Consider the following 144,179-nt stretch of genomic DNA (forward strand, 5'->3'; position numbering starts at 1 on the left):
AAGGTGGGCTCCAGGGCCCAGGGGAGAGGCAGTGATAGCCCTTCTCAGGATTTGTGAGGGTAAAGAATGAAGGGCTGCTGCATGGGTCCTGGGTAGCTGTGTCTGTTTTTTGTGGGTTTTCTTTTTAAGAGATTAAGTATCTGGCACTGCAGGGACTCAGGAACTGTCTCCTCCCCAACCCTATTCTACTAAGCATCCTTTCTCCCCTTGGGTTCGAAGGGAGCCACATAGGATAGCAGAATGGGGACCTGAGACCCTATTGATCTGTATGTGGCTCCGGATGAGGTTTTGGGGTGATAGTGGGGTTCGTGGGATCCAGAGCCAACAGCCAAGAAAGAATTCTTGAAGACGTCTTTGGTGCAAAAAGGTGATTTTTATTGAAGCATGAGGACAGGACCCATGGGCAGGAAGAACTGCCTGGGACCATGAGGAGAGACTGGGGGAGGTAAAGTCCGGGGGAAGTTTCCAGTGAGATTTTCATATGCCAAAGAAGACTCATAGGATACCAGAGGCCTCGCCATTGTCAAGCTAAGGTGGTTTTTCCCTGTAGCAAAACATTAACTCCAAAGAGTTCCTGGAGAAACATTTTACTCTGCCAGCCTCAAGTAATTGTCAGTGGGCTGCAGGTTATAAGGAAATTTAGTTCTATATGCCATTTCCTTCTGCCTTTTTTTCCCACATCAGCTCCAGTGGTGGTAGGACTGGTACTCTTCCCCTCCCCCCCAGCGCCATTACCTGCCTCCCCACTGTGGCCAGGCCTCCTATGTATGCCTGACTCAGTTTACCACTGTTGCTTCACAGCTTGCGGTGAATTTAAAAAGAATGGTTAATTTGCCTCAAGGTTCAGGCTCAGAGGGTCTAAGGCAAGAAAGCCACTGGGAAGATGGAGTGTGGGCCTCAGTCAGAATGAATGACCTGGGCCTGGACCAACGAGGTAAGGGTGACTTCTGTAGGGGTAGGACCAGGGCAGGAACCAGGGTGGTACCTCTGTAGCAAGAAGAGCAGACATTTTCTGTTTTGCTGCTGGGCTGCTTGAAAGCCTTTAGGAGGGGGGACTCATGGTGTAATACGTAATTTCCGTCTTTTTTTTTTTTTGTAATTTATTGCTTTTTTGAGCTGAGCAAAGCCTGCCTTCACCCAGGTTCTGTAGCCTTGTGTGTGTGGACTGTTCTACCTTCACTCGTGTCCCCAAAGATGTGAGGCTTCTCCTGTGTCCTCCTTACTCATTGCTCACAGCTCAGGCTGTCCTCACAGGCCCAGCATCTCTGCTGACTTAATAAAACTGCTGTACTCAGTGCAGGGCTCCTGGTGCCTTGCCAATGGGGATCTGGGGCTGGTGGCCTTGGGCTGACTAGGAGTTAAAACATGTAGCGACTTGTCCCTGCTGTGTTCTTTCCTCTATTCTTCCTCAGTCTATAAATCCTCTGGCAAAAAAGATTTTACCAACCACTGGGTGAACTATCAAGGATGACATGAGAAATTATATAAAAATTATATCCATGCTAAAAATAGGGGTGGACAGATGTATACATTTTATTAAATAAAACAACCCAGGATCTAGGACATTGATTTTAAAAAAATAGCATGTGTGTGTGCACACATTGGAAGGATATACACTAGATTTAGCATTAGTTATTTGGGGGCAGTAACATGGTCAGTGATTTAAACATCCTTATTTATATCTTTGTGCTGTCTAAATTATATTTCTTATTAACACATTACTTTTATGTTAAAAAGCAGTCAGGGTTTTGGGGTTTTTTTGTTTTTGTTTTTGTTTTTTGTGGGTTTTTTTGGAAAGGGATGGTTCTTCAGGAGTAGAATTGATGGATTATGGTTCTACAGCATGGCTGAATGCAAGAATCTTCATGTCAGGTAAAAGACACCACACCTGAAGAATAAGTGGAATGTGACTATTGATCTAAATTGCCGTGTAAGCAAAACACTGTTATTTAGGGCTGTATTCTTAGTTGGTAACACTAAATACGGATGATACAGAAACTGAGGAGTGATTCTTTCCAGAGTTTGGACAGTCACCCCTGTGATAAGGAATAAACGTTATTGTTAGGGGCTCAGAGAGTTTGGGAAGCTGCTAGTGTTCTGCTTCTTTACCTATTCCATAAATAATTCATGATTTTTTTTATTTATTTGTAAATCACATACCATAAAATTTGCCCCTTCAAAATGTATAATTCAGGAGAACAGAAGATACACGTTCACACAAAGACCTGCATATGTTCTATGTTCATGTAATAGCCAAAAAGTAAAAAAAGTTCATGACATGGTGAATGGATAAACCAAATGTGTTCTATCCATACAGTGGAATATTATTTGACTATAAAAAGGAGTGAAGTACTCATTGATGTAACAACATCAGTGAACCTGGAAAACATTATGCTAAGTGGTGTCTTATGTGTTTTTGACTTGCATTTTCCTAACAACTGATGTTGAGCATCTTTTAATGTGCTTATTGGCCATTCTACTCCTTTGCCAGTTTTTAAATTGGATTTATTGTTGAGTTGTAAGTATTCTTTATAAATTCGGGATACTAGACCCTTATCAGATTAGATGGCAGATATTCTCTCTCTTTATGTGGATTGTCTTTTTACTTTATTGATAGTGTCCCACAAAACTTAAATTTTGATGAAGCCCAATTTATTTAATTTTTCTTTGGTTGCTTTTACTTTAGATATCGTGTCTAAGAAACCGTTACCTAATCCAAAGTCACTAAAACTTATACCTACGTTTTCTTTTAAATGTTTTATAGTTTTAGCTGTTAGGTTTAGGGCTTTGGACCATTTTGTGTTAGTTTTTGTATATGGTTTGAGGTAGGAGTCTAAACACATGATTTTGCATGTGGATATCCAGTTATTTTGGCACCATTTTTGAAGAGGCTCTTCTCTTCCCATTAAATAGCCTTGGCATCCTGGCTGAAAATCAATTGAACACAGGTGCATGGGTTTATTTGTGGATTCTCAACTCTATTTCATTGATCTATATTTTGATTTTAATACCAGTACTATACTGTCTTGATTATTGTAGCTTTATAGTAAGTTTTGAAATCAGGAAGTGTATTCTTTTTTTCAAGATTGTTTAAAATTCTGGCTTTCTTGCATTTCCCTATGGATTTTAGAATTAGCTTGTCATTTTTTTGTGAAAAAGATGAATATAATTTTGATAGGAATGCATTGGATTTGTAGATCAGTTTGAGAAATATCACCATCTTAACAATATAAGTCTTTCAGTCCATGAGGACAGGATATCTTTTCATTTTATTAGGTTTCTCAAAATTCCTTTCAACAATGCTTTACAGTTTTCAGGGTAAAAGTTTTTACACTTTTTTTTGGTTACCTTTATCCTTAAGTATTTTATTCTTTTTGATGCTATTGCAGATGCAGTTTTTTTAGTTTATTAGATTGTTCATTGCTAGTGTATAGAAATAAAACTGACTTTTAAAAAACTGATCTTGTATCCTACAACCTTGCTGAACTTACTGGTTGTATGTGTGTGTGTATGTATTCCTTAGAATGTTCTACGTACAAGATCATGTCATCTGTAAACAGTTTTACTTCTTCCATTCCAATTTGGATGCCTTTTATTTCATCTCTTGCCTGATTGTGCTAGATAGGACTTCAAGTACAATGCAATAGGACAGGAGTGGCAAAAGCAGGTATCCTTGTCTTGTACCTAATGTTAAGGAGGATGCTTTCAATCTTTCACCGTTAAGTTTGTTAACCGAGGGTTTCTCATAGATAAACTTTATCAGATTGAAATAATTCCCTTAAATTCCTAGTGATTTTTTTTTAGTATTTTTATCATCAAAGTGTTGGATATTGCTGAATGCTTTTCTGATCTATTGAGTGAATCGTTTTTTTTTCCTCCATTCTATTAATATGGTGTAAATACATTGATTTTCACAAATTGAACCAACTTTGCATTCCTGAGATAAATCCCACTTGGTCATGTTGTATAAGACTTTTTATATGCCACATAAATCACTTTGTTAGCATTTTGTTGAGGAGTTTTGTGTGTATATTTATAAGGCTCTTATACTGGTCTGTAGTTTTCTTAGGTTGGCTCTGTCTGATTTGGGTATCAGGCAAATGTTCCCATTTCATCAATTTGTTTGGGAGTGTGTGAAGGATGGTGTTAATTCTTTTTTAAATGCTTGGTAAACTTCACTAGTGAAGCCATCTGGTCTTGGACTTTGTGGAGGAATTTTTTGTATTGCTAATTCAATCTTTTCATTGTTACAGGTCTCTTAATTTTTTTTATTTCTTCTTAATTAGTTTGTCAGTGTGTTTGTAGGAATTTGTCCATCTCATCTAGATTTTCTAACATCTTGGCATACAATTGTTCATAGTATTCCCTCATTATTATTTTTATATTAGGTGAATGTGATAACCACTACACTACAGACACAATTCTTTTTATATTTGTAAGTTCAGAAGTAGTGTTCCCTCTTAAATATTTACATCCTCTCTCTTTCTTGGTCAGTTTTAGCTAAAGGTTTGTGTATTTTGTCAATCTTTCCAGAGACCTAACTGTTGCTTTTGTTGATTTTCTCTATGGTTTTTCTATTCTCTATTCCATTTATTACCACTCTAATCTTTATTGCTTCCCAGCCTCTACTTTTTTTGTGTTAGTTTAGTCTTCTTTCTCATTTTTCTTAAGGTGAAAGATCAATTTATTAATATAAGCTTCTCTCTTTTATTTTTTGCTTTTTCATATATACATTTTAAGCACTGTATTCCCAGCATCCCATAAGTTTTGGTATGCTATATTTTCATTTTAATTCATCTCAAATAATTTTATGATTCCCTCGTGATTTCTTCTTTGACCCTTTAGTTATTTGGGTGTGTTGTTTACACAAACTTGTGAATTTCCCAAATTTTCTTTTATTTATTTGTAATTTTATTGCATTTTGTGTGTTTTTTATTTGATGTGTGGTTTATCCTAGTGAATGTTCTGTATATATTGAAAAGAATGTCTATTCTGCTATTGTTGGGTGGAATGTCCTATACATGTATGATCTAATTTGTTTATAGTGTTCAAGTCTTCCCTTTTTTTGTCGATCTTCTGATTGTTCAGTAGATTATGGAAAGTAGAGTATTGAAGTCTCCTATTATTACTGAATTGTATTTCTCTCTCTCCAATTCTGTCAGGTTTTGCTTCATGTATTTTTGGCTATGTTGTTAGGTGTATATAATTGTTATGTTTTTTGATAATTATTGATGCATTTACCATTATCAAATGCCCTTCTTTATCTGTAGTAACAATTCTGTTTTAATGTCTGTTTGCCTGATGCTAGGAAAGTCACTCCCCCCCCCCCTTTTTTTGGTTACTATTTGCATGGTATATGTTTTAAAAACCTTTTTACTTTCGACCTATCCATTTATATTTAGTGTAATTACTGATAAGATAGCATTCTATCTGACATTTTGCCATTTGTTTTCTATATCTTATGGTTTCGTTCTGTTCCTCTATCCTTCATTACTATCTTCTTTTGTATTAGGTGGATATTTTCTAATGTATTATTTTTATTCCATTGTTATTTTAAATATATATATATTTTAGTTATTTTCTTAGTGGTTGCTCTGAGGATTACAATTCCTTCCTTAGATAACATTGTAATTTAAATTAATAGCAATCAATTTCACTAGTATATGAAATTTTGCTCCTATATAGCTCTGTTCGCTCCTACTTTGTGCTCCTCCTGTCATACAAATTACATTTGTGTATATTGTGTACCTATATATAGTGATTTATAATTACTGAATTATGCAGTTGCCTTTAAGTTGGATAAGAGAAAATAGAGTTACAATGCATTTATACATTTTTTTAAATTTGCCTATGTAGTTACCTTTACTAGTGTTCTTTATTTTTTTATATGAATTTAAAGTACTATCTAGGTCCTTTCATTTCAGCCTCTCGGTCTTTCTTTGGTGTTTCTTGTAGGGCAGGTGTGCTAGTGGCACATTCTCTTGGTTTTTGTTCATTTGGGAATCTCTTAATTGTCCTTCATTTTTGAAGGATCCTTTTTCTGCTTTTCAGAACTGTTGGTTGAAGGTCTTATTCTTTCAGCACTTTGAACATGTCATCCCACTGCCTCTGTCCTCCATGGATTCCGATGTGAAGTAAGCTGTTAATCTTCCTGAGGAGTCCTTGTCATGAAGAGTCGCTTCTCCCCGCTTTCAAGATTTTCTGTCTGTCTTTTACTTTTGGCAGATTGATAGTGGTGTGTCTTGCGGTAGATCTCGTGTAATTTGTGCTCTTGTATTCTACTTGTGATTTGTTAAGCTTCTTGAATATGGAAGTTTGATCATATTTGGAAAGCTTTTGTGCATTATGTCTTCAAATATTCTTTTGGACCCCTTTATTTTTTCATCCCTGAGACTCCCGTTATACATGCTGGTGTACTTGATGCTATCTCAAGGGCCCTGAGGACTTGTTCATTTTTCTTCATTCTGTTTTCTTTCTTTTCTTCAGATTGGATAATTTCTGTTGACTTAGCTTTCAGTTCAGTTGTTCTTTATTCTCCCTGCTCAGATCAGCCATTGCACTCCTCTAGGGCCATTATATTTTACAACTCCAGAATTTTGATTTGGTTCTTCTTTAAAATAGTTTTTATCTCCTTCTTGATATTCTCCATTTTGGTTAGACTCCATTTTTTTACTTTATCTAGTTCTTCAGGGATAGTTGTTTAAGTTCTTTGAACATATTACTGAGCCAAGCTGGAACAGTGGTGGAAAAACCAAGCAGCACTCAGAGATCCTGGTGGGTTGGAGATTTATTTTACACTAGTGGGCTCAGAGGAGACTTTTTCTCCAAAGGTCTCAGCCCAGAATGCAAGTGGGTAGGGTAATTTATAGCTAACAGCCTTCATATCTGTGGGAGTTTTCACACACACAGCAAACAAAGGAAGAAGAAACTGGAGGAGGGGTCTCTAAGCTAGAGACCAGAGTTTGTTTAAGTCCAATCAGCCATCTTTGGTGTGCCTTATCCACTTCTCCAACATTCCCCCCCTTTGATGCCTTTTTAAAAAACTTTTAGTAGGCATCACCTTTCAATTTTACAGGTTGGTACTCTCGGAAGGCTTGCAGTACTTTGGCAAGCAACAGTGTTTTCAATAAAACATACCATGACATTCAGTATACAGGGGCCAATGGATACAAGTAACATTATGGAGAGGAGGGGCCCTACTACCAGGGCAGAAAGCCAGGATGCCCAGTCTGTGAGATCCCATCCTTTCCATTGATTGATATTTTCCTGTTTTCTATGTTGAATTCTTTCCTTGAGTTCCTTAACCTTAGTTGTAACTATTCCTGACTGGTTTATGAAATAGCAACATTCCTCCTCCAGAAAGATATAAGTCCCTCCTTTTTCTGAAGTGAGGAGGTCGAGGGCTCACCTGTTTTGGAGGGTCACTGCTGCCAGAGAGTTTATTTGGCTTTGTAAGGTTACCAGAGAATCTGCCACCTGTTCCATGTCTTCATTTAGCTCTTGAGATAGTTTATGGTATAGTCCTATGGATGAACCTATGCCCCCTATTCCAGTTCCTAGTCCTGTCGCAATTCCTGCTGCTATCAGAATGGGTAGCAGGATTGCCCATTTAGTCCAGGCGGTGGGGCTAAAAGTTGTTAGGAGCTGATCTTCAGTGTATACGCATATCTCTGGGGTTAGGAAGATGGGATAACATCTCTGAGTCCAGTTGGCCTGTAAGCATTGGTAGGCCGAATTAGAACATAGATAGAACACCCCAGGGGTTGAACATAGGGTTGTATTCCTCTTTAAGGTTATATTTCTTCCGTATAGAGAGGTACCGTTCATACCTTCAGGGACAGATTAGATTGTTGGCATTTGTGAGACGGATCCCAGTGGCCAGGGGTCCAATTAAGACAGAAGTGTTGGTTTTGAGATTTTCAGGAGCTTCCTAGGTAAAAGGGATAGGAGTGGCTAAGTAAGCCCTCCTGCTGAGGGGAAGCACATCCAGCAGGTTTGGGTGTGATTATCTATTTTATGGAGGATTGGTAAGGTAGTGTTAGTCCAACGTTGGAGTGGAGAATTGGTAAGCATCTGATTGAGGGCTGAAAGGCTCAAACCCTGGTAGGCTGCCGGGCGAGTGGTCACCTTTATGGCTTATATTACCCTGTTCTGGGTATCCTTTATAACCTTTTGAAGGGCCCTGTCCTGTATCCCTTCCCTGCCTGAGATTCCCCCATTGAGGAAGGTAAGTATAGCAAGCTTCCCTCTCTGGAGGTCCTTGTTGTGACATGGGTTCCTGACATTTTGGGTTATCTCTACAGTCCAATACTCAGTCCTTGGGGCACCAGGTAACTGACAGAGAGTGGGTGTTTTTCCCTTGTATCAATCTTTGTGGAGGGAGGTGAAGACGCTGAATGCCCTTGACTCACTTATTGTCATATAACAATCCTGGGGGCAAAGTGGGTAAGCAGCAGTTGTGAATGTGAGAGAGGTTATCATAATATACAGGCAATACTTAATAATCCTCCCATCCAGAGGAAGTATGTGAGACCCAGCATGCATCTTTTGTCCCATCTCTAGCTTGTTGGTGCAGTCTCTATCAGCCCAACAGTAAGAAGTTAGATGAGGGCTATGATCCCAGTGAGGGGCAAGGGCTGGCAGAGTTGCATCCAAACCCCTAGGCTCGGTCCACGTGTTGATTACTCAAGCTTCTGTTGTGCGCGGGCCAGCCAACTTCTGGGGCGTGGCTGGAGCAGGGCTGGAGATCTCAGGGGCCAGTGTCTTTTTGAGGGTCAGATTAAGCGGGTTGACTGCATCTGGATCACTTTGCCAGGTTGAGGGCTCCTCCGAGTTGGCCTTCTTAGCTCTGGAGTGATGGATCCATGGGGTGATACCTGAAACTGAATCCTCTCTTTGGTTGTATGTCTGTAAAGTCCACCTCCAAGTCTTTGAAAGGGGTGGGTTTCTGGTAACTGTCAGATCAGGTTTAGGGAACGTATGGTTTGCATATTTAGAGATCCATCCTGTTTTCCAGTTTTTGAATATCATATCTTATTGTTATCCCCATAGTATAACAAGCACAGAAGATTGCCTCTATATGAAATACTGTGACAGTTTTCTGAAGTTTATCTCAAGTCTAGTTTAGGCAAATAACAAACATTTAAAGGCAATCATAACTAGAATTTAACATCCATAATGGTGCATTGATGAAACATAGTTGTTTTCTCTAAAACCTGCCCTTTCCAGAGATAGCCAAATTGAGACCAATGCATTTGTAGAACAAATCCAGTCTTAACAAATCTGGCCTAATTATTTACATAAGCTCAGCCAGAATAGCGATTGATCATGAGGATCTTTTAAATTTTGCTTTGTTGGAACCTTTTATAAGGAATCTCTGGGTTGAACTTTTAGTAGCCTCTCCAGGCCATCAGACAGGCCTGCAATACCTGTAGAATTGGATGAATTCCTCTTCATGAGGTCCCCAAGAAATCCTGAGATTCCTGCACCTTCCAGGAAGTGACCTTCTTTACTTACCTGGTGAGGCTGCTGGGAACTCTGTAAGCAAGGCACCAGGCCAACATTTCCAAAGGGCTTTATGGCTCCATGTTTTATAAAGCCAACCCTAATTCCTTAAAGTTGTCTGGTCATATCTGAGTCTATGATTGTCATCCTCAAATATGACATTCCAGTCAAAGCCTTGGTAAAATAACCAGTATTTCCAAATGGTGACCTGTTATAAGATGAACGGATTCTTATTGAACTTTTGCAAACAATTGTAATTGCCATGAAAGAAAGAATACTCATTGAGAGTTTTGAATTTCAGGGGAATTATGTAGAGAGAAAACATAAATGCTTCAGTTTACAAATTCATACTTTATGACATTTTTTGTATATCATAGATATCTTAAGAGAAAGTTTCCTTAATCTGGGAGAGGAGACATTAGGGAACCAGCAATATTTTCAACAAGAATCACAAAACTATAATCTTCCTAAATTCATTTAATCCCATGTTCTTAATTCTTGTTCAATTTGAATGCAGCTTTTTAGTTCTGGAAATTTTTACCCATTTTAGTATTAATCTTAAAGATGTCGAATACCTGTATTAATCCCCAAAGTCCTTTTTATAAATCTCCTTAAAGAATAAACATGTTTTGCGAGAGAATAAGAACAATTATAAATGGCAAAATCTCAGAAATAGACATTGTTAAAGATCTGATGAGAGTTCATTATGATGCAGTGGACAAAGAAATTCGGTTATTTCTGTGACACATAACATCTCAAGTCATCAGAATATTAAGTGATGACCTTTTATCAAAACATTAAAATTTTAGGAATTGCATATATTCAGGTAGTTACAACATTTATCTGTGAAATACACTCTAAGGTTTACCATTGTATGACAGGGCTTTTCCAAGTAACTTAACAACCCAAATATAAAGGCCTAATTGGTCAAGAAGACTTTATTTACCATTTAAATCCTGAGACGTTTGTTAAAACCCCAGAAGTCATAAGTGCATCCTAAATAGGATTACAGATCATTACAAATCTTACAATTTTATATATTCAACCAAAGTGGTAATAAAAGATCCCAAAGGTGAGTGTACAGTATTATACAGCTGTTATCAAAACCTAGCTCCTTTAACATTCAGAAGTTTTAACTAAGTAATCAAAGACCTGATAGAGATGAGACCTAAAACTTTGATTTTCCCAGAGGATAAACCTTTGTTTGCATTGTCTTACCAAGAGCAGATCAACAGTTCAAGAAAACTTTGTCATTTGAGCAGAGGAAAAGCAAGATTTCAACCTTATACTAGTGTATTTTTAAGATTCCATTCATCTAAACCTTCTATAACTTTCTTTTGCTTCTAAATTTTGTCCCAAAGCCATTCCTTTCCAAATAACCAGTCTCATTTAGGACAAAATTACTTTCTTCTACCTTCAACAAAACTGTGTTTCCATTCCTTATATCTTTCTTATATACCTCCTATTTTCCTACATAAAGAGTTGCTTTCTTTATTTTCATCAGTCTTAAGTACATTTAGCAGAATTTTAACTCTTAGGAAACCTTATCTCCAATGGAGGACTTAGTAACCAATTGAGAGGTGTTTACATCAGAATTTTTTTAGATGGTAAATTCATGAACCAATTAAGTACAAAGCATGTTTTCCAATAGGTCCAAATAGCCTTAATTTATCAGCAATAAGAAGTGAAAAACACAAACTTATGTTCAATAATCAAAGCTTTAGCATTCCATCCTATTTGGAGTTTCAGGTTACCAAGGACCTTGAAAGTTATCTTAACAATTACCCATGAAAACTTTGAGACAGACAAAATTAACTATCATTAACAAATTGCAACAGAGATAACATGAGCTTATTTGACCTTTGCTAATAACTTTAAAGACAGGTCCAATAAACTTAAATTAGTTTAACCATCAAATATGTTTCACCTGCATCCACCTAAAACTCAATTTTTCCCCTTTGTCAATTTTCATTTGGGGCGCCAGTGGAGATACCTGAAATGGGTGGTCTAAGGGGGGTGCACTTTGCTCCTTGACTTGGAGGGTGGGAGGAGGAACCAATGGTGCCTGAGACACTGAGGATGGTTTAGGACCACACCCAAGTTGGTGCAGAAGCATGAGGGGGAGGGGAAGACAGAAGCAGCAACTGCTTGGGAATATTCCTTAAAGTCCCTGTCCTGAGGTAGACTGACTACAGTTGGCTCCAGTTATAGCCGTTAACCTGAGAAATGAGGGAGAATCTCTCACCTGTTAAGCAGAGGAATAGGGAGAGAGTCAGTGTCCCCTTTTAGTCTGTTTCTATCTCAGCTAGACCAATAAGGTCCCCTTCTCAAGGTTCCTCCTGATCTCCGCTGGGTTTCTGGGACTTTCCCTGGTTAGGACATATGTTCTTTTTAATGTCCTTTCCTCTTGCAGCTGGGCATATTTATGGCCTTCTCAGCCCCCTGCTCTGATCCCCCTGAGGGCCTCTGGATATCAGCGGATGTGGACTGGCATCTGAAGAACACCTGCTTCTGGCCAAGGGTGCAATCTGGCCGCTGGGCTTTGTGGGGGAGGGTTTTCTGGCCTGGAAGGGGAGGAGAAATGGGGGACTGCCGCAGCATTGCCCTGGCTGCTGTGGCTGGGGGCAGTGGCAGCATGGAGTCCTGCAGGGGAGGAGTTTCAAGCTCAGGGGGGAGGGGAGGGAGCCTAAAGAGTCATGAAGAGGGGAACATTAGGGGAGCAGTGGGTCGCTTCTTTGGCTCCCTGGGTGAGTCTCCAGATAAAGCGGCTAAAACCTTTGCCTGGTTCTCCTGGCTCCTTCCCGACCCGACAGTGCTCCCGTGAGGCAGAGTCACAAAGACAGAGGGACAGGGGCACCCCCTCCAATGAGGAGACCAGCCAGATGCCTGCCTGGCAGTGTCCTGAAGGAACCTAGGCAAAGCTCAGCCCCATAGGTCCTAGCCTTGCAACCCATGATCTGAAACATTCTGATGTCGCCACAGACCAAGCGCCATCCATCATGGAATCACAGACAGTCCCGTTCAGACTCCTCCATGGCCCCCTGGGGACCCCAAGAGCACCTGCCTGTGGAGCCACAGAATCGAACTCGGCAGGCAAGCTAGACTGAGTCGCACATTCACATACACACCAGAGGTTATATTTCCTACCATAGAATCCTTACCCATGAGACTTCTGAAGTCTCAGGGAGTGATCAGGTACCCCTTCCACTCTTGCAAGTGGGCCTGACTAGATTGGGCCCCAGCCTTACCGGTTCCAACATCGGGTCTAGGTCCTCACCTGCCAAGTCTCCAAGAGTCCAGCGGGAATGGCAGAGCAAGGCCGGCCTGAAGGGGACAGAGAAGGAGACTGCCGAAATTTAGGCAGGGTGCGTGCTCTCACTTGCGATGCCTCATTCCATCACCACCTCTCTGTTCTCCCAAACCAGTGGCAACAATGGGCCAGCGCGGTTGGGTTTCCCGGTCAGGGAACCAGGCTGGAACGCTGGCAGAAAAACCAAGCAGCACTCAGAGATCTTGGTGGGTTGGAGATTTATTTTACACCGGCGGGCTCAGAGGAGACTGTTTCTCCAAAGGTCTCAGCCCGGAATGCAAGTGGGGAGGGTAATTTATAGCCAACAGCCTCCATATCTGTGGGGGATTTTGGGCGCACAGCAAACAAAGGAAGAAGAAACTGGAGGAGGGGTCTCTAAGCTAGAGACCAGAGTTTGTTTTAGTCCAATCAGCCATCTTTGGTGTACTTTATCCACTTCTCCAGCAAACATATTTAAAATAGCTGATTTCAGGCTTTTGTCTAGTTAGTCCAATATCTGGGCTTCATCAGGATATTTTTTCTTAATTGCTTTTTCCCCGTGCATAGGTCATAGTATCATGTTTTCTTGCAAGCCTCCTATTTTTTGTTGAAAACCGGATGCTTAAAATTCTATAACGTGATGACTTGGGAAATAAGGTTCTCCCCCCTTCTCAGGGCTTCTTGTTATTGCTGCTTTCTGTAGCCGTTGTTGGTTTAGCAGCCTTTCTAAATGACTTCTTTGCTTTGTATTCTGTGTTATACTTAGCTCCTGAGGACTGAAAGGGAGGGCCTACGCCGGCCAACTCCATCTTGTTCTGTGTCCTTCACCTTGACCACACCTCCTCCCCTTGAGTAACCCCCCCCCCCTCACCTGCCTAACAGGACTCGGACCCTTCCCCAGCCAATCGGCTGAGGCCATAGCCATTACCTCACCAACTGCCCCTAGGCCCCAATAAAACCTTTGTCCTTTTGAAACTCGCTCTCTCTCCCTGGTATCTCACCGCTGCGTCGGTGCAGGTAGGGGATTGAGCTCGAGCTAGCTCGAATAAAGGCTCTTTTGCTTTTGCATCAGACTCGGCTCCCTAGTGGTCTTTGGGGATCACGAATTCTGGGCATAACAAGGACTCTGCTCTGTGGTCAGGTAATGCTTGGTTAGAGATTTCCTTGAATGCTGTGTGTGGGAGTGATGAGTCCCCCAGTCTTTGCCTGGAGGCTCTGTGTGCATGTTGGGGCACACCTTCAGTACATAGTGCTGTCGTTCACAGCTCTGCCTTAGTCTTCACATCTGCTTATGCAGAGCCTCCAGATCAGCTGGGGGTTAGAGCTTCGGGCCTTCTCGGCTCTTTCCTGAGCATATGCCCAGCTCACCATTAGTGGCCTTCTAGATTCCCAGGATTTTTAGGAACTTTTCAGAATTTAGGCATCTCATTCCCCAGCGTTTCCTTTTAGGCTTTTGGTTTCTGTATTATTTACCCTAGCTATTACCCACTGCCTTAGGCAGCTGTGAAGTGCTTATCATTGTTGTCAACAAATATCCCCCAGGGAAAAGGTTTTTTACACTCTGTGAATTTTATAAGTCAGTTGAGGGGCACCTGGGTGGCTCAGTTGGTTGAGCTGCTGACCTGGGCTCAGATCATGATCTCATAGTTCATGGGTTCAAGCCCTGAGTCAGGTGCTGTGCTGACAGCATGGAGCCTGCTTTGGGTCTGTCTCCCTCTCTCTGTGCCTCCCCCTATTCGCACTCTGTCTCTCAAAAATAAAGAAACGTTAAAAAATGTGAAATACAGATAGTCTATAAGTGGCATTTTCCAGTGAACCACCTGATAGGTCAAACAGGGATAGTCCTTTGAGAATGAGGCTTTGAAAAAGCTCCAGCCCATTCTGCTCTTTCCACGCTGTTGGGTTTTAAGGGTGCTGCAGAGCTGCAGAGCAGGGGGTGGAACTAAGGCACAGTAAAAATATCACAAACACCATGGACACTACAATGTGGCTGTTCTTGCTGAGGATTAAGCATTTTTTTTTTAACAAATACTCCTACATTGCTCCAAGCCTTTGGTGAATTTCCAGAGTTCTGAAAAACTGGATTCTGACATTTTTTGCTAGGTATCTTGTTCTTCTCTAGAGGAATGAATTTTCCTCCACCTATACCACCAGTTTTGCTGACTCAAATTCGTAAATATTGAGTGCTCTCTTCTGTGATATTTTATTTTTCTCAAACGTGCATATTAAATAAAAACTGTTTAAATTGGGGTTGCAGGAGACCGTGTGGAGCAGTCCCTGAGTGAGGGGCTATTGATTGGGTAGAATGGTGCCAGGCTCTGCTGGACAGAAGGGCCTGAGGGCTTACAGGGTATCAGTCCTATGGGGGTCAGGAACTCCTCTGATCAGCCACTATTGCTTTGTGTCTCCCAGGTTAAGGCTGCCAGGAGCTCAGCTCTGCTCACATGGATGGGACAGAGACCAGACAGTGGAGGCCAGAGGAGCTGGCTCTGCCACACGCCTTCAGCCCTGGAAGACTCTCTGGAGCCTCAGAAGATGGACCTCCGAGTGTGTCTGAGAGGCACAGGGTGGTCTCTAAACCACTGGGGTCTGAGTTCAGCAGGGAGACTTCCTTGTCCATTGGCCTTCAGGTGATGGTGCCCTTCATGTTTGCAGGACTGGGACTGTCTGGGGCTGGTATGCTTTTGAACTATTTCCGGGTAAGAGGGAAATAAATGGGAATGGTGGTGTTGGGGGCACTGTTGAATGCCATACCTTAAGAATAGGCCTCTACACTTTGAATCCAGCTTAAGGGACAAGGGACAGGACGTCCTCTTCTTAAATACCATTTTTCTACAAATTGAGAAAGATTCTTGTAGTTACTGGTGACAGAGACTAAATTTAACCCTGGTTAAGCTTGAAAAAGACAATTTATTAGCTCATATAATTGAAATATGTAAGGGGTTAGATTTCAGGCAAGGCACGATCCAGGTGCTTAAATGATTAGCAGGATGCTGGCTTTTTCTCTGCCACTCATCTATGATTTATTTTCAGGTAGGATTCTGTACATAGAGGGGAAGATGGCCCTTGGCATTTAATTTCAACTTAATACATTTGGTCTTAGAAAAAAAGAGAGACTTCTTTGTGAATGTCCACATCAGTCTCTAAAAATTGATCCTGATGTCAGGTGTGCACTCCTGTTCCAGTTCCTGTTCCCTGAGGGAGAACATTCTCTGGCTCGCTGACTACATTGTCATCACTCTTGGAGGGGAGGCAGGGTGCCTTGATTTGCAGCCCTACCGAAATGCCACAGAGTGAGGAACTGGGAGTTACCCATCAGACAAAAAAGTTACCAATGTACCCTGACTTTCTTGTTCTTCTACTGTCATTCCTTTCATCGGTATGGTCTTCAGAAGTCCTCCCTGGAAGGGCATAGTACCTAAGAATATTCTAAGTCATGACTGGCCACACTGTCATTCCTTTTATCAGTGTGGTCTTCAGAAGTCCTTCCTGGAAAGGTATAGTCCCTAAGAATATTCTAAGTCATAACTGGCTAGATCTCTCCTATTAGTTAACAGTCAGCGGAGATCAAAGGCTGTCTAGAGTGAGGCAGACTGGGAGAAGCAGGGCTGATGTGTGTGACAGTTCCTGGCCTGTGCCTCACTCAGTGCTCCAGGGGCTCTGTGCCTGGTGACCTAGGCCCTGCCCCTCATGGATTTAAGTCCCAGTTCTACCACTTAGCAGTAAGGCTGGTGGTTTAAATTTTTAAAAAGTGTTTTTTAAGTTTATTTATTTATTTTGAGAGCGAGAAATAGCAAGTGGGGGAGGGGCATAGAGAGAGAAAGAATCCCAAGCAGACTCCCTACTGTCAGCACAGAGCCTGATATGGGGCTTGAACCCATGAACCATGAGATCATGACCTGAGCTGAAATGAAGAGTTGGGTGCTTAACCGACTGAGCCACCTACCCCTAATTTTTTTTTAAGGCTTTTTTATTTTAGAGAGAGAGTGTGAGTAGGGGAGGGGCAGAGAGAGAGAGGGAGACACAGAATCTGAAGCAGCCTGCAGGCTCTGAGCTCTCAGCACAGAGCCCCATCATGGAGCTCAAACTTACAGACCACAAGATCATGCATGACCTGAGCTGAAGTTGGATGCTTAACAGACAGCCACCCAGGTGCCCCTAAATTCTTTTTACACTAACACTAAAATCAAGAGATTTCATGTAAAAGTCTGAATTTCTGTTTTGTCTTGAAACTTGGCAACTCTCGCATAATTGGCCCCACTTTCTCTCACTGCACAGTGGACGGCTGCAGCTGCCTCTAGGCAGCCATGTTCTCTTATTTGCCACAGTCCCCACCATCCCACTGCATTCCACCACTGCCTAGCCCTGCTCCAGTCTGGAGTTCTCAAAGACCCTTCCAGTACCCAGCTGTCTAGTTCCTCATGACGTCACAACACCAATGACCACCAGCTCACTCCCAGAATCCACCTGGACCTTGCCCGGCCCCAGGATGGCTGTCTCTTAAACCAGAGCACCTATCCCAGTCTGATTCAGTCCCTGCCTACATGTTTGGTCTCTCTGTGCCCTCCAGACCCCTCAGCCCTCTCCTTTTTCCTGGTGACCTAGTCCACATTTTTCTTGACATGGTTAGTCAGCACTGCGGTAGCCTCTGGAGCACCTCAGTGTCCCAGCCTCCTCACCGCCCTACTTACTTCAGGTGCTGTTCCCTGCAGTCCATTCTCAATACCACTGATTTGCAAGATGCCTATTTTATTGAATGTTCTGTCAGTATGGTGTCACTGGGACCCCCCTATACAGACACACACACACACACACACACACACACACACACACACCTCACACTTACATATTTATATATGCATCCATATATATCAACCCCCTAAACGTACACACATTGGTTTAGAGTGTATACACACAGGTTTATAGATTATATAGGGAGAGGCAGCATAATAGTGAACTGAAATGCTTGAGAGTCCAGACTCTGGAGCTAGTCTAACTGGGTTTGAGTCCCACTTTTGTCACTTACACAAGTTGCTCTTTGTCCCCCTGTTTTCTCTTCTGTAAATTAGAACTGAGCCCAGAAGTTTGTTACGAGGTCTGTGAAGTGGAGGTTACAGGGCCTGGCACTAGGTAGTGAAGGTTAACTGCTGTTAACTCCTGTTGTCATTGATATTCTGTCAATGCAACAATTCAAGAGGATAAAATTCTCTTTCTACATTTTTTTTCATGTGTTCGTTGGATCCACATGAAGGTCATGGCCTAACTGCCATCTCAGGGGGCACTCCATGATGCAGATCTGAATTTTATTTTTATTATTTTTATTTTCTTAAGTTTATTTATTTTTATTTTTTTTTTTAACGTTTATTCATTTTTGAGACAGAGAGAGACAGAGCATGAATGGGGGAGGGTCAGAGAGAGGGAGACACAGAATCTGAAACAGGCTCCAGGCTCTGAGCTGTCAGCACAGAGCCTGACGCGGGGCTCGAACTCACAGATGGCGAGATCATGACCTGAGTCGAAGTCGGCCGCTTAACCGACTGAGCCACCCAGGCGCCCCTTAAGTTTATTTTTTGAAAGAGAAAGCAGGGGAGGGACAGAGAGAGAGAGAGAGAGAGAGAGAGAGAGAATCCCAAGCAGGCTCCACACTGTCAGCACAGAGCCCGATCCAGGGCTGAACCCATGAATCATGAGATCATGACCCGAGCCAAAATCAAGAGTCAGAAGCTTAACTAACTGAGCCACCTAGGTGCCGTGCAGATCTGAATTTTAAAACCTCTGTTGATTTCTCTACTGACTGTGGAATAAAATCCAAACTCTGCAAACTGGCATCCAGACATCCTGAGCTCACCTTGGCTGTATCAGTTAGGATGGTTTCAGCCACACATACCAGAAAAAAACACCTGTAGTAGATTAAATAAGAAGGAAGTCTGTCATCTCCCAAAATGGAATTTCCAAGATGGGTAATTCCAGGCTTGGAAAGTATTACCATAACTGGCCCACAATGACTCCAAGGAACCAGGATCTTTCCAAGTTCTGCTGAGTCAGTAGCCAAAGTTGGCTTTGCCTTACAGCCCCATCATATCCAGAGGGAGAAGAATGGGTTTTCTGCTCTGGTTCCTTCTCCTTTTTTTAACTCATTTTCAAAGTTTATTTATTTATTTTCAGGGAAAGAGAGAGTGAGCAGGGAGGGGAAGAGAGAAGAAGAGAGAGAGAGAGAGAGAGAGAGAGAGAGAGAGAATATCCCAATCTCCTCACTGTCAGTGCAGAGCCCAATGTGAGGCTCAATCCCACGAACTGTGATATCATGACCTGAGCTGAAACCAAGAGTCAGAAGCTTAACCAACTGAGCCACCAGTTACGCCTGGTTCCTCCTTCTTAAGCACAGGGAACCTTTCCTGGGCATCCCCAACAAAACTCTTCAACTTCTCACTGGCAGATTTGGGCATGTCCTACTTCAAAACCAAAAATTGGCAAAGAGAATGGAATGGCCATGATTGGCTTGGCTTGATTGAGCTGAGAAGAGGAGAAGGTCCCCTGCCCTGTGGATGGGTTCCTGTGTACAGTTGGTTCTGTCGGGAAGGTGAAAACAGTCAGTGGTGCCACACTGGCTCAGCTGACTAAAGCCAGCACTACTGGACAGACCTCTGTCTGCTCTGTCCAGTGGTGCTGGCTTTAGTCAGCTGTGTGGTAACCCCCAGCCTCACTTAGACTGCCCCCTCCCTGTGCCTTCTTTCCCACCAACCCTGAGGGAAGAGGTCTCCCATCATCCCTCCCACCCCGTTTCACATGGACAGCCTTACATGAAGCCTTTCTTGAGGTGCTAGCCTCACCAGCATGTCACCTTCTATAGATGTTGGGATATTTGCCATTTCCTTTTACCATGTGCAGGATCTGATGCTCTCCCTGGCTTGAATGTGAACTCCCTGAGAAAAGAGGCTGTGGTTCAGAATGTAAAAGGTTCACAAATATGCACAGGGACAAGGTCCCCAGTCTATACCAAGGCAGCCACTGGGCCCCAGTTGGTTTTGTTTTCTCCTAAAGATATTTTATGCACGTACAAACAAATATCTATATCTGTTCATCTGTCTCTGTATATTTTGCTCACTCTTTTTTTTCAAGTTTTGGCATATACAAACTCTTGACTTTTGGTGTTTTCACCTCACAGTATACCTATACAGTATATTCACTACACAATATATTCACCTTACAATATTCTTAATAGATACATTAAAAGTTTCCTTTTTTAGAAATGGTTGTTCAATATTCCATTATACAAATATACCAGAATTTATTTAACCATTTCTTTTCTGATGTGTTTTTAAACTTAGTTATTAGTTTGCTAGGGCTGCCATATCAAAGGACCATAGATCGGGCAGCTTAAACAACAGAGACTTATTTTCTCTCAGTTCTGGAAGCCAGAAGTCCGAAATCAAGGTGTCCTCAGGGCTGCTTTCTTCCGAGGCCTCTCTGTGAGGTGTGCAGATGGCCACCTTCTCCATATCTCTTTTTTTTTTTTTTTAACGTTTTATTTTTGAGACAGAGAGAGACAGAGCATGAACAGGGGAGGAGCAGAGAGAGAGGGAGACACAGAATCTGAAACAGGCTCCGGGCTCTGAGCTGTCAGCACAGAGCCCAACGCGGGGCTCGAACTCACTGACCGTGAGATCATGACCTGAGCCGAAGTCGGACGCCTAACCAACCAAGCCACCCAGGCGCCCCTCTCCGTGTCTCTTTACATGGTTGTTCCTCTGTGCATGTCTGTGTTCAAATTTCCTTTTCTTGTAAGGACACCAGTCATATTGGGTTAAGGCCTACCCTTGTGACCTTATTTTAATTTAATACCACTTTAAAGGCCTTGTCTCCAAATACAATTACATTCTGAGGTGCTGGGGGTTAAGACTGCAGTTTGGGGGAGGGGTGCATGATTCAGCTCATAACAACACCTTAAAATAGTCTTACTAATGAAAGCTGCAGTGAATAATCTTTCTTTTTAAATTTGTTTGTTTATTTAGAGAGAGAGCAGGGGAGGGGCAGCGAGGGAGACAGAGAACCCCAAGCAGCCTCTACGCTCAGCACAGAGCCTGACTTGGGGCTTGAACTCCTGAACCATGAGATCATGACCTGAGCCAAACTCAGGAGTCAGGATGACTACCTACTGAGCCCCCTACAGGCCCTTGCAGTGAATAATATTGATGTTTGCTACATGCTGGAGTACATGAGTAGGGTACATATTACAAGTACAAGTGCTGGGTCAAAACATCATGCATTTGATAGATATATCACCGAATCACCTACCCTTGGGGTGGGACCAATTATACTTCCTCCAGCACCATAGGGAGATGCCTGCTTGCCAATACTCAGCAACGTAGTTTATTTTCAAACTCTGTGATCTTTAACAATCTGATAGATGGAAAATTGCATTTCCTTGTACACTGTATTAGCTTCTATCACTATGCAACATGTCATCCCCAAATTTAGCAGCTTAAAATGGTACTCACTGATTACCTCATGGCTGCCATGGGCCAAGAATCCAGGAGACCTAGGTTTTCTGCTTCCAGATTTCTCAGGAGGCTGCTGTCTAGATGTCAGCCAGCTGTGGCATCATCCCAGGGTGCTCATAGGCTGTGGGAGGGATTCACCTCCCAGCAGGTTGTTGGACTGAGGGCCTCAGTTCCTCTCTGGATGTTGCCCAGAGGCCACCTTCAGTTCTTTCCTCACTGGACTCCTCCAACATGGCAGCATAATCAAAGCATGCAGTCTGAGAAGGAAATTGAGTCCACTAGCAAGACAGAAACCACCTTTTGTAAATCTTACCACAGAAGCAACATCTTTCTTCTCTTGGCTGGAAGCAAGTCACTGAGTTCAGCCCACGTTTCAGGGGAAGGGATTATACCCAGTGTCAGTGGAGGAGGCAGGGATCCTTAGAGATCATTCTCCAGGGCTGCCTTCTGGGTCCCTGGTAGTGCAATTTGTATTTCTTACATTAGCAAGTGAAGTTGAATATCTTTGGATGTTTGCTTCTATTCTTTGCCTGTATTTTTATGGAGTGGTTATCCTTTTACTGGTACCTGAGGGCTTCTTATATATTAGGGGAATTGACCTCTTAATTGTGATATGGATTATAAATATGTTTCTCATTTTTCTATTTGTTGACTTTGCTTTTGATGGTTTATGTTGTGCATATTTTTTTAAATTTATTTTTGTTTGTGTATGTAGTGAGATTAATACTCTTTCTTTTAAGGCTCTATGCCAGTGTTCTCCTTAGAAACAGAAGCTGCCTCTCATATAGTTCTTCAGCCCCCTGGGTCCCCACACAAGGCAGCATATATGACAGGGTTTTGGGAATGTGTACATAGGAAGAAGAAAGACCCCATTCTTTGTGATGAATCTGATCTCTTTGTATTACATATAGCAGAAATTCAAATTGGTGGTCCACAGACATCATGCTGGTTTGCAGAGTGGTCAGGAACCATGGGCCCTATGGAGGTGGAGTGGGGGTAAAGAGGAGGAAGGGTCTGGCAGGGATGGTGCCTTAGCAAAGACACGGAGCCCTCTAGAAAGGCAAGAGGGCAAGGGACTGACGGGAGGGGAGAAGCAAGGGCGTGGAGAGTTATGTGAGGGAAGGGAGTGAAACCTGGACTGAGTGCCACAGGGTATGAGGCCAGCCTTGATGAGGGATAGATTCCCATCGTTGGGCTGTGGGGATGGTCGAATATAGGGCATCCGGCCTTGGACTTGAGAAAGACAGCAGGTCATTAGTTATTACATATACTCCTAACCTGAGAGGGGGACAGCAGATGCTGTGAAGGGCCCTCAGAAAGGAGCACTTGGGAGCAGAGTGAGCCTGCATGGGCTTGGGGAACACTGTGTGCTATCGGTGGGGGAACCCCCCCCCCCGCCCCTGTTTCTGAAGAAGGGTGTGCCTGGCTCCTTCACACGCCAGCAGGGAAGCAGACAGAGCCCGCTCCTCAGGGATAGGAAGGGTTGTGGGAACAGAGCAGGGTGGAACTTGTGGTTAGGTTCCTCATGGCCTTCCTGCTTTCCCCCCATGTCACAGCACATTATACTGTCACAGCACATTATACTGTGGTCACTCATACCACATTGACCCCATGATGCCGTGACACCAACTTAAATCGTGGTGGTGACTGGGACTTCTAGGGAGCAGGTAAAGCACCCCCTCACCCCCCCCCCCAGCAAGTAAAGCAGCCTCTTGACCTGGAGAGAGAAGGCCCCCTGGTGAACTTATAAGGGTTCCCCATTGCAGCCAATAAAGGTAGGGGAGGGGCTTGTGTTGGGGTGCAGATAGCATGTATCCCCAGGAGCACAAATCCAGATTAAAATCAGTGCCAGGGGTGCATGGCTGGCTCAGTCAGTTAAGAGCGTCCAGCTCTTGATTTCAGCTCAGGTCATGATCCCAGAATGTGGGATCAAGCCCCATGTTGGGCTCTGTGCTGAGTGTGGAGCCTGCTTGGGCTCCCTCAGCCCTTTCTCCTCCTTTCTTCTTCTTCTTCTTCTTCTTCTTCTTCTTCTTCTTCTTCTTCTTCTTCTTCCTCTTCCTCTTCCTCTTCCTCTTCCTCTTCTTCTTCTTCTTCCTCCTCCTCCTCCTCCTCCTCCTCCTCCTCCTCCTCCCCCCTCTTCTCCTTCTCCTCCTCCTCCTTCTTCTTCGTCTTCTCTCTCTCTCTCCCTCTCCCTATCTCTCTCTCTCTCAAAAAAAAAAAAAAAAGAAAAGAAAAAACTCAATCAAAAAATACCACATTAATCAACCTCCAACCCCCACTGGGGCTTATTTTTCACCTTATAGCTTAAATATGAGTTGTTTGAGGAGACCAGTGTGCCTCTCAATTCTTCTGGCTGCTCAGGGTCTGCAGAGGAGGTGGGAGTTTATTGAGTCCTTCTTGTAGAGCTAGCACTGTGTGTCCTCATAAGCAAAATGAGGGCTGGCCATGACCTATAATGTTGGAAAATAAGGAGGACAAGCAGTGTCCTGGTGAGGCCTTGTATTGTGGCTTTAGTGCATGTGAAGACATCTGTGATTTTGACCTATATTTTGGGTGTCTCTGAGGCAAGAGTGCCCTAGTTCCTTAGCGTAAAAGTTTTGGAACAGCTCCTAGGCAGTGGCCCAAGAGTTTGTAAAAAGTTGCAGATGGAACCATTTTCTGGCCAGAGCATCCAGTGCTAAAATGGCAGCCTAAATTTGGCCACTTTTGCTGACTGTTGGGTGAGTTGTTTCCTTTATCAGGGACATAAACATTCCACTGAGCTCCATGATGTAGTATGGTGGTCATACCACCCATAAAGTATACAAAGTCCATTGCTGTTCACTAGGTTAATGTCAAGGGGGCTCCCTACATAGCCAAGGGGACTGGGGGAGGGGTGACCTCTTCTGGTATGGTAGCATCTGGCAGGGGACTAAGGAAGGACAGAGGAGGCATCCTTCTGTAGTGGCATATGCCAGAGAGTCCAAGTTTGACTCTATCCTGTATTGAGTCCTCAGTAGCTATGCCTCCCAAGGCTCAGTGGGCTGCTGCGTAGGGAGGGTCACAGGCCAGGATCTGTGAGAGCCTCCCTTTCCAGGAGAGCCTCCCTTTCCAGGAGAGCCTCCCTTTCCAGGAGAGCCTCCCTTTCCAGGAGAGCCCAGTATGTAGCCAGCAGTTGCTGCTCAGTTGGTGTAAAGTTAGGCAAGGAGGGTATTTTCTTGCACCCAAGGGCTTCTTGGGCAACATATATTCATTATAGGTATGTGGTCCAGGACTCCAAGAAGCATAAGAGGAGGTTGCTAATGCTTTGTCAGTGAAGGAATTTTTGAGGGCACTGATAGCAATGCCTGTTGACTTTAATTTGGACAGATTCTAGAGCCTTTTGTTGGAGGTGTCTGTTTAAAATAGCCTCCTTTGCAAGTGACAGCATAAATGGACATAAGTCAAATGTGCAGAGGAGGACTGTTTTGCCTCCAGAATTCAAAAAGGACTACAAGGTGTTGGACTTCTATGAACAGTTTATTAACAGTGTGGGTGCTGAGAGTCAATGGCTGTTTTCTGATAGTGTCAAGGATGGAGTTGCCCTCGGTTTACCAAAATAATTTTTAGGAATTTGCCAAGGTGTCTGGCTTTGCCCCACATGTGGAGTAATGGCCCATCCTCTCTTTGCGAGCTCCTGAGTGTTTTGCCTTTAGTGAATGTGTCACATGAGTCTCCCTGGAGGAGGACATCATAATGTAACATTAGACCTGTGGTCCTTGAGAAAGGTGCATGCAGTTAAGATGTTGCCTGCAAGACCGTGCATGGCAGAGCTGGTTGAGGTACCCCGTGAGTAACCTGGAAAGTCTATTGTGTCCATTCAGAGTTGAAGGTCATCTGCGCCTAAGAGGGTGTGGAAATAGGCATTGAACAGAAAACATTAGCCCAATCTATGGTAGCAAAATCCTTACTGGTGCTGATCAGGGGGAGTCGGTAATTTCAGTTACATTGGATGTTGTGTATGGGGCCACAGTGGATGCCAGAGCATTAAAGATGCAGTCATTCACCCTGTGGCAGGTTCTTTCCAGGTTTAAGAGCAGGCCAAATTGGACTTTTAAAAAGAGAAGCAGTGGGGGTAATCACCAAGTAGGTCTTGTATGATAAATTTCAAACCTTGAAGGCCCTGTGTTAGCTTACATTGGGCTGTATTAACTATTTTATTTTTAGCTGGGTGGAGGGGAGTGTTCCATGGGGTCCCATCTTGGCAGTTTAATTTATAATTCAGACTAGGTGCAGGAGTGCCACAGAGCACTTGCCAGATACAGATTGCCCTGAGGTGCCTCCTGCTGGGCTATGGCCAGTTGGCAATAGTTCTTGCCTTGGTGGTGGGAGGAGATGGCATTACCCGGGAGAGACAGTGGGACATGGAACAGGCTAATAATGCACAAGCTGGCCAGCAGTTAGTGGCTCCATCCCAGGCAGCACTGGCCATGTCAGGAGCTAGTCAGGCAGCAAAGAGCAGTTACAGTGCAAGCTGACCAGGCGTCTTCTGTCAGGGTTGGGCAGTCCTGTTTGTGATGCCAGCTGCTGCAATCACCCTCTCCTTACTCTGCTGGTGAGGGAGGGGTTCCAACCCTATCATATGGAGATGGCCAAACACATGACCCCAACACTGGACCGAGGAAATCACAGTTTATCGGTCACACAAACTCACACCCAGGGACACGCAGGGTTGCACTGGAAAGCAGAGTGAACCATGAGGGGCTGCAGGAGGCAGGCTTTGTAGTAGCAATAGCATGAGTTGCCCCAGTTCTCATTGGAAGGTGTGATTGACTTGTTTGAATAATTCTGTGGGCTGGCAGGAACTAAAACCCCCTACTCAGAGATAAGTGGGAACTGTGCCTGGTCCCCTTGGTAAGGACGGTTGCTTGACTGGGGACCTTATCCACTGGAGAAGAGTGGGGAGGGGGAGATGCAGGTAGACCCTGTGAGGCCCTCCTGGTTTCACCACATGTCAAGGCAGCAGATCGTAATAATTTTAGGGCCTTACACCACTCAACCTACAGAAGGCTGATTGGGTTTCTTCTTTTCTTTGTTTCTATGATTCTGTATATTCATTTTTTCACTCATTAATGCAACACGTATGTGTCAGCAGTGGGGGAGAGAGGACCAGCACTATTCTGGACCCTGTGGAGGACACAAGAGCCAGGCTCCACTCTCACAGCATCACAGTCAAGCAAGGAGGGCAGCAGATGCATTAGTGAGTGTTAGCAGAAAGAGCTATGAGGCAAGAAGGCCAGCTGCATCTCAGCCTTGGAGAGGGAGGTCCCAGAATGCCTGAGTGACATGAAGGAGCTGCTTGGAGAAAGTGCTTGAAGACAGCCAACGCTGGGTAGGCATGAGTGCTCTGGTTCTGTGTTTTCACCTGTGGGTGGGTTCTGCCAGTGACATCAGAAGTGGGAAGTAAAGAAGAAGCCCTCCATTATTGAGAATGTAATCAGCTTGATCTCTGAGACCTTAATAGGATGAGGAAGAATTCAGGCCTTTTAAGATTGACATTTTGGCTCAGAACCAGCCCAGGCTCAAGATGACCATGAAAGGAATAGGAGGCCATTTAGAAGGTGTGCTTCTGGGAAGACACCCAGTTCCCACTGAAGAATCAGAAATGAAAGCCAGAAATGGTGATGTGCATTCCAACGCTCTCTGCCCACCCTCTGCAGGCCTTCCTAATTGTCCTCCAAAGACACACTCCCAAAGAATCAAGGGCGTTGGAATAGATGAGTAGGTCATGCTGCAGGCCTCGGGATCCTGATTCTTTGGTCCAGGCTTGGGCTTGGGCTACACATTTCAGGAGCTCCCAGGTCATTCTGGTGGCAGAGTAGACTGAAAACAACTGATGCAGTCCTACCTCTCATGATTAGAGTTTAGAGGCCTGCACAGGGGCAGGGCCTTGTTCAGGGTCATCCAGGAAACAACCTAATGCTTGACCCAGATTCCATCTGCTGTTCAATGCAGCCCCAGAATCTAGTTCAAGGTCTTTGAGCTTTTCTCCTGTGCTAGCTATTTTTAAAATTACATTCTTGATCTTCTGGATTCTGACCCAGTAAACCATGTTGACATATTTTGTTCTCAAGTTGCATGGGATATCTTTTATTTATTTTTGGTGACATTTTATGTTTTGATTGTTATAAAAGCAAGTAATCACAATAGAATGTTAGAACATTATAAAATAAAGGTCATTTTAAATTCTGCTTCTCAACGGTAGTCACTCTTAGCATCTTGATGACTATCCTTCTGAACTTCACTACTTGCGTGTGTGTGTATTATGTGTGTGTGCATTTATCTTAATTTCTCATTTGGTTTTTTAAACAGAAATGAGAAATATTTTTTAATAATTAAGAACTTAATAAGAAATCTCTTTCTATATGGAATTATGTAAATTATTGTCTGTTTCCATATCTTCTGTACTGATGAGAATGGTTCAAGGCCCACTGTGTATGATTATACATTGTATTAGGATGTTTGACCACATTCAAAACTAAATCGCAGGAGTTGTTGAAGTCAGAAGAAAGCAATCGCTTGTTGGGGGTCCCTCCAGCTGAGTTCTGTGGGAGCTGTGTGGTCAGTGTCCAGAGAAACCAGCCCAGCCCAGAGTGGTTCTGTCTGAAACCAATTAACGTCTCAACTCTTTTCTCTGAAATATGCCACTTGTGTCTGCCTTGTCCTGGTTCAGACTCTTGTTTGAACACAAGAACCCAAGCCACAGATGCAGGCAGCATCAGACAGGAGAAGGGTGGGGAGCAGAGAGCATGGAGGGTGGTGGAGGCAGTCTGCCCCCAGAGTTGGGAGCTGAGGGTCTTCGTCCTGCCTCTGATACTGACTTGCGGTGTGGTCTTGGGTAAACCCTCTCAGGGCCTTTGTTTTCTCATTTGCAAAATTGGTTTACTTCCTGCTGGATATCCTAGAGATATTTTGAGAGTTTGGTGATTGAACATGAAATCAGTGTGAAAGGGCAGTGAGAGGCACAGATGGGTACAGGGAATGAAGATCTTTCAGTTCATTCATTTGTTCATTCCTTCATATGCAGGTCGTTGAGTGCTGTGTATGGTTGGTTGATCCTCATCTCTTGCTCCCATTCCTTGGGTTTCCTTCAGAGCACTTATCACAGGTCATAATTACATTTCCATTTTTATGATTATCTGCCATACTGGAAAGCTCTAAGTACGTGCTGTTCAGCTAACAGATGTACCACAACACTTAGACCAAGAGTCTGGCAAACATAAGGCCCTCAGTACTAATCTGTGGAGTAAGTGAATGAATACTTTCCCTTGCTCTGAAAGATTATGGCCATGAATCAACCAGACTCCACCTCAAGAGGAGTGCACTTTGGGATGGGAGGGTTGATGTATGTGCATTTCATTATGTCATTAGGCATATGTGGACTTCCCTCAGAGGGGTTCAAAAAAGAACGTTGGTAATTCTGGGGAAGATGTTAGGCTCTGGCCAGGACACTGGAATGGCCTCAGAGATGAGAAGTCACCTCAGTTGGCCATGAGGTTTGGCAAGAGTTTGGCCTGAGCAGTGAGTGGAACATGCAGAGGGAATAGTGTGAACATAGGCACAGCCCATGTGAGGGTCCACAGGAAGCTCCTTTTAGGGCATGCGGTGTATGATCATGTACTAGACAGACAGAGGGCTCAAAAGGATGCTTTCCTCCCAAATTGTGAGAGACCTTGAATGTCTGGCCACAAAATTTGAACTCTCTCAGGTAACGAGTTGACAGCTATTGAGGATATTTGGGCAAGCAGGTGACTTGAAGATGTAATATAAGATGTTAATGTGAAGAGCAGGTATTACTTTTGGTGGACAGAAGGTTAGGAGGTAGTTAAGGGCTATGGTGAAGGTGGTGTCCATGAGCTGGAGAGGAGGGGAAAGACATGGGGACAGGCAGATTTGATGTGGGGTTGAGTTGGTTGGGGAACGGGCAGTCAGAGTGCAGTTTGGGCTTCTGGCAGAACCATTTATTGAGACAAGAGGCTTGGGGGAGGAGTTGGAAGGAACAAACGTGAAAGACTAATTGAGTTATACAGGGGTTACACAGAGCCTGAAAGCTCAGGGGAGGGGTCTGGACTAGAGAGAGGTTTGGAAATTGTTAGTTTCTCTGAGATGAGAAAAGTAAAGGGTGGGGATGAGGTTCCCCAGATGTCCCAATTATCTATTGCTATGCAACACACTGCATCCACATTTAGTGGCTTGTTTAAAGCTAGTCATTCAGTTTGATCATGAATCTACAGTTCGAATAGGGCTCTGTGAGAATGGATGTCTGCTGTGTGCAGCATCTGCTGGGGTGGCTTGCCAAGCATCGTACCCAATCCAGGCTAGCTCACTAACATGACATGACAGTTGCTGCTGTCACCTGGATCCTCAGCTGGAACACTCATACGTGGCCTTTCTGTGTGACTACTTGGGCTTCCTCATAGCATGGTATCTGGGTTTCAAGTATGAGCATCTCAAGAGATGGGAAGCGGAGACTGTTTCTCAAGAACCAGACTGACACAGTGTCTCTTCCACTGTGTCCTACTGGTCCAGCAGTCACAGGTTGAAGGGAGGAGACAGAAACTCCAACTCCCAATGGGAGAATGTCCAAGAAGTTTAGAGCTCATTATGTCTGGCTCCAAGGAAGGGCTTAAAAATATCTATTGAATGAATGAGCAAATGAATTGTTTGAGGACAGATGCAGAGAGAGGAATATTTGGGGCATGAGGAAAATAGTTGTTGGAGTAGTTTGGCTGGAGTTGGGAGGGAGGTGGATAGGCCTGGGGAGGTCAGTAGGATCTAGATTGTGAACTCCAGGCTAAGGGGATGGGACCTGAGTGTGGGATAGACTATCCAACAGAGGGGAACCAAGAAGTTGCCCAAGAGGGCCCTGGTTTAGGAACAGGAGCAGAAGTTGAGGCTCAGATCAGGAGCCTGGTCCAGGTGAAGTCCCCCAGGGTCAGTAGGTGAGTGTGCTTCTGACCTTCAGCCTTGGGCTTCTTCTGGCTGTGACCTTGATCCCTGTTCCAGCCAACCCTCATGCCTGACATTCCATCCCTGCTACCTGTGGAATGCCCAGTGCACACCCAACAATAGACTTGCTGGTAGTCAAAGGTGATATCCAAGCCTACTCTCTGGAAGGCGGTAGTAAGCTGGGTATCAGGGCTGGTCTAACCTTTGTAATGGATGAGAGTGGAGTCTCTACAGAAGCATCTTTTAAAAAAATTTTTTTTATGTTTATTTTATGTTTGAGAGAGAGACTGAGCATAGGTGGGGGAGGGGCAGAGAGAGGGGTAAACACAGAATCCGAAGCAGGCTCCAGGCTCCGAGCTGTCAGCACAGCCCAATGCATGTCCCAAACTCAGACCGTGAAATCATGACCTGAGCCGAATTCAGACACTTAACCGAGTGAGACACCCAGGTGCCCCTATGTTTATTTTTGAGAGAGAGGCAGAGCATGAGCAGGGAAGGGGCAGATAGAGAGGGAGTCACAGAATCAGAAGCAGGCTCCAGGCTCTGAGCTGTCAACACAGAGCCCAACGCCAGGCCTGAATTCACAGACCTGAACTCACAGACCTGATCATGACCTGATCAGATCATGACCTGAGCCAAAGACACTGAACCGACTGAGCCACCCAGGTGCCCCCTGGAAGTGTGCTTATTAGTTTTCTGGGCCCTTGAGAGTAAAGAGGGCTGCATTTCCTCTGTGAACATAGCTTCTTCATATGGTCAAGAGCCCTTGGATTCTGAAGTCAAGATGATCACAGGATGTGGCTTCTTTCTTGGGTACCTGCAGCCCTCTCAACCTTGAGGCATGAAACTCCTCAGGGGGCTGTAAGAGTGGGTCCTTTAGGCTGATGTTTCTCCAGGCCCTTGTCTGCCAAGAGTAGAAGCAACTGGGGAATGTGTGCAGAGGTGGTCAGGATTCTTTTTGTCCCTCACCAAGGTCAGGCCTCATGTGGTTCTGTCTCCCTGGGTCTAGCCCAAGCCAGTGTAGGCTGGAAGGCTGGATGCTATCAAGGTCACTGTGAGAGACTGATAGCTGAGGGACGTCCTGGATGACAGAGCAGCTACTCTCTGAGGAGAACCTGATCTGCAGGTGGTGGAGAGACAGTAGGAGTTCACCAAGGCCCCACATGAGGCTCTGAGTCACACTGGCCTTTGTTCCTTGCTTGCTCTGGCCCTTGGCTGAGGGGCATTCGGGGATCCTGCCAGCGGCTCAAGGCACTGGCAGTGTTCCCTATGTGCACATCTTTGGAAGCATATCCTGGTGCAGGAGGACGACAGAGGACACAAGTGGACGTCTTGCTCCTGTGAACGTGGTTGGCAGCCTGATCATGGTGGTCACCCAGCTGAACCTGCAGTTTTGCTTCCAGGGCAAGAAGTTGCGAGGCTTCAGCTGTGAACTCACCCGGTCCCCCCATGGGGTCTTCCCTGAGACCGTCTTTTCTATCATGTGCCAGATCATGGTGCCCATTCTACTCTCAGGCTTGGGCATGTTGACAGCCAGCCTGGTGATGAACACTATCCAAGTGCGTACCAGGCATTTGGGGGCCTGGGGGGAGGGGGGTGGGAAACCAGGCTCCCTAGGCATCACAGATATGATAGGCCAGGGGACACCAGAGGCCCTGAGTCGGGGTGCAGCCCAGGATTCCCGGGCTCAGTGGTGCCAGCAGGAGGATCCTCCAGGGGGCCTCGTGTCTGAAATTCCAAGAAGCTTCTGACGACCCTCTCCAAGGTCAGCCCACACTAACCACGTTAGCTCAAACCATTTTCCTTCCAGATTCATCAGGCAGGGCCTGGAGGGGTTCAAATCCTCTGCCTTTCACTTACTATTTGAGGGAATTCATTAGCTTCCCCCGTATCAGTTTCCCCATCTACAGATGGGGCTAATGAATGCACCGACCTCACTGGGTTGTGAGGGTGAGACACCCAGTGTGTTTCGTGTTGTGACTCCAAGGGTGATGGGCACTGTTCCCTCCAGTCCCCAGAATCTTTGTGGGGCTCTTCAGTGAGGGGACAAGGTCCAGATCCCGGGATGGGGTCCAGACGAGTGTAGGGATGTGGTAGTCTCTGTTGATTAGAAGCATTGTAGGGAGGCCCTTAAACGAGCACACACTCTGGCATTCACTTCTCCTGGTCTCTTTATGCCCTGGGGTTGGTTCACGTAATGCTGTTTGAATCATTGAGGGTTTACTCTGTCTACCTAAACATTTTTATAGAGTTAGTGTGTGATAGAAAAATTAGAAAATATGCACAAGTGAAGAAGGAAGGGTGCCCATAATCTCTGATCAACATCGTGGTGCGTGTCTATCGAGAATGTGTAAACATAAATATATGGGATCTTGCTATGTAATGTGCTTTTATTATATTTTTTTGAGAGAGAGTGTGTGTGCATGTGTGTACGTGAGTGAGGGAAGGAGGGGCAGAGAGAGGGAGAGAGAATCCCAAGCAGGCTCTGTGCTGTGAGCACAGCACCAAATGTGTGGCTCAATCCTATGACTCTGGATCATGACCTAAGCCAAAATCAAGAGTCAGATGCTCAACTGACTGAGCCACCCAGGCACCCCTGTAATGTGCTTTTTAATCAGTGAAATTAAATTTAAATTTAGGTTTTTTTTTTGTTTTTTTTTTTTTACGTTTATTTATTTTTGAGACAGAGAGAGACAGAGCATGAGCAGGGGAGGGTCAGAGAGAGAGGGAGGGAGACACAGAATCTGAAACGGGCTCCAGGCTCTGAGCTGTCATCACAGAGCCCGACGCGGGGCTTGAACTCACGGACCGTGAGATCATGACCTGAACCGAAGTCGGCCGCTTAACCAACTGAGCCACCCAGGCGCCCCTTAAATTTAGTTTTGCAGCCCATGGGAACATTGCAGCTAGTGCAGTGCCTTCCTCAGTTCCACAAAGCATCTCCTTCCTGATGACAGCTCAGCATTCTTTGTGCGTCTGTGTGTGAATTGAAGAGAGATTATCAACACCCACCCTGTTCCCTGGTCTCTGAATGAGACTCTTGATGGCTCTGCCTTCAGACTTCAGTGGATGGGATACTCACCCCTCCTGGGGCTAGGGCGGCCCTTTGTGTACTGGCCAACTTGCTGTTAGAAAGCATTCATTTGGGCTTGCAACCTAGATCCCCGTCTCTCCCACCTCAGAGCTTCACCCCTTGGGGTGCTCTACTAGTCTCTCACCCAGCTGAATCTGCAGTGGTTCAGCTTCCTAAGACCCTTCTCCAGAGAAAGACTCTGCCCTGTGTCTCTGTTTTGACCTTCCATGGCCACTTCATGGAACATGGTTTTAAGCCCCTACACCACAGTGCATGTCCCTCAGTTGCTGCAGCCTGAGAGGTTATTTATCAGTCAGTTGGGGGATCTCAGCAGAGTCTGGAAGATTGGATGGGATGTCAGGGAAAGAAAGGCTCGGGATTGTACCCGACCATCAGCAGGGGTGACACAGGAGGCCAGTCCAGGAGGAACTCCAACTGGCGGGCCGTTTCCTGACCTCTGTGTTAAGTCTCCATCTGAGAGTCTAGCATGCAGAAAAGGGGATGTCTTGGGAAGCAGGCCCAGAGCATACCTGGGCAAATTTGTCTGCAAATCCAGGACTTGAGCCATCCAGCTTTGGGAGGCCCAGCATTTGGGAGGAACAGAAAACAGCCCTGGAAGACACAGCTCATTCTTTCTCTCCAGTTTGCAAATGTGCAGTGACTCCCAGGTGTGGTGGGGTTCAAGGGCACTCAGGTTTTCGTGGCTCCTGCATGTGCACCACCACCTCCCTGGTCAACCCCGCTCAGTGGTTCAGGATGTGGCCTTGTCAACACTGTTCCAGGGGGAAATTACATAACATAGGAGGGTGGCCTGGCTCCCACTATACCCAGGCTGCCACATTCTGGGGCCTCATAGCCCCATGAGCCTGCAGCAGGGATAACCTCCTGGCAGGGGCACCTCGTGGCTGTCTCTGGCATAGTGGGCTGGCCCGAAGAGTACTGGTTGGGTGCTAGCTTTACCTACTGTAGATTTGGGGTCAGGAGTCTCTCTGTTTATGGTGTTTGGGGTCAGTCTATAGTTGGGTCCAGGGATTGGGGCCCAGTAAGGGGCCAGAGTATCAGTTCAGTTTTTTTTTTCAAAAAATTATTTTTCAGATACACAAGTAAGGTATATATAAAAGTTTCTCTCTCCCTTTATTTTTTTAATGTTTATTTTTGAGTGTGGTGGTGAGGGGGGGATGGGCACAGAGAGAGAAGGCGAAAAAGGATCCCAAGCAGGCTCCAAGCTGGTATCAGCGAGCCCAATGCAGGGCTTAAAGTCATGACCCATGAGATCATGGCCTGAGCCAAAGTTGGATGCTGAACCAACCGAGCCACCCAGGAGCCCATGTTTCTCTTTTTTATAAAATAAGTATCTCAGCCTTCAATCTCATTCCTGGAGGAAGCTTCTATTATCAGGTCATGTGTATCCTTTCAGGCCTTCTTGGGGGTTTATGTAGACCCGTGGGCACCAGAGACAGTGACAGCAGTTGTAATTGTTAGAGTGTATGTAGTCTTTCTTCACTGAATCAGAGATGAATCAGACAGGGTGTCTGCTTTTGAGCAGTTAGTAGCTGAGCACAGAGTAGGATAGATGAATTCATTCATTCATCTGGTTCCTCGTTTATTCATTCAGCATATTTTGTTGAATTCTGTGTTAGCTGCTCTCAGGCCCCAGGAGTGCAATGGTGAGCAGAAACAGACCTGTCTCTGCCTCCCTGGCTTTTGTAGTTTAAGTGGTGAGGCAGGTGATTCATCCTACGAGCCAGTGTTAAGGGAGTGGAGCAGTGAACAGACATTTGCCTGTGAAGAAAGAGGGAACAGTTCATTCTTCCCAGAGGAGTCAAAGAATCTGCAGTTAGTAGGACAGTTGGAGTTGGACCTTAAAGGATAATATAATAGTTTCTGGGATGATGTGAGAGAGAGCAGACAGTCCAAGCAAAGGGATCAGTGTGTGCAGAGATACAGACAAATGAGTGGGCATTTGCAAGGAGTGAGGAACGAACAGCAATTGGCCATGGTCATGGGGTGGGGTGCTGGAACAGCCCGTGAGAAGGGCTGTCTGCTCTGCTCAAGTTGTATGCTGAGTACAGAGGGGTTGTTGATTTTTGTCCTCGTTATTTTAAAATAAATGTGTATTTTATTGAAGTATATCATGGATGTGTTGAAAATTGTACGTGTTATGTGTACAGTTTGAATGACCATCTCAGGATAAATGCACCTGTGTAATCCCCATCCAGGTCAAGAGCATTTTCAGCCCCGAGTAGGCTCCTCCATCCTCTGCCCCACCTAAACCAGTCTTCTGCCTTCTAATACTGGGCATTAGTTTTGGATGTTTTTGAAGCATGATACTACCATAGACATTCCTGTCTATTTCTTGTATGTTTTGAGGGGACAGATCTATTGGGTGTATGCCCAGGATCAGAACTGGCCAAGGGGCTGAGTGACAGGGTCATAACTGTAACAGAACTGAACTGTGGCAGCAGGGTGAAGGCCACAGGGAAGAGCTGGGAAGCTGTGGCTGTATCAGAGCCCCGCGAGTGCAAGAACCATTACTAACTCTAACTGATTTTGATCTCCCCAGTGCCCCTCATAAGATTTATTTGAAGCATTGCCAGAGAGGGCAGTGGTGGTGGAAATTAAGACAGTTACCATGACTTGGATGCCAGGCTGTCAGGGAACACAAGGGGTTACTTAAGTCCCTGCTGGAAGAGCAAGAATGCCTGGAGCCACAGTGGGCAGGGCAAAGGGTCTGGGCAAGGAAGGTCAAGTCTGGAATCCTGATTTTGAAGGGCCCATGGGATGTCAGGATTCAGTCAGCAGTTGGGTAGGCAGGTGTGGTGCTCAGAAGACAGATCTGAGCCAGAGATGTCGAGCATCACCAGCACAGAGCACAATGTCTTAGTCAGAAAACCCTAACTCCAAGTGACTAGAGTCATTTAGGATTCCTATAAAGAAGGCTACAGATCAGACTGCTCTAGTACTTGTTAGTTCCCTGGATTAACAGTGTCAGCGAGGATCCAGGGTCCTACTGCTTTTCTGCTTTAGTCTTCCCTGTTAGTTGACTTTGTCCCATAATAGACCCCTGGTGGTTATATGGTGCCTGATGTGTCTAGATGTGACTTCTCAAGTCTCTTTGGCCATCATTGTGTCCCAGTCCACACCCACATGACTGATGCAAAGGCTCTCCTCCTGCCCTTCACCCCCTTAGGGCCGCTTGTTAATGTAGGGAGGATGGAGATGGCTGTGGGTGAGGTCATGTAGGGTGTGCAGTAGAAGGTGACTCAAGCCTTGGGAGGGAGAGGAAATGGCAGGGAAGGAGAATGAAGATGAAGCATGAAGGACTCAGGATTAATAGGTTAGGAGATCTACAGCCTTTGGTCTCCTGACCTCTGGGAGCCACTGTTGGCAGAAAGCAGACTTGGAATGGATGGGTCAGGAACCATGAGTGCGCAGAGCAGTAAGTGGTTTGATGCCAGCCTAACCTTACCCTTGGCTTGGCTTGGCTCTGTCTGTTCTGTAACAGGGAGTTTCTCAACTGTGGAGTTAGAGGACAGGCCTCTTGAAAACGATGGACTGTTTTCTTGAGCATCAGTTCCATAAAGCTATTACGTAACCCAAGGACGGTCCAGAGTTGAAAAGCCTGTGTCCATTTGGAAGAATCAAGAATTATTGTTAGACCTTGGTAAAATTTCTAGCTTTGCAGCCTGCCTATCTGGAGAAAGGAAATAAAATTCTTTAAATTAAATAATACTAAGAAAAAGAGGTCAGGAGCAGGAAGAGGAGCCCTCAATGGAGGTCAACATGGAATAAGCAGAGGTCAGTTTCGGACTGGGGGAATGTGGTTGTGAGTTCACAGGTGTGACATGGAGTGAGAGGTGTGCCTGTCACATAATTGGAGCTTAACACCAGCTGGGACTGGGGGTAGGGGAGGTCCATAGCTCAGAGAGCCAAGGAGTGAGGAATGGAGGTTAGAAGAGCCCAAGGAAAGGGCATTGCTATGGGGTGGGGAGGGACAGCAGCTAGCATAGCATCTGAGAGGGTGAGAACAAGACTCACTAAGTTCAGTGGTGCTGAGGAAGACAAGGGCAAGCTTCTGTGATGGGATGCAGAGAGAGGGGATTTATTTTTACACTTGAGTTGGTGGGGACTTGGTCTTGTGTGTCAGCGAAAATGAAGGTGCTTGGGAGCAGGCTGAGGTGGGAGGCCAGAGGAGGCTTGGGGTAGAGGATGCCGGCCTCAGAGGAGGCTGGAGCCCAGGGAGGGGTGCCTGTGCCAGGAACTGGGCTAGGGACTTCCGTTCCATGCATGCTGTGGCACACTGGTGAGATAGCTGCACAGGGGCCAAATGCTTCTGGAAGCCTGGGAGCCACTGGAGGCCGCTGACAGACAGTGGGAGCACCTTCTTGCCTGGTGACATGGTTTTCTTCTGAACTTTCAGAGAAGGGTAGACTCATAGCTCCATCAGAGCTGGGATTGGATTCTGAATTTCCCAGCTTTGCCAATGAGGTAAAAAGAAAGAGGGAACCGGCAGCCATGAGTGCTCTTCCTCTCTCTGAGGACATGAAGGACGCCTGACCCTTTCACTCCAGACCCTGTAAGATGTTTTGTTGGGCTGCTTTAGAGGACTCTTCTGGGCTCTACCCCCATTCTCCTCCCCTCCCACCATATCTTCAGTCTCAGGCAACAGGGCCCAGACCCCAGGGCTCCTATCTCCTAGCTGACACAGTAGGAGTGTTGTTTTAGGTCTAGAATTCTAAAACCCAGAGGAGCTCTTAGCGTAGGGATCACAGAAATCTATAGGGGACTGAGAGGTAAATTAAGTCAATAGAATCAGATGAGGTATTGAAAATTGATGGGGGTAGGTTGGGGATAAGCAATCTAATTGCATATAAATTGGTGGGAATAATTTTCACCTCACAAAGAAGTTATTTTTGAGAGAGAGAGAGAGAACACAAGTGGGGCAGGGGCAGAGAGAGAGGGAGACACAGAATCCAAAGCAGGGTCCAGGCTCTGAGCTGTCAGCACAGAGCCCGACGTGGGGCTCAAACTCACAAACTGTGAGATCATGACCTGAGCCGAAGTCAGACGCTCAACTGGCTGAAAGACCCAGGTGCCCCCCTTTCATACTTTTTTTAATCTTTTACCTTTGATAGAGACCTGGATAGAGCTACATTCTGTCTGTTTTGACAAATCCAGTGTCCCCACATGATACTCTGGGTCACCGGGAAATCTGTGTCACTCCTTTGTCCCAGATGTTCTCACCAGCTCTCCCATTCATGAGAAATCTCCCAGCTTTGAAACTGGTGACTTGTTCCTGTTGCTACAGACACATGGGCCACCCTGGGTATGTCGTGTTTGCAGGCTGGATCCCGCCAGTCAGGCTCGGACACAGTCTGGCCTCCAGTTTTCCTAGCTGCTGAAGTTGCCACAACTTCTCTCAAGAAATTTCAAAGATGTGCCAATATGTGTGTTTGGATTGATCTTACTCTTTCCCCACCAGCACTGGCCTGTGTTTATGGAGGTTAAAGACCTATTGATGTTGGTGCCACCCCTGGTGGGCCTGAAGGGGAACCTGGAAATGACGCTGGCATCACGACTCTCCACTGCTGTAAGTAGATAGTTGAGCATCTGGGCCACCTGCCTCCCAGGGACGGACACATGGGCACCTCCCAGTTTCTCCTCATAGCCTTGTTAGACAGGTGGGTTTGCCTCTCCGAAAAGACAGGTGTCAAGAGGTTTTGTTCTGTCATGATGCTCCACCTAGTCGCTCCTCATAGCCTGCTATCTGTTGTTCCACAGCGCAACTGGACTTCTGGTGAGGGCCAGGCTCAGCCCCGTGTGCCCTTGGTTTCTCCTATAACCTGCTGTGTCCCAGAGCCTGGCTCCACACATTCACACAGAAGCTGTAATGAGCAATGCAGCCTTACTGAAGGGTTTTAGAGATGAAACAGGATTTTCGTCACCACATCATCCATCTCTGTTAGAGGATTTTCTTTTCTATGATGGCTCTGAAATGCCCCATCAGCAGAGGGGTCTTCTCAGGACTCCCTAACTCACTCTGTCCCTCGGGCTGTCACTCATTCTACCCCTCCTAGCTATCCTGGGAATTGCAGTTCTTTTCCTTCTATTATGCAGAATGCTCTTTCCCCTTCTGTGAAACCCATTTCACGTTCAGGATGTGAACAAGGCTGATGGCAAGAGTAGGTATGTTGTAGTCAGGAAACTGAAAGAAGAGTGATGTAATTGGAATAGTGAGGGAAAGAGGTGGGGCCTGCCTGGAGAGTGGGTGAGGGGTGGCTAGCCGGACAGTGGCCCCCAAAGAGCCACATCCTAATCCGTGGGACCTGTGCATAGTTTCTTATGTGGACAGGGTCTTTGCTGGTGGGATGAAGTGAAGGACCTTGACACGGGAGATGATCCTGGATTATCCACATGGGCCCAGTGTCATCACAAGGCTCTCTAGGAAGGGGGGGACAGGGACGTTTCAGAAGCAAAGGCCATGTGAGGGAAGTCAAGTCAGAGAAGATGCTATGCCACTGGGTTTGAAGTTGGAGGAATAGCCAGGAAATGTGGCTTTACCTACTGGAGAAGATGAAGAAACAGATCCCTCCCTCGAGCTTTCTGAGGGAGTAAGGCCATGTGGACACCTTGATTTTTGCCCCATAAGATGCATTTCAGACTCCTGGCCTCCAGAAGGTAGGAAGTACAGAAGTGTATTTCTGTGTACACACTAGAAATAATCATTTACAAAATACAGTTGGAAAAGAGGTATCTTTCAAACCATTGATTTTATTTTTTAATTTTATTTATTTATTTATTTACAATAGAATGTGCTTTTAATAACACTAGAAACCAGAGGAAATAAGGCTGCATAGGTGATCTCATTTGCACATTTCACAAAGCAATCATGTACAATAATGAATACCCTAATTACTCAAGAACGTCCATATTAATACAGAAAAAGAATTACCAGAGGTTACATAATATTTGTTTTCAAAACAGACAAGATGGCTTTCACTGGACTTCACTGTACCCAGAGAGATACCCAAGGTCCATGTTAGAATTTCAACACAAAGAAAAATTTGCAGGAAAAAAAAAAGATACACAGACTCAGGAAAAAGAAACATCTTTTGAAAAGTTACTCTAGGTTGTAATAAGATTTTAAGAGTGATTTCAGCTGGAGTTGCCTCTTTAGTGAACAAACAGGGGCTCTGAGGCTCACTGTGTGATGGCACAGGAGGAAGAAAGAAGCGGGACACAGTAACAGAGATGAGAACCCAAGCACTCTGGCACCAACAAGTGCTATTACATATGCAGAAGGCACTGCTTAGAGGAACTAGGATTTCCAAAACCAGACATATTTTGGAGTGGCTAGCAGCAAAGATGGTTGGACAGGTGGCTGTTTAATGAATTTTGAAGACAATAGAATTCACAGTGGGAAGCTTACAATAGAGCTGGCCTTCTATAGGAAATCTTTCAGGAACCCTTGTGTTCTTGTTAAACATATAGGAAAGACCAAGCCAACAGATCTGCAATTCACATGCAAGACAAAGCAAGTGTGATCTGGGCTAAATACACAGAAAGGAATCAGAGCCTTCTCAAGAAGGCAAGAGGAACATTTTTGTGCACCTGCTTCTTTTACTGTGCTGACTTAGGGCATTCCACAAGAGTTGAAAATAGTGATGGATGCAAAGCCAATTAACCTGGTCTGTCAGTTATAGGTAACTGCATAATATTAAAACATAATGATGAAGAATTATAGTTGAGGTTGCTAAAGGCTAAGGAAATTCTCCAATTCTTAACTTACAATAAGAGCATTTACAGTAAATTCAAACATACAACTTACAGCTGGTTTGTTGGCTTTCCAATTCATTGCCCCAGTTTGTAAACAAGCTCTAATCACTTTGGTAGCCATCTGCACTCAGGGACACAAAGCATTCTGCAAATCACTAAAGTCCTATTTAAAAATTTCCTCCTTCCACCTAAATTTCCAGTGTGCTAAGTAATCTGCAGGACAGAAGGCAGAGAGGAATGAAGTGTGAGTCTGAACGTAATCCTGCAAGGCAGAGCTACTGTGAGTCTGAACGTAATCCTGCAAGGCAGAGCTACCAAGCCAGCCTCCACCTAGACCAAAATAAGAGCACAGAAATATGAGGGAAAACATTTCCTGAAGCTCAATTCCAAAAGGTTAAGTTGCTCAAAACTCCCAGTTTGAGAGAGGAGCATGGTTTTAGCCTCAGGTCTCCCTTTCAGATCTATAAACATCAGAAGGCCCCTCAGGAATCACTGAAACAACATAGAATAGAAGCATCTATCAGAAGACTTAATGCTTTGCGGTGCACTTAGTTCACAGGATAATAGGAGCAGATGGAATTTCTTTAAAATACATACATAAAAGCTTACTAAGTTCTCCTAAAGATTAAACACAAAATGTCCATAACTAACCATCACTCTCCTGCCAGAACAGAGCCAGAAATGTTGAGTATGCAAGTACTAATTACAAGATCTTAAGATTAGTCAGAAACAGTACCAGGTAACATCCCAAAGTGTACAAGCCAGTTAAACACATATAAAATTGGTACTAATCCAGTTAGATATACAAAATGAAAATTATGGATGTTGCCTCAAATATCTGGGATTCCACAAATTTACAATCAGCCTATGTAACAAAGTAGACTGTAGTTTTAAGAAAACATTACCATTCAATATCTATTTCAAAAATGATCTCAAGTCCCAATGATGTCAAAAGTCATTTATCTGGAAATTAGAATCATTTAAAGGTTTGTACAAATTTGCAAATAACAAACCAAAAAATTAGAAAAGACCTGTACAACGCTGGCCTTTAATCTATGTTTTTCCCAAATGTGTTTGACAAATCCATTAATTCAGCAGAATGATAATGGGCTATTGGTTCTCATGTAAATTGGGTGGCCTTGTGAACAGGCCCAAAGCTGTTCCATGGAGGCACAGGATGGAGAGCTTGGTTCTCTGTGGTTCATCTGGTCAGCAGAACACAGGTGGTACAAACAAAAGTTTAACTTATCAAAGACATGAGACCATCACAGTATTACAAAACTTTCCTTTGACCTAATGGATATTTAAAGCAACAATGACAACAACAACAACAAAACACACATAGTTCTGTAGCTACTGCTTATGTAGAAAACTTGAAAGCACACCAGTATCTGCATGTCTTTTCTGCAGTTATATGGTGTAATGAGTTTGGCACTTCATTGTAATGAAATTTCCAATGACACAGTCCTTACCTACAGTGGCACATAACCTGCAAACATCAGGCAAACATCCTGTACAGGAAAAGTGTCTTCGCTGCCAAGTCTGACAAAAGGAAAAAAAAAAATTGCTTCCCCCCCCCCTTTTTTTTTTAATCAAGAAAAGGAAAATGAGGGGTGAAGGACATCTTTGGACTGCTTCTCTCCATTCCTGTTGTCAGACAATCTGAAGTCCTTTAAACTGTAGCCTGTTCACTAACTCACTGTTAGCCTGATACCCAGCTATGTGTCATCGTCTTAACGCTGTGTGGGAAGCTTTGGTTGGGCAACACATTGTCAGCGTCAAAATCTAACATATCACCGTCCATGAGGTTGTTCCAAATGATGGACTCCATGTGAATCAACATGCCATCCAAGTCACTTGGGAGCCTACCCTGGTTGAGAAGGCCCATCCTGCCATGGTCATTGCAGCTGCTCACTGAGGAGTAGGCCCCCAGGGCTTTCATCTGCGTGGTGTGCGATAGCAGCACTTGTAAAGCTGTCTTCACTGGCGGCGGTTCATTCCTGAGGTGTGGAGCATGGTGCTGACCGCATGGGGCAAGGCACCCCCATTAACTGCAGATGTTGGCTGGGTATGTCCGGGGTGGGTGTGGGAGCTGGGGTTCATCATTTTGTTATGAGATGCCTGACTACCATAGGTTGACATGACCAAATTAGGGCCCATTAACATATTCTGACCAAGGACCTGGCTGTTGGGTTGGGTGATCCCAGGATCAACTACTGTCATAATGTCCTGATGGGGAGGAGAGTAAGTAAGCAACTCCTTCAAGAGTCCCGGTGCATAGTTACAATGATTCATACCTCCATAGCTCAATTTGTTGTCCTGAAGTGTTTACATAGGCATGTGGGGAAAAGGACTCCTGCTGGACTGGCCGTGTGTATATTTTTGGGAGTTGGGGCTGGGTGAATTCAGACTGGTGTTTGGTAGTACATATGAGTAGCATGGTGTCTGCTGCATCATGGTCCCAGGTGAAGACTGAGTTGAAACAGTTAATGGCATTGGTGATGAGACAAGGTTGAGATTATCCAAAAGGTTTTCCATATTTTCAGGATTACTTATCTCAGACAGACTGGGTAGAGCAGAAGCCATCTTTGCAGCAGATAGTGGGTACACCATAGAATGCACATCCCCATCTCTAAGATCATCCTGTTCTGTCATAATGGGATAAAGTCTCCCACTAATAGTACTAGCATTTGAGCTAGTTGGAGGGTGAAATGCATGCCAGTTATCAAAGCCATCACTGCTGTGAGAGCCAGGGCTGTCCCAGGCACTCTCCTGACCAGACTGTAGAGACACTTTTTCTCTTAACAGCTCAGCCCTGGCTCTTAGCAAATTTACTGTTGTCCAGAGACGCAGCTCTTCTCTAGGGGGATTTTCCACTCCTACCTCCCTCTGGATTGAGCATCCACCAAGAACTTTTTCCGGTTCCTTAATTCTGCACACGAATGGACTTGGTGTGTAGGGCCAGATTAAAGCAAATTGAATTCTTCCAGCCCGCCGAGCTGTTGCTGTCACTCTTACCCTTGAAGTATGGCACATACTTGACCATCTCCTCTTAGATCTGCGACAGCATGAGCTGCTTCCACCCTGAGCTCTTGATGGACTTGGTGATGAGGTGGGCATAGGACAGGTTGCCTGATGCATTCCTGAGGGATGAGCTCCTCTTGTGGCGACCCTGCGAGGGGCCCGGTGGCGGCTGGAGGCATGGGCAGGTGCCAAGACAGCGGACTTGTGCAAGCAGCCAGCCTCTGGGCCCTGCAAGTCCCTGCACCAAACCCTGGTGGTGGCCCCAGCTGGACCCAGGCCTGAGCTGGAAGTTCCTGCTCTAGTCCAACAGGCTCAGGTTGCTCAGGAAGCTTGTGTTGACAGCAGCCCCTGAGGGCAGGCAGGGCTGGAGTGGCAGAGCTGGGCTGGCCTAATGCCGGCCTAGGCGGCGGCCAGGTACACAAGCGTGGCAGGGCCATCGGCTCCAAGTCCTGGTGGATCTCCAGAACCCGGGGCGGGGCGCTTCAGCCACGGTGAGCCCTTCCTCCCCCAGCCGCGGGAGAGCCAACCAGGAGGGGGCACTAAGAGCTGGTCCGAGATTTGGAGGGGCGACATTGGTGCCTTGAGCCCACGAATACAGGAGGAAGGTGCAACGGAGTGGAAGCACGAGCCCCAAAGTTGACTTCTGACTTCGCGGATCCATCAAGCTCTAGGCTCTTTCAGGTTCGCTGCTCAGGCTGGACGGCAGGCAAGAGTCCCCAGGTCAGGACAGGGTCTGTGGACTGAAGACAGACTGACGGACACTCGCTCTGCTGGGGGCTAGACCGCAGCACTGCTGTCTGTTGAATATGGCGGTGGCCGCTGCAGCAACTCTATGTTTACATTTTTTTAATGTTTATTTATTCTTGAAGGAAAGAGAGACAGAGCCTGAGTGGGGGAGGGGCAGGAAGGGAGGGAGACACAGAATCCAAAGCAGGCTCCAGGTCAGCACAGAGCCCCATGCGGGGCTCGAACTCAGGAGCTGTGAGATTATGACCTGAGCTGAAGTTGAAAATTTAAGTGACTGAGGCACTCAGGTGCCCCAACATGGTCCTTTTTAAATAATTTTTAATTGTTATAAATGCACATAAAAGAAGACTTACAAATTAACCATTTCTGAGTGTCTAGTTCAGTATATTATTAAGTATATTCACATTAAGTATAGTCACATTGTTTTTTTTAAGGAAATCATATAAATTATTTAACCAAAAATCTAATTTCCTTTGAAAGGCATAAATTGTTTATTAAACAACCGTTAATCAAGAGTACTATTATACTAATTAAGAGAGAATGGCATAATATTGAGCAGAGTTCTTTGAGAACAGGTCCTGATTGGAAATATATGGTAAAATTTTTTTAACTTTATTTTTTATTTTTTAAAATTTACATCCAAATTAGTTAGCATATAGTGAAGCAATGATTTCAGGAGTAGATTCCTTAATACCCCTTACCCATTTAGCCCATCCCCCCTCCCACAACCCCTCGATCAACCCTCAGTTTGTTCTCCATATTTATGAGTCTCTTCTGTTTTGTCCCCCTCCCTGTTTTTTATTATTTTTGTTTCCCTTCCCTTATGTTCATCTGTTTTGTCACTTGAAGTCCTCATATGAGTGAAGTCATATGATTTTTGTCTTTCTCTAATTTCACTTAGCATAATACCCTCCAGTTCCATCCACGTAGTTGCAAATGACAAGATTTCATTCTTTCTGGTTTCTGAGTAATACTCCATTGTATATATATACCACTTCTTCTTTATCCATTCATCCATCGATGAACGTTTTGGGCTCTTTCCGTACTTTAGTTTTTGGTAATAGTGCTGCTATAAACATGGGGGTGCATGTGTCCCTTCGAAACAGCACACCTATATCCCTTGGATAAATGCCTAGTAGTGCAATTGCTGGGTCGTAGGATAGTTCTATTTTTAGTTTTTTGAGGAACCTCCATACTGTTTTCCAGAGTGGCTGCACCAGCTTGCATTGCCACCAACAATGCAAAAGAGATCCTCTTTCTCCGCATCCTTGCCAACACCTGTTGTTGCCTGAGTTGTTAATGTTAGCCATTCTGACAGGTGTCAGGTGGTATCTCATTGTGGTTTTGATTTGTATTTCCCTGATGATGAGTGATGTGGAGCATTTTTTCATGTGTTAGTTGGCCATCTGGATGTCTTCCTTGGAGAAGTGTCTATTCATGTCCTTTGCTCATTTCTTCACTGGATTATTTGTTTTTTGGGTGTTGAGTTTGATAAGTTCTTTGTAGATTTTGGATACTAACCCTTTATCTGATATGTCATTTGCAAATATCTTCTCCCATTCTGTCGGTTGCCTTTTAGTTTTGCTGATTGTTTCCTTCGCTGTGCAGAAGCTTTTTATTTTGATGGGGTCCCAGTAGTTCATTTTTGCTTTTGTTTCCCTTGCCTCTGGAGACGTGTTGAGTAAGAAGTTGCTGTGGGCAAGATGAAAGAGGTTTTTGCCTGCTTTCTCCTCGAGGATTTTGATGGCTTCCTGTCTTACATTGAGGTCTTTCATCCATTTTGAGTTTATTTTTGTGTACGGTGTAAGAAAGTGGTCCAGGTTCATTCTTCTGCATGTCGCTGTCCATTTTTCTGAGCAGTACTTGCTGAAGAGACTGTCTTTATTCCATTGGATATTCCTTCCTGCTTTGTCAAAGATTAGTTGGCCATATGTTTGTGGGTCCATTTCTGGGTTCTCTATTCTATTCCATTGATCTGAGTGTCTGTTCTTGTGCCAGTACCATACTTTCTTGATAAGTATAGCTTTGTAATACACTTGAAGCCGGGGATTTTGATGCTTCCAGCTTTGGTTTTCTTTTGCAAGATTGCTTTGGCTATTTGGGGTCATTTCTGGCTTCATACAAACTTTAGGAATTTTTGTTCTAGCTCTGTGAAGAATGCTGGTGTTATTTTGATAGGCATTGGATTGAATATGTAGATTGCTTTGTGTGGTATTGACATTTTTTTTTACATTTATTTATTTTTGAGAGACAGAGTGAGACAAAGTGAAAGTGGGGGAGGGGCAGAGAGAGAGGGAGACACAGGATCGGAAGCAGGCTCCAGGCTCTGAGCTGTCAGCACAGAGCCCGACGCGGGGCTCAAGCCCACAGACTGTGAGATCATGACCTGAGCCAAAGTCAGACATTCAACCGACTGAGCCACCCAGGTGCCCTGGTATTGACATTTTAACAATACTTGTTCTTCCAAACTATGAGCGTGGAATATTTTTCTTTCTTTTTTTTTTTTTTTTTTTTTGTATTTTCTTCAATTTCTTCCATAACCTTTCTAAAGTTTACAGTGTATAGGTTTTTCACTTCTTTGGTTAGGTTTATACCTTGGTATTTTATAGTTTTTGGTACAAGTGTAAATGGAATCAATTCCTTGATTCCTCTTTCTGTTGTTTCACTATTGGCATATAGGAATGCAACTGATTTCTGTGGTTTGATTTTATATCCTGCAACTTTGCTGAATTCATGGATCAGTTCTAGCAGTTTTTTGGTGGAATCTTTTGTGTCTTCCATATAGAGTATCATGTCATCTGTGAAGATTGAAAGTTTGCATCCTCCTTGCTGATTTGGTGTCTGTTATTCCTTTGTGTTGTCTGATTGCTGAAGCTAATACATCTAATACTATGTTGAATAACAGTGGCAGGAGTGGACATCCCTGAGGTGTTCCTGACTCTAGGGGGAACAGTCTCAGTTTTTCTTCATCTAGGATGATATTAGCAGTGGGTTTTTTTGTATATGGCTTTTTTTATGATCTTGAGGTATGATCCCTCTGTCCCTTCTTTCTTGAGGGTTTTCATCAAGAAAGAATGATGTATTTTGCCAAATGCTTTCTCTGTATCTATTGAGAGGATCATGTGGTTCTTTTCCTTTCTTTTATTAATTTGATGTATCACATTGATTGAGTTGCAGATATTGAACCAGCCCTGCATCCCCGGTATAAATCCCACTTGGTTGTGGTGAATAATTTTTTAATGTATTTTTGGATTCAGTTGGCTAGTATCTTGTTGAGAATTTTTGCATCCATGTTCATGAGGGATATGGTCTATACTTCTCCTTTTTAGTGAGGTGTTTTTCTGGTTTTGGAATTAAAAAAATACCATTTGATTTTGATGGAAGCAGTAGTAATGTACCTCTTTCATTTCTAGTTTTGAGTCCTCTCTTTTTTCTAATCAATGCAGTTACAGTTTTGTGAATTTTATTGATCTTTTCAAAGAACCAACTCATGGTTTCATTAATCTTCTCATTTGTTTTTCCATTCTGTATCTGTGATCTAGTCACTATTATTTCCTCGCTCCTGGTAGCTTTGCGGTTAGTTTGTTCTTCTCTTTCACATTAAAAAATTTTTTTTAATCTTTATTTATTTTTGAAAGAGAGATAGAGTGAGATCAGGGGAGGAACAGAGAGAGAGGGAGACACAGAATCTGAAGCAGGCTCCAGGCTCCAAGCTATCAGCACAAAGCCCGATGTGAGGCTCGAACTCACAAACCATGAGATCATGATGTGAGCTGAAGTCGGCTGCTTAGCCACCTGAGCCACCCAGGCGCCCCTTCTCTTTCACATTTATTAAGTTGTCATTTTTGTGGTTGACTGAGATTATTATTTTTTTTAATTTAAGACTGTTTACAGCTAGAAATATCCAGCTTAGTACTGTGTTAACTGTATCTCTTAAGTTTTGGTATGTTGTGTTTGCATTTTAATTATCTGAATATATTTCCTATTTCTGTTGTGATTTCTTATTTGATCCATTGGTTGTGAAGAGTAATTTTTTTTTGATCTTCATGTATTTGCTGATTTTCCAGTTGTCCTGCTGTTGATTTCTAGTTTCATTCTAATGTGATTGGAAAAGACATTTTATATGATTTCAGTGTTTAAAAATGTATTGAAACCTGTTTTGTGGGGTAACATATGGTTCATCTAGGAGAATGTTTCAAGGCTACTTAAGAAAAATTTGCGTTCTATTTTTGGGTGGAGTGTTCTATCTATGCCTGTTTGGTCCAGTCATTCCATATTGTTAGTCATATACTCTGTTTCCTTATTTGTCTTCTGCCTGGTTCTTCTGTCCATTATTGAAAGTCTTCAACTATCATAGTAGAGCTGTCCATTTCTCCTTTCATGTCTGTCAGTGTTTGCATTTGTTTAAGAACTCTGATATTTGGTGCATTTATAATTGTTATATCTTCTTGATGATTTGACCCCTTTACCATCAAATAATATCCTTGTTTGTTTCTTACAACAGTTTTAAATGGAAAGTCTATTTTGTCTGCTAATAATATAGCAACTCCTGCACTCTGGGTTGCTCTTTGCATGAGATATTTCCATCCTTTCATTTTCAACCTAGGCATCTCCCAAATCTGAAGGGAGTGTTTTGTAGAAAGCATGTATTTGGACCCATTTTTTTTCTTAATTCTGCCAGTCTATGTCTTCTGATTGGGGAGTTTAACCTATTTATAATGAAGTAATTACAGATAGGTAAGGACTTATTATTGCCATTTTTAAAATTGGTTTTCTGTATGTCTTACAGCTTTATTTTTGTGCCTTCTTTCTTTCTTTAATGTCTTTCTGTATGATTAGGTGATTTTTTATAGCAATACATTTTGATTCTCTTGTCGTTTTGTTTTTTGTTTGTTTGTATTCTATAGTTATTTTCTTTGTGATTACCATAGTGATGACATATAGCATCCTAAAATTACAACAATGTATTTTAAACTGATAATAGTTAAGTTCAATCACATAAAAAAGTCTACTCCTTTATACCTCTGCCCTCTTCTACCCTTGATTTTATGTTACTGATGTCACAAAATATCTATTTTTATTAGAGTATCCATTAGCATAGTTTCATTGTTTTTATGCTTTTGCTTTTTAAATTATATAAAAGAATAAAAAATGGAGTTACAAAGCACAATTAAAATAATATAGGTTTTTATATTTATCCAAATATTTACCTGTACTGGATAACTTTATATTTCCATACAGCTTTGAGTTCCTGTCTAGTGTCCTTTCATTTTAACTTGAAGGGCTCATTTTAGCATGTCTAAAGTCCTGTCACTTTAACTTGAAGGACTTCTTCTAGGGCAGGTCTAGTGGTATTGAACTCTCCCTCAGCTTTTATTCATTTAGGAATGCTCTTGTTTCTCTCTCTCTCTCTCTCTCTCTCTCTCTCTTTGTTGTTGTTTTTTTGTTTGTTTTGTTTTTTGCAGTACAGTTCTGCTGTATATAGAACTTTTGGTGAATTTTATTTTTTCTTCCAGCAAAAAATATATTTAAATATATTATCCCACTACCTTCTGACCTGCATGGTTTCCCCTGAGAAATCTGATACCTTACTGAAGATCCTGTATTTGTAAGGAGTCTTTTCTCTTGTAGCTTTCAAGATTATCTCTTTGACTCTGACTTTCAGTGGTTGGGTTATAATGTTTCTTGGTGTGGGCCTCTTTGAGTTTGTCCTCCTTGGGTTTGTTGACCTTTTTGCATTTGGATATGCATGTATTTCCTCAAATTTGGGGAAATTTGGCCATTATTTATTCAAAAAAGCTCTCTGCCCCTTTTTGTCTCTCTTCCCTTTCTGGGAAACACATGAGATGGATGGATGGGTGGATGGATGGATGGATGGATGGATGGATGGATCTGATTGATGGTGCCCTATAAGTCCTGTAGGCTCTCTGTTCACTTCCCTTCATTTTTTTTTTTGTTGTTGTTTCTGAGACTTGATAATTTCAAATGACATTATCTTCAAATTCACTGATTCATTCTTCTTCCTGTTTGAGTCTGCTATTGAACCCCTCTAGTGAATTTTTCAATTCAGTGATTATATTTTCCAGCTGCATATTTTTCTTGGTTCCTTTGTAAAAGTTTCTCTTTGTAGATATTCTCATTTTGTTATCATCATTTCCCTAGATCTCTATCCATGTCCTCCTTTAGTTCTTTGAACATATGTAAGACAGTTATTTTAAAGTATTTATTAAATAAGAGAGTGAGAAAAGTGGGGCTCACCCAAAGTGGGGTTTGTGCTCACCCAAAGAGGGCTCAAGCTCATCTACCATGAGATCGTGACCTGAGCTGAAGTCAGATGCCTACCCAACTGAGCTACCCAGGCACTCCCTGCCTTCTCATCTTTTGTCGAAAAATTGGCATTTGAGAAAATAGCTACCTCTCCCAGTCTTTGCAGACTTGCTCATGAAAGGGAGGACCTTCACTAGTCAGTCTGGTGTGAAGGCTTAAAGTCTTTTCAGGCTTTTTCTGGGCATGTGTCTTCCCTGGGCCTGTATATGTACTTTTTTTTCCATTCCAATTCACCACACATGGCTGCTATTAAATGTTTTAATTACCTTGGGCGCTTGGGTGGCTCAGTCGGGTGAGCATCCAACTTTGGCTCAGGTCATGATCTCATGGTTAGTGAGTTTGAGCCCTGTGTCAGGCTCTGTGCTGACAGGTCAGAGCCTGGGGCTGGCTTTGCATTCTGTGTCTCCCTCTCTTTCTGTCCCTGTCCAGCTTGTTCTCTCTCTCCCTCTCAAAAGTAAATAAAAAGACATTGAAAATTTTCTTTAAAAACCTTTTAATTACCCTAAAAAACTCAGCATTGCTTCTCCTTGGGGACTTACATGCTTTATTGTACTTTTCCGTCTATAGTCTTTGCCCCAGGCATGCATGGGCCTGCAATTCCCTGCAGCTGTACTGTATCCAGCACCCTGGATACAGGGTTTCGGCAGCCTGGAAACTGATATCCAAACTATGCCACCTTTTCCTTTGATCTCCAAGTCAGGCAAAATGGAAACTAGACCCTCAGGTATCCTCCAGGAAGGCCAGGATGTTGCAAACTGGTCCACTGTTTTCCTTCTATCCTGAGGAAGGCACCATGCACTGCACTACTCTGTACCAAGGAGGAAGTGGTGCAAGGATAAGCAAAGACACTGTTGGATTTTCTACTGTTCTAAGTGTGGGTTTTTCTTGGTGAGGGGTCACTTGATTTTGCAAATCCTTGACTGGTTTCTAGAGCTCTCACAAAGCTGTTTTGGTCAGTCTCTTGTTTTACTTGGTATTTGCATGGGGGGAATGAGGCCTGGAGCTTCCTAGCCTTCCATCTTGCTGATATCATTCTCCCTCACTTTTCTTTTAAATTTGTTTTTTTGTTTTACTTTAGTGTGTCTTCTAGTAATCAGATAGGATTTGTTGGAAGTGAACTTTTTGGACATTTGCAGTGTGACAATACTTTATTTTATCTTCACAATTGAATGCCAACCTGGAACTATAGAGAATGCATGGTTCACAATTATTTTCCGTCAGTACTGAGGCATATTTTCAGGGTCTTCTTGTGGTCAGTGTGGCTGATGGAAGCCTCATAACTTTTAAAAATAAAATTTTATTTTTAAGTAATGTCTATACCCACTGGGGGGCTCAAACGCACAACTCTGATATCGAGAGTTACATGCTCTACTGACTGAGCCAGCCATGCCCCCCTGGAAGCCCCATTAGTTTTAGAATCTAATTTCTTTTAGATTATGTGTTCACCTTTCTATCTGGACTTTTTGGTATATTTCTCTTTATCAGCTATGTTCATCATGGTGTCTCTGGCAAGGGCCTTTTCTCATTACCTTACATATATCTTAGATTTTTCTATCTAAAGGGTTATGCCTGTCTTCAGTTCTATGGAAACCTTGTTACTGCTGTTACTTATAATATTTTGGTATTCATTCTTTCTGTCACCCCACCCCGCACCCCCTACTACTACTATTGGGTGCACAATGCAACTTCTGAATCTAACTTCTGAGTTCCTTAACTTTCTTTTCACATTTCTTGTATTTGTGTCTGGTCCGGGGGAATACTTCTGCTTGATGTTTTATTTCACTAAATCACTTTCCACCTCTCTGACCATTGTGTTATTGAGGTCATCTAATGAAGAGCTTTTGTTTGTTTCTGTCTTTTTTTTAAATCCTCTCTTTTAAATTCAGAGATCAAGTTTGTACTTTCTAGAATTTAAAATTGTTTTTTCACTTACGGAAGCACCATTCTTCCACATCTGTTAATTTGCTTGCCCTAGAGTCTTATTCAATTTCCTGTTTTGACTGTTTCCTTAGATTTTTGTGCTTCCATTTGTTGACTCTGATGAATCTCTTTCATGATTGTGACCTTCCTTTCATGAACAGTGATTTTTGGTTGGTTGAGCATCATTTTATTTTAGCTTTCCTCTTACTCTGTGAATCTCTGAATGCGGTCCTTTAGAGGAGGATACTTGTAGTGATTGGGGTTGGGGGGGGTGGTGAGTCAAAATAGGTTACCTGGAAGTATGTGCTAGTAACTGGGCTTATGGGTCTAGAGACTCTTTGTCCATCTTATCATGGCCACTCTGGGCACTGCTTTGCCTTTTTAACCCCAACACACACACACACACACACACACACACACACACACACACACTACTTCTGCTTAGAGCCCAATGGCCAGGTGTCTCGTTGTTGGCAGACAAGGGAAGAGGCCAACTCTTCTGGATGTTCCTGCTCTGCTCTCTGGGCCAAAGCCCTTTCAGTTGTCCCAGGCTCCCTTCTGCTCCCATCATCCTCAGGGCTACCTCTGCTTTGTGCAGTAGACCTTTTGGTTATGGGTCCTTCCTCCAACCTAACTCCTGCTTTACATTATTTAGGGATGCCCTCTTAAGCTGTGTTAAACTATAGATACCTCTTTTTATTTTCCACAACTTGTGTCCATTTTAAAAATCATTTCCTCAATGCTAGAATGAACCCTATGATCCTGGGTTTGACTCAGAAATATGAATATGGACTCACGTTTGTTTTAATATGTATGCAGATAGGTACAACAATAGACATGGGTATGTGTATATTCATGGGTTAGGATCCATACATACATTTCCTAGCTCTCCCACTAACAGAACCTAGAAGCAGTACCATCCCAGTGGCACCTAACACATCTGCCATCTAGGTCTTGATTTCTGATACCATTCTTCAATAAAAGAAGCCAACATTCTTGGGAAAATGGCTCATCTTAGGACTGGGGCAGAGAAAATACAAGATGTACCTGGAGTATCAGATAGTGCCAGAAAGTAAGGAAGTACTAAACAGCATGTGGGTGCATGTCAGAAAGACAACCTTAATGAGCTCCCAATGGCCACAGTGGGAGCAGTGTTAGTGACAAAATAAATATAATAGTATTATGACCTGAAGAATAAAATAAATACCTATGAGTCCAATCATACCATGTAAATAAATGATTTAAGAGGGGGAGAAGGGACCACTGTATCTCAGAGAAAATTTTATGTGCAAAGAATGAAGGAAATATAAAATCACCATTAGAATACCATACTGATCATTGTCACAGGCAAAATCCACTAATGAATTAGTAGGTGGCACTTGAAGGAGAAATAGGATCTTTGCTTGGCCCCAAACTATCTCCCCAAATACTTGTGAATCACTATAGTAGTTTGTAGATGTCCTCAAATCTTTGATACGTTGTTCTCTAGGAGGTGAAGCTGGATTCCCTTGCCTTGAATATGGAATGGGCCTAATGACTCACTAGTAAATAACAGAGTATCGGAAGGGAAACACAGTAAGTTTATAGTGGAGAATCCTGGCAGACACCACCTGAACCAAGGACCAAGGTGAAGGCCACATCTCATCAGCCATGTTGGTATGACAGCTCTCCAGATACCATGTGAAGAGAAAAGCACTATACCTCTGTAGCCTGATTTCCCTCAAAACCGAATAATCTCAGTGTAATCATGAGGAAACACCAGACAAACCCATTTGAGAGACATTGTACAAAATATCTAATCAAGTACTCTTCAAGAGTGTCAAGGTCATGAAAGACAGTGAAAGGTGAGGAACTGCCACATATTGAAAGAAACCAAGGAGACATGATGACTAGCTACATGGGCAGCCTGAATTGACACCCTGGGACAGAAATAGGACACTAGTGAAGAAACTGGAGGCATCTGAATATGTTCTGTCGTTTAGTTAATAAAGTTGTACTAGCCTTAATGTCTCAGTTGATAATTGTCCTGTGGTTATATAAGGTGTTAACATCAGGAGAAGCTGAGTGAAGGGTATATAGGAAAGTATATTAACTTTGGAACTCCTTTGAAGTCTAAAATTAATTCAAAATAAAAAGATTGTCTTTCCCTATCCTTCAGTTTGGTTAGGAAGGATAGTAAAACATTCAGTCCTCCATCTTAATCCAGTAAGTCTTTTTTTTTGTTACTGGAAAATAGTTGGTATATTTGTTATTGGGAAAAAATATACAAAATAATGACAAATTGGGTTTTTTTTATTGTGAATAAGCTAAGTGTCCTTACGAAGATAAAACTCAGTGGATAAGTCAGGATCCTGGCAGGAGAGAGGTGGCACATACAGATGGGAGCTGAGCAGGGTTTAATGAAGAGTTGACCACATTGTGGGCAGGATTATGGGAAACTGCAAAAGGGCAGTGAATCACCCTAGGACTGGCAATAACAGGAAGTGATGATCAGTCTAAGCTGAAAGGGGCAAGAGGATGAGTAGAGGTAGGGATGATTCTCAGAACCTGGGAGAGCTGTAGGAAAGGGCCATCTGGCTGGTGCTGCAGGTCTGTGTGGAGGAGCACAGCCACTGGGGCAGTGGGAAGGGCACAGAGATGCTTATACCCCACCCTCACTCTTGCTGTCCCTCCAGTGACTTTCCATGACTCCCCACTGACCAAAACCAACCAGAAGAAACAGGGCAAGGGAGCTTGTATATGCATCTATATGGGTCAGCCTTCCAGGTACAATCCAGACCCAGAGAGGTGCCCAGAGGATATGTCATCTTCATGGTCTGAATCCGTTAAAGCAACCTGTTACGATGTAGCCAATAAGGAAAGATTTAGAAAATCTAGAACTGAGATAGGACCCCATAGGATTTCACATAGCAATTTATACTTGTAAGACATTAAAAGACATTTTAAAATGTTCAAGTCTGTGTGATCCAAATGAACATTTGGGAAGGGCCTCCCCAAACGTCACCCACTGAGATGAATCTAGGTCAGTCTCCATAATAGATGTCCCAAATTCCCACTGATTTTCTCTTTACATTCTTAGCAAAAAGCCACCGAGCCTGTGCTTGGACTGGCTTTGTCTCTCCAGCTCTTACCCGGACATTTCTGGGACCACCATTCCAGGGTAAAGCAGTATCCATCTACCTTGATGGAGACCTGCTCCCAAGTGCCCCCTCCCTGTGGGTTATCCTGCTAGTCTGGTTCTGCCCTGCTTCCTTCCCTACCTTTTGCTGCCTTGGTCTGTTCCCCACTGGAAAATGGTCCATCCATTCCACATGCTCTGAAATCCTATTTCCTTACCATCTCACCCCTTCTCACAGCTTCTTTCCCTCAGGTCCTCCTCCTTCCTTGTTTGTATGAGTTCTGCAAGCTCCCCAGCCCTCCAGTCCTCCTGCTGCACCTCTTGGCATCACTCCCCATTGAGGACTCCCATCACTCAGCCATTGAGGAAGGAATGCCCTTCTAATTAATACTCAGGGGTCATGGGCCGGTAGCTCCCCCTTATCTGATGAATAAAGGGTTAGAGTTGGTGGATTGATAGGACACAGTAAATGCACTGGTTGAGTCCACCAAGCACCCAGCATAGCATGGAGCAGAGAAGGGAAATGAGCCTGTTGGCCTTACATGTTTGGTGTGTGGCAAGCTGTGTAGCTTCGTTCTGTTCCACCTTAGTCCCTTGTCCCGATGGGTACTCCCAAGGTGCATATTAATCTACCTGTGTGAAGTAAAAGTCACCTGGCTCCATGGCGTGTGCTACACCTGAGGTTTCCATCATGCTGAAAAGAAAAGCCTCCCCTTATTTGAAAATGAAAAGTAATTTTATTTTTTCTTTGGAGTTCAGGAACATAATGAACTAATTACAAAGGAGCTAGAAAAGTATATTTGCTTGAAACCTTTTCTTATCTACATCTTGAATTTTGCAGTAAAATGCTATGAAATTAGAAGCTGACTACCATTTTTTAAAGGAGAAAATTGTATTTCTGATCATGTTTTTTTATCCTAAGAAGGACTTAAACGTTTCTTAAATGGGATGATTTGCAGAAGTGAGATTGAGGAGGTTAGTGGTCAGCTGAGATGTGACTTGCTGTTAGTGGGAAAAGGGATTGCAGGTGCTGAGGAGAACATGGCTGAAGACCTAGCTGAGGATGCAAACCAGCTTCTCAGCAGGGGTCCTCCCCCTGCTGCCCATGGATGAGTTTGAGAGGTGGCTCTGAAATTGTTGGTGACGCTTACCTCTGTGTGTGCTTGAATACTCGAGTATGGGAGAGATGGTTCATGACACCATCTTATTCTCAAAGGGATTTGTGTCTTACCTTCCCATCCCACATCAGTTTTGAAAGTTGGGCAGAATAATTTGTTCTGGTGTTAATGAAATGGTATTTGCTGATTTCTCTCCTGAGAGATTGCCTTTTCCAGGAAGGCTTCACGTGGCTTTTTGACCAGCCAGACTTACCCTTTGCCCTTTTCTTTTCATCCTAGGCCAACACTGGACAAATTGATGACACCCAAGAGCAGCACAGAGTTATCAGCAGTAACCTCGCCCTCATTCAGGTGACTCTCCCCTTTGTCCATTTGATGAATCTCCTTCCTGCTTTGAATCTGCAGTCAGGCCTGCTCCAGGTAGGAAGAGCAAAGACTAAGTGAGCCCTTGTCCCTGTACTCCAGACTGAGCTTTGGGAATGGGCCCCTCGTCCATTCTGTAACCACCAGACCACACTCATATGGCAGCTGGAGGATCAGCCCAACTACAGGCACTGGCACCGGAGTGTAGATGCCTCTTCTTGGAACCCAAGTTCGCTCCAGCTTCTCTACCTCCTTCTTTCCAAGACAGACTTATTGAAAGATTCGCCTATACTTACTTACTCCTGTTTCTCATAGCATGGACAGGGCTAACTGCCTTCTCTTCCCACTGTCTTGACTTAAGCTGTGCTTGCCAAAGTCACTGACATCCTAATTGGTGTACCCTCTGACTGCCTCGTGCATATGATCCTGCTTATAGTTTCTGGAGATTCTTCCTGTCTGGAAGTTCCTCCTTGGCCCCACTCCTGCCTCTCAGCCTGTGCCTTCTCAGCTTTTGCAGGATATCCTCCAACCCCCACACCTTTGTCCCTTAAATGTTTCATGCTTGTTCAAACTTGAACCTCCTTCTAATAGACCCTAGTTGGGCTAAGTTTTTATCTGAGGAGTCTCAGAGTATTACAAAATCAGGAAGCCTAGGGCAGGGGGAGACTGGGAAGAGATTGGCTCAGGACAAGAGAGGAAGTAGTTTGATCCAGAACCTTCTGGGCTTCTTTGGCTGGGGGCAGCCTGAGGCTGCACAAAGCACCTGGACTCTAAGATCAGACAGGCTGGTGTTAAGGCTGTCATTTATCAACAGGTTGGCCTTGGGCAGACCACACAAGACTTGCTTAGCTATATCTCCCTGTCCATCAGAGTAGGTGGCTATCCACTTTACCTCTCACCTGGGTTCTAGAGCCACTGTTTCTGGCTGTCTACGGGGCATCTCCATCTGCCCCTCCCCGAAGCATCCCTGAAACACCTTAGCCAGATCTGGCGTCATCACCTTATCTCCTCACACTTACCTCTTGTGAAGTCCCCAATCCCTAAGAGTTTGATGGTTGAAAGTTCATTTTGGGGGTAGACCCTTGGGCAAATCACCTCACCTTATCTGTAAGATGGTCTGTTGTGAGGTTTCAATCATGTAAGGCCATGGCACCTGGCCACATGTGGTAAACTCCCAATCATAGTAGCTGTGCCTAGTGAGGAGTCTTCCCATTAATCAAGCCTGAGACCGAGTCTCTCTCAGCATCTCTGCTCCTCAACCTTATGACCACTCGCGGAAGAGTCTGCCTCTGAGCTGTACTTGAATCCAGCCCTGCTTCTTTTCTTCCTTGCCTTGGCCTCTTGGTCTCCTGCATCACTGACATCAAACCTCTTCATTGCCCCAGGTTCCTTCCCCTCTGGCTCCCCTCTGCTTGGACACCTGAGTGACCTTTTCTAAATCCTAGAGCTGATCAAACTGCCTCCTCCTGAAGCTCCTTTGTTGGTTCTACTTGTCAAAGTGTAGGCCTGGCCCAAAGGTACTCCTGGTCTGGTCCTGTCCCTTCCACAGCTTCATGTCCCCCACACCTGCTGCCTTTGTGTGTGTGGTTGCCTCTCCTTGGAATGTCCTGTCTCTTCTTGTTCTTCCGGCAATGAAGTTCCAATCAGGTCTCAGTTCCAGCCCGACACCAGGTACTCTTTGGGGCCTTGCACATGCAGCTGCAGCTGACCTGGTTGCAATTCTGTGTGTAGATGTCTGCCTTCTCCACTTGAGCCGAGTCACCTGTGCCGGGACCATGGCCTATGGCTGAAGAGCTTTGGAGATTAAATGAGATGCTCGTGATACCCTTAACAGAGAGGCTGGCAAGGGGCAAGTAATAAGTGCCTGAGCTACAAGTTTCCAAATCCTTGTCCATATGTATGCACATTTCCACATGATCGATTCTCAACCAACATTCATTAAGTCCTGACCTGGGCCAGACACTGGCTTGGCACATTCTGGTTCATAGCATGGATATAAGTTTGTCTCTTCTGTTTGTTAAGGAGCTTAACATTGAGTCACACATGGTCCAATAAATTTCATAATTGAACTTTTAGTATTCTATCACAAATATACCCAAATTTCACAATATCACAAATATTGTGATATTCTATCACAAATATACCCAACAGTAATATTTAAAATATACCCAAGAGTGATTTTTAACAACTGGTAGGGCCCAGGAATTCAACTAGTAAGACTGAAGTGCAGCCACTAAGAGCTGGTCCAACAGGGCCGTTGCAAACTGTCCAAATTCAGCCCTATCCCACCTCATTCGACCTTCATCACATGGGTGCACATAAAATTGTTTGTAGGCTTCTGCTCAATAAATTACACCACAATGACATTATTCTCTTTTTGCACGAATTTCTGAAGATAACTTCCCACAAGTTCACAAGGTATGAACAATTTAAAGATCTAGATTTTTCCAAAAAGGATTATAAAATATTTCAATGCTTAGTATTAAGTAATAGCACCAATGTTAATGTTTTAATTATTAGTTTCTCCATAACCTCACCAGCATTGAAAGTATTCTTCTAAACTACTTTGTATTTCCCATATAGGTGTATGTGGCCATAGACAATATATGCTATGACTTTCTGTGTTTTTTTTTAAATATTGTTTTATTTAAGTAATGTCTACACCCAACCTGGGGCTTAAACTCACGACCCCAAGGTCAAGAATCACATGCTCTTCCAACTGAGCCAGACAGGTGTCCCTGTCTTTCTGTGTTTTTTTAAGCACAAAAAGTATTATGCTGTACATATAATTCTGTAACTTGTACTTTTAAGAATGGCTTAATGAATGAAAATCACTTAGAATAGCAGATAGCACTTGGGAAATGTCAGCTCCAGTCATTATTCTCATTATTACGTGGTTCTTTGTTCACATGTGCAAATGTTGTACTGAGAAAATGCTAGATCATAAGTATATGGGTAAATTGTAGCCAAGTTTCCTCCCAGAATTCCTGTACCAATTTTACCACCATCTGTATGTAAGAGAATCATTTTCCCACATATTTGTCAATGTGTATTTTATATTATCAACCTTTTAAATTTTTAAAAATTTATCTAATGTTTATTTATTTCTGAGGGAGAGAGAGAGAGAGCAGGGGAGGGGCAGAGAGGGAGGGAGAGAAAGAATCCCAAGCAGGCTCCGCATAGATGGCACAGAGCCCACTGCAGGACTCAAACCCATGAACCTTGAGATCATGAACTGAGCTGAAAGCAAGAGTCAGATGCTTAATCGACTAAGCCACCCAGGTGCCCCTAAACCTTTTAAATTTTAATTTTACCTAGTCTGGGGGATAAATATAGTGTACCCATGCACTCATTGATTGATTCATTCATTGGATAAGCACAGACAAGGGCTTAGCACCTGCTGAGTTCCCCACCCCCCCCCACCCCCTGCCAAAACTGAGAGGGCACTGACCTTTTCATAAAGGAACACCAACATCAATTACAAAGAAATAAGATACCTACTTTCAAATTGGGATTAATTTTTTTTTTCCTATTACTTGGGAAGCTGGTCACATTTTTATTTGCTTTTTAGCCATTTGTATTTCCTTTTTGTATCTTGTCAATTTATTCCCCTTGTACATTTTTCTGTTGGGTTATCTTTTTTAAAAAGTTGGCGTTGCTTGGGGTGCCTGGTGGATGAGTCTGTTAAACATCTGACTTTGTCTCAGGTCATGATCTTGTAGTTCATGAGTTCAAGCCCCACATTGGGCTCTGTGCTGACAGCTCAGAGCCTGGAGCCTGCTTCAGATTCTGTGTCTCCCTCTCTCTCTGCTCTTCTCCTGCTCATGTTCTGTCTCTCTCCCCTTCAAAAATAAATAAACATTAAAAAAACACAAAAGTTGGCATTGCTTTGTAAAATGGACTTCATGATTTTGATCACTAACCCTTTATTACTTATAAATGGAGATATTTTCTCCTGCTCAGTTTCTGTCTTTGAAGTTTGTGGTATCACATAGAAGTCATACTTGGATTTATATACAGCTTATTTCATTTTTCTTCATAGATTTTACATATCTTCAGGAGTCTTTCTCTAATCCAAAATCTGAAACACATTATCCTATATTTTTTTCTTTTCATACATTAGGTTTTATGTTTAGTGGGGTGTGTGTATGAATGGTATAATGTAGGAATCCTTTTTTTCCCCTACATATCCACTTTTCCTTACCCCGTTTATTCAGTACCCACCCATTCCATACTGATTAGAAGTTCCACCTTTATCATATTAAATTTCCATATATACATTTTCATCTATTCTTGATGGTGTTCCTGGACTCCAGTCTGTCCTGCTGATCTATTTGTCTATTTTTGTGCCAGTACCACCCTGTTTTAATTACAGTAGCCTTAAAACTAAATATTGATAATGAATGTGCCAAACTCCCTCTTGATCTTTTTTCTCAAGGTGTCTTGGCTGTTCTTGCACATACTCATCTTTGTGGAACTTAAGTTGTCAAGTGCTATGAAAAGTCTTATTGGGACTTTCACTGGAATCACGTGGGTTAACTTGGGGAACATTTTCATCCGTATATATGGTAGAGTTCTTTGTTTTTTTAGGGTTCTTTAATAATACAGCATGTTTCCATTGAGACATTTGAATTAGTTGATCCTTGAACAATATGGGTTTGAACTGCATGGGTCCACTTATAGGCAGATTTGTTTTCATAAATACAGTACTGTAAATGTATGATTTCTTATGATGTTCTTAATTTTATTTAGCTTACTTTATTAGAATACAGTATATAATATAGCATACAAAATATGTGTGAATCAAGTTTGTGTCATGGGTAATGCTTCTGATCAGCAGTAGGCTGTTAGTAGTGAAGTTTTGAGGGAGTGACAAGTTATACACAGGTTTTCAACTTTACACAGTGTCGGTGCCCCTAATGCCAATGTTGGTCAAGGGTCAACTGTACTGATAACATGCCAGTATTGATACTGAGATCTGGGCACCTCATGGTACTGGCCTGCATGAGCAGCAGAGGTGTGACGCCACTGAGATGAGATGGGAATTGCAGCCGGGATGGGGGAGAATGGAGAGAAAGAGGGCCACCAGCATGAAGGGCAATTGCCAAGGAAGGAAAGTCTGGGAGAGAGACAGAGTGTGCACAGAGACTTCCAAGGCATAGCTGTGGATCGTGGAAGTTTCCACATTGCAGGAGAAGTTGCATGTCTGAGCAGCTGGGGGTTATAGAGCACTTTTGCCCAGACCAGTGAGAGGAGCCATGAGCAAGAGACTGGTGGCCCTTGGCCAAAGGCTGAGTAGGAGGTGAAGATTTCATGACGGAAAATGGCATCAAACAAGTTGCAGAACAAGAAAACAATAGTTTTCAAGGGAGTTGGATTAAAGCGAGGTGTTTGTTTTTTCCAGGTCGGAAGGGCTGTTGGCAAATTTTAGGGTGAGGGAAGGAGGTTAGGTAACCTCAAGGTCAGAGAGGAGGCAGAGGCAAAGGCAGGGAGGAACAATGATGGTCAGAGACACCTTTCCTCATGTTTCTGATTTCTGCCCTGACAGGTGCAGGCCACCGTTGTGGGGTTCCTGGCTGCTGTGGCCGCCCTGCTGCTGGGTGCTATGTCTAGGGAGGAGTTGGACTTTGTGAAGGTGGAGTTGCTGTGTGCCAGCAGTGTCATCACCGCCTTTCTTGCTGCATTTGCCTTAGGTGAGCTGTGCCCCCACCCCAGTTACCACCCCCTCCTAGCTCTCTCTGTCCTCCATTCTTCAGTACTTTGCTCTCAACTCTTTGTGTTTCAGTTTCTTGAGATGTGGAAAATGGGTGCACTAATGGTGGGGCCTCACATGTCCTGCCAGAGGATGGGGGAGAGCCTATTAGTTAAGTCTCCAAGCCCCACCTTATGGATGGGCAAGGAGGACAATGAGTCCTTTCTTAGGCAATGTATGTGTCCAGGAGTGAGCTGCTGACTCCATTTCTCTTCCCTCTGCTTGTTCAGAGAACTGGCCTTTGCTCAGTTGACACATTCATCTGCTCATCCGTCCTCCATCCATTCAATGTTACTTGAGCACAGCTTGTGAATGGGCCTGTGGAAGATTCTGGCATCTGCAGTCCTGTAGGGAACAAGACTCTAGCATTAGCTTCAATTTCATCTCTGCAGAGAGGTCTTTTCTGACTCACTCAAGTTCTGCCCTCTGCCCTTCTCCCCAGCTGCCGACATGCTCTTCTGCACTATGCACCTGTTTTCCTTATTGAGCACTTACAAACATCTGCAATTGTTCATTTTCTTCATTCTTTTCTGTCTCACCCCTTTGCTAGAATGTCAGCTCCTCAGAGAGGTGCCCTGTTAGAATAGGGCTTCTCCTATTCTGCTCCTGTCACACCACCTGCCATGTATCAGATGTTTCCTCCATGTCTGCAGAAGGCGGAACACACAAGGAGTGACAAACAACCCTGTCTTCAGGGAGCTCACTCATTTCAGGGGCAACCATGGTTGCCGTGCAATTACCATGGAATGTCCCCCCATTCGCTCCTTACTCAGTACTTACTGAGTGTCTATTGTGTGCCAGGCACTGGTGCAGTGGAGGGGATGCACTGGTGAGTAACTGCACTGTTTTGTGATGTGTATGTTCTGGTTTGGGGTGAGACATCAGTATGCAAGCACATAGCAAATTTCAGCTAAGTGCAAGTGTCTCCTTTTTGAAGCCTCTCTGATCAGCTCTCTAGCATCACACCCCCATTCATAGTCCTGCTTTATTTTCATGTCCTGTTTTTTACTTCAAATGCTTGTTCACTTACTTGTGTGCTGTCTCTCCCTCCACCCAACAAGCATTTACTGTATGAGTCCAGAGCCTGATGGCTATTTTCAACACCTAAAATAGGCATATTACCAGCTGCCAAATGTTTGCTGAATGAGCGGACTTCATTTTGGTTCTCTTCTGGACTGCATGTCTGAGTGTCTCTCGCAAACAATGTGCACATATAAGAAAGAATAAGTGCTAACTGTGAATCGGATTTGCATTTACCCTTCTGTTCTCCATCTGACTGCTCATGAAACACCTTTGAGCTCAGCTCTCTGTAAGGATAATGTGGCAGGTTATTTAGTGGTTTCTCTTCATTCCTGTGCTAGTGTATGTAATCGGGATGGAGGGTAAGAGTGCAGAAACCCAGAAGCAAATTCATAAATTACACTTCCCTGGGCAGACTGCTCCTGGTCATGTACCTGTGCCTGTGCACATGGGGCAGGGGCTAGGGTGCCATCACTCAGTCTGTCCAAGGGAAGAGAAGAATGAGTATGCCACACCTTGTGGAGAAATAGAGCCCAAGAGATACTTGATATGAAGTCTCCTCTGAAAACAACACAATCAAATGATTCCAGAGGCCAGCCCTGTTCCTGTGGAGTCTTGTAGAGAATGCCATTCCTAGCTCCCTATTTTCCAGATGAGGAAAGTGAAGCATAGATGAGGGGTGAAGTTCAGCAGCATGGACATAAACTGGGTTGTCCAAAGATGTGTAGAAGTTGAGGAGCATGGCTGGTGGCTCATAGTGTGACCTCAGCATGACTGCTGTAAAGCCAGGTGGTGGTGGTGGTTTTTAATAAGTGCTCTCAAACTGGTGGTTTCTATGTAGTCCCTGTTTTTCACCAGACCACCAGCCACACAGACTCAACCTCACTTAGAACTGGCATTTCAAAAGAGATAAAGTAGCTATGATCTGGTCACAAAATAGGGCACAAACTGGCCAGTGGCAGCAGTGTTAGTAGGCCTTGAGGTGATAATTCTAATTATATTTAGAGTTACAGAGTAGTGAGTAAAGTATTTAAACACCAAGAGCCAAGATACAATGTGTCTTTTAAAAAATGTTTATTTATTTATTTTGAGAGAAAGAAAGAGTCAGTGGTGCGAGCTTAAGCAGGGGAGGGGTAGAGAGAGAGGGAGAGAGAGAATCCCAGTCAGGCTCCGTGCTGTCATCACAGAGCCTGACATGGGGCTCGACCCCACAAACCATGAGATCATGACCTGCGTCAAAACCAAGAGTTGGACGCTTAACTGACGGAGCCACCCGGGAACCCCCAATGCTGTTGGATTAAGTCCTAGGCAGTAGATGAGGGCTGGAAGATTGCATGTGACAGTCATCTCAGAACACAGTCAGAACACAAAATAGGACCCAGGGAGGTATAGTGGCCATGAGAATGTGTCTCTTGGGTTTCCAGTGCTACACCCAAAAATTTACCCCCACTCCCCGCTGTTAGAGGTTACCTGCTGCCTTCGCCCAATGGTGGCCCTGCCAGGATCCTGAGATGGGTCTGTTCCCCAGAGATGTGGACCCGCTGACAATGCTGTGCTGTAGTCTGCATGTGCTTCCCCTGCTTTCCTTCCTGTCTTCCACTGAGGGTGGCCTACATGCCATCTCATGACTCTCCCAATACCCCTGGGGCCCCCCATTCCTCCTCACAGGCCTTGTCCCTAACAAACCTCTCATGTGGCTAATCCCACTGGGGCACCTGTGTCCCCAGGGACCCCGACAGACACAAGATGCTGTGCTCTGCCCCTGGGGCTCTATTGCTCACAGTGGTTTTGGAGTCCTCTTCCTGTCAGGGAGCAGCTGTGAGCTTCACATCTGTAGTTTCTGGTTTGGGAGCCCAGGAGCTACCTCCCTGCTGTCTCCTCCATGGGTTTGAGTGTATCATCAAAGCTTCCAGGCTGCTTCTTAACATCACGCCTGCAAGTGACAGGGTCCACCCTACTGCAGCCTTCTCAGGCTTCAGAATAGTGGGGAAACTGAGTGTTAGGGCAGCCTGGCTCAGGTGAGGGCTGTGTGGATACAGGAAAGTTACTGAGCAGCCTCCTGACCACTTTCTCATCCTGTGCTTTGAGTTTCCTCTGCCACCTCCCTGCAGGAATGCTGATGGTCTGCATAGTAATTGGTGCTCAGAAGCTTGGGATCAATCCAGACAACAACATTGCCATGCCCATTGCTGCCAGCCTGGGAGACCTCATCACGTTGTCCATCCTGGCCTTTGTTAGCAGCTTCTTCTATAAACACAAAGGTAAGAGGTACCCCTTGAGGTGGGGCACACGAACAAGGCTGGGTCCAATGTCGGCAAACAGCAAGCTCTCCCATCCACTCAGGTCAGCAGATAAGTTCAGTCTCCACCTTAGGGCAGGGGTGTGCAAGGAGACCAGGGAGGGCCAGAGGATGGCCTGGCCACTTCAGTGTGCCCTCATAGGTTAACAGACCCTCCATGGGTAAGGCATGTGTCACACTGGCCATGTACAAACCAGCTGGGAAGGGACTCCCAAGGAGGCATGTCATAGCTATGGGCAGCAGCATATGCTCTCCCTGCTGGTGTGAGGCAGAAGAAGCCCAGGTCTCCTCAGAAGGTGCCCAGTGCCCTGGTCATCAGCCAAGAGAGGCGTTCACACCTCTTGTATGACAGACCCTTGTGGCCAGAAGCTCTGACTCCACCAGGGGTCTCCCTAGATCTGCCCTGGGAGCACACTGAACATGTTGCTGTCCTGGGCATTGTGGACAGGTAGCATCTCCCTTTCCCAGATGGTTCTCACCTGCTGACTACTCCCCTCTGAGCATCACAGTTTTTGCTTTCCACCTAAGCTGGCTGCCCACAGTTGTTTGGATCTAGTAAGTGTTGATTCTCTGCATGGTCATAACCCCAAGTACCTGGGGGCAGGTGGCATCAGTGAGTGGAGTGGACAGTGAAGAAGATGGTGGACAGCAGTAGGGCATGTGGTGACACTTATTTGGAGGAAATACCTAGACACAGGCACAGACACAGCGAAGCTCTGGCTTATCGTTGCCCTGTGGGAACTCAGACTCTGGACCAAGAGAAGTCACCCAGCACTTACATGCTGGCAGCTGAAGCAGACTGACAGAATACCTGTGATTTAGTGTGTCTGGGCATTGAGACCCTCTCCCTCTCAGTTCTGGGACCAGCTCCTTGTCACCCCAGGAACTGCCTTCCACCAATACTATTTGATGGTTGGGAGATCCTCAAAGTTCCTGTAAGTGGCAATGAAGATCTAATGATAAGATGACCTAATTTTATTTTTAAACCATAGTGAATTTAAAACAAGATTTGTGTGTGGGTTGGTTAATCGCGTTTTACTTATAAAACAAATTTGGGTCACTGGTATTTCCAGACCCTTCTTCTCTGCCCTAATGTGCATGTTGCAACACACAACTTAGTAGCTGTTGAATCATTGTTGGGTTGTCCATCCCTCAAATTAGACTGTGAATTTATCTTGGGTGCACTTACAGTTTCACTGGGCCTGGCACATATGAGATAAATCTTCACTGATGAAGAATGAGCTGCTGACTGGGTCACCTGTCAATGTAGTTGGGAGGACAAGCCATGTGTGGGGGAAGTATTCATCATGGTGGTGGGAAAATATGAGGTGGAGCCTCTGCCAGAGCTCCTGAATCATTCTAGAAAAATCAGACTGAAAAATGTCCTAAAAGCAGCACTCCTGTAGGCTGCTGCTTCCTAGAGCTTTTGAGACTTGCTTAGAGCTTCCTGGGCCTGTCTCCCACCTCCTGGGATGGCGAAGAGGCTGGCCCCTTCCATGATGAGTTACTTTTTCTGTAGTCCAAGTTGAGCACCTATGGCCTGTGCTTCCATGTAGCTGCCCAAGGAGACGGGCCTCCCTATGGCAAAGGAATTAACCATGATTGTTTAGTGCAGAGAAAGACAAGAGGGGAGGGGTCCTCCTAATGATGCTGCTCAGAGAAATGGGATGTGGGGCACAGACCTACGTGCACACCTCTGCGTGCTGGGGTCCACTTGGCAGAGGACTGTGCACCACCTGAGCCTGTCCTTTAGAGGTGGGGCTGGGGGTGAGAGGATAGCTCTAGAGAAAGCTGGTGTCTTGTTTGGAGTGATTGGGAGGGTGACACACAAAATATAAGGGAAGAAGGGAGTGAGTGAGAATGGTGGTATGTGGGGCCCTGACCTGGCTCCAGGAACAGTCAGGTGTCCCAGAACCGTCAGAGTTCTGCTGGCTCCAACCAGCAGAGAAGATGACACAGGGGCATAAGTAGCTGCAAAGCTGGGTGTGGTCTGAGCCCTGAGAGACCCATAAATGCTGGGGAGGCCACCTTAGGCTGGCCTCAGCCAGGTGCAGATTGACATCATTAACCAACTCTGGCTGTAGCCCTGATGTCTGCATGCTGGCTCGGGTGCTGGTGGGCCACCTCTTCATGCTGTAGTCTCTCCTATGCCCATCTGAGGGGGAATGGAGAACATGACGTGCTGGCCTGTGGACACAATCCCATAAATGTAACCATTAATAATAATAATAAGGTTGAGGTGGAAGGAGATGGGAGAGGTTATGTATGTCAGGAAAATAGCAAAAAAGAGAAGTAAAGGGGCTTGTGACAGGAATTGAGGATAAAGAGGAGCTTTTCCAGTTTCTTAATAAGATGGAAAAAATCTTTAGAAGTATGGTAGGTTGTCCACCCTACCGGAGACAGAAGCGTCTCCTCAGCTCCAAGCTCACCTCTAATCATTGCAGCCCAGACTGTGGCCCCACAGTCCATGCTCATGTGCCCTGGCACTCACACTGTCTGTCTGTCTGTCTCTCTCTCTCTCTCTCTCTCTCTCTCTCTCTCTCTCTCTCTCCTCCCAGATAATCGATACCTGACGCTGCTGGTCTGTATCAGCTTCATGGCCCTGATCCCCTTGTGGGTCCTCATTGTCAAGCAGAACCCGCCCATCATGAGGATCCTGAAGTTAGGGTGGTTCCCAGTCATTCTAGCGATGGTCATCAGCAGGTGCACATGAGTGAGGGCTGCCACCACCCCTTTGCTCCATGCCACCCCTGTCTGGCCTCTGCAGACAGGGAGAGTGGCCTGAGGCCACCAAGCCTCCAGGGTGAGGATGTAAATCATGTGGGTTTAAATCATTTTCTGGCTGATCATGGTTGGAGGGAATCATTGCTGTGGACTCCTTCACTAAGTCCCCGGTGCCGGTTGTTGAGTCATACCTCTTTGTTCTTCATCTCTTTCCCCCTCACCAAGAACCTTAGGCCTTATTTATTCTGAGAGGCAGTCCTGTTTACCACTGCAGGAGTATCAGAGCCAGGAAGAACTGAACCTGGAAACATCAGATGAACACACTGATGCCAGGACCTCTTGTCCCCTCGTGGCACTGCAGGACACCTGTCACCCCCATCCCTGCTGCCAGAGTTCCCCTGCTTGGGCTTCAGGGGGTCCCTCACCTGGCCCCACAGTGATGGCTCTGTGAATACCATTTCCACAGCATGGCTGCTGGTGCGACCTAGTGGGGCTGAGGGATTCGTCCCCCTGGGCCCTTGGGCCTTCAGCTGAGCTCAGGTGTTCCACCCTTGAACCTCACTCTCCAGAGCCCTTTCTGTTAATAGACCTGGATGAGCACCACCCCAGTGCTTTCTGGGGTGCTTTCCTAACGTTGACTCTTAGGGAGAAGTGGTTGTGGTCCAGGTGTCTTTGATTCCAGAAAGCTCCTGGGCTCCTTTTACAAACTGATCCAACCTCGCCAGGACTGTAGGAGCAGGACAGTCTTTGCTAAACTCCAGGGGCTGGTAGGAGCAAGGTCTTATTGCGACATCTCTAAGAACAAGGAGCAGAAGTGGATTCTCATGTAGGTTCCATTTACTGCTCAGGAAAGTAGCAGTTCAGCTGTGGTACATGAGCTGTCACATGGGAGAGTCCAGCCAGCTATGTGACCTCAGAGAGTTTGTAACTTGTTTTTAATGGGCTAACATTATCTGATGGGCCTTCTGGAACAGCTGAGGCTCAGAATAGAGGCGGAGAATCATGTGCATGGTGGAGAGGACACTGTGGATACCAGCCTGTCTATATCAGATATTTTGTGTAGGGGTCAGGAAAGTGTTTGCTACACTGAGAAAGGAAACTGGTAAGACATTTTGAAAAATTTTTTATTTTAATATTTGTTTATTTTTGTGAGAGAGAGAGAGAGAAAGAGGGCCAGCGAGCATGACTGGGGGAGGGGCAGAGGGAGAGAGAGAAAATCCTAAACAGGCTCCGGGCTCTGAGCTGTCAGCATATAGCCCAATGTGGGGCTCGAACTCCAGAATAATGAGATCACGACCTGAGCTGAAGTCAGACTCTCAACCGACTGAGCCACCCAGGTGCCTCTGATAAGACATTTTGTATAGAGGTATACCAGGTCCCCTACAAGGATAAACTAATCATTTTCCCTCTGCTCTCTCCCCAGTTTTGGAGGGCTCATCTTGAACAAAACCATTTCTAAACAGCAATTCCAAGGCATGGCCATATTTACTCCCATCATATGTGGTAGGTATTGGCAGTCACCATCACCTGGGACCCCTGGGCTGTGTTAGCCCCCAGGGCTTGCGCAGTGGGACCTGAAAAGCAGTGACTTCAGAGCTCCAGCCCCAGGCCCTCAAAGGCAGAATCTGGAAACTGAGCCATGGCTGTGTTTCTGCTGGGCAGAGACTACCGGGCTGGTTTTTCTCATATGGAAGGAGACCCTCAGGGAGAAAGCCCTGACCACTGCTCCACCAGCTCACACTCTTCCTCACAGTCACCACAGAGGCTTGAGCTGTCCCACAGAGCTAAATCCCGTGCCTTGAAGGCACATCTAAGCCAGGATTCACTGGCACCTGATCATGGCCTTCAGAACTGGGGTGTTGGCTTCTCATGGTTTGTTTGTATGTTTGTTTGTTAATTTCTTAAATTTAGATTCATTGATGACATTTAAAACTAAGACTTTTGCACATAAAAATCTGGATTTCTGCCTTCTTCAAAAGCAAGACTGTGACAATACTGAGTTCACATTCTGGGTGAGGAAATAATCAGCTGCCACTCAGAGAGGACTTGTGTTTGTCCACTTTGCCTGAATCCCCTCCATTCCCTGTTGTCTTCCACCCAACCCTTCATTGATCTCCCTTCTAGGCTTAGACCCTATGGGCTCTTTTAACCAAAGCTTGGTTTGTGTCTGGCTTCTGATGAGGATCTGTAAATGGGACTGACCAGTCAGGGAGGGAACCAAATGTGATAGCTTTTTGCATACTTTGCTTGGTCCCAGGCCCTGGTGTTCTGGGGCTGCAGAAACAGGCTACAGAGGCCTTTGGGCACCCCCTCTCCCCATTTCCATGGGAACCCAGGTGATTATTCCTTGAATATCAGTGGGCCACCCAGCAGGTCTGCCCCAGTAGAGGCAGAGCTTGCCCGTCATACAAGGAGCTGGCCATGTGAAAGACAACAACTGCTAAGGCAGGCTAAAGCTTGGAAAGATTTTCTTGGATGTCACCAACTCAGATGACTGTGGGGCCACATGAGAATGTTGAATGAGTTCAGCCAGTATGACAGTAGCTGGGCAGTAAGGAGCAGCAGGAAATAGGTCATGCTGCAGAACATGTTCCTGGTGTGGAGTGACAGGGGCCTGCTTAGCTCCAGCCAGTTGCTGCCTGGCAAGTTTGGAGGTCCAGAGTTGCCAAAACTGACTTGTTAGGAGAAGCCAGCAATTTATGTAAATGATAACAATTAATTTGAGTTACATTTTTAAATCCACTCCTCCCCCCTTTTTTAAATCATGTGGATTGAACAAAATAGATCTGCAGCCATCCTCTGCCCACAGACTTTTGCATCCAGGGTTGTTGGTCTCTACCTCTGGAGATCACTGGGGCACATCTGGCCCAGAGAGGGGTTATTCCCCAATGGGCTGAGGAAACAGGATGAAGGCAGCCTGCCCACTCTCTAAAGGAGATGGTCCTGAACAGATGCTCTTCTCTGTCAGCCTGTAATCCTGTCCCTGCAAAGACAGCTCAGCATGGCCTTTGTAGTCTTGGCATGGTCCATTCTCTGTGGAAGCTGGGAGCCTCAGCCATAAGCCCCAGACCTGTTGCATATGCTATCCCCTCTTCCCTTGCTGCTGTTGCCCACCTTCTCTTCCATCTCCTTTCCACCTTAGGTGAAAAAATCTTTTCATTTTCTCAGATGTTCCAGTCTGTAATCTGATCCCTGTCACTTCCCACAGCCTTGAAGGCCTTATCAAGATATCCTCCCATAGACCTTTCCATCACTCTCCCTCCCTCCCTCTACTTGACAAATCTGTATTGTAAACCTACTTTGCCAGTCACATTTCCTTCACCATAAGAGGTAGCTGTCAAGGTGATACAGTTACTACCCTGGCACTTCACTCACAAGGTCGAGTTTACCCTTGCTTGCAGCCAAATAAAATCTGTTGTAAAGTGGGAGGGAAGGAAAAGAGACCAAGTGCTACATCAATCAAGGGAGGCTTCTGGAGGAAGTAGACTTAAAATAAGGGCCAGAACTGAGAGACTGGCATAAAAAGGGGGAAACCACATTCTTTTTCTCCTCCCAGGTGTTGGTGGCAATCTGGTGGCAATTCAGACCAGCCGGATCTCCACCTACCTGCACATGTGGAGCACACCTGGGGTCCTACCCCTCTGGATGAAACAATACTGGCCTAACCCATGCTCCACTTTCTGCACCTCAGGTGAGTCTGGTATCTTCTGGAAGCCATGTGGCCATTTCTTTCAACAAGTAAAATTTGCCATTAGTGGAATCTGGTGTCTGTAGCAACAGAGGTCTAAGGCCAGTGCTGACCTCAACAGAGATCATCTTCAAGGTCATGAGTCCTTCTCCCAGAGACCTGACTCCCACCCTTGCCTTTAGTTCATTGATTCATTCATTCATTCATTCATTTAAATATTCAAATATTCAAACACTCAAATATTCATTGAAGGTCTGCCAGGTACTAGATGTCATGTTATTGTGATGAGTCAGGGAAATCTGAGTCTTGTCCCCATGTATATACATGGTCCAGAAGAGCAGATATGGGGGCCTGTGTGGCTCAGTTGGTTGATCATCCCAACTTTTTATTTTTGGCTTAGGTCATGACCCCAAGGTCATGGGAAAGTCTCTCTCTCTCTCTCTCTTTCCCCCCCCCCCTCCCCCTGCCTCCCTCTCCCCCTCTCCCTCCCTCTGCCCACAGTACTCTCTTCCTCTCTAAAAGCAAAAACAAACAAACAGAAGAGCAGATAAACACACCAAAAATGGAGCTCTTGATTACATATTGTGGTCTGTTTTTTAGGGGGTTTTTCTTTGTTTATTTTTTTTATTTTATTTTTTATTTTTTAAAATTTACATCCAAATTAGTTAGCATATAGTGAAATAATGATTTCAGGAGTAGATTCCTTAATGCCCCTTACCTATTTAGCCCATCCCCCCTCCCACAACCCCTCCATCAACCCTCAGTTTGTTCTCCATATTTATGAGTCTCTTCTGTTTTGTTTGATGAGTTCAGCCAGTATGACAGTAGCTGGGCAGCTACTGTCCCCATCTCTGTTTTTATATTATTTTTGTTTCCCTTCCCTTATGTTCATCTGTTTTGTCCCCTAAAGTCCTCATATGAGTGAAGTCATATGTTTTTTGTCTTTCTCTAATTTCACTTAGCATAATACCCTCCAGTTCCATCCACGTAGTTGGAATGACAAGATTTCATTCTTTTTTATTACCAAATAATATTCCATTATATATATATGCCACATTTTCTTTATCCATTCATCCATCAATGGACATTTGGGCTCTTTCCATACTTTGGCTATTAATTATAGTGCTGCTATAAACATGGGAGTGCATGTGTCCCTTCGAAACAGCACACTTATATCCCTTGGATAAATGCCTAGTAGTGCAATTGCTAGGTCGTAGGATAGTTCTATTTTTAGTTTTTTGAGGAACCTCCATACTGTTTTCCAGAGTGGCTGCACCAGTTTCCATTGCCACCAGCAGTGCAAAAGAGATCCTCTTTCTCTGCATCTTTGCCAACATCTGTTGTGGCCTGAGTTGTTAATGTTAGCCATTCTGACAGGTGTCAGGTGGTATCTCATTGTGGTTTTGATTTGTATTTCCCTGATGATGAGTGGTGTTGAGCCTTTTTTCATGTGTTAGTTGGCCATCTGGATGTCTTCCTTGGAGAAGTGTCTATTCATGTCTTTTTCCCATTTCTTCACTGGATTATTTGTTTTTTGGGTGTTGAATTTGATAAGTTCTTTATAGATTTTTGGATACTAACCCTTTATCTGATATGTCATTTGCAAATATCTTCTCCCATTCTGTCGATTGCCTTTTAGTTTTGCTGATTGTTTCCTTTGCTGTGCAGAAGCTTTTTATTTTGATGGGGTCCCAGTAATTCATTTTTGCTTTTATTTCCCTTGCCTCTGGAGACGTTTTGAGTAAGAAGTTGCTGTGGGCAAGATGAAAGAGGTTTTTGCCTGCTTTCTCCTCGAGGATTTCTCCTCAATGCATTTATGCATTTCTCTTTGATGGCTTCCTGTCTTACATTGAGGTCTTTCATCCATTTTGAGTTTATTTTTGTGTATGGTGTAAGAAAGTGGTCCAGATTCATTTTTCTGCATGTTGCTGTCCAGTTTCCCTGGCACCACTTGCTGAAAAGATTATCTTTATTCCGTTGCATATTCTTTCCTGCTTTGTCAAAGATTAGTTGGCCATACGTTTGTGGGTCCATTTCTGGGTTCTCTATTCTGTTCCATTGATCTGAGTGCCTGTTCTTGTGCCAGTACCATACTGTCTTGATGATTACAGCTTTGTAGTATAACTTGAAGTCTGGGATTGTGATGTCTCCTGCTTTGGTTTTCGTTTTCAAGATTGCTTTGACTATTCACAGTCTTTTCTGGTTCCATACAAATTTTAGGATTATTTGTTCTAGCTCTGTGAAGAATGCTGGTGTTACTTTGATCGGGATTGCATTGAATATGTAGATTGCTTTGGGTAGTATCGACATTTTAATAATGTTTGTTCTTCCTATCCAGGAGCATGGAATCTTTTTCCATTTCTTTGTGTCTTCAATTTCTTTCATAAGCTTTCTATAGTTTTCAGTGTATACATTTTTCACCTCTTTTGTTAGATTTATTCCTAGGTATTTTATGGTTTTTGGTGTAATTGTAAATGGGATCGATTCCTTCATTTCTCTTTCTGTCACTTCATTGTTGGTGTATAGGAATGCAACTGATTTCTGTGCATTGATTTTATATCCTGCAGCTTTGCTGACTTCATGGATTGGTTCTAGCAGTTTTTTGGTGGAATCTTTTGGGTTTTCCATATAGAGTATCATGTCACCTGCAAAGAGTGAAAGTTTGACCTCCTCCTTGCTGATTTGGATGCCTTTTATTTCTTTGCGTTGTCTGATTGCTGAGGGTAAGATTTCCAATACTATGTTGAATAACAGTGGCGAGAGTGGATATCCCTGTCATGTTCCTAATCTTAGGGGGAAAGTTCTCAGTTTTTCCCCATTGAGGATGATAGTAGCGTTGGGTCATTCATATATGGCTTTTGTGATCTCGAGGTATGCTTCTATCCCTACTTTCTTGAGGGTTTTTATCAAGAAAGGATGCTGTATTTTGTCAAATGCTTTCTCTGCATCTATTGAGAGGATCATATGGTTCTTGTCCTTTCTTTTATTGATGTGATGAATCACATTAATTGTTTTGCAGATATCAAACCAGCCGTGCGTTCCAGGTATAAATCCCGCTTTGTCATGGTGAATAATTTTTTTAATGTATTGTTGGATCTGGTTGGCTAATATCTTGCTGAGGATTTTTGCATCCATGTTCATTAGGGAAATTGGTCTATAGTTCTCCTTTTTAGTGTGGTCTATTGTCTCGTTTTGGAATCAAGGTAATGCTGACTTCCCAGAAAGAGTTTGGAAGATTTCCTTCCATTTCTATTTTTTGGAACAGTTTCAAGAGAACAGGTGTTAACTCTTCCTTAAATGTTTGATAGAATTCCCCTGGAAAGCCATCTGGCCCTGGACTCTTGTTCTTTGGCAGATTTTTGATTACTAATTTGATTTCTTTACTGGTTAGGGGTCCATTCAAATTCTCTATTTCTTCCTGTTTCAGTTTTGGTAGTGTATATGTTTCTAGGAATTTGTCCATTTCTTCCAGATTACCCATTTTATTGGCATATAATTGTTCCTAATATTATCTTATTATTGTTTTTATTTCTGGTGTGTTGGTTGTGATCTCTCCTCTTTCATTCTTGATTTTATTTATTTGGGTCCTTTCCTTGTTCTTTTTGATCAAACTGGCTCTTGGTTTATCAATTTTGTTAATTCTTTCAAAGAACCAGCTCTGGTTTCATTGATCTGTTCTACTGTTTTTTGCGGTTTCAATAGCATTAATTTCTGTTCTAATCTTTATTATTTCCTGTCTTCTTCTGGTTTTGGGTTTTATTTGCTGTTCTTTTTCCAGCTCTTTAAGGCGTAAGGGTAGGTTGTGTATCGGAGATCTTTCTTCCTTCTTTAGGAAGGCCTGGATTGCTATATACTTTCCTCTTATGACTGCCTTTGGTGCGTCCCAGAGGCTTGGGGTTGTGGTATCATTTTCATTGACTTCCATATACTTTTTAATTTCCTCTTTAACTGCTTGAGGAAATTCATTAGCCCATTCATTCCTTAGTAGGATGTTCTTCAGTCTCCAAGTATTTGTTACCTTTCCAAATTGTTTCTTGTGGTTGATTTTGAATTTCGTAGAGTTGTGGTCTGAAAATACGCAAGGTATGATCTCTATCTTTTTGTACTTACTAAGGACTGATTTGTGTCCCAGTATATGGTCTGTTCTGGAGAACGTTCCATGTGCACTAGAGAAGAATGTATATTAGGCTGAAATGTTCTGAATATATCTGTTATGTCCATCTGGTCCAGTGTGTCATTCAAAGCCATTGTTTCCTTGTTGGTTTTTTGATTAGATGATCTGTCTATTGTGATGAGTAGGGTGTTGAAGTCTCCTACTGTTATGGTATTACTGTCGATGAGTTTCTTTATGTTTGTGATTAATTGATTTATATATTTGGGTGCTTCCACATTTGGCACATAAATGTTTACAGTTGTTAGATCTTCTTGGTCTATAGACCCCTTGATTATGATATAATGCCCTTCTGCATCTCTTGATACAGTCTTTATTTAAAAGTCTAGATTGTCTGATATAAGTATGGCTACTCTGGCTTTCTTTTGTTGACCATTAGCATGGTAGATGGTTCTCCAACCCCTTATTTTCTTTTATTTTTTTTTTTAATTTTTTTTTCAACGTTTTTTATTTATTTTTGGGACAGAGAGAGACAGAGCATGAACGGGGGAGGGGCAGAGAGAGAGGGAGACACAGAATCGGAAACAGCCTCCAGGCTCCGAGCCATCAGCCCAGAGCCTGACGCGGGGCTCGAACTCACGGACCGCGAGATCGTGACCTGGCTGAAGTCAGACGCTTAACCGACTGCGCCACCCAGGCGCCCCCAACCCCTTATTTTCAATCTGAAGGTGTCTTTAGGTCTAAAGTAGGACTCTTATAAACAGCATATACATGGATCTTGTTTTCTTATCCATTCTGTTACCCTATGTCTTTTGATTGGAGCATTGAGTCCAATGACGTTTAAAGTGAGTACTAAAAGATATGAATTTATTGGATTATGATGCTTATAGAGTTGGAGTTTCTGGTGGTGTTCTCTGGTACTTTCTAATCTTTTGTTGCTTTTGGTGTGTGTGTATATATATATATATATATATATATATATATATGTGTGTATATATATATATATATATATATAATATCTTTACATTTATATAAAATTTTATATTTATATATATTTATATATTTGGTATATGTATATATATTTTTTTTTTCATCTTTTCTCCCCTCAGAGATTCCCCTTAAAATGTCTTGCAGAGCTGATTTAGTGGTCACAAACTCCTTTAATTTTTGTTTGTCTGGGAAACTTTCTCTCTCCTTCTATTTTTTAATGACAGCCTTGCTGGATAAAGTATTCTTGGCTGCATAATTTTCTGATTCAGCACACTGAATATATCCCGCCACTCCTTTCTGGCCTGCCAAGTTTCTGTGGATAGGTCTGCTGCAAACCTGATCTGCCTTCCCTTGTAGGTTAGGGACTTTTTTCCCTTGCTGCTTTCATGAGTCTATGCTTGCCTGAGTATTTTGTGAATTTGACTATGGTATGCCTTGTTGATGGTCAGTTTTTGTTGAATCTAATGGGGATACTCTGTGCTTCCTGGATTTTGATGTCTGTGTCTTTCCTGAGGTTAGGAAAGTTTTCCACCATGATTTGCTCATATAACCCTTTTACCCCTATTTCTCTCTCTCACTCCTCTGGGACCCCTATGATTCTGATGTTGTTCCTTTCTATTGAGTCACTGAGTTCTCTAAATCTTAAATCGTGCTCTTTTGCCTTAATCTCCCTCTTTTTTTCTACTTCGTTATTCTCTATAAGTTTGTCCTCTATATCGCTGATTCTCTGTTCTGCCTCATCCATCCTTGCCGCCGCTGCATCCATCCATGATTGCAGCTCAGTTATAGCATTTTTAAAATCATTCTGGCTATTTTTTACTTCTATTTTCAGCTCCAGCTAGTATTCATATTATCGTGATTCTAAATTCCAGTTCAGACATCTTGCTTGTATCTGTGTTGGTTAAATCCCTGGCTGTTATTTCTTCATGCTCTTTCCTTTGGAGTGAATTCCTTCATTTTGTCATTTTGAAGGGAGGAAAGGAATTAATGAGGTAGAAAAATTGAAGTTAAAAAAATTAAAATTAAAAAAATATTAAAATTAAAAACACACACATAAAATCGAATAGATGATGCTAGATCCTAGGTGTGTTTTGGTCTTGGTGTTAAAAGTGGTGTGACAGATTAGAGGGGAAAAAAAGAGGGTGAGGGGGTGAGAAAAAAAGGAAATTATGTGAGAATTTGCAAAAATGAATACGGTGAAGTAGACTAAAATGAGATTATGAGGTAAAATAAAATTTGAATAAATATATACAAAAGTAAAGAATATAGTAGAAAAAAATTAAAAATATTTTTAATAAAAATTAAAAATAAATATGAATTTTTCTTTTTCTGTAGTTAAGAAAAAGGGAAAGAAACAAAAAAGAGAAAAAGGATTTAAAAAAAAGAAATCATTTGAAAATTTGAAAAAAGTGAATATACTGTAGTAGACTAAAGTAAAATGATGGAAGTAAAATAGAATTTGAAAAAATTTACATAAATGCAAAACTATAGTATTATATTTTTTCAGTATTCAATATAATATTGTATTTTTTTACTTTTCAGCACTTGAAAAAGTGCCACTTCCTTCTGATGAGAAATTACTGTCATTTGAATTGTTTTTATTGTATACATAAGGTGTCATTTGTCTTTTGTTTATTTCAAGAATTTTACTTTACTTTTTACACTATGAGTTATGATATACCTTGGTGTCTATTTCTTAGGGATTTTCCACATTTAAAGAGAGATTTCACCTCTTTGAATAAATAGATTTAAATTTTTTCAAATTTGGGAAATTGTAAGCCATTATTTCTTCAAATACACTTTCAGTCCCACTCTCTTCTTCTTTTCCCTTAGGACTCTGATGACATGAATGATAGATCTTTTGTTCTAGTCCCATAAGCCCCTGAGGCTCTGTTTAATTCCCCCGTGCCAGCCTATTTTACCCTCTCTTGTTCAGATAGGCTAATTCCCATAGTTTTTCCCTTCAAATTCACAGATTTTTCTTCTGTCCTCTCCATTCTGCTATTCATTCCTTTCATTGAGTTGTTTGGGGTTTTTGGCCATTATGTGTTTTTTCCATTCTAAAATTTCAACATTGTTCTTCTTTGTATCTTTGTTTCTTTTCTGAGACTTTCTGTTTTTTTATCAAAACTTTCTATTTTTATCATTTGTTTCAGGTGTGTTTGTAATTGGTGGTTGAAGCACTTTTATAATAGATTCATTAAAATTGCTTTCAGATAATTCTACCTTCTTATCTCATTCTTAGTGTCTGTTAGTTGTATTTTCTCATCATGTTGAGACTTTTTTCTTTTTCCATTTTTTTAAAATTTACATCCAAGTTAGCCTCTAGTGCTATAATGATTTCAGTTGTCAATTGCAATGATTCGTCCCCTGTGTATAACACCCAGTGCTCATCCCAACAAGTGTCCTTCCTAAAGCCCCTTACCCATTTAGTTCACCCCCCCCAGCCACAACCCCTCCAGCAATCCTGTTTGTTCTCGGTATTTAAGAGTCTCTTATATTTTCTTCCCCTCCTTGTTTTTATATTATTTTTGATTCCCTTCCCTTTTGTTCATCTGTTTTGTGTCTTAAGTACCTCATATGAGTGAAGTCATATGATATTTGTCTTTCTCTGGCTCACTAATTTCACTTAGTATAATACCCTCTAGTTCCATTAATATAGTTGCAAATGGCAAAATTTCATTCTTTTTGATTGCTGAGTAATACTCCATTGTGTATATATACCACATGTTCTTTATCCGTTCATCCATCGATGGACATTTGGGCTCTTTCCATACTTTGGCTATTGTTGTTAGTGCTACTATAAACATTAGGGTGCGTGTGCCCCTTCGAAACAGCATACCTATATCCCTTGGATAAATACCTAGTAGTGTAATTGCTGAGTCATATGGTAGTTCTATTTTTAATTTTTTGAGGAACCTCCATACTGTTTTCCAGAGTGGCTCACCAGTTTGCATTCCTACCAGCAGGGCAAAAGAGATCCTCTTTCTCTGCATCTTTGCCAACATCTGTTGTGGCCTGAGTTGTTAATGTTAGCCATTCTGACAGGTGTCAGGTGGTATCTCATTGTGGTTTTGATTTATATTTCCCTGATGATGAGTGATGTTGAGCCTTTTTTCATGTATTAGTTAGCCATCTGGATGTCTTCTTTGGAGAAATGTCTACTCATGTCTTTTGCCCATTTCTTCACTGGATTGTTTGTTTTTTGGGTGTTGAGTTTGATAAGTTCTTTATAGATTTTGGATACTAACCCATTATCTGATATGTCGTTTGCAAATATCTTCTCCCATTCTGTTGGTTGCCTTTTAGTTTTGCTGATTGTTTCTTTTGCTGTGGAGAGGCTTTTTATTTTGATGAGGTCCCAATAGTTCATTTTTTCTTTTATTTCCCTTGCCTCTGGATATGTGTTGAGTAAGAAGTTGCTGCAGCCGAGGTCAAGGAGGTGATTCCCTGCTTTCTCCTCGAGGATTTTAATGGCCTCCTGTCTTATACTTAGGTCTTTCATCCATTTTGAGTTTATTTTTGTGTATGGTGTAAGTAAATGATCCAGGTTCATTTTTCTGCATGTCACTGTCCAGTTTTCCCAGCACGATTGCTGAAGAGACTGTCTTTATTCCATTGGATTTTCTTTCCTGCTTTGTCAATGATTAAATGGCCATATATTTGTGAGTCCATTTCTGAGTTCTCTAATCTATTCCATTGATCTGAGTGTCTGGTTTTGTACGATTTCCATACTGTCTTGATGATTACAGCTTTGTAATACAGCTTGAAGTCCAGAATTGTGATGCCTCCAGATTTGGTTTTCTTTTTCAGGATATCTTTGGTATTCAGGGTCTCTTCTCATTCCATACAAATTTTAGGATTGTTTTTTTCTAGCTCTATGAAGAATGCTGGTGTTATTTTGATAAGCATTTCATTGAATATGTAGATTGCTTTGGGTGGTATCGATATTTTAATAATGTTTGTTCTTGCAATCCAGGAGTAAGGAATATTTTTCCATTTTTTTGTGTCTTCAATTTCTTTTGTAAACTTTTTATACTTCTCAGTGTATAGATTTTTCACCTCCTTGGTTAGATTTATTCCTAGGTATTTTATGGTTTTTGGTGCAACTGTAAATGGGATAGATTACTTGATTTCTCTTGCTGTCACTTCATTATTGGTGTATAGGAATACAACTGATTTCTGTGCATTGATTTTATATCCTGCAACTTTGCTGAATTCATGAATCAGTTCTAGCAGTTTTTTGGTGGAATCTTTTGGGTTTTCCATATAGAGTATCATGTCATCTGCGAAGAGTAAAAAGTTTGACTTCCTCCTTGCCAATTTGGATGCCTTGTTACTCCTTTGTGTTGTCTGATTGCTGAGGCTAAGACTTTTAATACTATATTGAATAACAGTGGCGAGAGTAGACATCCCTGTCATGTTCCTGACCTTATGGGTAAGCTCTCAGTTTTTCCCAAATGAGGATGATATTGATGGTGGGTCTTTCACATATGGCTTTTTATGATCTTGAGGTACGATCCTCTTATCCCTACGTTCTTGAGGGTTTTTATCACGAAACGATGCTGTATTTTGTCAAGTGCTTTCTCTGCATCTATAGAGAGGATCATGTGGTTCTTGTCCTTTCTTTTATTAATGTGATATATCACATTGATTGTTTTGCGAATATTGAACCAGCCCTCCATCCTGGGTATATATCCCACTTGGTCGTGATGAATAATTCTTTTAATGTATTGTTGTATCTGGTTGGTCTGTTTCCTGTTGAGTAATTTCACATCAGTGTTCATCAGGGAAATTGGTCTGGAGTTCTCCTTTTTTAGTGGGGTCTTGGTCTGGTTTTGAAATCAAGGTAATGCTGACTTCCTAGAATGAGTTTGGAAGCTTTCCTTACATTTCTAATTTTTGGAACAGCTTCAAAATAATAGGTGTTAACTCTTCTTTAAATGTTTGGTAGAATTCCCCTGGAAAGTTGCCCAGCCCTGGACTCTTGGGGTTTTTTGGGAGATTTTTGATTACGAATTCTATTTCTTTACTGGTTACAGGAGATTTCTTTTGTAAAAAGTGATTTTAGATTAAATCCCTGGCATTTAGGGTATAGGTTATTAAATTCTGGATCTTATTCAAGTCTTTTTTAGCTACCTCCTCTGACAGTGCACCACTGAAGGAAAGGGAATAATGCATTGCTTGCTTACTGCCAGGTAGGGCTGGAAGCCCAGGATTCCCCCATCTCTATTCACACACTGGGCGAAGAGGAACACCTCATTGCTGGTGGACTGGCAGGGAGTCAGCATTCTTCTGATCCCACCTTGTCCGAGAGGGAGAGGGATGCCTTATTACTGCTCCCCACATGACCTTCATCAACATGAAGTGGGGAGCTCATTACCACCAGGCAGAGTACCACTTACTCTCCACTTAGTCTTCTCTTATCCCACGTCAGCCAGAAGGAGTGAGCACCACATTCCACATAGATTAGGTCAGAGTCCAGGCTCCCCACTTGGTCTTTGCTGATGAAAGTGGGGCTGCAGTCTTTCCTGTGATGTTTGTCTGGAATAGAGCAGCTGTTGTCTAGAAGTTCTGTGCTTTGCTAGGCTGTCCTTCTTCTGGACCTTTGGCTAGACAAAGCAGGCTTTTGTTGAGTCTTTTCTTTTTGGGTCTTGCCCATTGATTGACATTTCTGGCTTGTTGGCTTCTCCAGCATCCAGTCTGGGATATATGAAATAAACCAGCACCACCCTCCAAAACACCAAACTCAGGTAACTTACCTCTGTGTTGTTTGTTGAATCCTGAGGTCCCTGGCCAGCCACTTTTTCCCTCCACCTTTTAAAATCTTATGTTTATTTTATGTATAATGTCCAGCATTTTTAGTTGTATTTAGTGAGAGGATTGGGAAGAGATGTGTCTACCCCATCTTGTCTTAACGTGGAAATTCCCATTATTTTACCTAGTACTTGGAACCACATTTTATCTTTTTTTCTTTAATTTTAATTTTAGTTAACATTCCGACAGCAAGAGGGACTTGACATCTGGAAGGTTATAAGCTAACAGCTCTGCTCAGAGAATGGGAGGACTGGAGGACAGTGGGAGGGAGAGTTGTTGAGCCCCAGACGACAGAGCTCAGCTTGGTGGGAAACAAAGCCACTTGACAGCGCCATCTCCCTTGCCCATCCCCCAGCCAAAATCCCAAAGGGAACCAGTTCCTGCCAGGGAACTTGCTTGCACCGCACAAACCCCCAACGCTGTGCTTATGCAGATCAATCCCTCTGGCGGGTCTGAATCCCTCCTGATGCCGCAGGGCCCCTCCTGAAGCAGATCTCTGAAGGAAAAGCAAGCTGAGCCTGCCCCTCCCGCCCCTGTGCACCTTGCCGATCCACCCCAGCTAATATGCCAGATCCCCAGCACCACAAGCCTGGCAGTGTGCAAGTAGCCCAGATGGGCCACGCCACCCCACAGTGAATCCCGCCCCTAGGAGAGGGGAAGAGAAGGCACACACCAGTCTGACTGTGGCCCCAGCGGTGGGCTGGGGGCAGACATCAGGTCTGAGGGCGGCCCCGCCCACCAACACAAGTTATTCAAGACAGCACAGGAGAAGTGTCCCGTGGTCCCGCACCACTCCAGGGACTATCCAAAATGATGAAACGGAAGAATTCCCCTCAGAAAAACGTCCAGGAAATAACAACAGCTAACAAACTGATCAAAAATGATTTAAACAATATAACAGAAAGTGAATTTAGAATAATAGTCATAAAGTTAATCGCTGGGCTTGAAAAAAGTGTAAAGGACAGCAGAGAATCTCTTGCTACAGAGATCAAGGGACTAAAGAACAGCCAGGAGGAGCTAAAAAATGCTATCAATGAACTGAAAAATAAAATGGAGACAACTATGGTTCAGATTGAAGAGGCAGAGGAGAGAATAGGTGAACTAGAAGATAAAATTATGGAAAAAGAAGAAGCTGAGAAAAAGATAAAAATATCCAGGAGTATGAGGGGAAAATTAGAGAACTAAGTGGTGCACTAAAGAGAAATAATATATGCATAATTGGTATTCCAGAGGAGAAAGAGAGCAGGAAAGGTGCTGAAGGTGGACTTGAAGAAATAATAGCTGAGAACTTCCCTGATCTGGGGAAGCAAAAAGGCATTGAAATCCAAGAGGCACAGAGAACTCCCTTCAGACATAACTTGAATCGATCTTCTGCACAACATATCATAGTGAAACTGGCAAAATACAAGGATGAAGAGAAAATTCTGAAAGCAGCTAGAGATAAACGTGCTCTAACATATAAAGGGAGACCTATAAGACTCATGACCCATCTCTCTACTTACACTTGGCAGGCCAGAAAGGAATGGCAGGAGATCTTCAATGTGATGAACAGAAAAAATATGCAGCCAAGAATCCTTTATCCAGCAAGTCTGTCATTTAGAATAGAAGGAGAGATAAAGGTCTTCCCAAACAAACAAAAACTGAAGGAATTCATCACCACTAAACCAGCCCTACAAGAGATCCTAAAAGGGATCCTGTGAGACAAAGTACCAGAGACATCGCTACAAGCATGAAACCTACTGACATCACAGTGACTCTAAACCCATATCTTTCTATAATAACACTGAATGTAAATGGACTAAATGCGCCAACCAAAAGACATAGGGTATCAGAATGGATAAAAAAACAAGACCCATCTATTTGCTGTCTACAAGAGACTCATTTTAGACCTGAGGACACCTTCAGATTGAGAGTGAGGGGATGGAGAAATATTTATCATGCCACTGAAAGTCAAAAGAAAGCTGAAGTAGCCATACTTATATCAGACAAACTAGACTTTAAATTAAAGGCTGTAACAAGAGATGAAGAAGGGCATTATATAATAATAACGGTCTATCCATCAGGAAGAGCTAACAATTATAAATGTCTATGCGCCTAATACGGGAGCCCCCAAATATATAAAACAATTACTCACAAACATAAGCAACCTTATTGATAAGAATGTGATAATTGCAGGGGACTTTAACACTCCATTTACAGAAATGGATAGATCATCTAGACACGCGGTCAGTAAAGAAACAAGGGCCCTCCTTTTTAGCAACATAGATGGAACTGGAGAGTGATGCTAAGTGAAATAAGCCATACAGAGAAAGACAGATACCATATGGTTTCACTCTTATGTGGATCCTGAGAAACTTAACAGAAACCCATGGGGGAGGGGAAGGAAAAAAAAAAAGAGATTATAGTGGAAGAGATCCAAAGCATAAGAGACTCTTAAAAACTGAGAAAAAACTGAGGGTTGATGGAGGGTGCGAGGGAGGGGAGGGTGGGTGATGGGTATTGAGGAGGGCACCTTTTGTGATGAGCACTGGGTGTTGTATGGAAACCAATATGACAATAAACTTCATATATTGAAAAAAAAAAAGAAAGAAACAAGGGCCCTGAATGATACATTGGATCAGATGGACTTCACAGATATATTTAGAACTCTGCATCCCAAAGCAACAGAATATACTTTCTTCTCAAGTGCACATGCAACATTCTCCAAGATAGATCACATACTGGGTCACAAAACAGCCCTTCATAAGTATACAAGAATTGAAATCATACCATGCATACTTTCAGACCACAATGCTATGAAGCTTGAAATCAACCACAGGAAAAAGTCTGGAAAACCTCCAAAAGCATGGAGGTTAAAGAACACCCTACTAACGAATGAGTGGGTCAACCAGGCAATTAGAGAAGAAATTTAAAAATATATGGAAACAAATGAAAATGAAAATACAACAATCCAAAGGCTTTGGGATGAAGCGAAGGCAGTCCTGAGAGGAAAATCCGTTGCAATCCAGGCCTATCTCAAGAAACAAGAAAAATCCCAAATACAAAATCTAACAGCACACCTAAAGGAAATAGAAGCAGAACAGCAAAAACACCCAAAACCCAGCAGAAGATAAATAATAAAGATCAGGGCAGAAATAAACAATATAGAATCTAAAAAAACTGTAGAGCAGATCAACGAAACCAAGAGTTGGTTTTTTGAAAAAATAAACAAAATTGATAAACCTCTAGCCAGGCTTCTCAAAAAGAAAAGGGAGATGACCCAAATAGATAAAATCATGAATGAAAATGGAATGATTACAACCAATCCCTCAGAGATACAAGCAATTATCAGGGAATACTATGAAAAATTATATGCCAACAAACTGGACAACCTGGAAGAAATGGACAAATTCCTAAACACCCACACCCTTCCAAAACTCAACCAGGAGGAAATAGAAAGCTTCAACAGACCCATAACCAGCGAAGAAATTGAATCAGTCATCAAAAATCTCCCAACAAATAAGAGTCCAGGACCAGATGGCTTCCCAGGGGAGTTCTACCAGACGTTTAAAGCTATCCTTCTCAAGCTATTCCAAAAAATAGAAAGGGAAGGAAAACTTCCAGACTCATTCTATGCAGCCAGTATTACTTTGATTCCTAAACCAGACAGAGACCCAGTAAAAAAAGAGAACTACAGGCCAATATCCCTGATGAATATGGATGCAAAAATTCTCAATAAGATACTAGCAAATCGAATTCAACAGCATATAAAAAGAATTATTCACCATGATCAAGTGGGATTCATTCCTGGGATTCAGGGCTGGTTCAACCTTCGCAAATCAATTAACGTGATACATCACATTGATAAAGAAAAGAACCATATGATCCTGTCAATCGATGCAGAAAAGGCATTTGACAAAATTCAGCACCTTTTCTTAATAAAAAACCCTTGAGAAAGTCGGGATAGAAGGAACATACTTAAACATCATAAAAATCATTTATGAAAAGCCCACAGCTAACATCATCCTCAATGGGGAAAAACTGAGAGCTTTTTCCCTGAGATCAGGAACACGACAGGGATGCCCACTCTCACCGCTGTTGTTTAACATAGTGTTGGAAGTTCTAGCATCAGCAATCAGACAACAAAAGGAAATCAAAGGCATCAAAATTGGCAAAGATGAAATGAAGCTTTCACTTTTTGCAGATGACATGATATTATACATGGAAATCCGATAGACTCCACCAGAAGTCTCCTAGAACTGATACATGAATTCAGCAGTTGCAGGATACAAAATCAATGTACAGAAATCAGTTGCAGTCTTATACACTAACAATGAAGCAACAGAAAGGCAAATAAACTGATCCCATTCACAATTGCACCAAGAAGCATAAAATACCTAGGAATAAATCTAACCAAAGATGTAAAAGATCTGTATGCTGAAAACTATAGAAAGCTTATGAAGGTAATTGAAGAAGATATAAAGAAATGGAAAGACATTCCCTGCTCATGGATTGGAAGAATAAATATTATCAAAATGTCAATACTACCCAAAGCTATCTACACATTCAATGCAATCCCAATCAAAATTGCACCAGCATTCTTCTCGAAACTAGAACAAGCAATCCTAAAATTCATATGGAACCACAAAAGGCCCCGAATAGCCAAAGTAATTTTGAAGAAGAAGACCAAAGCAGGAGGCATCACAATCCCAGACTTTAGCCTCTACTACAAAGCTGTCATCATCAAGACAGCATGGTATTGGCATAAAAACAGACACATAGACCAATGGAATAGAATAGAAACCCCAGAACTAGACCCACAAACGTATGGCCAACTCATCTTTGACAAAGCAGGAAAGAACATCCAATGGAAAAAAGACAGTCTCTTTAACAAATGGTGCTGGGAGAACTGGACAGCAACATGCAGAAGGTTGAAACTAGACCACTTTCTCACACCATTCACAAAAATAAACTCAAAATGGATAAAGGACCTGAATGTGAGACAGGAAACCATCAAAACCTTAGAGGAGAAAGCAGGAAAAGACCTCTCTGACCTCAGCCGTAGCAATCTCTTACTCGGCACATCCCCAAAGGCAAGGGAATTAAAAGCAAAAGTGAATTACTGGGACCTTATGAAGATAAAAAGCTTCTGCACAGCAAAGGAAACAACCAACAAAACTAAAAGGCAACCAACGGAATGGGAAAAGATATTTGCAAATGACACATCGGACAAAGGGCTAGTATCCAAAATCTATAAAGAGCTCATCAAACTCCACACCCGAAAAACAAATAACCCAGTGAAGAAATGGGCAGAAAACATGAATAGACACTTCTCTAAAGAAGACATCCGGATGGCCAACAGGCACATGAAAAGATGTTCAACGTCGCTCCTCATCAGGGAAATACAAATCAAAACCACACTCAGATATCACCTCACGCCAGTCAGAGTGGCCAAAATGAACAAATCAGGAGACTATAGATGCTGGAGAGGATGTGGAGAAACGGGAACCCTCTTGCACTGTTGGTGGGAATGCAAATTGGTGCAGCCAGTCTGGAAAACAGTGTGGAGGTTCCTCAAAAAATTAAAAATAGACCTACCCTATGACCCAGCAACAGTACTGCTAGGAATTACCCAAGGGATACAGGAGTACTGATGCATAGGAGCACTTGTACCCCAATGTTTATAGCAGCACTCTCAACAATAGCCAAATTATGGAAAGAGCCGAAATGTCCATCAACTGATGAATGGATAAAAAAATTGTGGTTTACATACACAGTGCAGTACTACATGGCAATGAGAAAGAATGAAATATGGCCCTTTGTAGCAATGTGGATGGAACTGGAGAGTGTGATGCTAAGTGAAATAAGCCATACAGAGAAAGACAGATACCATATGGTTTCACTCTTATGTGGATCCTGAGAAACTTAACAGAAACCCATGGGGGAGGGGAAGGGAAAAAAAAAAAACAACAACAAGAGGTTATAGTGGAAGAGAGCCAAAGCATAAGAGACTCTTAAAAACTGAGAACAAACTGAGGGTTGTTGGGGGGTGGGAGGGAGGGGAGGGTGGGTGATGGGTATTGAGAAGGGCACCTTTTGTGATGAGCACTGGGTGTTGTATGGAAACCAATATGACAATAAACTTCATATATTGAAAACAAAACTACATTAGTCTCTTAATGTAGAAAGGAAAAAGTAGAGATGCAAACTAAAGTTACAATGATACCAGCTTTTATACTCATCCATGTATTTCTTTTTACCAGAAATCTTTATTTCTTCATAAGACTTTGAGTTACTTTCCATTGCCTTTTAATTTAAACCTGAACGACTGCCTTCATTGTAGGGCTGGTCTAGAAGTAACAATGTTCTAAGCTTTGGCATATCTGGGAATGTCTTAATTTATCCCTTAGGGAGGGGGGAGAATCCCTCCCTCCGTCCTCCCTCCCTTCCTTCCATCCTTCCTTCCATCCTTCCTTCCATCCTTCCTTCCTTTTCTCCCTCCCTCTCTTTCTCCTGCTCTCCCTCCTTTTCTTCCTTCCTCGCTCCTTCCTTTTCTCCTTCCTTCCTTCCTTCCTTCCTTCCTTCCCTCCCTCCCTCCCTCCCTCCTTCCCTCCCATCCTTTCTTCCATACCATTCTTCCTTCCAAATCCTTTCTTCTGGTCCCTTCCCTTCCGTTCCCTTCCTCCCTTCCCTTCTTCCCCTTCCTTGCCTTCCTCCTTTCCTTTCCTTTCCTTTCCTTTCCTTTCCTTTCCTTTCCCTCCTTCCCTTTCCTTCCTTGCCTCCCTTCCTCCCTTTGTCCCTTCCTCCCTTTCCTCCTTCCTTTCCTTCCCTTTCTCTTTCTCTTTCTTTCTGAAGTTTTATAAACATATGATGTTATATTTGTTTAAGGTGTGTAATATAATGAATCAACAATCTCTCATTTTTGAAAGACAGTTTTGCCAGAGTAGGATTGTTGGTTGACATATTTTTTCCCCAACATTTTGAATAGATCAACCCACTGTCATTTGGCCTCTGAGGCTGTTGAAGAAGACTGTGCTGATTACCTTATTGAGGTAAATGTCATAAATGCTGTCTTCCTTCAGTAAGGTCATTAACAAGAGTCAGCAGACCTCCAGCTTCCTAAGCCTTTTCTGTGAAGTCCATAGCATGAAGGGCTGGGATCACACCAATATCATAAAAATGCTCCAGGTGACTGACAGTACAGAAACACTCTTCCTCATCTCAGAGTACATTAGTTGGGGTCACATATTTGGTTATTTACTGGGCCATGGCTGCATGACAGAGAAAGAGTCTCAAGACAAATTACAGAGCTAGTATGCACTGTGCAGTACTGCCAGTGTCATCAGCCTTCAGGGACCTGAAGCTGGAGAGCCTACTTTTTGGTGTTAACCTGATCATAAAAATTGTAGACTTTGGCCTCAGCAATGAGTTCACCATCAGCCATAAGCTGAACGTCTACTGTGGCAGCCCCCACCCCCCAACTTATGCTGCCTCAGAACTCTTCTGGCCCCATGCTGAATGTGTGGATCCTGGGAACCAGTCTGTCACCATGGTCACTGGTGCCCCTGCCTTTTGTGGGAGAGGACTTCTGGCAGCTATGGAAGCAGATCCTGAGGAGACAATACCATATCCAAAATTCTTCCCTCTTGAATGTGAAAACCTCTTGAGAAAACTGATGGTCCTCAACCCCAGTGACAGAAGAATGTTAGAAGATATGAGAGATCCATAATGTGGTGCAGGAGAAGGAACTCAGGCCTTACAGTGAGCCACTCCATGACACCAAGGACCCTCAGGTGACTCAGGTGATGATGAACATGGGCTATGTGTGGGACTAGATCTAGGACCCATCAACAGCCTGGAAGTATGACAGGGGGACGGCCACCTCCTGGATTTTGAGTTCTGAAAAACCCAAGATGGAGGACCATACCATCACAGCAAGGCCCTCCCCTTCTTCTGACTCCAACAGCTGCAATCCTTCCCAAACCCAGGAGGCTCAGCAGGCGTCAGAGGCAGTAGAAAATGCTGCCGGCATGAGCCAGCTATACCTGCCTGGTTGTTCAGTAAAGAAACACAGAGGCCTGAAGGGGACCAGGAGACAGCAGAAGCACATAGTGCCTGCCATTCCCCACCCATCCTGAAGTGAAGGACCCCCATCTCCAGCACAGCATCTCAGTGTGGCCCTGGAGCATCCTCTGCCTCCAGTTCAGCCCCCAGTGTGGCCCTGGTACCTCCTCCACCCAAGGCACTAGCAGCAGTAATAAAGCCCTGGAGTGTGTTCTCAAAAGGAAACTCCTCCACACCAGGCAGCTTGAGGGTATGACCCCAGCCTCCTCCTTTGGCCAGAGCCAGGGCTGGCATGGAGTGACCATCATGTTCCTCATGTCTTATTCTAAGACACTTGTGTTTTAGGCTGCCAAGCAAGAACCAGAATGGCAAACAAAATAAAGTTAAGTCAGTTTAATCTGTCATGGGGGATGGCCAAGGCAGGGATCAAATACTGGGGAGGTCGAGCCATACTCTATACATTTTAAATGGAAAGAAAAAAAGATGCTGAGCTCCAGGGAGTCTGGCGACATGGTACAGGAGATTGGTCAGAGGCTGGAAGTGGTACAAGAAGACGCTGGGTGTGCAAGGGCACTTAGACCAGAGAACTTGGTTCCATGGACAGAGAGGCTTTCAACCTGCTCTGGAGTTCTCTGCATGGGATTCAAATCAAGAGGGTATCCCACGTCTATGGCCTACAAGAGGAGAGGTCGCTCTAGTTGCAGATTCATCCCTCTGTCCCCGTCATGACTGGGTTTTTCATGGAACACTAGTCCCCTCCCCTGCTCTTCTCTGTCTTTTCTTCCATGTTTAGAAAAGGAGGGCGGGGAAGTTCTACCAAATCCTGTAATAAAAGCTCCAGAAAGATGTATCACAGATACTGTTTTGCATCCTTGCATTGGGACTGCACATGCCCCACTGGGAGGAGCGTATAGTGATGTAGTACTTGGGAAGTCACCGGAACAATTAAATGGAAAAATGACTTAAGGGAATTATCATGAGAGGATTGCAGGGCAGAAATGCAGAGATTGTGTATTACCTTCCTACACTAACATTGTCCAACATTTTCAGAAGGACCAAGGGGAGCATTTGGGTCCTGTGCCTATGGTAATTGTAACCAAGAGTTCACAACAGGGTAACAAAGTGTCATGAACCAGCCTGTGTGGGAGTCAGAAGTGGTGTGGGGGTGGGCCCCAAAGTGGCTTAGGGGTCACTGAAGCTTGCAACTGAGTTTCTTGACTGTAATGCAGTAGTTGGATCTCTCCACTGTGATGGTTCTTCCTTTTTATAACAGTTGCATGGAGCAGTCCTTCTAAGAGGCCTGAGGTATTGTTTATCCAATTCAAAGTTCAAAGGGGAACTCCATGAGGATCCAGACATTCTGGGGGATTTATGGCAAGAGACAGCAGCCTGGAGGGATGTAGGGGATGCCAAAAAGGTGGCTGTAAAAGCCTGGTTTCCATAAAACAGATATTTACATTTTTTGGCAGTGAATTTGTGGTTTCAGATAGCTATCAGGGAGCTACCCTGTGGGCTTCTAAGAAACATGAAGAATCTCCAAGAGGTCCCCTGACTGCTTTGGTGACGCCCAGCTGCACTGTGTGCACAGTCTTTCAACATGCTGTGACCCTGCCCAGGGATGGTCCTTGCATCTGACCAGAGAAGATGCTCCATCCCCCCTTACAGCAGGGCCAGGGGAAGCAAGAAAAAGTACTAGGGACAGGGTGGGGGTCTTGTGGCTCCCCCCACCGAGTTTTGGTTTTCTTTATGATGGACAATTCAATGTGTGGTCAACCAGTTTTGCTCTCCTTAGAATCCATCCATGGCTCTTCTCCCCTTCAGGGCAAGTCCCAGTCATTTAGTGGGCTTTTAGGACTCTCCTACCTGTCCCCATGAAGACCTTTTCACCATCACCCTGCACTTGCACACACTGAATCATTCACTTTCCCACAGATACATTGCCTATGTGGCTTCCTCTCTGAGAAGCCCATATGCTGGATATTCAGCCAAATGACATTGCCCGCCCCCCCCCCCCCCCCCCCCCCCGCCAAGATGAACCACACATAGATCCCACCTGAAGAATTCATGGTCCAGTTGGGAAGACAAGGCAGGAACATAACTACAGTACATTCACCTGTTCATAGGTGCAAGGGGAGGGATATTCAAAGCACAGCACATGTTCATCTGCTGCTGGAGGTATCAGGGTGGCTTCCTGAAGGAGGTGGTGTCTAGTAGGCCCCAGGTGTATGGGTTTGACACAAGAAGTGGAGAAGGGGCATTCTAGACAGAAGGAAGCTGGAGTGTTAGGTTAATCGGATTAGAGATAGTGAGAGTAGGGAGGGAGGGATTGGACTAGCACCGTTTGTGTACAGGACCACCCCACTGGTGCATTTTGCTATGTGTCTCTAAAAATGAACATCCCACAGCTCAGGGCCTGGAAAGCAATCAGCTCTGATGGTGAAGCGCTCTGCTAATAAAACTTTCTCCTTCTGTGAGCTGTGAGCCTGGCTGCTGGGCCAGTGGCTTCCGCTGATCCTCCTCATTAGTCAAAGCTCAGTTTCACGGGAAAGGGTTTGGGTTTTGTTCTGAAGAGCAGGGGATCCACTCCTGCCAGGGATCCGGCAGGGATTGATATAGTTGACTTCCATTGGGCATGACACATCTAGCTGCTGTGGGGTCTAGGTGGGAGAGTGGGAGCCAGAGCCCCTCCCTAGGAGAAGTAGGTCACTGTGGTCATCCAAAAAAAGGAGACCTAGCGTACTGGGAATCTGGGGGTTAGGGAGGGCAAGGCACAAAGGAATGGAGAAGTGGAGGGGATAGGAGAGAAGGGGACTAGAGGGGGAAGGAGGGGGTGGCCTGGAGGTCTTAGAAGGTAGTTTCTGCAAAACTGGCCTAGGAAATGACTGTCCAGTGACAGAGGAAGAAAACAATCAAGAACGATTTTTAGATTATTGACTCAAACTGCGAAGACAGTGGTAGTTTTTACTGAGAGTGAAGATGGGTCAGAAATAAGATTTGTTGAACAAGACTGAGAGTCCCCTTTGGGACCTAGGAAGTTTAGCAGACCTCATTAGAAAGCACATTTCTAAGCTCATTGTATCTCCCCACAGTGCCAAAGCTTCTTCAGAAACATGATTTTTAAGCAGTATGGTAATTATTATATAGTACAATACATACCTGATCGTCGTATTGATAAGGCATTTAAATTGCTTCTAATTTTTGGCCATTATACTCAACACCACAGTGAACATTTTGTACATTAATCTTTGTCAGCATCTTTGATTATTTTATAATTGTGTATTTTATTTTTTTATTGAAGTATAGTTAACATACAATATTATATGAGTTTCAAATGTACAAAATGTAGTTTAACATTTATATACATGCAAAATTAACACCATGGTAACACTACCTACCCTCTGTCACCATACAGAGTTGTTACACATTATAAACTATATTCCCCATTATGTATGCTGCATCCCCACGTCTTATTTATTTTATAACTGGGAGTTTGTACCTTTGTACCTGGAAGATTACCCTTTCCCCATTTCGTCTACCACCATCCTCTCCCCTCTGTCAACTACCAGATTATTCTCTGTGTCTATGAATCAGATTCTATTTGTTTCATTTTTTAGGAATTCCACATATAAGTGAAATCATATGGTATGTCTTTCACTGACTTATTCCGCTTGGCATAATGTCCTCCAGATCCACCCATTTGTCACAAATGGGAAGATTTCATTCTTTTTTAATGTAATACTTCATTGTGTATCTGTATATTACATTCTTCTTTATCCATTCATCTATTGATGGACAGTTGGGTTGCTTTCATATCTTGGCTATTGTCAATAATGCTGCAATAAACATTGGGAGACATAGATCTCTTGGAAGTAGTATTTTTGTTTTCTTAAAATAAATACCAAAGACTGTAATTGATGGACTGGTAGTTCTATTTTTAATTTTTTTGAGGAACCATCACACTGTTTTCCACAGTGGCTGCACCAATTTACATTCCCACCAACAGCGCATGAGCATTCCCTTTTCTCCATATCCTCGCCAATACTTGCTATTTCTTATCTTTTTTGATAATAGCCATTCTGACAGGTATGAGGTGATATTTCATTGTGCTTTTGATTTGCATTTCTCTGATGATTAGTGATATTGACCATCTTTTCATGAGCCTGTTGATCATGAGTATGTCTTCTTTGGAAAAATATCTATGCTGGTGCTGTGCTCATTTTTAAATTGGATTGTTTACTTTTTTTAATGTTTATTTATGTTTGACAGAGAGAGACAGAGCATGAGTGGGGGAGGGGCAGAGAGAAAGGGAGACACAGAATCTGAAACAGGCTCCAGGATCTGAGCTGTCGGCACAGAGCCCGACACGGGGCTCGAACTCACAGACCGTGAGATCATGACCTGACCGAAGTCCGATGCTCAACCTACTGAGCCACTCAGGCGCCCCTGGATTGTTTACTTTTTATTGAATTGTGTGAGTTCTTTATCTATTTTGGATGTTAACTCCCGTATTTGCAACATTTGCAAATATCTTCTTCCATTCAGTGTATTGCCTTTTCATTTCATTATTGGTTTCCTTTGCTGTGCAAAAGCTTTTTAGTTTGATGTCATCAAAGTTGTTCATTTTTGCTTCTGTTTCCCTTGTGTGAGAAGGCAGATCCAAAATACATACATACATACATACATACATACATACATACATACATACTGTTCAGAATGATGTTCAAAAGCTTACTGCTTATGTTTTTTCTAGGAGATTTGTGGTTTCTTGACTTACATGTAAGTCTTTTTTTTAATGGAGAAATTTTTATTTATTTTTATTTTTAAGTATAATTTATTGTCAAATTGGTTTCTATACAACACCCACTGCTCATCCTAACAAGTGCCCTCCTCCCTGCCCATCACCAACTTTCCCCTCTCCCACACCCCCCATCTACCCTTAGTTTGTTCTCAGTCCTTAAGAGTCTTTTATGGTTTGCCTCCCTCCCAATCTGTAACTTTTTTTTCCCTCTTCCCCTCCCCCATGGTCTTCTGTTAAATTTCTCAAGATCCACATATAAGTGAAAACGTATGGTATCTCTCTTTCTCTGCCTGGCTTATTTCACCCTGGAGGGCATAATACTCTCCAGTTCCATCGACATTGCTTCAAATGACCAGATTTCATTCTTTCTCATTGCCAAGTAGTATTCCATTCTATATATAAACCACATCTTCTTTATCCATTGATCCATCGATGGACATTTGGGCTCTTTCCATACTTTGGCTATTGTTGATACTGCTGATGTAGACATTGTGGTACATGTGCCCCTATGCATCAGTACTCCTGTATCCTTTGGGTAGATTCCTAGCAGTGCTATTTCCGAGTCATAGGGTAGTTCTATTTTTAATTTTTTGAGGGGCCTCCACACAGTTTTCCAGAGTGGCTGCACCAGTTTGCAGTCCCACTAGCAATGCAAGAGGGTTCCTGTTTCTCCACATCCTCTCCAGCATCTATAGTCTCCTGATTTGTTCATTTTAGCTACTCTGACTGGTGTCAGGTGATATCTCATTGTAGTTTTCATTTGTATTTCCCTGATGATGAGTGACTTTGAGCATCTTTTCATGTGTCTGTTGGCCATCTGGATATCTTCTTTGGAAAAGTGTCTATTCATGTCTTCTGCCCATTTATTCACTGGATTATTTGTTTTTTGGGTGTGGAATTTGATGAGTTCTTTATAGATGTTAGATACTAGCCCTTTATTCGATGTATCATTTGCAAATATCTTTTCCCCTTCCGTCAGTTGCCTTTTAGTTTTGTTGATTCCTTTGTAGTGAAGAAGCTTTTTATCTTGATGAGGTCCCAATAGTTCATTTTTGTTTTTAATTCCCTTGCCTTTGGAGATGTGTCAAAAAGTAAGAAATTGCTGCAGCTGAGGTAAAAGAGGTTTTTCCCTGCTTTCTCCTCTAGGGTTTTGATGGTTTCCTGTCTCACATTCATATCCTTCATCCATTTTGAGTTTATTTGTATGTATGGTGTAAGAAAGTGGTCTAGTTTCATTCTTCTGCATGTTGCTGTCCAGTTCTCCCAGCACCATTTGTAAAAGAGACTGTGTTTTTTTCCATTGGGTACTCTTTTCTGCTTTGTCAAAGATTAGTTGTCCATACATTTGTGGGTCCAATTCTAGGGTCTCTATTCCATTGCTCTATGTGTTTTGGTGCAAATACCATACTGTCTTTTTTTTTTTTTTTTTTGAGTCAATGGAAATTTATTTATTTTTTTTTTATTTATTTTTTATTTTTTAATATATGAAATTTACTGTCAAATTGGTTTCCATACAACACCCAGTGCTCATCCCAAAAGGTGCCCTCCTCAATACCCATCACCCACCCTGCCCTCCCTCCCACCCCCCATCAACCCTCAGTTTGTTCTCAGTTTTTAACAGTCTCTTATGCTTTGGATCTCTCCCACTCTAACCTCTTTTTTTTTTTTTTTTTTCCTTCCCCTCCCCCATGGGTTTCTGTTATGTTTCTCAGGATCCACATAAGAGTGAAACCATATGGTATCTGTCTTTCTCTGTATGGCTTATTTCACTTAGCATCACACTCTCCAGTTCCATCCATGTTGCTACAAAAGGCCATATTTCATTTTTTCTCATTGCCACGTAGTATTCCATTGTGTATATAAACCACAATTTCTTTATCCATTCATCAGTTGATGGACATTTAGGCTCTTTCCATAATTTGGCTATTGTTGAGAGTGCCGCTATAAACATTGGGGTACAGGTGCCCCTATGCATCAGTACTCCTGTATCCCTTGGATAAATTCCTAGCAGTGCTATTGCTGGGTCATAGGGTAGGTCTATTTTTAATTTTCTGAGGAACCTCCACACTGCTTTCCAGAGCGGCTGCACCAATTTGCATTCCCACCAACAGTGCAAGAGGGTTCCTGTTTCTCCACATCCTCTCCAGCATCTATAGTCTCCTGATTTCTTCATTTTGGCCACTCTGACTGGCGTGAGGTGGTATCTGAGTGTGGTTTTGATTTGTATTTCCCTGATAAGGAGCGACGTTGAACATCTTTTCATGTGCCTGTTGGCCATCCGGATGTCTTCTTTAGAGAAGTGTCTATTCATGTTTTCTGCCCATTTCTTCACTGGGTTATTTGTTTTTCGGGTGTGGAGTTTGATGAGCTCTTTATAGATTTTGGATACTAGCCCTTTGTCCGATGTGTCATTTGCAAATATCTTTTCCCATTCCGTTGGTTGCCTTTTAGTTTTGTTGGTTGTTTCCTTTGCTGTGCAGAAGCTTTTTATCTTCATAAGGTCCCAGTAATTCACTTTTGCTTTTAATTCCCTTGCCTTTGGGGATGTGCCGAGTAAGAGATTGCTACGGCTGAGGTCAGAGAGGTCTTTTCCTGCTTTCTCCTCTAAGGTTTTGATGGTTTCCTGTCTCACATTCAGGTCCTTTATCCATTTTGAGTTTATTTTTGTGAATGGTGTGAGAAAGTGGTCTAGTTTCAACCTTCTGCATGTTGCTGTCCAGTTCTCCCAGCACCATTTGTTAAAGAGACTGTCTTTTTTCCATTGGATGTTCTTTCCTGCTTTGTCAAAGATGAGTTGGCCATACGTTTGTGGGTCTAGTTCTGGGGTTTCTATTCTATTCCATTGGTCTATGTGTCTGTTTTTATGCCAATACCATGCTGTCTTGATGATGACAGCTTTGTAGTAGAGGCTAAAGTCTGGGATTGTGATGCCTCCTGCTTTGGTCTTCTTCTTCAAAATTACTTTGGCTATTCGGGGCCTTTTGTGGTTCCATATGAATTTTAGGATTGCTTGTTCTAGTTTCGAGAAGAATGCTGGTGCAATTTTGATTGGGATTGCATTGAATGTGTAGATAGCTTTGGGTAGTATTGACATTTTAACAATATTTATTCTTCCAATCCATGAGCAGGGAATGTCTTTCCATTTCTTTATATCTTCTTCAATTACCTGCATAAGCTTTCTATAGTTTTCAGCATACAGATCTTTTACATCTTTGGTTAGATTTATTCCTAGGTATTTTATGCTTCTTGGTGCAATTGTGAATGGGATCAGTTTCTTCATTTGTCTTTCTGTTGCTTCATTGTTAGTGTATAAGAATGCAACTGATTTCTGCACATTGATTTTGTATCCTGCAACTTTGCTGAATTCATGTATCAGTTCTAGCAGACTTTTGGTGGAGTCTATCGGATTTTCCATGTATAATATCATGTCATCTGCAAAAAGCGAAAGCTTGACTTCATCTTTGCCAATTTTGATGCCTTTGATTTCCTTTTGTTGTCTGATTGCTGATGCTAGGACTTCCAGCACTATATTAAACAACAGCGGTGACAGTGGGCATCCCTGTCGTGTTCCTGATCTCAGGGAAAAAGCTCTCAGTTTTTCCCCGTTGAGGATGATGTTAGCTGTGGGCTTTTCATAAATGGCCTTTATGATCTTTAAGTATGTTCCTTCTATCCCGACTTTCTCGAGGGTTTTTATTAAGAAAGGGTGCTGGATTTTGTCAAATGCCTTTTCTGCATCGATTGACAGGATCATATGGTTCTTCTCTTTTTTTTTGTTAATGTGATGTATCACGTTGATCGATTTGCGAATGTTGAACCAGCCCTGCATCCCAGGAATGAATCCCACTTGATCATGGTGAATAATTCTTTTTATATGCTGTTGAATTCGATTTGCTAGTATCTTATTAAGAATTTTTGCATCCATATTCATCAGGGATATTGGCCTGTAGTTCTCTTTTTTTACTGGGTCTCTGTCTGGTTTAGGAATCAAAGTAATACTGGCTTCATAGAATGAGTCTGGAAGTTTTCCTTCCCTTTCTATTTCTTGGAATAGCTTGAGAAGGATAGGTATTATCTCTGCTTTAAACGTCTGGTAGAACTCCCCTGGGAAGCCATCTGGTCCTGGACTCTTATTTGTTGGGAGATTTTTGATAACCGATTCAATTTCTTCGCTGGTTATGGGTCTGTTCAAGCTTTCTATTTCCTCCTGATTGAGTTTTGGAAGAGTGTGGGTGTTTAGAAATTTGTCCATTTCTTCCAGGTTGTCCAATTTGCTGGCATATAATTTTTCATAGTATTCCCTGATAATTGTTTGTATCTCTGAGGGATTGGTTGTAATCATTCCATTTTCATTCATGATTTTATCTATTTGGGTCATCTCCCTTTTCTTTTTGAGAAGCCTGGCTAGAGGTTTGTCAATTTTGTTTATTTTTTCAAAAAACCAACTCTTGGTTTCGTTGATCTGCTCTACAGTTTTTTTAGATTCTATATTGTTTATTTCTGCTCTGATCTTTATTATTTCTCTTCTTCTGCTGGGTTTTGGGTGTTTTTGCTGTTCTGCTTCTATTTCCTTTAGGTGTGCTGTTAGATTTTGTATTTGGGATTTTTCTTGTTTCTTGAGATAGGCCTGGATTGCAATGTATTTTCCTCTCAGGACTGCCTTCGCTGCATCCCAAAGCGTTTGGATTGTTGTATTTTCATTTTCGTTTGTTTCCATATATGTTTTAATTTCTTCTCTAATTGCCTGGTTGACCCACTCATTTGTTAGTAGGGTGTTCTTTAACCTCCATGCTTTTGGAGGTTTTCCAGACTTTTTCCTGTGGTTGATTTCAAGCTTCATAGCATTGTGGTCTGAAAGTATGCATGGTATAATTTCAATTCTTGTAAACTTATGAAGGGCTGTTTTGTGACCCAGTGTATGATCTATCTTGGAGAATGTTCCATGTGCACTCGAGAAGAAAGTATATTCTGTTGCTTTGGGATGCAGAGTTCTAAATATATCTGTCAAGTCCATCTGATCCAATGTATCATTCAGGGCCCTTGTTTCTTTATTGACTGTGTCTAGATGATCTATCCATTTCTGTAAGTGGGGTGTTAAAGTCCCCTGCAATGACCACATTCTTATCAATAAGGTTGCTTATGTTTATGAGTAATTGTTTTATATATCTGGGGGCTCGGGTATTTGGCGCATAGACATTTATAATAGTTAGCTCTTCCTGGTGGATAGACCCTGTGATTATTATATAATGCCCTTCTTCATCTCTTGTTACAGCCTTTAATTTAAAGTCTAGTTTGTCTGATATAAGTATGGCTACTCCAGCTTTCTTTTGGCTTCCAGGAGCATGATAAATAGTTCTCCATCCCCTCACTCTCAATCTAAAGGTGTCCTCAGATCTAAAATGAGTCTCTTGTAGACAGCAAATAGATGGGTCTTGTTTTTTTATCCATTCTGATACCCTATGTCTTTTAGTTGGCGCATTTAATCCATTTACATTCAGTGTTATTATAGAAAGATATGGGTTTAGAGTCATTGTGATGTCTGTATGTTTTAAGCTTGTAGTGATGTCTCTGGTACTTTGTCTCACAGGATCCCCCTTAGGATCTCTTGTAGGGCTGGTTTAGTGGTGACAAATTCCTTCAGTTTTTGTTTGTTTGGGAAGACCTTTATCTCTCCTTCTATTCTAAATGACAGACTTGCTGGATAAAGGATTCTCGGCTGCATATTTTTTCTGTTTAGCACACTGTAGATATCGTGCCAAGCCTTTCTGGCCTGCCAAGTTTCAAAGGAGAGATCAGTCACGAGTCTTATAGGTCTCCCTTTATATGTGAGGGCACGTTTATCCCTTGCTGCTTTCAGAATTTTCTCTTTATCCTTGTATTTTGCCAGTTTTACTATGATATGTCGTGCAGAAGATCGATTCAAGTTACGTCTGAAGGGAGTTCTCTGTGCCTCTTGGATTTCAATGCCTTTTTCCTTCCCCAGTTCAGGGAAGTTCTCAGCTATAATTTGTTCAAGTACCCCTTCAGCACCTTTCCCTCTCTCTTCCTCCTCTGGGATACCAATTATGCGTATATTATTTTTTTTTAGTGTATCACTTAGTTCTCTAATTTTCCCCTCATACTCCTGGATTTTTTTATCTCTCTTTCTTTCAGCTTCCTCTTTCTCCATAACTTTATCTTCTAGTTCACCTATTCTCTCCTCTGCCTCTTCAAGCCGAGCCATCGTGGTTTCCATTTTGTTTTGCATTTCGTTTAAAGCGTTTTTCAACTCCTCGTGACTGTTCCTTAGTCCCTCGATCTTTGTGGCAAGAGATTCTCTGCTGTCCTGTATACTGTTTTCAAGCCCAGCGATTAATTTTATGACTATTATTCTAAATTCACTTTCTGTTATATTATTTAAATCCTTTTTGATCAGTTCATTAGCTGTTGTTATTTTCTGGAGATTCTTCTGAGGGGAATTCTTCCGTTTGGTCATTTTGGAGAGTCCCTGGCGTGGTGAGGACCTGCAGTGCACTTCCCCTGTGCTGTGGTGTATAACTGGAGTTAGTGGGCGGGGCCGCAGTCCGACCCGATGTCTGCCCCCAGCCCACTGCTGGGGCCACAGTCAGACTGGTGTGTGCCTTCTCTTCCCCTCTCCTAGGGGCAGGATTCACTGTGGGGTGGCGTGTCCCGTCTGGGCTACTTGCACACTGCCAGGCTTGTGTTGCTGGGGATCTGGCGTATTAGCTGGGGTGGGTAGGCAAGGTGCACGGGGGCTGGAGGGGCAGGCTTAGCTCGCTTCTCCTTAGGTGATCCACTTCAGGAGGAGCCCTGTGGCAGCGGGAGGGAGTCAGATCCTCTGCCGGAGGTTTGGCTCCGCAGAAGCACAGAGTTGGGTGTTTGCGCGGAGCGAGCAAGTTCCCTGGCAGGAACTGGTTCCCTTTGGGATTTTGGCTGGGGGATGGGCGGGGGAGATGGCGCTGGCGCCTTTGTTCCCCGCCAAGCTGAGCTCTGCCGTCCGGGGCTCAGCAGCTCTCCCTCCCTTTGTCCTCCAGCCTTCCCGCTTTCTGAGCAGAGCTGTTAACTTATGACCTCCCAGACGCTAAGTCGCGCTTGCTGTCGGAACACAGTCTGTCCGGCCCCTCCGCTTTTGCCAGCCAGACTCGGGGGCTCTGCTTGGCCGGCGAGCCGCCCCTCCGCCCCGGCTCCCTCCCGCCAGTCCGTGGAGCGCGCACCGCCTCGCCGCCCTTCCTACCCTCTTCCGTGGGCCTCTAGTCTGCGCTTGACTCCGGAGACTCCCTTCTGCTAATCCTCTGGCGGCTTTCTGGGTTCTTTAGGCAGGTGTAGGTGGAATCTAAGTGATTGGCAGGACGCGCTGTGAGCCCCGCGTCCTCCTACGCCGCCATCTTCCGGAACCCAGATCCATACTGTCTTGATGATTACAGCTTTGTAGTAGAGACCAAAGTCTGGGATTGTGATGCCTGTCATTTTGGTTTTCTTCTTCAGTATTACTTTGGCTATCCGGGGTCTTTTGTGGTTCCATACAAATTTTAAGAATGTTTGTTCTAGCTTTGAGAAGAATGCTGGTGCAATTTTGATTGGTATTGCTGTGAATGTATAGATTGCTTTGGGTATTATTGACATTTTAACAATATTTATTCTTCCAATCCCTGAGCATGCAATGTTTTTCCATTTCATTGTATCTTCTTCAATTTCCTTCATAAGCTTTCTATAGTTTTAAGCATACAGATCTTTTACATCTTTGGTTAGGTTTATTCCTAGGTATTTTATGGTTCTTGGTGCAATTGTGAATGGGATGTTTCTTTATTTCTCTTTCTGTTGCTTCATTATTGGTGTATAAAAATTCAACCAATTTGTGTACATTAATTTTGTACCCTGCGACTTTGCTGAACTCATGTATCAGTTCTTGCAGACTTTTGGTGGAGTCTGTCGGGTTTTCCATGTAGAGTATCTTTTCATCTGCGAAAAGTGAAAATTTGACTTCATCTTTGCCAATTTTGATGTCTTTTATTTCATTTTGTTGTCTGGATTGCTGATGCTAGGACTTCCAATACTATGTTAAACAATAGAGGTGAGAGTGGACATCCCAGTCGTGTTCCTGATCTCAGGCGGAAATCTCTCAGTTTTTCCCCATTGAGGATGACATTAGCTGTGGGCTTTTCAGAAATGGCTTCTGTGATGTTTAAGTATGTTCCTTCTATCCCGACTTTCTTGAGGGCTTTCATCAAGAAAGGATGCTGTATTTTGTCAAATGCTTTTTCTGCATCTATTGACAGGACCATATGGTTCTTATCTTATCATTTGGTACTTTTCTATTATTCTCCCACTCTCTGGCCCAGTCACCTTTGCCAGCCAAAGAGCTTCAGAGTTCATAATGGGGTTACACTAGCAATTTGCTAGCAAATCTAATGAAAAGCATCCACTGGCCTATGATTTTCAACTGGTTCTTGAATTATGAATTAATGCAATTTATCTCATGGACAATCTCTTATAAAACATGATCTCGGGATATGGGGTGGTTGGGTGGTGGGAGGGAACGTTTTTTAAAGGGATGTGGCAGACATGTCCATGTGGCTCCCGGTGGCATTATCCACTACTGCAAGTAACCAGACACCTGACTTTGAACTGCGCATATGGCTGCTCAGGCTACAGAGTTCCTAGCATCCTCTGTGGCTGGGCTGGTTGTGTGACCAGGATGTCCCCCCTGGATGGGAAGCAAAGTGATTTGTACTTCTGGGATGTCTCCTAGCAGAGAGAATCAGGCACTTTCTGCTTCTCTCCCTGTCCTGCTGCTGGGATGTGAGCTCCATCCTGGCCTGTGTGGACAAGGGCAACTCCTCTGGGATGACAAGGCTTCAGGGAGAGGGGCTTCCTGGAGCAGCCCTACCAGGCCAGCCCTGGACTGTCTGCCTCTAGACCAAGCAGGAGAGAGATGCAAACTCATGCAAGGGACCTCTTTGACAGCAGCTGAACCTTATTCTAACCAGGACAGCAGTCTTGGGGAAGAGTTTTCTGTGTGGTTCCTTTGGGCCAGGCTGCTCCTAGAACCACAGCCCTCTGAAATTCTCAGCCCTTCCTTCCATAGGGTGAACAGTCAAGTTCAGCTCCCACCACCCCCTCTCAAGGTACTTCTCTGGAAATTCTCTGGAAGATTGGTGTTCCCAAATAAACAAGCCTGGAGCTAATATCTTCCAGGGGGCTTCATCTTGTACTTTCTTCTATCACTTGTGCATTCCCAGTCTCTTCCTCAGATGCCTGGTCTCATCCATATAATTTCCTATATGCCCTCCATTCTTATGAAGTCTGAAACTTTATGGGGGAAAGGAACTCTAATATATTTTAATGTATTAAACTTGAGAATATTATGAAAAGATGCATAGTTTACTCATTTGTCCACTCTTCAAAATGCCTAGGAGGTCTCTTGACATTTCACTATTTTAAAATATTGTGTATTCATAAGTGTGTTATAGTAAGGTAAACATATCAGGAGATGGCCTTTTATTGAAAAGACAGTTTTTACTCAGAGCTCCCAGAGGAGGGGCAAATCACACCATACAGGGCCACATGTGCCATGGTGGTCAGGAGGCAGAGGGAGTAGGTGGGAAAATGTAAGAAAGTTCCTTATTCCAGTTTTCTTAGAAAGGAACAGGTAGGAAAGTTAAGCAGGCTTAGGACTGGCTGGCTTGAATACTTTCAGGACTCTGGAACATAGAGGTTGTCCCTAGTTTTCTGGTACATGGCCCTGGCATTATTAGGGCAGGTGGATAGTGGCCCCAAGTGTGAGAGTCTGATAGATGAAGTGGTTGGAGTTGTGGACACAGGATGGATTGGTTGCTGTTTGAAAAGGATACCCCTTGGAGAATGATTCCTCTAAGTTGAAATGGTGAGCAGGTGGCACAAAAACAGACACATAGACCAATGGAATAGAATAGAAACCCCAGAACTAGACCCACAAACGTATGGCCAACTCATCTTTGACAAAGCAGGAAAGAACATCCAGTGGAGAAAAGACAGTCTCTTTAACAAATGGTGCTGGGAGAACTGGACAGCAACATGCAGAAGGTTGAAACTAGACCACTTTTTCACACCATTCACAAAAATAAACTCAAAATGGATAAAGGACCTGATTGTGAGACAGGAAACCATCAAAACCCTAGAGGAGAAAGCAGGAAAAGACCTCTCTGACCTCAGCCATAGCAATCTCTTACTCAACACATCCCCAAAGGCAAGGGAATTAAAAGCAAAAATGAATTACTGGGACCTTATGAAGATAAAAAGCTTCTGCACAGCAAAGGAAACAACCAACAAAAAGGAAACAACCAACAACTAAAAGGCAACCAATGGAATGGGAAAAGATATTTGCAAATGACATATCGGACAAAGGGCTAGTATCCAAAATCTATAAAGAGCTCACCAAACTCCACACCCAAAAAACAAATAACCCAGTGAAGAAATGGGCAGAAAACATGAATAGACACTTCTCTAAAGAAGACATCCGGATGGCCAACAGGCACATGAAAAGATGTTCAACGTCGCTCCTCATCAGGGAAATACAAATCAAAACCACACTCAGATATCACCTCACGCCAGTCAGAGTGGCCAAAATGAAGAAATCAGGAGACTATAGATGCTGGCGAGGATGTGGAGAAATGGGAACCCTCTTGCACTGTTGGTGGGAATGCAAATTGGTGCAGCCAGTCTGGAAAACAGTGTAGAGGTTCCTCAGAAAATTAAAAATAGACCTACCCTATGACCCAGCAATAGCACTGCTAGGAATTACCCAAGGGATACAGGAGTACTGATGCATAGGGGCACTTGTACCCCAATGTTTATAGCAGCACTCTCAACAATAGCCAAATTATGGAAAGAGCCGAAATGTCCATCAACTGATGAATGGATAAAGAAATTGTGGTTTACATACACAGTGCAGTACTACATGGCAATGAGAAAGAATGAAATATGGCCCTTTGTAGCAATGTGGATGGAACTGGAGAGTGTGATGCTAAGTGAAATAAGCCATACAGAGAAAGACAGATACCATATGGTTTCACTCTTATGTGGATCTTGAGAAACTTAACAGAAACCCATGGGGGAGGGGAAGGAAAAAAAAAAAAAGAGGTTATAGTGGAAGAGAGCCAAAGCGTAAGAGACTCTTAAAAACTGAGAACAAACTGAGGGTTGATGGAGGGTGGGAGGGAGGGGAGGGTGATGGGTATTGAGGAGGGCACCTTTTGGGATGAGCACTGGGTGTTGTATGGAAACCAATTTGACAATAAATTTCATATATTAAAAAAATTTAAAAAAATAAAGTCTATTTTGTCTGAAAAAAAAGAAAAAAGAAATGGTGAGCAGGAAGGCTGGAGGCCTAGATGAAGTGACTCAGACATACCAATGGGTTGTTACAACAAGGCGTGTCCAGTGTACACATGTAGGCAGATGCACATGCTAAAACACCACATTTAGCAAGCTAGAAACATGGTCCATACAAGAGATACATATCAGCTCACATGTCACTTCCTAAGAGAAGGCTTCCCTGCCTACACAATCTATAGTGACAGCCTCCCCCACCCCAAGTCTCCCTAGCTATTACTCACTTCATACCTTCAGGGCATTCAGAGCCCCACCCCTGCTCAGCACAAGCTGCCCCACCTGGAGGAAAAGTCCTCACAGCGGGCACGATGTCCTGTGCAATCTCTTCAACATGACTGTCCCCTGCCCCTGCTGTTCATAGCCCCCTCCTGTCCACTCCAGCCCACGTATAAGCTTCCTGAGTCCCCATCTTTCCTCTGTAGCACATACCCCTTCTAACATGCTGTGTTCACTGTCTCCCCTCCAAAGCATCAGTGCCACATTCTTTCCCTAAGTGAGTGAGGCAGGCATTACACCATAGGCCTCACCAGCATTCTGTCTGTGCTATGATCTGAATGTTTATTCCCTGTCCCCTCCCCTGCTCCAAATTCATATGTTGAAATCCTAATGCCCAATGTGAAATTGTTAGGAGCTGGGGCCCTTGGAACGTGTTTAGGTAATGAGGCTAGAGTTTCATGAATGAGATTAGTGCTTCTATAAAAAGGCTCCACACTGACACCTAGCCCCTTCCACCATGCAAAGACATAGCAAGAAGCCACCAGATATGAACCAGGAAAAGGTCCCTTACCCAACCATGCTGGTACCATGATCTTGACTTTCAGCCTCCAAATAGGTTTGCTTTTTATAAGTTATCCAGTCTGCTATATTTTGTTATAGCAACCTGAATGGACTAACACACCCAGTGTGCACTGTGTTTCAGCCCTCAGCATGGGTGAGCTTCCCTGCTTCATTCTCTGCTAGATGGATAGCCATTCATTCATTCATTCATTTGTTCATCCATTTGTCATGTTTTTGTTCCAGCTCAGTGGCTGCCCCTGGCTCATCTTGTAGACCCAACTCAGATGGCACTTCCTTCATGAAGACCATCTTGGGCCTCACTCTCTCCTGCAGGCCTCTATGGTCTCACTTGGGTCCCTTAGTCTGTTTAGTGTCAGTCTCAGTCAATTGATAGTGATGCTATCAGTTAGGAGTGCCTGAGGCCCTCACCTGGGCATGTACTACTTGTGATGAGTACCCACAGGCATTTCCCCATCCAGAGCCACTGTTGAGGCTGGACTGGCCCTTGTGGTTCTTATTATGATTGCAAGATGCACCACAGCAACAACCACCAAAGAACTTTGAAAAAAAATACTCACAGGTCCTGGAGGGTACACAGCACACCCAAGGGCCACACATTAGGGTCTCAGGTAGGGAGAGAAAAGCAGACTTGGGAGTGTGCCTTTATTGAAGTCTCAGGAGGTGTGTCAAGGGTTTCAAGGTTCACTCTTTATTGGAAAATTATAGGGATTAAAGTATAAGAAGGGAGTCACTCAAGTGGTCAGTTATCCAGGGCTTAATAAAAGGGGAATTTCATAGTTGCTGTGACCTGGTTTCTCATCTAGCTGTTTCCCCAGTAGCTGTGTCAAACAGCTGGCAATGGGTTTATTCACAATGGATATCTTTGAAATGGCTACCTTGGCAATCAAAAGCTGCATGTCAGGCAGGTTGTGTAGGTGCCAGTGCTGTGTTTACACTCTGATGATGTCTCCAGCCTGTGAGCTCTATGAGAACTCTGGGCCAGATGTGGAAAGGGGCTCAGAAAAATGTGATTATGGATAGATGAAATTTTAAAACAGAGGCTCTATGTGGGTCAAGTTCACCAAAGGTGAGATTCTTCTCCCTTCTCCCTCCCTCCTGGACCAAGCCTCAATCACTAACAGGAGTCTGAGAGACCTCCTGCCATCTTCACCTCATCCAAACCATTAGCATTCTACATGATTTTTATGTGAAATTTTAATTTTGTTAGCCTTTTACATGACTCTACGTCTGAATAATAAACTTAATCTTCACTCCAGAGGCAGAGATCCCTCTGTTCTATCTCAGACTGGACAGGACAATAGGAAAGTGCAGGATGTTTAGAAGGAGATGGAAGTACAGGGCTTCCAGGCAGTAGGAAGGAAGTGAGGAAACAGACCAATCCAGGCAAGAGCCAACCCCCACCCCACCATGACCCATTTACTCTTCTACAACCTGTTTCTGTGGTAGATGGTCTGTTCTTTAGACACAGCTTTAGGGGTCACCACACCTAGGTTTTAATCCTTCTACTGGACTTAGGCAAGTCATTTGGGCCTTTGCAGCCTCAGTTCCTAGCCTAAGTGAATCTGCCAGTGGCCACCTCATAGTGATGCTGCGCCAGATGTGGTATCAGAGGCAGGGCTGGCCAGACACCTGCACTGGTCACTGCGAAGCTGAAACTGTGGTTCCACCCTGTCCTGTTAGTGTCATCCACAGAGCAGAAGCCAGAAGTATGACCAGTGTTTAAGGAGGGCCTGGGTGGAGCAATGCATGAAGGAGTAAGAGAAGGGCAGGAAGTTCAGGTTTAGCACAGAAAATGAGCCACTTGGCTTTTCTCCCAGACACTTCAGCTACCCAACCCTGAACCTGGGTGAGAGACTGCCTGGGAAAATAAGGTGCTGTAGGCTTATGCCTCCCACCCTTTTCTGCTGCTGCTGTCACCACCTCAAGTGAGGCTCCCTCCAGACACCTCCTGCCTCTTTCCGTGCCTACCTCCAACCCCCAAACTTCACCTACCCACTTCAGTCCCTGTAGCCATCTCTGTCCCCCTACCGCTGGGTGGGCAGACAGCATCCCAGCCTTTCCCCTTCGAACCTTACCCAGACCCAGGGCCAACCAGGGGCTCCCTATAACCTCTTCCCCATGGAATCCTGGGAGCCCCAAGCAATCCACTTGGTACCCCAACCATCTAAGCCCTGGGATGAGGCTCCAACTTATGAAGAGACAGCCCTTCCTTTCATGATACTCAGGCTGCTTTACCAAGGGACAGACATCTTCCCCCTAGAGCAAGTAAAAAAAACCCGTCCAGTCTTGAGGAGACAAGAGTGATCCAGACCTCAGACCCTACTGTCTCTCTTATTGCTGCTGCTCTCAGGAAACAGTGAGCCACTCTCAGCAAGTCCAGGGTCACTTGACATAAAGACAAAACTCAAAAGCAAAGAGAGAAACACAGAAACACATCCCAGTTGCACTTTGAGGCTGGGCAGGAATCAGAGTGGAACCCTCCTCAAGAGATGGCACTTCTCAGGACATTCAGGTGACTGCCAGCCCCAGGGCACTGCCTCCTGTCCTGACCCAGGCCAGGCATGGCCACCCTCCTTTTCAGGAGCTGCACTCCTCTTCAGAGCCCCCCTCCCTCTGAAGCTCTCATTTTTGTCTGCTGTTGAAAGGATAGCTTTAACTGGGTCCTGGTTTGGGTGGGTGGGTGACAATGGGACTCCAAGAAGGGCAGCATGGCCTGGTTGGTTCTTCTGGTTGTGATGATGGTTGTGGTTTGGTTAAGGCAAGTTGGGGTTGGGCAAAAGGGGCAGTTAGGGCCAGGGCTGGGCTGCACTGAGGGCCAGAAGGGGCTCCAATGACCTTGGGCTCCGCAGCCAGATGCCTCTGGCCACACCCTGCTCCTGAATATGCTGGATCTGGGAGGGTCTCAGGAGCAAGGTCAGGGGTGGGCCTGAAGAGTCTCAGATGTGAGAGCAGGATGTTGGAGGCCCCTGGTACTCCCATCGGTAGGAGAGCACTGCCAGGACTGGCTCCCTGCTGGCCTTCTAGTAACCAGAGGGTAGGTGGCATAGTGGATTCCTAAGAAGGGCTGGGCTGCTGTCTTCTGAGTGTGCTGGTGGCTCTGAGTGGGTGGGGCAAGTTGTGGCAGGGCAGGAATGTAGTACTTAATGGCACTGTATTGAGTCTTTTTAAAAAAATTTTTGCTGGGCTGAAGCTCTTATTTCCAGGATCTGTGTGGATAAGCAAGTCAAATTTAAATGCTCTATTTGAAACATAAAAGAAAGAAAAATATAACAATGTGCACCATTCAGGGGGCAGAAATTTCTAGAGAAAAACTAAAGTTGCACAGCAGCAGTTATGACCTTCAATAATATTTTGTTACATTGAAAGATATATTCTGCCACATATCTTGCAGGGGAAACTTCTTTCAAGAAGTGTCACACCTAGTCTATTTCACATAGTTAAAAATGGCTAAATCTGTAAGTCTTTTACTTTTAGCAATGAAGAAGTAGGACCACAGAAGCTAGATGACATTGTTTATGGCAATCACGAGTCGGCATTTTTATTATATAACCCCCAGGATGAAAGACTGTTTGTTCCCTCCACCACTCTGCCTTATACTATCCTTTACTGCCAGACTTCATCTTACTAAAAACCCCATGTCATCAAATTTCCCTTGTTCTATCCAAAAAATGTCCTGCAGTGTAAGCCACTTGCCTCTTTGTTTTCTGTAAGGCTAGAATATAGCCAGCCAGGATTTTAGTACAAGGACCTTTCCCATTCTTGACTGGTTATCTCTATCTCAGTGCTATGCCAAGTTCTCTAATGTTTTCTCTCTGGGGATTATTTCCCAAACCTGGCTACTCTTCCCAGGACAGGCGCCTGTTCTGCCCATCTCTCAGGCTGTGTAGCCCTGAATGTGTCAACTGTCCTAACAAAGGTGAGTTCACAGGCCAACGTGAGCAAGCACTAGCTGTGAAGATGATGTGATATTAAACTGGTCTGAAAAGCAACATGGGAACAGCAAACCGATCTGAATTGTTCAGGTTAAAATATTCCAGTTGAGAGTAACATTGAGATATAGGAGAGGAAAAAAGGTGTAATGACCATCTAATGCACCTGAATGAGTCAATCATGTCTGGTGAGTGGACGGAACCAGCAGTGAAGGATTCAGATGAAGACTAAGGACAGAAACAACAATAAAGAAGTCAGGCTCAACTCAAAGTTTAGAGGAACTGAAGTGCCTCAATTTGTATTCCTGCAAAATAACTGACAGTGATTTGTCAACCGTCATGCTCGGTGTGCCATGTTGTCTCTGGCATACTTCCTTATGAGGAAGTAGTGAAGGGCCCAAAACTTCAGTATTTTTCAGAAATAATTTCAAGTTCTGTAGGTCCAACTCGTAAATAGCACAGCCCTGATTCTATTATGTCTTGTCCTTGTCTTGAGCTTTTTCCACTTTTCCTTGCTTTTGGTGATTCTTTCTCTTTGTTTTTATTCCACACAGCTAGTGCAGACCGCTGCCACCACCTACCCCCTCAGCAGAGCTCCCTCTGTGGTGTCTACCACCCCCACCACTGACAGCCCCCATACTCCCTAGTCCAGGGACTGAGTTTCTGGCTCAGAGCTTTCCTTTTTCCAGGCCCCCGGAAGCCTTAAGTGTTGCAACGACCAGTGTTTTGTTATGTATATTTTCCACAATTTAAAAATAAGGGACTTGGTGGCACATGAATATATATATGTCGGTGTACATATATATTTTTAATATTGTGTACATAAAATATTAAGGTGAGTAATAAAGCACTGGTATATGTTAAAACATGGGTGAGCCTTAGATACATGATGCTAAGCATAAGAAAGAAGGCAGACGTACATGGCTACATATTTTATTCCATTTACTTAAAATATTCAGAATAGGCAAATCCATAGAGGGAAAAAAAGCATATTGGTGATTGCCAGGGGTTGGGAGGGGGGTGGAAAAGGAAGTGATCATTTAATCAGGGCTGGGTTTCTCTTCCCCACTCCAACTTTACTGGAATATGGTTGACATATAACATTGTATAGTGTAAGATGTACAATGTGATGATTTGATACATGTACATATTGTGAAATGGTTATCACTGTAAGATTAGTGAAGGCATCCTTTTTTCACATAATTATCATTTTGTTGTTGTCATTGTGATGAGAATATTAAAGCTCTACTTTTACAGTTAACTTTCTCGTATACAACAGAGTATTGTTAAATATGACCGCCATGCTTCACACTAGATGCCCTGAACCTGGGTTTCTTTTTGAGGTGGTGATAATGTTCTGGAATTAGACAATGATGACGGTTTGTATAACTTCCTGAATAGACTGTAAATAACTGAATTGTACACTTTTAAAAGAGTAGATTTTGTGGTATGTGAATTATATCTCAGTTTTTTTAAGCTGTATGGATAAATAAATAACTCATTTGGGAAAAAAGTTAACTTATAAAACATATATATTCTGGGCGCTTTATTTGGTCCCTGTCTACTAATCTCCCTAGACATCAGTAAAGACCACCCAAATGGGAACACACACTGTTCATTCAGAGCTTGCTCTAAATAGCAAGGGACTCAGCCATGACCATGTGCTCTTTTGGAAGAGACTCAAAGGCATAGGGAGAAGTAGAAAGCTTTATGGGGTGAAAAGGAATGTACAGCCTGATCAGAGGTTGTGACTGGGGAAACAGGAAGCATATTGGCTAGAAGAAGGCATTTTATGTGATTAGTTAGCTTTCCTAACTTAGAATCAGGACTAAAAATGAGAGGAACTCCAAGGCTGGTTGCTTCATGTTGTGGGTTAGGGCTTCTCAGGTTGGAGCAAGCAATTCACGTTCTTAAAGATACAGAAAATTCCATGTACTGAAACCCCCTCTTGCACTGTCTTCAATAAATTGTACACTGTCTGTGGATAGAGAAATTTTATGCAATCACAATTAACTACAAAAATGGTAACAATGACAAGAGTGATGAGTAACAACAGTGATACTTATTATGATTACTCTAAACCTCAGGATCTATCACTTTGCCAGTCCTCACCTTAAAGTAAATAGAAAATAAAATTTAGCTAGTTTTCTTTAACTAAAAGAATACTTTTCTGCTGCCACCACTGCAGGCCCTGGCAAGAGTACCAATTAACCATCAGGGTGTGTGTGTGTGTGTGTGTGTGTATCTCCCCTTTCCTTCTGGCACTCCTGAACTTGCTATTGTGGCCATGGCTGTGCCAACAAACCCAAGACTTCTGTAAGTTTGGGTTACTGGTAGTTGAAAGCACACAATGTCTATATGGTGGGTCCAGGTGCAAAAAGTTAACCCTTCCCTCCTATGTGCTCTGCAAAGGAATACACTTCCCTTGGGAAGGCAGCCCAAGGCTCCTGGACTGAAGAACTACACTTAGTGTAGGTCGGGACAGGTAGCAACAGACTTGCATGGCTGAGGCAGATGAATGAATTGCCTGGGGCTCCCAGTATGAGGGGAAAGGCTGAGGACACAGGGACCCTGAAGATTAGGGTCCTATTGGCTCCCAGTTCACTTGGGCCTTGAAGGAGCTGGGAGTTGGAGGGGCTGGGATGTCAGCTGCCTGCCACAGGACTGTAAGTAGGAGACAGCAGACAGGAGGAAGTGTGGCTTATAGTTTATGAAGCCAGTTTTTGACTGTTGACACCAGGGTATAGGAAAGACTTTATTCTTGTCCTTCACAAATGTTTAAGCTATTCCAATTCCCTGCCTTTCCATAGAAGTTTGAAAAAGTTCCATATTTTTTTTTTCTGTCTACACTTTGGCAATTCTAGCACTTGCTATATTCATTTAGTAGTTCATGAACATGTTTCTATCTCAGAACCTACAGATCTATCTCATTATAATGATATAAATAAACCAAAAATGGATAGTATTGCATTGTATGGATGTGCTGCAATTTACTTCCCTGGTCCCACTTAATGATTATTTATTACAAACATTCTGTATGGTCAAGCTTATCAATCTTTCCCTTATGACTTCCAAGTGGTTTTAAAAATTTTTTGAAAGTTCTCCACACTGGAATTATGAAATAAATATGATAAACACACAACTCTTCAAGTACTTTCATGGTTTCAATTTTGCAGTCCATGCCTGCCCATGCCCCTGTAGATTTCCCAAGGCCACTTGGAGCCTGAGAACAACTCCTCCTACTCTGAGAAGCCTCTGAAGGGATTTCCTCCTCTCCTTTGCCATGGTACTGGGAAATTTTTTATGTCCCTCCAGAGCCTGGAAGTAGTCCCAGTAGGCATGAGAATCTATTCAGGAGACTCTAAACGTTTTAGCAAACATCTCTCCAAAAATTACTGTCCCCAGGACCTCCTAGAAAACATTTCCAAGTCCATTTCCAAGGCTTCCAGGGTCACACCTTGCAGGCCATGAGGTTTGCTTCAGAGGCACCCAGGATCATGCTTGAGACACTCCATGTGTCCTTGGCTTGGGAAGGAGATCCGAGGCTCAAGAAGAAGTGATCCATGTCCTTCCTGATCATGATTGCTCAGGTGCTGTGGATACCTGGTGGATGCTTTTAGGTAGCTTTGTCCTTCAGAGCTCCAGGGAAATGGGCAAGAGATAAGATTTCAGTGCAGAAAGGGAAGCAGAGGTCCAGGAGCCTGGCATCACTAGCAGGATCATTACTGTGGTGTCAGAGGATTGGTGCACTATCCACCCACCTGAGGGTGGCTCTGGAGAAGGGTGCAGGGCTAGGCCAGCATTGTGATTCCAGGTCACTGGGGTGGCAGGCAAAGGTCAACCCACATGCTCTAGGACCTTCTGCACACAGGGTCTTACTGGGGCTGCTGGGCACAAGAAGACATAGGTCTGGCTCCTGTGCCCTTCTTTATGGTTCCAGTATTCATTTTTCATTTCCCAATATTTCCAAACCTCACCTAGAGCTGGGAACCTGCTATGGAGGTACAAGGGAGGCACCAGAACTCCCACCTTTCCGCATAGATTCCAGTCGTGAGAACATCAAAATTACTACAAGGCCCCTCTCCAGAGCTGGGGCCCTTCTCAGGATGGCTAAAGTGAGGAGCCTACCTGTCTTGCCATCAATGAGTACTTGAAGTCTTGGGCCCACAGTCACCTGGTGGCCCACCCTCATCACCTTGGGTCACAGACCCACTCTAGTGCCATCTTCACAGGTTGTTCTGTTTACCTGCCACCTGTTTATATATATATATATATATATATATATATATATATATATATATATATATATATATATATTTTTTTTTTTTTTTTTTTTTTTTTTTTTTTTAGAATTCCGTGGGAAATGTTCATGGGAGCATATCTGGACATGCTGCTGGAGGTCTACTTTGGGAGGCTGTGTGCATGAGTTCAGTCATCCCAGTGAGGTCCTAGGATACTTACTAGTGACCTTCTCAACAGCTGGCTGTCACTTGGTGCCTGCTCCCAGAAGGACGACCAGATGGTTTTTTGGTTGAAAAGAAAATGGAGTTAAGAATTGATTGGCCCTCACTGAAGTCTAGCACAGGATGGACATTAGCAAGGTGGAAATTCCTAGAGTTTGTGGTACTCCAAATTACTGCTGATGTTCTTACTCATCATCATAATTAGTACCATTGTTTGCAATGAAATGTGAAAACACTGAATCAAATTTCTCATTCCACACAGTACCTGACTCATTAAAGGCAATTAAAGGCAAAATTCCTAGACAAAGGACCTCATCTCAAATGAAAGATCAAGATGATGTCATGTCCAGAGATCTAAGTGACTCAAAGTGCTGAAGGGGAAAAATATTCAGCCAAGAACACTCTATCCTGCATGGGTATCATTTTGCATAGAAAGAGAGATGAAAAATTTCCCAGTTGAACAGAATCTAAAGGTGTCTGTTACCACTAAACCTGCCCTGAAACAAATATTAAAGGGGACTCTGAGTGGAAAGGAAAGAAGAAAACTGATAAAGACAAGAAAGCAACAGAGAAATTGTCCAAAAACAATAACAAAATGAGTAATAAAATGACACTAAATACATATCTAGCAATAATTACCCTGAATGATCTAATCAAGATGATCTAATCAAAAGACAGGGTGTCAGAATGGATAAACAAGAACAAAAACAAGATCTGTACTGCCTATAAGAGACTCATTTTAGACTTAAAGACTCCTGCAGATTGAAAGTGAAGGAATGGAGTAACACTGATCACGAAAATAGAGGTGCAAATAAAGTAGGAGTCATGATACTTGTATCAGGCAAACTAGATTTTAAACCAAAGATAGTGACAAGACATGACAAAAGGCACATTATTATAACAAAGGTATCTATCCAACAAAAAGATGTAAAAATTTTAAGTATTTATGCACCCAAGGTGGGAGCACCCAGATATATAAAACAATAACAACATTAAGTAAACCACTGATATTGATACAATAATTGTAGTGGACATTAACACCTCAATTCCATCACTGGACAGATCATCTAAGCAGAAAAGCAACAAGGAAATGTCATTGAATAACAAACTGGGCCAGATGGGTTTAAGAGATATATTCAGAAGATAACATCCTAACATTTTGACATTCTTTTCAAAAGCACATGGGACATTCTCCAGAATAGACCACATACTAGGTCACAAATTGGGCCTCAACAAGTGCAAAAAGATTGAGATCATAACATGCCTGTTTCCTTTATTATTTTTTTAATGTTTAATTATTATTAAAAAAAATTAATGTTTATTTTTGAGAGAGACAAAGTGTGAGTGGGGAAGGGGCAGAGAAAGAGGGAGACAGAATCCAAAGTGGGCTGCAGGCTGTGAGCTGACAGCAAAGAGCCAGATGCAGGGCTCAGATTCACAAGCCATGAGATCATGAGACCTGAGCTGAAGTCGGACACGTAACCAACTGAGCCACCCAGGAACCCCAGTGTTTATTTTTGAGAGAGAGAGAGACAGAGAGACAGAGAGAGAGATGGAGCATGAGCAGGGGAGGGGCAGAGATAGAGGGAGACACAGAATCCGAAGCAGGCTCCAGGGTCTAAGCAGTCAGCACAAAGCCTAACACAGGGCTCAAACCCACAAACGGTGAGATCATGACCTGAAGTCGGACGCCTAACTGACTGAGCCACCCAGCCACAACATGCCTGTTTTCTTACCATAACACTATGAAATTGAAGACAACCACAAGAGAAACATTTAGATAGGCCACAAACACACAGAGTTTAAACATGCTATTATTGGCCAACCAGGAAATCAAAGAAGAAATTTAAAGAATGCATGGAAACAAATGAAAATACAACAGTACAACACCTTTGGGACTCAGAAAAAGCCATCTTAAGAGAGAAGTATATAGCAATACAGGCCCAAGTCTAAAATAACCTAAACTCACTCATAAATGAGCTAGAAAAAGAACAAATAATGAAGCCTATGGCCACAAGAAGAAGAGAAATAAGAAGTAGAGGAGAATTAAGTGATATAGAAATAATAAGACAGATCAATGCAGCTAGGAGCTGATTCTTTGAAAAAAATTAGGTTTGCAAGGAAAATGGTGGCGTAAGGAGGACACTGGTCTCACCTCGTCCTGCTGATCACTTAGATTCCACCTGCATTTGCCTAAATAACCCAGAAAACTGCCAGAAGACTAAAAGAACAGACTCTCTGGAGCCGAGTATAGACCAGAGACCCACAGAAGAGGGTAGGAAGGGCAGAGAGGTGGTGTGCACTACATGGACTGGCGGGAGGGAGCCGGGGCAGTGGAGGGGCAGCCCACCCGGCAAGGCAGAGCCCCTGAAGTCTGGCTTGCAAAAGCGGAGGGGCCGGACTTCATGAGTTCTGACATCCAGAGGGACTTAACATCTGGAATGTGAAAAGTCAACAGCTCTGCTTGGAGAGCAGGAGGGCAAGAGGACAATGGGAGGGAGAGTTGTTGAGCCTGAGAATAGAGAGCTCTTCTTGGCAGGGGAACAAAGGCACTGGCAAGCACCATCTCCCTCTCCCATTCCCAGCCATAATCCCAAAGGGAACCAGTTCCCATCACTGAACTTGCTTGCACCACGCAAACAGCCAACCCTGTGCTTCTGGGGATCCATCCCTCCAATGGGTCTGCCTTCTCGTGCTGCAGGGCCCCTCCTGCAGGGGACCACCAACAGCAAAGCAAGCTAAGCCTGCTCCTCCTGCCCCTGTGCACCTCGCAGATCCACCCAAGCTAATACGCCAGATCCCATCAAAGCAGCACTACAAGCCTGGCAGTGTGCAAGTAGCCTGGACAGAGGCCACACCACTCCACAATGAGTCCTGCCCCCAGGACAGGGGAAGGTAAGGTACATACCAGTTTGTGGCCCCAGCGGTGGCACATCAGGTGTGACTGAAGCCCTGCCCACCAACACAAGTTACTCTGGACAGCACAGGGCAAGTGCCCTGTAGTTGGGAGCCACCCCAGGGACTACCCAAAATGACGAAACAGAAGAACTTTGAAAAAAATTAATAAAATTGATAAACCCATTGCCAGACTTACCAAAAGTAGAACAAAAGGGACTCAAATAAAATCTTGAATGAGACAGGAGAAATAACCACCAATACCACAGAAATACAAACAATTATAGGAGAATCTTATGAAAAACTATATGTCAACAAATTGGACAACCTGGAAGAAATGGATACATTCCTAGAAACATATAAACTAAATAAGAAGAAATGTAAAACCTGAATAGACCTATACCCAGCAAAGAAATTGAATCAGTAATCAAAAACATCTCAACAAACAAAAGTCCAGGACCAGATTCCTTAATAGGTGAATTGTACCAAATATTTAAAGAAGAGTTAATACTTATTCTTCTCAAACTATTTCAAAAAATAGAAGGAAAAATTCACAATACATTCAATGAGGCCAGCAGTATCCTCTTGCCAAAACAAGGATCCACTAAAAAAGAAAATTACAGGCCAATATCCCTGATGAACAAGGATGCAAAAATTGTGAATGAAATACTAGCAAACTGCAACCAACAAACAGTACATTGAAACTCATTCACCATGGTCACGTGGGATTTATTGCTCAGCTGCAAGGATGATACAATATTTGAAAATCAATCAACATGATATATCACATTAATAAAAAATGGTAAGAATCAAATGATCCTTTCAATAGGTGCATGAAAGGCATTGACAAAGTACAGCATCCATTCATGATGAAAACTATCATCAAAGTAGTGTGAGAAGGTATATACATCAACATAATAAAAGGCATATATGAGAAGCCCAAAGGTGATATCATGCTCAGTGGGATTAACTGAGAGCTTTTTCCCAAAGGTCAGGAGCATGACATTCAGGAACACACCACTGTTCTTTAACATAATACTGGAAGTCCTATCCACAGCTCTCATACAACACAAAGGATAAGAAACATTCAAATAGGCAAGGAAGAAGTTAAACTTGAAGTCTTTGCAGATGACATATTACTCTATATAGAAAATCTGATAGACTCTACCAAAAGAATTTCTAGAATGGATACACAAATTCAGTAAAGTTGCAGGATAGAAATTCAACATATAGAAATCTGTTCCATTTCTAAACAATAATGAAACAGAAGAAACATAAATCAAGAAATCAACACATTTACAATTGCACAAAACATAAAATACCTAGGAATAAACCTCACAAAGAATTTAAAAATCTAAACTCTGAAAACTATAAAATGCTGAAAAAGAAACTGAAGATGGCAAAAAGAAATGGAAAGATGATCCACACCATTAATTGTAAGAAAAATATTGTCAAACTGTCTACATACCCAAAGCAATCTACACATATAATATAACTTCTACAAAATACCAAAAGCATTTTATACATTGTAGAACAAACATTACTAAAATTTTTATAAACTACAAAAGACCCCAAATTGCCAAAAAAAAAAAAAAACTTGGAAAAGGAAAGCTGGAAGCATCACAGTTCTGAACTTAAAATTATATTACAAAACCAAATTGATCAAAGCAGTGTGGTACTGGCACAACACAGATCAATGGAAAAGAATAGAAAGCCCAGACATGGACCCATAACTCTATGGTCAATTAATCTTCAACAAAGCAGGAAGGAACATCCAATACAAAAAAATTAGTGTCTTCAACAAATGTTGCTGGCAAAACTGGACAGCAACATGCAAAATGAAACTTGACCACTTTCTTACACCAAATAAAAAATAAATTCAAAATAGATTAAAGATCCATATGTGAGACTGGAAGCCATATAAATCCTAGAGGAGAACACAGGCAGTAAGTAACCTCTTTGACATCAGCTCTAGCAACTTCTTAGCAGACATGTCATCTAAGGCAAGGGAAACAAAAGCAAAAATAAACTTTTGGGCCTTTATCAAAATAAAAAGTTTCTGCTGCACAGCAAAAGAAACAATCAACAAAACTAAAAGGCAACCTGTGGAATGGGAGAAGATATTTGCAAATGACATATCTGATAAAGGGTTAGTACCCAAAATCTCTAAAGAACTTACAAAGTCGACAGGCAAAAACCAAATAAGCCAGTTAACAAATGGACAAAAGACATGAATATTTTTCCAAATAACACAGATGGCCAGCAGATGGGAAATACTCATCATCAGAGAAATAAATATTAAAATGACAGTGATATATCACCTCACACCAGTAAGAATGGCTCAAATTATCAACAGAGGAAATGACACGTGTTGGCAAGGATGTTGAAAAGGGTAACCTTCTTACACTGTTGGTGGTAATGCAAACTGGTGCAGCCTCTCTGGAAAACAGTATGGAGGTTCCTCATACAGTTAAAGATAGAACTACCCTATGTTCCAGCACCTGATCTAGTAGGTATTTACCCAAGAGACACAAAAATATTGACTCAAAGTGATAAATGCACCCCCTTGTTTATAGAACCATTATCTATAATATCCAAATTATGGAAAGAGCCCAAATGAATGGGTAAAGAAGAGGTGACATTATATATATATATAATCACAGTGCCCACAAGGTGGAAAAATCATAAAAGTATGACCATAACACTCAGAGCTCGCAGATGTACCTGTGGGTACAGAGAGAAAGTGTGGACATCAAGAAGGGCTTCAAGGAAGGAGTGACATGTAACCTGGAATTTCCAGAAGTAGTTATCATCTAGCCAAAGCTTGGCACCCAGCAGGCACCAAATACATGAAAAATGAAAGAGCAACTACGTGAATGAATGGCAATCCGCCTAACACAGCATGAAGAGGCACAGCACATCCAGACTAAGGTATGGAGATATGAGGTACACTGGGGGAGAAGTGGGAAGGGTCTACAGGCTGACCTTCTTTACTGGCATCTTATAGCCACAATAGCATAAGTTCAGCTCCTCGGTGCCATTGTTTGTCCTGCATTCTGGGAAACTGCTTTTCATTTACAACAATTCCTATGAGCCCTCAGTGTCCCAGTGTGAAACTGTACATTCCTCAAGGGGCTTTATTAAAGAGAGAGAGGTTGAGGCACAGCTTCAGACTGAAGGGGGAAGGAAAGATGATAGGGGTTCCTTCAGAAGGGCAGTCATTGCAGGGGATACCTTGGAGGATGTGGCAGAGGTGGCCTTGGGGCATGAAAATGGGACTTTGGGGGTTTACCCCCAAGAGAGGGACTTCTGTTTGCAGGGGAGGCAATGGTGATGCCAGGGAGAATGTCAGTTTGGGATATGCACTGTGAGGTGCAGGGGAACACATTGGTGGAGAGTGCTGGGTACTGCTGCACATAGACAACAAAGTGTGACAATTAGGGTCAGTGGTCATGACCCACTTGACATGAGTAGACACAGTGGAAGGGACCTGACGACATGGAGGAAGTTCATTAACTATAGTCATCAAGGTGGAGAGCCTGCTGTGCTCATGTCACAGCCTCCCCATCATCAGCAGAGTGCTGGGCCAAGGGAAGCCCCCCAATACCCACGTGCTGACTAGACCCAAAATGACCTCTGTTTCAGTTTGAATCACTGGAATAGAATTTGCTGAATTCAAGTGACTGGTGACCAGATGGAGGTTAATTAGCTATAAAAGTGAAACCTAGCATTACCAATGGAAGCAAAATTCCTACTCAAGGCAAAGCTCAGAATCCAGTCTAAAAAGCTAGACTCTCCACATGTAGTCCATCTTGATCCCAGGGTCTTTGCACTTGCTGTTCTCCCAGACTGAAATATAGCTGTACTGCATTGTCTGCTCCCCAAATGCCTTCAGTAATTTCTCAAACTTCCTTACTGAGTTTATATTTCTTCATGGTACACATCACCACCTGACTTTCCAATAAGTAGGTTCTACTTATTTTTTACTGTCATCTTGCTAGTCTGAGAATGGAGAAGCTCCCCCCTCTCCTGCTTCACCCTGTTGTGCCTGGTGTCTGGTAAAGCCTGGAAAACGGTAGGCCTAGGTGAATGTACACCAGGTCAGGGAGCACTGAGCTTGAAGTGGGGACACGTAGATGTCATGGAACATTGCCCCAGATTGAGAAAAAGGACTTCAGAAGGACAATCTGATGAAGCTTTTGTTGTAGAGTTCTCCTTGTGTTATCTAGGAAGCAATGAGAACTCTAATAGGAAGGCTGAAAGAAATCAGTAGGATGATGGGGAAGAAACAAAATTAAGTAATGAACCTGTTTTGCTTTGACAAACCAACATCTCCAGGCCAGGGGAAGACCAGCTGTTAGTTGGAAGATCGTTTCTCCACAGTATTTTTTCATAGTCGAGTATATGTCATTTTCCTCATAGTTCCCTGCAAAGGTTTTCAAAAACTTCTTAGTAAAACCATATGTTAGTTGAAAGATGTTTTCACCACACTCTTGTCTCACAGAGTATATGGCACTTTCTTCATAGTTCCCTGCATGGGTTTTCAAACACTTCTAACTCAGTGAAACAAGATGTTAGTTGAAAGATGGATTCCCCACAGTTTGACAGAGTTGAGTATATGGCACTTCCTGCATAGGCCCCGAATAGGTTTTCAAACACTTCTAAGTTAGTGAAACCAGATGTTAGTTGGAAGATCATTTCTCCACAGTATCTTTTCACAGTTAAGTATATAGCACTTTCCGCATATGGACCGCATTGGTTTTCAAACACTTCTCACTTACTGAAAGGAAGATGTTAGTTGAAAGATGATTTCTCCAGTATTTCACAGAGTTTAATAAATGGCACCTTTGTGTAGGTCCCACAAGGGTTTTCTAACACTTCTAACTTAGTGAAGCCAGATTTTTGTTGAAAGATGGTTTCACCACAGTGTTGTTTCACAGAGTTGAGCATATGGCACTTTCTGTGTAGAACCCACATAGGTTTTCAAACACTTCCAACTTCATTGAACCAGAGGTTAGTTGAAAGACAGTTTTCTCTACAATGATGTTTCATAAAGTTGAGTAAATGGCGCTTTTGTTATACTTCTAGGTCTAGGATTTCAACAGGTCTAACTTTGTGAAACAAGTTGTTAGTTGAAAGATCATTTCTTCACAGTATTTTTTCACAGCGTTGAGTATATGGCACCTTATGTGTAAGCCCTGCATGGTTTTTGAAACATTTCTACCTTAGTGAAACCAGATGTGAGTTGAAAGATGGATTCAGCACACTGTTATTTCACAGAGTTAAGTATATGGCACTTTCTGCGTAGGCCCTACATAGGTTTTCAAACACTTCTAACTTAGTGGAAGCAGATGTTAGTTGAGAAATGGTTTCCCCACAGTGTTGTTTCACAGAGTATAAGGCACTATCTGCACAGGCCCTGCATTGGTTTTCAAAAATTCTAACTTAATGAAACCAGATGTTATGTGACAGATGATTTCCACCCAGTGTCTTTTAACAGAGTTGAGTATGTGGCACTTTCCTCATAGGCCCTGCATAGGTTTTCAAATACTTCTAACTTAGTGAAACAGGATGTTAGTTGAAAGATGCTTTCTCCACATTGCTGTTTCACAGAGTTGTGTATATGGGACCTCCTTGTAGGCCATGCATGGGTTGTCAAACACTTCTACTTAGTGAAACAAGATGTTAGTTAAAAGATGTTTTCCCCAAAGGACTGTTTGACAAGTTGATTATATGACACTTTCTGCTTAGGCCCTGCATGTTTTCTAACACTTCTAACTTAGTGAAGCAAGATGATAGTTGAAAGACGGTTTTTCTCAGTGTTTCAAAGAGTTGAGTATATAGCACTTTTGGTGTAGGCCCCACATGGGTTTTCAAACACTTCCAACTTAGATGAACAAAGTGTTCAAATACTACACCTAGAAGTATAACAAAAGTTCAATTTACTCAACTTGGTGAAATATCATTGTAGAGAAATGATGCAGGGCCTATGCAGAAACTGCCATATACTCAACTCTGTCAAACAACACTGTGGGGAATCCATCTATCAACTGACATCTTGTTTCATTGTTAGAAGTGTTTGAAAACCCAAATGGGGAACTATGAGGAAAGTGCCATATACTCAACTCTGTGAAATAAGAGTGTGGTGAAACCATCTTTCAACTAATATATAGTTACACTAACTTAGAAGTTTTTGAAAAGCTTTGGGGTAACTATGAGGAAAGTGACATAGACTCGACTGTGTGAAAAAATACTGTGGAAAACGATCTTTCAACTAACAACGGGTTTCACTAAGTTCAGAGTGTTTGAAACCTATGCAGGGCCTATGAAGAAAGTGCTATATACTCAACTCTGTCAAATTTCACTGTGGGGAATCCATCTTTCAACTAAAATCTGGTTTCACTAAGTTAGAAGTGTTTCAAAAACCTATGCTGGTCCTACATGGAATGTGCCAATTACTCAACTCTGTTAAACACCATTGTGGTGACACCATGTTTCAACTAACATCTGGTTTCATTAAGCTAAAAGTGTTTGAAAACTATACAGGGTGTATGCGGGAAGTGTCATATACTCAACTCTGTGAAACAATAGTTTGGGGAAACTGTCTTAAAACTAACATCTTTTTTCACTAAGTTAGAGGTTTTTGAAAACTTATGCAGGGCATATGTTAAAGTGGCATATATTCAACTCTGTCATACAACATGTGGAGAAACTATGTTTCAACTAACATCTCATTTCATAAAGTCGTGTATGGAAACATATGCGACATCTACACAGAAAGTTCCATATACTAAACTCTGGGAAACAATACAGTGGGGAAACCATCTTTCAACTAGAATCTGGTTTCACTAAGTTAGATCTGTTTGAAAAATATGTGGGGCCTATACGGAAAGTGTCATATACTCAACTCTGTGAAACAACAGTGTGGGGAAACCGTCCTTCAACTAACATCTGGTTTCACTAAGTTAAAAGTGTTTGAAAACTGTGTGGGGCCTACAAGAAACATGCCATATACTCTACTCTATGAAACACTGTGGGAAAACCATCTTTCAACTAACATCTGGTTTCTCTAAGTAAGAAGTGTTTCAAAACATATGCAGGGCTATGCGGAAAGTGCCATATACTCAACTTCGTGAAACAACACTGTGGAGAAACCTTCTTTCAACTAACATCTCGTTTCATAAAGTTAGACGTGTTTGAATACCTATGTGCAGCCTATGCAGAAAGTACCATATACTCAACTCTGTCAAACAGACTTTGGGGAAACCATCTTTCAACTAGTATCTTGTTTCAATAAGTTAGAGGTGTTTGAAAATGCATGCGGTGCCTACACCAAGGTGCCATATACACAACTCTGTGAAACAACACTGTGGGGAAACTCTCTTTGAACTAACATCTTGTTTAACTAAGTTATAAGTGTTTGAAAACCTATGCAGGGCTTATGCACAAGGTGCCGTATACTCATCTCTGTCAAACAACACATTTGGTAAACCATCGTTCAACCAACATTTTCTTTCACTGAGTTAGAAGTGTTTGAAAACCTATGCAGCAAATATGTGGAAAGTGACATATACTCAACTCTGTGATACAACACTGTGCGGAACCATCTTTCAACTAACATCTTATTTCGCTGTTAGAAGTGTTGAAATCCTAGACCTAGAAGTATAACGAAAGCACCATTTATGCAACTTTGTGAAACATCATTGTAGAGATACCATCTCTCAACTTAACATCTGGTTCAACTAAGTTGGAAGTGTTTGAAAACCCATGCAGGGCCTACGCGGAAAATGCCATATACTCAACTCTGTCAGACAGCACTTTGTGGAAACCATTTTCATCTAACACACCAAACTAACATCTTCTTTCACCTACACCACAAAATAACCAACATGTAGCTAACACACACTAAGATCTAGGCACCAAACACACACCAGACACATACCATTATAGACAAGAAAGAGCACATAATCCTTACACACTTCCTGTGTAACACATTAGCTCCCAACATATAACACACTTACGAATCAAACCACAACATACCTAAAGTACCACACAGTCACACTTATGTAGAACTCTCATGTGGTCTTTCCTGCTTATAAATCACATAAAGACACACACCACATGTACACAACCCTCAGTAATTTACATGTAAATACACAACACACATACATCACATACATAAAACACAAATCACATACATAAACACACCACCCACCTAACAAACACAACCCCTACACATTCCACACATACCAAATCCTGAACTATACACACACACACACACACACGCACTACAGATACTACAAATTCAAAATCCACATATGCACAAACAACATGACATGTGTGCCACATATCACACCCACAACACATACACAATTATATAGTCAGCAAACACACCCTCCCTTCGCCACACAAGAATTACACATAAATCACATAAATACCACATATTTTTATAGACATCTCACATATAGACACAGCACACATATATTCCATGTACACATACAGCACACATATATTCCATGTACACATACAACACACATGCCACCAAAGTGATCTTTCACATATTCACCAGATACAAACTACACACACACCCCACAGAACACACACACCACACATCACACTCACATCACACACAGACCCACACACACCAAACTTACATAAACCAACAAGCATATATATGACAAACACACACACAGTACCAAAATCAGACATTTACACACACTCACAAACACCACTCAAACACTACTCACACACCACACATATCACAAACACACACACGTCAAACATACACTAATCACACATATGTCAAACAAAAACACAACACAAACCTTGCACACAGACATAGGACACACCACACCTACTGCACACACACCTCATACTCACAACACACATGTAAAACAGACTGACATACACTATAGATATAGAGCACACATATGCCATATATACACCTTGGATACACAATATGGAAATCACAATTTCATTGCACACACAGCACACACACTCTATATGCATCGCACTTAGGAAACATAATTTACAAACACATCACACGCACACAACAGACACATTACATATACACCATAAACACGACACTGAGAACAGTGTCACCAAACAATGACACATCGACCCAAACACACATACACATACACCACACATGCACCACACATATAACACCTACACCACACACACCACACATACCATTCAAATGTACCACACCAACGAACACACCACAGATTCATGGTATATGCTCCCCACACACCACACGTTCATCACAGATAAACCACACATCCAGCACATATTCACCAAGCACACAATATATATATACATGTAACACACACAAGGCCCCAATCAACATTCACCAGAAACATGCACACACACACACACACACACACACACACACACACACAGAGAACTCGTATAATGCACATACACTGGTCAGCACACACCCTGAATATATAACACATACACACCAAGCACCACATATTTGTAAAACACACATATGATATAAACCATGCACAGACAACATATACTACATATACTCCAGACATCCCACAAGCACCACTCACACACTACACAAATATCACACACACATCACACATAGAACAACCACCAAACTCACTTATTCCAAACACACGCATAGCACATGCACACCACACTTCTACATCACCCACACCATACCTACACCATCACACCACACATTGACCTCACACATGGTACACAAAGAACACACAGAGAAATCAAACTGACTTACACCACCATACATCATAGATACACCCCACACATATAACATCCAATACATGCCAAATAAATGCCACAGACAACATATACATCATATTTTCACTGCACCCGTCACATTCGCCACACATACAGCACCCAGAATTCACAAATACACACTGCACATACCACAGATACAAAACCTAGACATCACACACAGCCTTACACCACACAAATACCATTCCCATACACACATATACCACATTCACACACATACACCAGACATTCACAGCTCATACACTATGTATAGCAGAGAAACACAACACATATACCTTATGCACACACCATACCCATAACATCCATGATACACCATGCACACACCATACCCATAACATCCATGATACACCATGCACACACCATGCATATGACACACAAGCCAGACATACACAGAAATGTTACACTTACAGCACACACATAGCCCACATACACTGCACAGATACCACATGCAAAACTCCACATGTACAACCCATTCATCCCACACATATACCAACACACACAGCATGCCATACCCCTCACACAGGACACATATGCCCCCTACACCCCACAAATATATGACACACACACTACACATATGCCACAAATACACCACAGAGACAGCAAACAAACAAGGCATATGTTAAACAAATATACAATATATACACAGAAGAGACTCAAAACGCATACACCACATATATCACACACACCACCAATACCACAGATAAAGACACATACACCATTGCCGTGCATATACTACACACACATGCAGAGACTGCTTGTCTACAACACATGTACTTCACACGTAACACACACACTACACATTATAAACATATATGTCACCATGACACAAATACCACAAAATAACCACATAAGTCACCCCCCACACACAAAGACCATACATACAATCTCTACAGCAAAATCACACCACAGACACACAACGTATGTTCCCACATGCACACAACAACAGGAACACCACTCACATAACACAGATACCACACACAGGGAAAGAAAGCACCTAAGCCAAACATCAAACATGCAACACACATGCCAAACATTCACCACGCACGTGCCACACATACTACACACACAGAATACATATGACACAGATGAATGCATATGACACAATACATATGACACACACAGCAAACAACACACATACAACACAGACATATGCCATGCATACACCACAAGTATACCTCCCACACACCCCATGTATACCACACCCATGCCAAATATACATGACACACAACATAGCCACTCCCATTTTACGCCACACATACCACACACTTATATGTACCACATACAGAAAACATATTTCACTAACATACCTTGCACACACAATTCCACGCAACTACATCACAAAGACACCACAACTTAGACATGTGTGTTTAAACATATATACCATACATATGTCAATCACTGCCACACAAATAACACACACATACACACACTGCACAGACCACACTTACGTTGCATTTACTCCACATATAAACCACGTTCACAACTCATATATATCAAACAAACAGTTCCCATACATCACGCCATAACTCACTAAGATCTATATATACAGTGCACTCATTGAGTACCACAGATAATCCACACACAATATACATACAAACCCTACACCTACACTGCAGACACACTGCACATATTCAACACACACACACACTCAAATACACCACACAAATACCACTCACAGGAACACATACTTCACATTCACACACACCCATTACACCACACCTTATTCAACACACGCACACATACACACACCCAAATACACCACACAAATACCACTCACAAGAACACATACTTCACACTCACACACACCACATCACACCTTCACCACAAATACACCATACATATACCTCACACATGCTCAGCACACACACACCATACACAACACATATTCCATATACACATACCAGACTCCATTTATTTTCCATACATACAACACACACAGAAAACACATGCACCATACACACAAAACACACCCCACTCACACCCCACAGATACACTATTCTTTCACAGCAATACACACACAACACATATACTCCACGAACCACCACATAGACACCACCCATACAACACGTACATCACAATTTCAAGACACACACTACCCATACCTCCCATGCACCACACCTACAACACTCATATTTCACAGACACCACACACAAGACTCAGCATTTACACCACAACACATATTCACAAAGTCACATACATTCACAAATTCACATACATTATACACATGCCACAAACACACACCACACAAACACCAAACATTAGGACACCTATAGCAATGTACACACACAATATGCATATGCCACACACACTACACATACAGCATTACCACACATATAACATGCATGTACAACCACAATACACACAGAACATATGCCACACACAACATATATACCACACACACGAACAGTATATATGTCATATGATAACCACCCATATGGTACACACTCACAAACTACACAGACACCACATTCACAGCACAGATACACTGCACACACAAATATCACACATATGACAAATACACAATAAAAAACCTTACAGATACAAATAGACATATTCTATATCTATGCCACACACATACCACATGCACCACTCACATAAACCACAAAGAAAAACCCTTTACGCCCAGGCCAAACAAACACACACTACAAATACACAACACATACATTACACATATACCACAAATATACCACACACACATAGCATACACTCAGCAACACACACCACACACATAAGTACCAATACCACAGACACACCACACATGCAAACATTCACACACACACCACAAATAACAACCACACATACACCACACATGTGACCCACAAACCAAATATGTCACAAACAGTTCACATACACCACGTACACACCACAATACACCAAAATATACAAAATACACATATGTCACTCAGACACCACACATATTGCACACTTACCTCACATACATCACGCCTAAGACATGCATATATTCCTTACATACACCATTCCCTCAATGCACAAAAACACATAACTACAAACTCACCACACACACACCACACACAACACACAGACCATTGCACACACATTAATCACTTCAAACAAGGATTGTATATACCACACTCAACACACACACAACAAACACCAACCACACACATACCAAACACTCACACACCACATATACATATAAACCAAATCACCCAACATAAAACACACAACAGATACACATCACACACACTAAACAGGCACCACAAACATGCCACACAATATCAAAGACAAACACACACCACACAAACAATACAAGTGTAACACAGATTTACACCATGTATGCACAATGGATAAACCACACATAGCACACATATACACCATCCACGTGACAAGTATACACCATGCACACTTAACCTATTCACCCCAATTTCACCACACTCACCAATGCACACCACAACACACTGCACATAAATCACACCTAATCCACACATACAAAAGATATATCTCACACAGAAACGGCAGACACACACCACACAACTACCACATATAGGCCATACACACCAATGCCCACATATCAAAAAACTACAGATACAGTAAAAGTTCACAGACACACCAAAAACATACCACACATGGAAACTCGGCACACACATCACAAACACACTATATATATACACAACACATATAACCACTTGTTAACCATACATATGACATGCATACCACACACATCACACACATGTGACTTATAAGCCAAAACACATGCACACATATACCATAAACATCAAACATATGTATATCCCACATTACACACAAACCAAACATGCTACCAACTGCAAACATAGACCACATACAGAATTTATATAACCTGTATTTAATATTTGTAACACACACAAACCGAACTGACAACACATATATAGCACATATGGACATATGCCACACACACACCATAGTTACACCACGAACACATCATATCACATTTATACCAAACCACATGTTAGACACCACACACAACATATACATCATTGCAATGCACACTCAACACACACGCACACACACACACACACATTGCACATATACACTATACTTAACCCACACGTATACAACACATCTACTTCACACATGCACACCACATACAAACCACACATATGCCACACACACAAACCTCACACACCAAAACAACAGATACAGCACACAAATTACACAATACACCACACATATTCTACACATCAAAACACACTACCCCTACCATACACACATTACCTATACACCACACACACAACACACTTGATTCACCTATGCCACACTAACACACATCAAACACATACTTACCACTTATATCACATGTAAACACCACACATAAGAAACACAATATGCCCACATATGCTGCAAGCACAATCAAATACATGACACATGCACCTCACACACCACACAGATAAGCAATACAGATGCCATACACACTAACTCCGCACATGCTTCATACACATCCCATATATACCAAAACTCACACCACCACACTTACTCCCACGCATCACAGACATAACACACCTATCCTACACTGCACACATACCACACTGATACCACACAAACACACACCAAACAGACACCATGCACACCACAAGACACTTCACAACCCACACCTACACCACTTCCACTCCATCCCATCACCCATATGCTGCATTCCACCACAAATATATATTACACACATCACAAAAAGCACAAAGATCGCACATATACCACACACTGCACGTAAACTATACACACACCACATGTACACAACACCCACACTACTCATATCCTGCACATAAAAGATGCATACACAGCATGTCATATCACTTATACTCAACACACAAAGTATATGCACAAGAAATACAATACACATAAATACACACATATGATACATACACAACACCACACTGCCCATACACCACAAATACACCACATGTACACAGCACACACCACAGACACTCCCACATGCACCTGCACATTCACATGCGCACACACACCCATTACATGTACTGCCCAAACCATACATGTCACACGGAAACACACATACACCATACCCACACCAGACACATACCTCACATATATAACACACACGTGCACACACACACACACACCACATACATGCCACACATACCTCACATATCAAACTTCCATCACATATACACCATACATATAGTACACACTCTCACTCATACACACCACAAATACTGAACACATGGGCATACCATACATATTTTAGAAACACACCGATATATACCACAGGCATAACTACACAAAATAGCACACACTCACCCATCATGACACAGATACAACACAAATATAGCACATATACAACACATGTCCCACATATATGCCAAACATTCATGAGATATGTAACTGACAAACACAACAAATACATACAAATGCACACAAGCAAATCTACAAAACAAATATCAACACCACACATATCCACACACAATACATAAGACATACACACACACCACATGTTCATACACAGCACAAACACCACAAACACCACACACAGCATATGTGCCACACAAATACCACATAAACACAACTCTACATGGAGAACAAACACCTCAGAGATATACATACCATCATCACAACTCACATGCCATAATATAGCACAAATGAACACACATAAACCTCCTACATAGCACTGAGACACCACGCACACTCCACACACACCACACACATAATATAACCACACACACTACATATTCCACACATATCAGACATCATAACCACTATAAACAGATACTACACATACCACACACATAACAATACACCAACACACCACACCTATACCAAACAAGAGATATCACAGACATACCACACATACATCACACAATAACAACACATATGGGACACTCGCTCCACAAGTAAAACACACAATAACCTTACTAAATCCATACCACACACTGCTTATGTTGTACATATACCTCAACACACCACACATGTCACATACACACCACACCTATAATTCACCCACACATTCCACATACCCACAACACAAAAAGAGCTCTTACACCACGCATACACTGCACACACACCACATAGTCTGCCTCCATACAATGCACACCACAAATATACCAAATACACACTGCATCTATACCACAACATGCCACATATATACCACACATGCAGCACATGTCACACCTTCACCACATGTATAGTACACATATGCCATACACAAACACACACTCTTTACACACCTTAAGTACAACACCCTTACACCATACAGAGATAACACAAACACACCACACATTCATCACACAATAACCAGGTACTTACAACATACACACACACACATATGCACATACACACACACACACCACAATAACCACATATTTATATAGATTCACAGACATACACTACACATGCCGCATATACACAATGGACACAGACACACCACACAAACACTACAAACACACCAACACTATTACACACACACACACACACACACACACACACTACATAGATATACCACATTCTCAACACACATAAAGCATACAAACACACCACGCATATACCACGCACACACACTGTGTACATATCACAGACACCCCATACAACACATACACATTCCATGTATACCACACATAAGCACTCATTCCAACCATAGATACACACACCACATCCTCACCAGACACACATCACACATACATACACACCAAACATACAGAATGATCCTCAAGCATATCCTGCAAACAGCACCCACACCACACAGAAAGCACACACAGGGTACATACAACACATGCAACTACACATACCACACTTCCATGAGAAAAATGTACCACGCACATCTATCACATGCAAATCAACACACGACACATACAGCACTGCTGCATCACCAATATACCCCAGACACCACCCATATACCCTTCACAGACCACACCTAGAAAGCACACACACACCAAGCACATACATGGAACATGCACTACACACCCCCCACCCATAAAATAACAATCCACACTCGACAAATACACCACACACTCACACACCACTTACACACACATCAGAAATACAACACCTACAACATACAAACCACAGATTATACATACCAAACACACACAACACAAACCAGAAACACCAGAAACAACCCCACAAAACAAATTTCAAATACATACCATGGTGACAACCACCATTATCATAAATATGCCACATTCAATGTACACACACTACAAAGAACGCACATAGGCCAAATGTACACCACATATATAACACACACACAAAAGATATATACTATACATTCCACACACAGACCACATGTTTACCACAGACACAACCTACACATACACCAGACACAGACAATATGTATATTACACAAACACAAAGACTGCCACAAAACACAGCCCTAAGACACCACAGACACACTACACATATTCCACACACATAAATACACCACACAAACACCACTGACACACCACACATATGTAAAACTCACACAGAGGATACATACCCCAAACACAACACTATTCATACACAACACATGTATCACACGTATGCACTACACATACACACATAATTATTATGATGCACACACCACATATGTGTCCCAAACACAATCTGAACCCACACACCAAGTAACACTGCACATACAGCACACACTTACACACACTGCACACACACACCACACATCAACAACATGCCCATATGCAACACATGCAACACTCATACTGCATATATAACACACATACCTCACACATAAGCCATGAAAACACAAGCCAAGCATACAATGCACCCACACCACATACAAAACCTTTTTACCACACACACCACACATACATTACAAATACAAGACACATATTTCAAGGACACACACAACACACACAAAAGACATGCAACCCTTATACCACTCATACCACACGGACCACAATTTCAACACATAGGTATGACAAATCTACCACACATATGCACACGTACTTCACGTGCCCCAACTTTACCATACAGATACCACACTCACCACATATACCACATACACATACCACACATAAACCACACACATGACATAAAAACCTCTCACCACACACAGCACACATATTCCACACAAACTCCCACACCTGTTTGCCACCACAAACTACATATAACCACATGGACACCATATGTACACCAGGCACATATTACCCCATGCACCACACACAGCACACAAAATGTACATACACCACACACATCACACTGATAACACTACATATAGAAGACACACAAAATATCACACATACAGTGTGCCCATGTGTATACCACACACAAATCATATACCAGCTATTAACCAAAAATACACTGCACAGACACAGTAGGCACACACATCATATACACCACAAAGACCGCACATGTCTCACACACCATACACACTACATACATATATCACACACACACCACACACATACCTAATACATGACACGCATTTGCCACTCAAACACTACACATACATGACAGGGAAACCACACATATATGTCACAAATACCACACATACCACACTGAATCCACACTCACACATACATAATACATACACCACGCCTATATTACACACACACACACACACACACACCACAAGCCATACAGCTCATGGAAATAATGACCTCAGTACACAAACCACCCCCACACAAAGACAAGCACTAATAACACAATAATACACATACATCACACACACACTCTACACCCACACACCAAATAAACACCACACCCATCACAAAATACCAAGCAAACACACATACAAAATATACACCACACACACACACATAACATACACCACACACAACAAACACATTCATCTCTCACACTCACACCATGCATGCAGCACACACACCAAAGACACAGACCACACACACAGCATGCCACAAATTTACCACCAACACACACAAAACAGATACTTGACAGACTCCTCACATATAACATTTCCACAAACACCACAAGTGAAAACAAAGGAATATGTAACACACATGCCACATATATACCAAATACATACAACACATGCCACACACACAACATTCAACTCACAAAGTCCCGACATACACTGTACTCACAGCATACTTTCACAACACCACACCATGTACACACCTAAGAAAGGTATACCACACACTAACCACAGATATACCAACACACACCAAACATACACCACACACAGACATCAAACACTATATATACATCACATAAACAACACAGATATATCACACATGCAATACATGCAACCACACAAATTACACACAAACACCACATATGTATCACACATACCACAATACACAAATACACAACACACAAACACAACACATTTATGAAAAATACACCACATATGACCACACGTATGTTACACTCAAGAACTTATAACACACATACATGCACACCCTGACATACCACACACCTTGCACATCACATTAGCCACATTAATACTACATACACACCTACATCACACACACACCATGTACACATACATACATTACACACACCACATATACACCACACAGTCACCATGCATATGCCACAAACTTATCCAACACAGATCACACATGCCCCACACACCCACAGTTATAACCCTCCCACAGTATCTCACACTCAACACATATACAGCACACAATTTCCAAACCATCTCCTGTATACCACAGAAACACACTCCACATACACACCACGCACTCCAAACCTACACCACATATACAGAAGACATGCCACCTCCTCTACACATAAACTACACAGACATCGCACACAATGCACATATAGACACAAATGTGACTCGTATAGCACACAGCTACACCACACCTACACCAAACACACGGCAACAGATAGTACAAACACATACCTCGCATGACACAAGAATACCACAAAAACACTTCACCCATTCACCACATACACAGCACATACACATCACACAGATATCTTCCACACACTATTTACTACACATAATACACATACCACACACATACATATACACCCTACACACATATACCACACAAACACACTCCATATATACACCACATCCATGCCAAATATGTAACACACAAAACACACTTATACTACACAGACACCACATACACAATAAACAAAATAAACACACCATGATAATCCATACGTACGTGACATACAGACACTATGCACACTACACACACCACACTTATATTACACAAACTCCAGCCGTATGCCACACCACAAAACCACACATGTACCACATACAAAACACACATGTCATACGAAGACCACACACGAACATACATTATATGTGGAGCATACACGCTCCACGCTACACGCTATACTATATATAGTACAGTCGCAACACATATACCACACAGCACACAGAAAGACACATATACCATACCTCCTACAAACCACTGACACAACATACACCATGCTCACCACAAAAATACCATACACAGACACAAACGACATATACAACATACGTGCCATCCATACAGAACAGGATTATGCACTGAACCAAAACCACTCCAAATGTATACCACACACACCACACATGTACCCCTCAAAACACCCACTAGACACCACCCATGCCTTGTGGTTTACTGCCTGAAATAACACTGCTCAAGTGTCTTTCATGTAGCCTTTCACATACATCTCACAGTTTGTTGAAACATTATTAGTGTGTGTTAGAAGAGTTAGCATGGCAACCGTGTAGCCTCATCCCTTGAACATAGCTAGTATCACTAGCAAATCATTCTAAATACCCCAGAAAGCAACACGAAGACTGACAGAACCAAGTCCACAGCTACAGGGAGAGAAGAATCCACATCAAAGAAGGTAGGAAGGGCAGAGAGGGGGGTTGGGGGAGAAATATATCAAGCGTGCTGCAGAGGAGAGGGAGCCCTCATTGAGGAAAGAGGTGGAGGGAGAGGAGCACAAAGGGGAACACACAAGGTGGATCTTTCCCCAAAGACACATGGAAATAGGCTCAACATCACTCATCATCAGGGCAATACAAATCATACTACAATGAGATATCACCACACATCTGTCAAAAGGGCTAAATTTCACAACACAAGGAACAACTGGTATTTGCAAGGATGTGGAGAACGGGAAACCCTCTGACACTGTGGGTGGGAATGCAAACTGGTGCAGACAATCTGGAAAACAGGACACAGTTTTATCAAATCTTAAGAATAGGACTTCCCTGGGGCACCTGGGTGGCACGGTCAGTTAGGCGACTGACTCTTGATGGCCACTCAAGTCAGGATCTCGAAGTCATGGGACTGAGCTCATTGGGCTCTGCACTGGCAGAATGGAGTGCACTTGGGATTCTCTCTCCATCTCTCTCTGCCCTTCCCCATCTCTCACTCTCTCACTTTCTCCCTCTCAAATAAATTAATTAAAAAATTGCTTACCCTTTAAAACTTAGAGTTGCCCTATGATCCATCAATTGCCCTATGAGGTATTTACCCAAAGGATACAAAAATAAGAATTCAAAGGGATACAGGCACCCCACTGTTTTTAGCAGCACAATGAAAAATAGCCAATTATGAAAAGGGCTCAAACGTCCATTGGCTGAAGAATGGATGGAGATGTGGTATATATATATTAAGCAGCCATGAAAGAGAATGAAAATTTCCTTTGCAATGATTTGGATGGAGCTCGAAGATATTATGCTAAGTGAAATAAGTCAGTCAGAGAAAGGCTTATACCATACGATTTCACTCCTATGGTAAGAAACAAAACAAATAATCATGGTGGAAAAAAAGAGAGTGGCAAAACAAGAAACATACTCTTAACTATAGAAAACAAACTGATAGTTACCAGAGGAAACATGGGTCGGGGGATTGGGTTATATAAGAGATGGGAATGAAAGAGTACACTTTATGTTGTGCACCGGGGATTGTGTGGAAGGGTGAAACAACTGAATTCTACACCTGAAACTATTATTCCACTGTATGTTAACTAACTGGAATTTAAATAAAAACTTTAAAAAACATTCTATATTAGCCATAGTGAAAGACCCCGTGTTTAAGTGCCCAAAGAATTACTGTGCTTCAAGTGACATTCTTGTCCCTCATAGAAATATAGAGTAACACTTTCCTCACCACCTCTCTGTGTAGACACTTTTGCTTTACTGATGAAAAGTACCCTTGGCTGCAAGAGGGTCTTAGAAAGCTTTTTGAGGATATGTAGTCAGAAGTATTCTTAAACCCTTGTGTAGAAGCACCAGGAAATGGCCTAGTGTTAGGTGCCTAAAAGTACAGTGTGATGCACTGTGTCTGTCCCCTCCACCAACTGAGATCCCTGGTTTGTAGGTGAGTTTCCAAGCCATTCCTGACCCAATGCAGGGCTCTCAGAGCCTGATGTCCCAGAGGACAGCAACTGCCGCCATGCCCCTGCTCCCCTGAGGCTGGGCAGACAACAGTATCATAGGAATGGAAGCCACGTGGACCCCCCCCCCAATAGATGGAGCTACCCTCATTCAGAAGAACAGTCTGTGAAAATACACCATGCTCCATGGCATGATCAGCACACAAAAAGGCTTTTGAATAAATAGTGCACCAAGGTTCACTCCCACCTCTTGATCATCACGTGGAAGCACATTCCTCATATCGAAGAGCCACTGGTGACCCTCTCTACCAATATGATGATATGAAACCCACCAGAATTCAAAGTTCTGCTCTACTTCTTAAGGGAGAATGTGGGCCTCTTGCTCACAGGGCTACAAAGGGCATCCTTTTGAACACTCCTATAGCCAAAGACCCCAAAAGTTCTTTTGATTCCTACGCTGGCCAGATTGTGAATAAATTGTGCTTGCCAGGTTCTTCTAAACATGAAGAACACTGGCTCTCGTTTTGTATCCAGTTTCAGAAAATTGCTTTATCATCCAAGTTTAATCTTGGGGTCCATAAATACTCCGTCTTTTAGAGTATTATATCGTGCTGCAGATGTCCAATGGGGACCAGCCCTTGAAACTGTGTGACAGGGGGAGCCAGAGTCCCTGGCCTTGTGGTTCCAGGACTACATGGACATCCAGAGCCCTAGGGCATCAGAAGGGGTCCAGTCGAGAGCTGTGCATGGGGAGTCTCGGGCAGACATATCAGCCAGGAGCTGGCTCCCTTGCTAGGCCTCAGGAAAATGAAGATAAACATCTCCATTCCACATTGATCACATTCCCATTGGATGGGAATATCGAATGCCCTTTGGTCCTGGCTGCAGCCATCTCCTCAGCCTCCTTGTGTTTCTGACTGCCTCTTGATTCATACTTAGGAGACTTGGAGCTGACACTCACTCAGCAGACACCCAAGGACGGGCATCTGGTTCCCACTCCATGCCATGCTCAGTTATAGCCATCAGCATCGGATATCCCAAAGGAGAATACTCATATCAATGAGCTTGGTGGTTGGCTATTTGTAGCAAGGGGTGGGGAGAGTGGAGCCAGATCGCCTCCTTGCTCTGCCTGATTGAGGTGCCTTCCTTCTGAAAAGCAGACAATTCACACATGAGCAGGAGGTTCCAGAAGTTGGTCAGCACAGAAAGAGCCCTTTACAGGAATAGGGTACCAATGCCTCTCTCCACACTTTGGAACCAGAGCTGGGGGTACCTCCCAGCTACAGCACTCTCAGTGCCCACTCCATGCAATGGCGTGAAAAGCATCAAAAGCCATCCAAGTCCCAGGGCTGTCTAGGTCCTTCTGAAGAAAGAAGGCAGGCCTGGTGTTGACAGGGCTCCCAGCTGGAGACCTAGAGGGTGTTTTTGCCTTAGCCCTCTGGTGTTCTTCTTCTTACAGCCAGGTTGCCAGGAACAGGGCATGGGCATTCCCATCCCCATAGAATTCCTTGTCCACACTCTGAAGAGCTCTGACCCACCTTATTTGCCTTGACACATCTTGACACACAGCAGCTCGCCTCTCTGCTCTGCCTGATTGATGTGTCTTCCTTCTGAAAAGCAGGCAGTTCACACAGGAGCTGGAGTCTCCAGAATGTTCTATCTTAAAATGTTCTATCTTAAAATGTTCTCTCTTAAAATGTTCTATCTTCTGTCTTCCACCTGGGAGTGTGGTCGAGTCCTTGGGACTGAGGGTGAGATTTTGCCACAGGGCTATTTCTTCATTAATTCACTG

At 43.1% G+C, this 144,179-nt stretch overlaps 1 protein-coding gene across 1 annotated transcript; it reads left to right on the forward strand.

Moving 5' to 3' along the window:
* The first annotated feature begins 31,625 nt into the window (after window positions 1–31,625).
* On the forward strand, window positions 31,626–91,836 carry SLC41A3 (solute carrier family 41 member 3). Its single transcript, XM_042927324.1, has 9 exons — window positions 31,626–31,820; window positions 38,817–38,924; window positions 57,644–57,715; window positions 63,276–63,420; window positions 66,611–66,760; window positions 69,357–69,501; window positions 70,946–71,025; window positions 73,079–73,213; window positions 91,517–91,836. Exons 1-9 carry the CDS (start codon window positions 31,626–31,628, stop codon window positions 91,834–91,836), a joined length of 1,350 nt encoding a protein of 449 aa, XP_042783258.1.
* The last annotated feature ends 52,343 nt before the right edge of the window (window positions 91,837–144,179 follow it).

Source organism: Panthera leo, chromosome A2 (genome assembly GCF_018350215.1).
Source record: "Panthera leo isolate Ple1 chromosome A2, P.leo_Ple1_pat1.1, whole genome shotgun sequence".
NCBI classification, from domain to species: domain Eukaryota; kingdom Metazoa; phylum Chordata; class Mammalia; order Carnivora; family Felidae; genus Panthera; species Panthera leo.

Coding starts and splice junctions, on each gene's coding strand:
- SLC41A3 (XM_042927324.1), top strand. CDS start 31,626: ATGGTGGTCACCCAGCTGAACCTGCAGTTTTGCTTCCAGGGCAAGAAG. Junction 57,716..63,275: donor GTAACCTCGCCCTCATTCAG/GTGACTCTCCCC, acceptor CTGCCCTGACAG/GTGCAGGCCACCGTTGTGGG. Junction 71,026..73,078: donor ATTTACTCCCATCATATGTG/GTAGGTATTGGC, acceptor TTCTCCTCCCAG/GTGTTGGTGGCAATCTGGTG.